The following is a 112,760-nucleotide window of genomic DNA, read 5'->3' as shown; positions in this document are numbered from 1 at the left end:
TAGTTTGGGGCATGCAGTTGGTTTCTTGGGTTGGGGCCAGTTTCAGCCCGGGGTGGGGCCACATGATTTGGCTAACGGTCCACTTTGGGCTAGGCTTGAAATATTTCTGGGCCAGGCTAGCCTAGTGCTGGCCAATCCGAAATTTTGTTATCATATTACATATAATAAATTATAAAGGGACCACTCTGGGCACGCTCTAGATTGGGCTCTAGCATAGTTATCATGACTTTGAGCAGGGCCTAGGCTTAGCCTGAACCCAGCCGTTAACGGCCCTAGATTAAAGATTAAAAGTAATGTCACACCACAAATCTCACACAAATTTCCAGTCCAATTTTGAAAAATCCTCAAGTTAATCATTTCAATATTGACAATTAATTTGAAAAAAAAATAGATTTCAAGCCTTAAAAATAATGTACTATAAGCATAATACTTAGACTAACTATTTTTAAGAGTTCATAGATCCACCAAATATGAACCTTCATCAGAGCTTCAAATTTCATAATCGAAGGCGACAATAGATTCAAGCCATTGTAAGGATTTCCAGTACCAGAATTACATTTCTAGTGAGTCTTTAAGGTGAGGTGTCGCTTTACTTTTTATTAGGACTAGCAATGGGACTCAGCTTGACCCTAAAAAACTAGGCATGAGTCACAAAATGTGGCCTGATTCCAGGGCATGGCCAAGCCACTATGGCTGAGGGCAGGCCGCACCGTGCTACAATAGTTAGGCCTTGTCCGGCTCGATTTTTTCTCTTATTTTTTGCTTATGATTTATTTGATTATATTAGGCTATGCTTGGCCTAGCTCGAACAAGACTAAGCACAAGCCTGGGCCTTGAAATCTTGGGGTTGGATAGGCCCAACCCTCTAGGACTAGGGTTGAGCTAGGGCCAAGGCTAGCTCGGCTTATGCCCGACTCATTGCGAGCCCAACTTTTTGTCATAAACCTAGGCCTCAAGCTAACAACTTTTTTTTTTCAGTAAGTCATTGGGGGAGAAAGTTTCCCTACCCATTTTTCATTAACTAAAAATGGTGAAAATGCATATCACATTTTAACAACTCTATTGTAGAGCAATTGTACCGAATCATGAAATAAAGATAGAGAAATAAAATTTGACGGTCTAGAATGCCAAATTATAGCATCATAAACAGATATTCCCTTCTTAGCAAGTGTATCTGCTACCATTTTGACTTCACGATAGATGTGATAAATAGTCCACCTATGATCAGAAAGCCTACGTCGACAATTGGCCTATATAGTGTGGAGTGTCTATGGAGCTCTGCAATGCCCTTGAATAATATTTACTAGCAATAATGAATCGCTTTAAGTTTGAAGAGGAAAACAATCATGGCCAGATCAAGACCCACCTTCAAAGCAAAACGCTCAACATAATTATTAGATGCAATGCCAAAAGTAAGTTGTGTCATTGCATATAATCTTTTAAAGAAGGGGCACGCTTTCTATGCTTCGCAACATAAAGCTTATATACTTCACCTAATCCAACCGTCCATTTTGAATGGAGGGCTAAGATTGTCCCAATCACAATGTCACGTCTCTACATTGTTTTATTTTTAATATTTTTATATAAATTATTTTCACACAAAATTTTGGGCGTCCAATCCTCTATTAAACACGCACTTGTAAAAAAAAAATTTTCAATAAAATAAAATGATCAAAATACCCCTAAAACTTTCAAAGGGTATTTTGGTCATTATATTTTGTTAAAAATTATTTTTAATATTTTTTGTATGTGTGCCCCAATGAGAAGATAACACGTACCAAATTTTATATTCATAAATTTGTATAAAAAATTAAAAATAAAATAATCTGAAACGTCAAATCTAAGATCAAACTAAGAGTGGCTCACTTAATCAAAATTGGACGGCTGGATAGTAGGGGAAGCGTAGATCTTCTATGTTGTAGGAGAAGTATAAAAACCTTTCCCTTGAAAAAACCTACTGCTTTCCTTTTTTAAATGGAATGAAAAGTGAGGTGCCAAATGGATTAATAAGGGCAAGATGATTCATTTAGAGTAGTTAAGTTGAGTTTTCCCATCATTGTATTCAATTAGTATCCTAGGTACAGGAGGATAAACTAAATTTTTATGTTTAATGGTTGCCTACCAACAAGATACTTCGGTCAATTCACAAACAAAATAAGTATTTTGAAGCCTAATTTGTCACTGCAATAAAAAGAATTTATTATGTGTCTAATTGGAGTCATGCTAATGTTGGAGCAATGTAATTAGGGTTTCCATTTATCATGCGTTGAATTGGACTAATGCTAATGTCAACCGCTAACCATTCAAGTTTGAGCCTAATTCCTAATGTGAACTACATTTTTTCTTTAATTATGGCTTCCATTTGTAAGGTTTTTTCAATTTTTTCTTTTCGGTAGTTCAAAATAAGAATTAAACATGAGATAAAATGTTGCTAATGTAAACTGCTAACTACTCACGCTCTCCTAACTAGTAGCTACATTTCGCTGGTAGGATTTGAAAAAGCCACGTATAAGCAAAAATAAAAACCAAAAAAAAAAAAAAAAAAAAAAAGAGAAAAATATCCATCCAGATAATCATGAGCATTTAGGGAGAAAGTCATTCTTTTCTCTTTTCTTTTTTTTGCTTTATTTTTTATTATTTGAAAGAGTGGAAAATGTCAAATCTTTTTACTAGCATGTGAAAGCAATGAAAAAGAAATTTGCCAGAAATACAATGACAATGCTTAAAATAAAGGAATACCAGTCGAATAAACACAATTACATTGCTCAAAAACATAAAAATTCCAATCTAGGGAAGTGGGCGCACAATATACAAATGAACAAAACATTTTCAAGATGGGGGATGACACCACAAATCATATTGCATTAATGTAGAAAAAGGTGTAATATCATTAAAGTGATTGACAAATACTTTATTGCATTACTGTCGAAAAAGCTGTAATATCGTTAACATGATTCATAAATCGACAGTAAATTCCGAGTAAATCTCCATTCGAGGAGGAATGTAAGAAGACCTCTTTAAAATTAAAAAAATTCTCAAAATATTTGTTATTAAAATACAAAATCAACCATATTCTTGTTCTAGGTGAATTTGTTCCAACATTTTTGGGGGGGAAACTTGCTATTGACCAATTTTTACTCCATCCAATTTTCAAAGAATCAAGTATGTAAATTCAATAAACTTCAAAATACTTCAGGTTCTTAGAAAATTTAATGACATAACGTCTTAATTGCAATTGAAAGTAAAAATTGAAAATTGTGATGAGGGAAAGTTATCAAAATACATAGGATGTAGCTCCTATAAGGCATAGGTTTTATGAATAGAAAGGTAAAGCCTCATCTTGAAACCTCGTCCAGAAAGCACTTTTGGCATCGAAAACCTCTATGATGGCCCTAAAATCAATTTTTACCGCCGATCATGAAATTTGTAGCTCAAAAAATGGTAAAGATCTTGCGGATCTATGTCCACGTAAAAATGGACGGTCTAGATGATGTATCATAATATACACTATTTTTAATGCTTGAAATCATAATTTTTTTCACAACTATTTTAATCAGGATCTGATAATTGATTTGAAGTATTTTCGATGCCAAAACTACAATTTTCCGTGAGTTTTGAGTAAGACATATTTCTAGAGGGCTAAATAGTTTCCAAATGCATATGAGAGACGCACTATTTAACCCATTTGGAAATGTATATATCAAAACCATTTACTTTTGATATAAGAAGGTCACAATCATCATTGATTGTTAATATGGGTGATTAAAGATATATCATTGTTAGGAACAAAGTCAAAAAAAAATTCTCAAATGTTTTGGCACACTTTCATCTATTGGATTTCACATCCAAAGACTAAAAGTCATTGTCTCCTCCTTGTACAAAATATAAATGGTCTAATATATAATCCCTTAACATTTTATACATTTTGGCACTCCTCCAACTTATGATCATATCTCTTTTCATGAGTATTTTGATATTAAATCAAATTATATGGGTAAATATTTAATAGTTAACCCCTCCTTGGTATTTTGATAAATTTTGATGTGATAAAGCCAATTAAAAACCTAGCTATAAAATGACTAAGGGAAATATCCAATGCTCCTGATTTTCTGGGCTGAAGAAAGGCAAGAGAAGACGTAAAGTCCCAATCAAAATCCTAATTAGCGATAATTGACATTTTTATTAAAAAGAAAAATCAATTTCCTATATTTTTAAATTTTATTAGTGTCACTCATCCCTAGATTCTAATACCCCTGCAGGGGAAGGAAATAACTTTTTTTTTTTTTTTTGAAAGGAAAGGAAATAACACTTTTTCATGTTAGCAATAGCTTATGGCTCGGCAAAGGTGATGAGAGACCTAGTTAAGAGTAAGTTTTCATTAACCTCCAAATTATGATTATAAAAGTGAAAAAAAACCGACAACACCCCTAAAACACAACCAAACTCTAAACCTCAAAGACCCTGCACTACCAACAAACTTAGAATCCCCACTAACCACATAAAGCCAACTCAGTCCGAGCTATAACCACTCTTAAGCATCATCCCTCCCATAATAAGCGCAAAAGCTAGGGTTGGGGTAACACTCAAACACCGACTTTGCCTAGACCAAAAACATCAATGCGGAACATGACATCGTCTAAAGCGTGTCGGCGCAACCAATGACGGAGACATGGAGAAAAAGAAACAGACACAGACACCTCCTCTAAGACATTGTATAAGGCCAGAAATAAAGAGATTGTACTCTCATACGGAGCCACAACAGGGCTCAATGGGGCCCCCCTCAAGTAGACCTACCCCGTCTTGGCATTAACCTCAGATGGCCAGGAGAATTTCAGGACTATAACAAAAGCCTAGAGGCCTTAAAAAACCACAATAAGGTATCCACACCCCAATAGAAAAGAAAACTCCATTTTAAGCATTAACCTTCCTAAAGGAGATGAGAGTCCAGGGAAAGAGAAAGTAGTCAAACTTAAAGACGGATCTCTAATAAAAGGTGAAAGATAGAGAGATATAGAAAGAATAGACCAAAGGAAAGAAACGGTAGGGGGGGGAGGGGAAGAGATGGTGGTCTCTGCTTACTCGATGGGTGCTTCTTCCGTGATTGCCCCATTGTGCCTTTCAAAGTCATGCACGGGTTCCATCACATGACAAGTGAGTGCAAAGGGCTCAAAGACTTAAGGGCAACATGCCAGGCTTGGGCTCAGTCAGTCCTGGCCGTAGCACGGCAATGCAGCTCCATCTGAGTTGGGAGTCGGGACTAATAGCACCAATAGAAAAGGAAAGAGCATAGAACAAAATGGTCAAGCCGGACAAACCCTATCATGGCCAAACCCTCAGGCCATGCAGTGGTAGCCCACCCTCCTACCACATTTTTGTGAGCCAAGACTGATTTGGGCATGTGGGTCCAAATGACTTGGGGCCAACCCATTTCAGATCCAGATCGAACCGCTATCTGGTGGGGTCGAACCGGATCCAGCATAAAATATATATACTATATAATAAATGAAATAATTTTTTTTAAATTTTTAGACCCAAGTATAGGACAGGTCTAGATCCAAATGATGCAGACCTGATCGGGTCCCGGGGGTCTAGATCGAGGGCATCTAAGAAGTACTAATACAGTATATATATATATATATATATACTACTATGGCTACATATATATAAATATGAAGATTATTTCGAATCAAAATACCTATTTATATTTTATTGTATACATTTTTAGTTATGAAATTCAAATTAAATAATCAAATAAATCATTTATTTGAACAAATTGCACCATTTCTTATAAGATAATCATGATACTTCCCAAAGATCAAAATTCTTCATCAATGAAGGAACAATAGAACCATTTTGGTTCAGTAAGATACCAACATGGATGATGGATTCATTCCATATTACGAATAATTGCAGAAATTCCTTCTAGAACATGGATTTTGTGGGATGAATCTTGAATGAGTCACGACTCACTTCAACAAAACAATCTATCTGGCCTGATCGCAATCGATTATATATATATATAGTTTCTATTTATTCTCTCTTTTTTCTAGGTTTGATGGGCTAGTTGAGGGGGTTGCATCGGAAAATTCTGAGTCCTTGAGATACTCTTGTATCGAAATGATAGCTAAGGGAGTTTGTCCCAACTGGAGCATGTTATCTTTTCATTTTACTTATTACAAACTAATATTATGTTATATCAAAGGGAGCATGGTCATTGGGCATGATTTTTTTTGTTTTTTGGGTAATTCAGTGGAGATGACGAGCCACTACCCATTTTTTAAATTGTTAGTGGTTTTTAAAGGCATTAGGTGAGAATGGAAACCTAGACCATAGCTGGGGTACAAGTAGTGCTACCACTACGACCCCAACGCCATTCTCATTGAACATGATTTATGATATCGTAAAATGGAATGGTACAATATTAATAAATATAACATATTATTATTTTTCTTGCAATTGATTCTAACTATTTGTTCATTTTAGAATTGATTGTATATGGTGGTTAAAGTACCTCTTATGATTTAATGCTCTTTCTCATAAGGAAAGAGCTAGCAATTCAATAAATTTTTTTTTTTAAAAAAAGAAAGTTTTGTAGCTTTAACAATACCTAGCAATTTCTTGATAATTCTTTTTATGGTAATAATTTTGTGTAGAGAGAGAGAGATCACCTTGATAGACTCACAAGCTACAACTTGTATTATTTTACACGGATACAAAAAAGATTAAGAAACAAATCAAAGTATGTTGAACACCATGGCACCATGGAAGGGAGAGAGACACCTTGCTTAGCCATAGACTATGGCCTACACTGTGGTTAGCCCATATTAGAATGGTACAACGATACAAACTGGATTACCATGTCTACCAGCAGAAGGATCTTCACTTATAGTGAGGGTGCCATTGTATGTATTTCAAGAAGAGAATGTTCGTATGTGGGATGCTTATCAATAATTAATGTAGTTCAAGATTCGTACACTCATTAGCCTGGTAAGGTTCTGCATATCACTATATAGAGGTTTAAGTCTGCATGACGCCTTCATGTATGCATTGTCTTTCTTAATATGTTCATAGAAAGTCTAGTTGTTAGATTTTTCTATTAATACTTCAAAATATCCTTAATTTTGAAAATTGTTGATTGTCCATTTACATAGTGTAGACCCCTTGGTTCACGTACTTGTGCTGCCCCTGAATGATTTTCTCCCCCACTTATCTCTACGTGTTTCCTTAGCCTGTAAGAAGATGACATGAGTCTCATTAATACACTTTCTACTTTAACTTGACACATTCATATTGACGTGTCCTCATCACAACACACTGATTTATTTTGCAGTAGAAGGTGGTCACAATTACTTACAACCATCCGATGTGAAGTTTGATAGCTTCGATGTGTCATAAAGTTAAAAAAAAATTCTTTTGAAGTTTGAGTTTGATCAATAAAATAATAACATCCACCTAACTTCATATCCAATGGTCAAGACTAATGTCTCACTTTGTACCAAAAGTAAATAGTCTCATTCTATACGTGCTCTTTTTTTAATCTTACAAATATGTTGTCTCTAAGGTTACGCTCTCTGATGAATTTTAGAGATGTTGTGGTTCTCCATTGCATATGTGCATGTATACAAATTATTTCTTGCATCTCATACCTAAGCAAAAGTTTTCAGATGTTATTATTGATTGGAAGTCATTTATAGTAAAAAAGATATTTGTTATTATTTTAAAATTTTATTCCGATCAATGTTTATTAGTATTATTATCGGTTGGAAGATATGTCAGTTTTTTTAGTCATAGTTTTGCATGAATCATTTGAGTGTCTAACTCATAGACTCAAAAATAATTTTTTGATCTGGCTATATCCTAGGGGTGTGCTCGCCGCGACGAATTGCATCTCGAATTTCTGTTGAGTCGAAAACATTCAACATTTCAAAGAAAGCTAGTTCTCTTGTGCTTCTAGATCTTGAATTTTTCATCTCTATGCACTTTAGTACTAAAATTCAATTGAAGTCCATCGATCTCTTCGCCTAATTCAAGAGTGTTATTTAAGTGTACTTGGGATTGCAACCAAGTTTTTTCACGACAAAAACATTTGGAACACATTGGACTAGTTTTGACTACGATTGCAATATCATATTTGGTGAGGCCAGAGCATTTCTTTGTAACAGTGGGCTACTCTACCACAGTATTGAGAATTTGGTCTTTAAAAGGGTATCCCTAAGCTAAAAAAAAGTAAGAAAGGGACTTTGGTTTCTTGTAATTTTGCTAATCAAATGCACTTTCCAAGAACAAAGGTCACCCTTTATAAAATGTTTGCCAAAAGGATTTATAGTCCCAAGGGAGTAGAATGTACATATACTTCATTGGGTAAAACCCCATCTAGAATAGATTTTAGGACCAAAAATTTTGGAGATGTAACCTTTAAACCCATAGATTAATATCAAGTTATAAGGAAAAGATTGCATAAACAAAACTTCAGAGCCATGAGACTTAAAGAAAAATTGGTCTTACCAACACTATAGACGGAAATCAAAAAACCATTGACAATAGACACAAGGTTCATACTACCATTGTTTTTTAAAGTTAGAAAGGCACTTTAAGTTACCAGTCATATGATATGTGGCCCTGAATCTATTATCCAAGGAAAAGTGCCGCATGAAGACATGAAAGCACAAAGATTATATGTATCCTAAAACCCAGAGAAAACTAAGGAAATTCTTCTCCAATCCTTAGAAAATCCTAGGTAGATCCTATCTAAAATTCACATCTTTTCTCCATGCCTTAAGAGCCCTAGATTTAGGGCAAAGAACTTTAGATCTACCATTCCAACAAGCAAAAGGGCATCCAAAAAACTGATATGGTGGTGAAAATCGGAAGAGCAACCTGATCTAAGCTCGAAACTTCGGGTTTCAAGTCCCTAAAAGTAAGTATATCTTTTTTAACTTAATTTAGTTTGTTTTTCTTTATTTTATTTTTATTTTTCTAAATATTAATTTATTATTTGACTTAATTAAATTTAGAAATATTTTTTAAGTCAAATTACAGATTTGGAGCTGGCGCTACCAGTGGACTCAGAAAAAGACCAGATCTGTATAGATGTAGGATTTTTCTAAGCTCATAATTCAAGCCACCCCACTTTCTCTATTTTTTAAAAAAATAAGTTAGTTTTTGCTAAGATTTGAGCAGATCTTAATCCAAAGGTTGACTCAGATTGGAGTGTAAACAGTTTGGCGTCCATCGTGGGGGCACCTTGAGCTGCAAATCTGTATTTTAGACTTAAAGAATTTCTTTTTCTTTCTATTTCTTTTTCCAACAAAAATATATGTAAAAAAAAAGAATAAAAACAAAAGAAGAAAAAAAGATAGATTTGAAAAGATTTCCTTTTTAGATTCTATATTTTCTTTCTAGATTTTATTTTATTTTATTTTTCTTTCTCTATTAAAATTTTTTGGATATCTCGCAATCTTGATTATCTTTTAGATCAATTTTATCATCTTTTTTAGATCTTCTTTTAGATTCATCTTTTAGATCAATCTGTACCATCTTGTTTAGATCATCTTTCTTGCAGATCCATTAAGATCATATTTATTTTTAGATCTTTTTTTATATTCATCTTTTAGGTCATCTTTTATTTCCATCTTTTATATCATCTTTATCATCTTTGTTTTTTTAACATCTTTAGATTCTTCTTGATATCATCTATATTATCTTTATCATCTTTTTTATATCTTCTTTCATTCATGCTTATCATCTTTAGATCATTTTTTATCTTCTTTAGATCATAATTATCTTCGTTAAGTGCTTCTTTATCTTTTTAGAATATATCTTTTAGAAAGAATCATTATCTCTTTTCCAAAAAAAATATATATAAATAAATAATTTTAATATCTTTTGATAAAAAAGACTTTTTTGTGTAAAAAAAAAAAACAAAAAGAAAAAAAAAAAAGAGAGAGAAAGAAAAAAGAAGAAGAAGAAGAAGAAGATAGATCTATACCTTCTCTGCTTTATTTGTTTAGATTAGAAATAGATCTCATTTTTTTTAATCTTGTCTTTTATTGTTAAGCCTTTTCTGCACAACTTAGAATTTTCTTGACATTATCTTCTTTTTTAGAATTTTTTTTTTTCTTTTAGATGCATCTTTTATCTTGTTTGTTTAGATAGGTAAAAAATAAGATAAAATAATAAAAAAAATAAAAAGAGAAGATTTTTTATTGCATAATTTTCTACTAATGTCTGTAGTTCGTGGTAACTCAGATACTGAGTCCATTGCATCATCTAGGCCCCCTAGGATGACTAGACCCATAGGAGTTTATGGATCGGTTACTTGGGCCTACCCTGTCTCAGGTCAGTCGAGATCGGGCTACAGTGCGTCTATTGTCCCACACCCAAGGTTTAAGCATAGCTAACGCATCTGTAAGTCAATCGAGTCGTGCAGTCCAGCAGGTCTACATGGCCCAAGGCACTTTCAATAGTCAAGGTATTCGACCCAGGTCTAAAGAGCCAGAGTTGAACCCACATTCATCTTAGGTCTATGTCTTAGGGAGATGCTGCCCAATCAGGGGCACACTTCCCACAAAACTCTGGTTTTAGGGGACATGCTGCCCAATTGGTAGCTCAAACCCCTTTCTCTTCCAAATCTAGGGGAGATGCCACCCAACTATGGTCGCATCACCCACAAATGCCTGAGTCTAAAGGAAGTGCCACTAAACTGGTAGCTCACCCCACATCATCATCAAAGTCTAAGAGTGATGTTGTTCAACTAGGGGCACATTACCCACATCGGTCTAGCTTTAGATTTGATGCTGCCTAACTACAGGCGCGCCATCCACCTCTACAAAAGTTCAAGTCTGAGGGAGATGCTACTGAAGTTTACACTATTAGTAACACCCAGCTCCCCCTAACTCTTCTAACCCACAGGGTCAAGTAGACCCGAGTCTACTTCCTCAAGGTGAGATTGGTCAAATCAAGTAGGGATCCTCAAAAGACTCATTATAAGGGCTCTAATAGTCAGAATATAAGCCATCATAATTCACCCAATAAGAGCATGCACCCTGAATTCCATCAGTTTGATCAATAACTCGAGCACTTTTTCATATGAGAGGCTCAAGAACTTACCCCAGGTCAAGTCTTTCTTGAACCATGCTGCCCTTGTTGAGCCACATGCACTACTTGAGGTCAAGGCTTTATTGAACCGTACTGGCCTTGTTGAACCACATGCCCCACCTAGGGCATCGAGTTATCAGTCAGGTCAGAATCAGATGACCTCTTTAGCCCCTGAACAACAAAGTCATGTGAGTTCCATCCCGTTAGGGAGCCAACACCACCAATCTTCTCGTCCTCCACCTTTCATAGAACTGGCTCGACCACAGGATCGTCCATCCCATAGTCAGTCTAGACCTAACCCTTCACAAGTTATGTATAGTCGTCCACCAATGCAGCCTCTTTAGACTGCCCCAGTTTTATATCATCAATCGCAGGTGCCCTATTCAGCCCATGTTCTAACTCAGTATCGTCCGAGTTAGCGATACCTGTCGGCTCCATACCCTCCATCCGCACCTCCGACCTCCAATCATCCTTAACTGGGATATCCTGTCAACCAGACCCCTATGTTTGCACCAGCTCATTATCTGGATCCAACTATCTCATAGGTTCAACATACCCTTAGTCTGATGCAGGCCGTATCAGCTGCATCTCTTGTACCACAAATTGTGCCATCAATTTTGGGGCAGCCAACAAACTTCTGAGGTCAAAACCCCTGAGTCAGTTGAGCTCGCCCACCTGAAAGGTGAACTAACAATATTTAAAGAGACTCTGGCTAAGATCGAAGTTCCAAATATACTTCCTCCAAGATCTTACATCAAGGATGTTCTTGGGGATGTCGAACATCTTCCTCCGGGTTTCGAATTCCCTCAGTTTGAAATCAAGTTCAAAGGGTAAAAATATCTTGAAAATCATATCATCGCTTACCTATTGATTGTTCCTGCACTTGAAGAAAAATCTCGTCGTCTCAAAGCCATGTTTCAGTACACTCTATCCGGGCAACCTTTAATGTGGTTCCGTGAGGTAGTTACCAAATACCCAAATCAAACTCCCGATGAGTTGTTTCAACGTTTTGTTGAGAAATATCGAGTGACTAGAGAGAGATCAATGACCCTTGGCAAATTAGTCTCCACTAGATACAATTCGGACCAATTGTTTATATATTTTGTCCAATGATTTAGAGAGGCTATGTCAAAAGTCAACGATTGCACACTTTCTGAAACCTTTAAGATCAACATAGCCATAGAGAATGTGTCCCTTAAGTATAAACTCTACTTCAGTAAAAGCATTCGGCCCTCTCTCTTTTGACTTAGTGGTCGAAATGGTTTTACGTTATGAGAAAACAAAGGAAAGGGCTCGAGATCGGTCACCATTCATATTAGGCCAAGAGCCCAATGAAACCATATTGGGGCAAGAGCGAGATGAAGTCATTATGGAACAAAAGCCCGACTACATTCAATATTCATTTAAATGCAACTCTGACGATATGACAATTGAAGAATTTGAAGCCGATCCCAAGTCGGGACCATCCTTAGAACCGCTTAAGGATATAGGTGGGGCTAACTTATGGCAAGACTAGGAGATGTCAAATGATACAAGTAAAGATGGAGAAGTCTTAGCAGTTATTAATTTGATAAGGATCGGCGAATCGAAGTCCTTGCTCAAGCCTGATTATCATCCAATATGGCCTTGGGGCACATGAAGAAACCACTCTGAAAATGAAGACCGAAATGGTAGAGTGACGTATTTTACTAAGGAAACACAAAAACAAATTGTCAAAAATTACATTGGACCAAGGTTCATGAACCAAGCGACAATGGAAGAGAAAACTACCCCACAAGAAGTTCTAATTGAGGTGGAAGAAACAAACTTGCAGAATATTCAAGACATCCATATACTAAATAGCAAAGTAGAGGCAGATGATCCAAATATTAAGGCTATAGATACTCAAATTCAAATTAAGGAGAGTAATTGTAGCCAGAATTTTGAACTCAATAAAATGAGGAAAATACTAGAAAAATTTAGATTTCAATTGAAGAAATGAACCCACAAAAAATTCAGGACATCCCTGTGATACATGTCACCACAAAAGAAATGACCTACTCAATCTCATCTTTCAAATCAGTGCAATGGATGACCCACGGGAGGCTCAAGTCATCAATGAGCTCAACCGAGATCCTGAAGCTAGGGACTCTCAAGACTACGTTTGTGAGGAATGTCTTAATTTCGACAATACAATGTACGAAGAAACAAAAGAGTCAAGCCTAGAGGATTCTACTGACCTATCCCCTAATGTGAACCTAAAAGAATATCCATCCCCTCAAGAATGGATGAAAGAACTTGAACATCTAAAGAACCTAAGAGGCCCGCCTGGGCCACCTTCACTTAAATTCTTGACGGACCCACGTATTTGGAATGAAAAGCTAAGCCTAGAGCATTCAATTGCACCAATATCTAAAATTGATCTAGCAATCAACACCAAAGAAGCGAGGAATTCAAATTTGATCATTCTTGAATATTCAACATCTATACAAGAGTTAAAAGAAATCAAACCCCTGGAAGTTTTGAGGGGACCACCTGGGCCACTTGTACAGGATTTTCTTAATAACCCGCTTATATGTGATGAAGAACCAGTCATTGAATATCAAATGATGTTATTCCTTCAAGGGAAAGGATCTCAAGAAGAATACTCTACAGGGGCGGCCCCATCAAACCACTTGATAAGGGTACCATCACTTGATGATTAAAATAAAGTAGGGCAACTGCTGAAGCCCACACCTTATCCCACAACTCTCAACATGCATGGAGGCGATATACTCCTCAAGAGCAACATGAAGTTGCAAATAAAAAAGATTACCGAAAAGGCGTGGAGTGATCACTTACTCCTTTTCAAATAAGCCAAGTGGGGCATCCATGCTCTACTTAGGCATTCTACTCCATATCATTGACAACCTAAGGAGTTGAAAAGAAAAAGGACAAAAGAAAAAGAGAGAGCTCTATGGTAGCATGAGCCTAAACTGTTTATCAAAACTTGTTTTTCAAATTTTCTCATCCATTTTCAAATTTCCCCTATGTATTTTATGAGTTCTCAAAAACCTTAATTTCTGTAATTAAAACATAACCCGAAACTCTATTTCTATTTCAAAATTTCAATCTATCTTCAAAACCTTTTAAAATATTTTAAAAAAATGAAGGAGTTTCATGGAAGCTTGGATATGATACGTCCGTCGCCACCAAATCCTGGATTACCATATTTGCAAACCCTTAAGAAAACAAAGACCAACCAATAGGTTCCCATACCAAAAAGCAAAACCTGTGGACCTCAAGAATCAGAATCGAAGGCGAACAAGAAGCTTAATTAGCCAGAAATTTATTATCCTATCATTTTTTCTAAATCAAAATCCCATTCGATTGGAGAATCAGACCCCAAGAAAAAGGTCTAAAGTCAAATATGACTACACTGGCAGCTTCCCAGATAGATTCGAGTGACTACAACAAGGAGTGTCACTATCTCAAAGATAGTACAGTTCCTGTTGACTATCACTTCGGATCCCGATTGTCGGAGACCTCTCAACCGCACTGATTTAAAGATAGTAGTGTCAGTTAGATGTCTTACGGATCAAAAGAATCCATCGCATACTGCTCACCTGAAGGGTACTAGTCATTCAAAAGAATGATCCCTCGAAAAGGGTTTTCCTTCCCACCGTGTCTCAAGTGTCTACTTCTTTGTTATTCACCTGATGCCCCCAGTGAATGCCAAAGAGGGGCAACTATAAACACCCTCTTGATTTTCTAGCTAAAGAACCTCCTAAAAACCTCGATTTTGAGCCTAAATGACCACACAAACCCTAGTAGACCATAGGCACTCCAAACTGACAAAAACCTATCTCAAAGTAGAGCACGGGAGCTTTCCAACAGTTCAAGAATCTCTTGAATTGGACCTACAAATAAATTAATCTAACAAATGACAATTTAGTTCTTATGTGACCCAAGTATCGGGCCGTGGGCCAGGCCGTGATGCAGCCCAATAGGCTCAAAAGAGGCCTGATGATGCAGTAAAGGCATTTGATGATGCAGTAAAGGCATTTTAAAATTTTCAAAAAAAAAAAAATTACCAATTGAATCTTATAAATACCCCCTCACCATAACACAAAAAATGAGATCAAGAAAAGAGATCAAGAAATCCCTTGGAAGTTCCTGAAATTAGAAAAATAGCCTAAAAATATCCAAAAATAGGAAAAACCCTTAGAAAATTCCTAAAAAATTTAGAAAAAATCCCAAAAAATCAAATAAAATCCTAAAATTCATATTCAACTTTTGGAGATCCCAAAACCCTGAAAAAACTAAAGAAATTCCTCTCAAATCCTTTGTCTTTGCTTTGGAGATCCCAAAACCCTAAGAAATTCTTCTTCAATCCTAGAAAGTCTAAGTAGACCCTACCTAAAATTCACTGCTTTTCTCCCTGACTAAGGAACCCTAGATCTAATGCACAGAACCTTATATTTACCAATTTTAGTAAGCAAAAGACATCTGAAAAAAAAGAGATGGTGCGCAAATTAAAAGAGCGGCTTGATTTAAGCCCGAAATTTCGGGTTTTCGGTCCCTAGAGGTAAGTATATATTTTTTTGCTTAATTTAGTGTTTTTTATATTTAATTATTTGTTTTATTTTTATTTTTTGAAAAATAATTTATTATTTGATTTAATTAAATTTAAAAGTGTTTTTTAAGTCAAATTACGGATTTGGAGCTGGTGTTGCCGGTAGACTAAAAAAAAGACCAGATCTGTATAGATATGGGATTTTTCTGAGCCCATAATTCAAGCGACCACACTTTCTTTACCTTTTTAAAAAATAACTCATTTTTTACTAAGATTTGAGCAGATCTCTACCTAGAGGTCGGCATAGATTGGAGCATAAACAACTTGGATCCATTTATTAGTTATAATAGGATATTGCACTGGAGGAAAATCCAGTGTCACTAGAGGGCAAACCCAGTGATGTGTTTGGAATTGGATTCTTTGTAGGAATTATTTTTATATTATAGATATACAAAGTTTATTTAATTTCTAAATATCTTTTATTAAATTGTGGAATGCTTGGATGACATTCTATTATGAGAGTCATTACTGGACTAATGGCATGTTTAGCTCATTACATAAGATTAATAATTTGGTAACAACTTGTTAATCCTAATTAGCTACACTTAAGGGAATTAAGACAAGAGTTACACTTGGATGTCAACTTCTATAGACCATAAATGTGAGAGTTACAAAATAAACGTGTTTTCTATAAAAGGAGGTTAAACCCTCCAGAAAAGATAGAGAAAAGGATAGAAAAAGAGATATGGAAGATGAATGAGATTCACCAAAGATGACTCTCAAGGTAGCCTGTCACCAGATGATTTGGTTTATAGGTTTTGGTATGGAACCTTAAGTCCATCGTATAATTTAAGGATAGATCCGAGTAAGTTGTTTGTTTATTTTATCTATTAATTTTCTTTATTGGGACTAACAATGGTATCAGATCATGAGCTATGAGATGCAAGGGCTTGGCAAAACCCAGTGAAGTTGGACGAGGGTATTTCCTGTCGGGTATATGCGATGCTATCCTTTGTATGGAAGGAATGTACGATAGTATCATGTGCCTAGAAAGAATGGCCTGAGACTTGATTGAAGGTCGAAAGCACACACCAAAGGGTTGTTGGGGCCATCAGCATGTCCCTTAAGCCACTTGACATGGCTCTCCACTGTGGAGAAGGAGGTAAGGAAGAAGTTTTAACGCTTCATTACACAACGCATCTTGGCCAAATGTGGTTATGCTACAGTTGTTTTTATGAAATATTTGGGATAAAACTTGTCTCATTCAAGTGTATGTTATGGCAAAATATTGCATTATACGATTATCTTAGGGCACAATCCTCTATAAACGGGATTGTTCTTCAGTCCGAAACTTTAAAGAGAGAAAATATAGAACCATTGATATTACTTTTTTTTCTAGAGTTTTCATGGGAGTTATCCGTGGCTACAACATCTAAAATAAAAAGAACTTCTAACTGGACCAAAGTCTTCATTTGTAAAATGTTTGTCCTCTAAGGACCATGGCCAATATTAGGAAATGTTTCAAAATAATTGGTAAGCTCCAATTACAAAAAAAAAATTTTTTGCAAGTGTGAATATGAAAAGTATTTGGTAGGTTTCAATTACAAAGCTTTTGCGGTAAATTCTTATTGCCTTAAATTAGAAATTTGGTAGGTTTCAATTACAAAGCTTTTGTGGTAATTATTTATTTCCTTAAATTAGAAATTTGTTGACATTCTATTTTATCTTAATAGCATGAAAAGAATGCAAATCAATATGTAGTCCTATTTTGAAATTTAAGTTACTCTCTCTCTCTTTCTCTCTCTACCCACAGATACACAAGTCTCTATCGCTCACTTTTCATCACTTAAAATAAATAAATTATAGAAAAATGTTGGAAGCTATTCCTATTTATTTCCAATATGAGACGAATATTGCTTATCAATATTATTTAAAGAGATACTTTATTTGAAAATTTTCATGGTGATCAATGATTAGGAATATTTTAAGTTCAACAATATATGTATATTTGTGTTGAGATTTTTTTTTTTTTTGCCCTTTTTTTCTATAAGCATTACAACATCCTTGGAAAGTACATAAGCTTATTTGTTATGTTGTATAAGAATATTTTGTTTAGATTGATAATACTGTTTGCTATTTTTAACCAAGTTGTGACTTACTTTTTGGTATTTTTTTTCTTAGTATTCTTTCGTTTATTTAAAAAACTAAATTTGTACCCATAAGGATGTGCTGCTAAGCTATTATTTTTCATTCAGATGTAGTAGTCATTGGCACCTTGTAACGCTATGTGTATATCCATATAACATTAAAATATTTAATGATGTTTCATGTTAGATTGAATTATCATATTGTTGATAGCTATTCCTTGGATAGTGGGAGTAAATCATCATTTACCAAATTAAAATTAAATTTGTCATCTTGATGGTGACCAATGCACATTAAGAAAATTATTGAATTGCTCATTCAATGAGCATTCTCAATGTCTTGATGAGGACTTGAACCTCCACCACCTAAAGCTTTGTCAAATTATTATTATTCTTATTATTTTGACCTATGATCAGAATATGAGCTTTGGACTTAAAGACCAGTGGTGGATGACATGTTTAAGAAATAAGCGGAAGCAATGTGCCTTTTTTTTTTCTTCTCATGGCAAAAAGATAGATGTAAATAAAATCCAACGTGTTGGTGAATAATTGGTAAGGTATATAAGAAATCCCATGCAAGTAGGATGAGGCAATGCCATAAACATGGTTGTTATGGCCAGGAAATCTAAGTGTGGTGTTTGACCACATTGGCAGGGTATATGTGAAATCTCATGCAATTAGCATGAGGCAATACCATATACAAGGTTATTAAGGCCAAAAAATCTAAGTGTGGTGTATGACCACATTGGCAGGGTATATGTGAAATCTCATGCAAGTAGTACGAGGCAATGTCATATACAATGTTGTTGAGGTCGAGAAATCCAAGTGTGGTGTATAACCACATTGGTTGGGTATATGTGAAATCTCATAAAACAAGTAGTATGAGGCAATGCCATATACAAAGTTGTTGAGTTCAGGAAATCTAAGTGTGATGTATGACCACATTGACAATGTATATGTGAAATCTCATGCAAGTAGCATGAGGCAATGCTATATAAAAAGTTGTTGAAGCAGGAAAATCTAAGTGTAGTCATATTGGCAGGGTATATGTGAAATCTCATACAAGTAGCACGAGGCAATGACATATATATGGTTGTTGAGGCCAAAAAATCTAAATGTGATGTACAACTATATTGGCTAGGTATATGAAAATCTTATGTGGAAAGCATGAGGCAACGTCATGTGCAAGATATCAAAGGGCCTTCAGGCCAAGTGGGAGTTGTTGAAAATGTGGCCTATCAGGCCCTTTTCTCTCAAAATTTTTTTTTTTTCAACAATGGTATAAAAGTTATATTGAAATGTATGTGAAATCCCATGTAGTTAACATAAGGCAATGCCATATACTTGGATCCATTTTTGAACTATAATAGCATATTGCATTGGAGGGAAAGCTCAGTGTTACTAGAGGGAAAACCAGTGGTGTGATTGAAATTAGATTCGTTGTAAGAATTTGTTTTTATATTATAGAACTCTAAAGTTTATTTAATTTCTAAATATCTTTTATCAAATTGTGAGAATGCTTGGATGACATCCTATTATGTGAGTCATTAGTGGACTAATTATATGTTTAGCTCATTACATAAGATTAACAGTTTAGTGACAACTTGATAATCCTAATTTTCCATACCTAAAAGAATTAATGCAGGAGTTACACTTGGATCTCAACTCCTATAGACCATAAATGTGAGAGTTACAAAATAAATGTGTTATCTATAAAAGGAGGTTAACCCCCAAGAAAAGAGAGAAAAAAGGATAGAAAAAGAGAGATGGAAGGTGAATGAGCTTCACCAAAGAGGACTCTCAAGGTAGCCTGTCACCGGATAGCTTAGTCTATAGGTTTTGGTATGGAACATTAAGTCTCTCATGTGATTTAAAGACGGATCCGAGTAAATTGTTTGTTTATTTTGGCTATTTATTTATTTATCAATTTTTTTTATTGGGACTAGCACAGGGACCATCGAATTTTTAGATGGTGAGATTAAGTGTTGGAAAACTCAAATTTCAATTTTTTTTTTATTTTTTTTAGGGTAATCATGTAGTGATTCTAAGTGTTTTCTAAAATTTCAAATTTAAAAAATAGTCCCAAGTAGGTCTTAGGCAAGAGGGAGTAAAAATAAAATATGCTCCCAAGAAATGATAGCATATGCGCCCAAAATGTACCGAGGGTCAAATACGCATGAATTGTTCCTCTCTTGACCTTGACTCTCAATGCTGGCAACACGCTCAAATTGGTAATCATTCATCTAATCGTCTCCACACATGACGTGTGTTGCTTATACATTGTAAAATGGAAGTCCAAGTTATGGATTGGTTCATACTTTCATCAAGGAACATATAAACCTTTTCACATTTTTTTCGCAATCCACTCAATGTAGTGGAAAGAAAAACTATGGCCCAACTAGCATTCACACCCACATAAAAAAAAAATTGTGGGGATTAATATAATATTAAAATTCAGATTTTTTTTAATGAATATGGTACAGGTTATATTAAAAAAAGAATATGGTAAAGGTGGATTCAATGAGAATAATACATTAAGATTAAATATGGTTTAGAATGGGAGTTATTTATATATGGACACAGTTTCTATGAGTCCATGTAAAAATGAGTCGACTATTAAAAATTTATTTTTCAAATGGATTTTCGGACCCTATTTTTAAGGATATTTAGTCACTAATATGGAGATCATGGAGTTTTTAAGGACATGTAGTCTCTAATATGGAGACCATGAATATATATATATATATATATTAAAAGATACAAATAATGATTTTATGAATAAAACATTTAGACCATTAGGTTCAATTGTTGCATCCACTACATTAAATAAATAAAGAAAAAGATAAAAAGATTATCAAGCAACCTGAAATACTAATTATTTCACAGTTCACCTCTTTATCAAAACTACACCTAAAATATCAAGTTCGGACTATGATTATGTTTCCTTTGACGTGCTCGTTGAAAATCAAGAAAAATGTATGAGATGTTGAATGGTTAACCTCTGTGATGCTTCTTGAGAAATTTACCTTAAAAAAAGTAAGATTTACTTGAAGATATGTAATATTTCTAACAAACTGGACTAAATCTCTTTTTGCTTTTTTGTTTGGAAGTCAACATATTAGACCTATTATCCTCTCTCTCTCTAGAAAAACACCAATGGAGCTAGGGGTGGCATCCGGTCGGGTCCAGGTTGACCCCATCCGGGACTGAACCCGACTAGATTTCACTTGGACCTGTACCAGGTTCAAATGATTTGGACCCAGACCCGAGTCTAGAAATTTTAAAACAATATATGAATTTTATTTTACACATTATGTAATATATATATTGGGATAATCTACAATTCACAATCCTTCAAATTACAAAGGTTAATGTTTGTGATTGATGGATTTATTAACTATGAAGTATTTTTTTAAAAAAAAAAAAGTTTTTTTTTTATGATATCTTGCTCATTAAGTAAAGGTGTTTGTGTAAATATCACTAAAAAATAAATAATATTGTTGTCATTTTATAAGGGGTAAATTTGAAATTTTTACCAAAAGACAATGGTATTTTATAAAGAGTACGATTTGTATAGAGCCGAAGCTCTAAACAATCAAAGTAAAATGCACATTCGAAAAGTGTCGAGAAATGTAGTTTCCATTCTAGAAATCTTTGTGACAGCCTTAAAAAATATTTTCATTTTTAATTATAAAATTTAGAGCTTCAAAAATAGTGTAGATTGAGTAAATCTATGAAAATTGATGGTCCAAAAATATGTTGCACTATTTCGAAAACTTGGAATCCATTTTTTTCTCATGTCCATGCATCTTGATGTCGAGATGCTCAATTTCAGGATATTTGGGCATCAAAACAACCTCCTCTAGTGAAATTTTTGAGGTCTGAAGTTGGCTCTAATTTGATTATTTAGAGCCTCGGCTCTAGATAAATTTTTCTCTTTAATAAATAAAGTTTTAAAACACTAACTTCTAAAATATGGTTGTATTTTTGTAAAATTTCTAATTTGTACATACTTAATGATTAAGTTATCTATTAAAATAATTTATTAAAAATAATAATAATAATTTTTTTAATAAATATACCCATCACAACTCATTCTAATATTAAATTTTGTATTTTGAATGGTTGTCGACTCTAGAAAAACCCATATATATATATCATCTATTTAATGTAGGATAGAGTTGGGTCAGGTCAACCAAAACCCAGACCAGACCGGTAGGGTCCATGCCAGACCCTGCCCACACCCAAGTCTAGCTGTCGATCCAATCCGATTGCCACCCCTACGGTGAACGCACGTCTTGCGTTCACATTTCGCTACAACAAACAAGGAAAAAATTAAGTTAAAATTTGAATTCCTAACATAAAACACCTTGAACTACCCTTAAAAGGAAATATTTATAAATTTGGGCTCATGCACAAAGAATCCCGAGTTTTATTCAACATGCACTCATATCCGTATATGAGTACCCCATAAACAAACCATAACCTTATATTTTTGAATCATTTTTGTTATTGGTTATTCTTAGAACCGTCATCATAGTCTTTTCACAATGAATTGGAATTGGCTATTCTTACCATAGGAGATGCTTTTGAGAAATCTCAAGTCAATTTTGAAAGTTTGGTGCTCCTTTTAGGTACTTTCTTGAGAGGTAAATTTGTTCTAAAAAGTTTTTTATTCGTTTAAAAATTACATCTATTGCATAATTTCTCTTGTTATACATCAGAACAAAAAAAGCTCCTAATCGAAATCGCAAATGTATTCCGCGAAAAATGCAAATACCAGATTGACGTGTTGACTCAACAGGGCCCGATCCGATTTTCCCAATCAAACTTGGGTGATTCTCGAGTCGGATCAACTTTAGAAAAGCTAAAGAACTGGAATGGAATCAGGCAATTATGATTTCCATTGGTGATTTTCCAAACCTAGGTAAAAAGTGAAGATATCAATCATACCAAGCAGTTAAGATATCAATCATACCGAGCAACAAATCACTTTTTTTTATTTTGCTTTAATGAGCTTTTTAAAAAGAGATAGATGTTGTTGTAGGTTCCAGATCATAAATCACAATCAGAAATGAAAAGCATGTGAGGTTGGGTGGTTTGAAGATTTTCCTAAAAAGGAGTATTTCTCTCTACTAAGTCACAAACCCCATCCATGAAAACTACCTTGACCATGCCAAATTTAATCCGTACCCGGTTTACCCGGGTCTAAATTTGGGCCCCATAAATGGGTAAAGAGAGGCTGGCAACCTATTAAACTAAAGACACCCCCCTTTCTTCTCTCTCTTCACAATCTTCAATTCAAATTTCCCACCACCCTGTTACAGTCTTCCCCCATAAACGCGTTTGCAGAAGAAGCAAGGAAGATGAAGAAACCCTTTGTGTCTCTCTATTCCCAACCCTAATCTTAACCCATATAAAAGCCCCCATGAAATCTCTACTCCATGTGAAATCTCTTCTCCATTAGTTCTAGTTCAGAGTTGTCTGGTTCACAAATGGGAAACTCTGTGATCAAACCCAATTCATCAGGATCCAAGAAGAAAGCCCAATTCAGCTCGACAGTCGGAATACTCTCCTTTGAGTCAGCCAAGATCATGTCGAGGGGTCTCTCTCTATACAAATTCTTATCAGATGGGGAGTTCTCGAGGCTTCGAACAGAGGTGCTTCGGTCGGAAGCCTTGGCCTATTTTGTCTCTCCGGACGAAGGTTTCCTCCTCTCTCTTGCCTGCGCTGAACTCCTCGAGGACCTCGCGAGCGTGGTTCGCTCTATTTCGAACCTTGGTCGAAAGTGCAAAGACGCGGCCTTACAGAGCTTCGAGCACATCTTTAATGATCTTTTGCGATATGGGTTCATTCCATCGGCAGGCAAATTAGGCCCCAAATTTCTCTCTCTAAAAGATTGGGATAGAAAGGTTGAGAAGATAGAGAAATACATTTCTTTGACTTTGGAGCTTCGAACTGAATCCGAGGTATTGAAAGAGATGGAGGATTCAGAGAAGAAGTTGCAGAGAAGGAGAGATACCTATGGTGCCCTGTACCAAATGATGAGCCCCGAGCTCTTTGAGCAAAAGCTCGAGTGGCAAAGGCAACGCGTTAAGCAACTCCGGAAACTTTCTTTATGGAATTGTAGCCATGACAAAGTTGCAGGTTTAATGGCTGCCTGTGTCATCGCTGTTTATGGCCGGATTTGCTCAGTTTTCAGCCCTTATGTGTCGGGATTGCCCCTGTTTCCAACTGAATTTGCAAGCAAAAATGGTCAGATTTCAGGCCAATTGGTCATTTTCCGGAGCCCAGCGCAACTTCCAGAAATTGGCATTTTGAAGGATCATCGTGCTTCAGGCCCCTTTGAGAAAATTCCGACTGGGCATGGAATTCTTCATAGCAAATCTCTAAGGATTTTTGGTCCTGATACCCCTTTCGAGCTTGATTTTTCAATGGATGAGAGCATTGGCCATGGCCATCCATTGAGGAAGCTCTATGAGCCATTCCCCAAATTCAGGGCTAAATACGGAGGAGAATTTCGTGAAACCAAATTCAGTACCAGAGGAGAATTTGGAGAAACCAAAACTTTCACTAAAAATGATGGAGAATTCAACGACGTAGACTCAAACATGATCGGAAAGGGGGCCGGTGTTCATAGCTACCAGGCTAACAGAAAACAAGAAGCTCCTCTTGCTTATTGCAAAATTCTATGGAATGGGGCATCAAGATATGGTCGAACAAACAAGCTCTTCCATGCTTCGCCATCAACTGTCGGAGGTTCCGCCCTAGCTTTTCGCTATGCTAATGTGATAATTTTCGTTGAAAGGCTCCTTCTTTGCCCTAGTATGGTTAGAGAAGATGCCAGGACCGATCTATACAATATGCTTCCTACTAGTTTAAAAAGCTCAGTAAGAACTAAGCTCATGTCTTATGGGAAGAGGAAGTTGATCAATGGCGAGGATCTGATGATTGATGAGTGGAAAGAGGCCGTTCAGAGGATCATGGAATGGCTCAGCCCTCTAGCGCATGATATGATAAGATGGCAAACAGAGCATAACCATGAGCAACAGAGGTTGGTTCAAAAGTCGAGTGTTCTTCTTTTGCAGACGCTATATTTCTCAGACATGGAGAAGACCGAGCTAGCCATTACGGAGCTTTTGATTGGGCTCAATTTCATTTGCAGGTTCGAGAGGGAGCAGGCGAGAAAGGGGGACAGTGTGGAGATTGAGGAGGGCTGAAGGACTTTGTGTTTGCTAATAGAACTATGAGAAACTTTTTGTATATATATAATCCTTAGAGATTTCAGGAATTGTGGCGGGATTCATTCTTTTGGGAGTTTCAGATATTGTGCTCTTTTGGGAATTCAAATTGCATTTCTTCTTCTTCTTCTTCTTTTTCTTCTTTATGTTGGATTATAGGACCATCTTTTAGGGGCAACATGTGCAAGGAAGAAACCATTTCCAAGCTTATTTACACTGTTCATAATCCATTTAAGGGTTGATGGATGATCAGCATGTGCAATTGATCTCTTTCTGCACAAGCTGCACATCAAATTTGGTCACTTGAATTGTTAAGTGTCGCAAAAGAGGGAAATAGATATGTCAATGGTCAAAGAAGATCCAATTTTTGCATGAGAATAACTTGAAAGATGCACAGAGTTGGTTTTTCCACTTCTTTCGATAATGCGATCTTATCACTATTGGATTGGTCATTGAACTCATGAGGGCACTGGTCTGGTTCAATAGGGTTCAAACCAGCCCATTCATCCGTCAAGAATGAAAACTAAATAAAAATTATAAGAAAGGCGGCCGACCCTCTAGTTGTTAACAAGTCCGACCAATCAGTTCAACCAATCTACCCAAATTGTTCGACCAGTATTGACTAGTTTGTCAATTCTATAGTCACACCAAAACGGTTCTAGGTGTGGTTCATAGCCGAATCTGGTTAGACAGGCAAGCTCTATTAGTTTATATAACGTTACTAGAGTAAACGATATTTAAAGCCATTAAACTCCTGAGAGGCAAATTTAACATTCCTTATAATGAGTTTGTACTATAATCTATAGTTTTTTTTTTCTTACCCTACCGATGAGGTTCCAATTCCTAGATGCCCCCTTCATCTATAAAGTTTTGTTTTCTCTTTTTCTTAGACTTCTTACCCAGCATTATCTACTATCAGCATTATCTACAAAATAGGGTTTCTTTTTCTCCCACTCCTGAATATAGCTAAATCAAGTCAGGCGGAAATTCGCTCTAGATGACTTAAAGTATGAGGGGTCATGTCGAACCAACCTTAAGGTGATCAAATCTCACTTAAGAGATCGAACCCTCTTTGGATTGTTGGCAATGCCAACTATAATCACATCAATGTTGAAAATATAAAATAAATAAACGCATGAAGTAGAATAAAATACTGAAAATTACAAGAAAAACCAATGGTTTAAAAACCGGATCGGTGACCCGGATCGGGCTTTTCAAAAACCGATCCGGATCGGCGAATCGGCGATCCGGATAGGAATCGGGTGAATCGGTCAGAATAAAGCTTCAAAAAAATCCGAAAAAATTATTAAAATTCATTATAAATATTGGTTTTTAGGAATTCAATAAAAAATGAGGGTACTCCATTAAGAATTTTCATGTTTTTGAATGAATATGCGAATATTGATATGTTCTTTCCCTGCATGAACCGCCATTCAGCATTTAATTTACAGTATTTCGTGCTCATCCCTACACTGTTGTTGTTGGGACTCGATATGTGAATAATATGGCTGGGATAGGGTGGCCTCAGAATCATCATCTCTCTCGTTTTCTCTTTGAATAATATGGATTAAAAAAAAAAAAAAAAAAAAATTTTCAAAAAAATCTATCATGGATTAAAAAAAAAATCACAAATTTTCAAAAAATTCTATCATGGATTACAAAAAAAATTCGATCATGGATTAAACAAAAAAAATCACAAATTTTCAAAAAATTCAATCATGGATTACATAAAATTCGATCATGGATTACATAAAATTCGATCATGGATTACATAAAATTCGATCATGGATTACAAAAAAAAACAAACAAAAAAAACAAAAAATTCAATCGTGGATTACAAAAAAAGAAAAAAATAGTTCGATCATGGATTACAAAAAATTCAATCATGGATTACAAAAAACTCTATCATGGGTTACAAAAAAAGCAAAAAACAAAAAATTCAATCATGGATTAAAAAAAAACAAACAAACATTTCAATCATGGATTACAAAAAAAAAAACAAACATTTCGATCATATATTACAAAACATTCGATCATGGATTACAAAAAATTCTATCATGGGTTACAAAAAAAAAAAAAAAAAACAAAAAAATCGATCATGGATTACAAGAAAAGAAAACAAACATTTCGATCATGGATTACAAAAAATTCTATTATGGGTTACAAAAAACCAAAAAATTCGATCATGGATTACAAAAAAAATCTATCATGGATTACCAAAAAAAAAAAAAAAAAAAAAAAACCGTACGGAATCGCCGATTCACTGTTCGGACTCGCCGATTCCGTACAGTGAATCGGCGATTCACTGTACAGAATCGTCCGGTTCTCTCTAGAACCGGACGATTTCCGATTTTTGGGCGATCCGGTTCCTTTTTCACTATTTCCGAGTCGAACCGGGCGAGTCCGGTTCGACTCGGCGTTTTTTAAACGCTGAGAAAAACTATAAAACTGAAAATAAATCAAAATAAACAAACTTATAAACTAATTGGGGCCTTCCCGTCCAACGCCGGAAATGGAGCCTTGATCAGAGCTTGATTTGAATGATTGAATCCCTCTTCTTTTGAAATGAATGACTTTTCTTGATCTTGAATGAGTTAAGGCTTAAAAGCTTCTAAAAATGTAGGGTTCAGGCATTATAAATTTGATAAATGAATGGTTTTTCTTTAGAAATGGATGATCATGGTTGCTCGAGAACTGGCTTCTGGCTCTTAAAAAGGAACTAAGGCTTAAGTTTTCTAAAACTAAGTGTTGAGAGAAAGTGTATGTCTCAATTGGCGAAGAACCAAATGTATTGCACCCTTTCTCCTCACCAGTCACTTCTGATTCCAAGATTTCTCTCTATGATGGTGATCCTCTCAATGATGTCTCAACTTATCACACATTGTCGGGGCATTGCAATACTTCACAATGACTCGACTTGATATCACTTATGCAGTAAATCCGGTTTGCCAATTCATGCACCAACCTCGTACCAAACACCTCGTTGTGGTTAAACGCATTCTTCGCTATATCAAAAGGACTTCTCATTTTAGCATCGCTATAAAACGTTCTTCTGATAAGACACTTCGGGCATATTCTGATGCAGATTGGGCTGGCTGTCCGGATAGTCGTTGGTCTACTTCTGGCATGTGTGTGCTCTTTGGACCGAATCTATTAACTTGGCACACCAAGAAGCAACCTACTGTATCTCAATCTAGTACTGAAGCAGAGTATCGCGCCCTTGATACTACAACTGCTGATATTCAACGGATCATCTTTCTTCTTCGTGACTTACATATCGTTTTATCTTCTCCCCCTGTGATTCATTGTGACAGCGTCAGTGCCACATATTTAGCATCTAATCCATTACTGCATGCCCGTACTAAGCATATTGATATTGATTATCACTTCATTCGAGAACGTGTTGCCCGGGGATCATTATGTATTCTATTTGTTCCTAGCTTTGCACAAATCGCTAATATCTTTACCAAAGGCTTATCTCCTACTCGCTTTCATCTTCTAAGAGACAAGCTGACCGATCACCCAGTCGCACACTCATCTTGCGGAAGGGTGTTGATAGAAAGTGTATTTGAATTTGAAAGAGATTCTTGAGTGGTTAACATATCATTGTAAAAATTGGTTGTTACAATGATCCTTGATTTACTCAGTCAAAGATCCTTATCAAGTTGTTGTATCATGTTATATATAACATTGATGTACCACTCAATTAATTAAGGGATAATTACAATTCTCTTCACTAAGGTTCGGGTTTTGGTTAGCCTAGGATTAGGGTTTCATTTGATTGCTGACCCTTTTGAGGTGAAAACTGTGAGTTTATATAGGCAATTGAGCATGGGAAATTAGAAGGTGGTGATCTACAACCAATCAAGAGTTGAAAGGTGGCCGCGCCGCACCATGTGGCATACAGTTCATGAATTTTGCAAAGTTGTGGCGCAGTCTGCGAACCGACTCTAACTGATATAAACTTTCTCGGGGATTTGATTTTTGAGGGTACTTACTTGCCAATCTTGGTCAAATTAGCTGGCTAATTGATTTTTTGAATTTATCCTTGCTTCTTTATTAAAAACCTACCTATTTTGAGGGTTTAGGTTTCCTAAGGCTAAATTTTATAGGATTTGGGATAATTTTGGATTATTTTGGGTTGGATTATGGATTAGGATGATTATGGTTTACTATGGACCATGGTGTATTAGACTAGTTTGACCCCTAAGTGTTGAATGGCTATTCTAAGGCTTTTCTTATTATTTTTAGGGATCATTTCTATACCTTGAGATTTAGAAATTCAAAGAAAATGTCAATTCTAAATTGGGTATCTATAGTTGTCTCTCTTTGATGCACGAAAGATAGGCGGGCGACAAAGACATAGACACCTATAGATAGATAAATGACTTTAAAGACTTAGAACTAATGCTCAAAGGATGATCGTCCCATCAGGTTCATCAGCACGTTGACTATTGCTTATCGTAGTTGTCACCGGTTCTGAGTTTTTGAAGTTCGAATCGAATGAAATGAAATGAATGATGTAAATGAAATTGACTTTTCTTTCTAAGTTCCCTTTTCTCTTAGGCCTTTCCTATGAATGGGTAGGATATCCTAATAAATGCTCATCCCAAGACTTATTTCCTACTCTTTTATTTTTTAAAATAGTTTAGAAAATTCTGAAAATACGGAGAGATTTTTTAAACAGATGTTGGTGTCGAGTTTACAATTTCAACCAAAACAACTAAGGTTTTGAAAATATAAATATAGAATTTTGAAATTCTCCAAATCAGAATGACTTCAACATTTGGAGCTTTAAGAATAAATACAAATTAAGAAATATGAATTAAGAAATTTTGAAATTAGCAAATGAAAACTAAGAAATGAAAATTAACAAATGTCAAAATTAAGGAATGGGCCAGCTAAAAATTTTAAATTAAGAACAGAGAATTAAGAAATGATGAAATTTAAAAATGAATAAATTAAGAAGCATTAAATTAAGGAATCCTAACATTAAGAAATTAAAATTAATAATTTAAAGAAAATTAAGAAGTATTAAATTAAGAAATCCTAAAATTAAGAAATTAAAACTAAGAATTTAAAGTTAAGAAATAAAAATTAAAAAATTCAAACAAAAAATTTTGAAAAGAAAGGGAGAAATTTTGAAAAAGAAATAGGCAGCAGTTTTAGCCCATGCAGTTATGGAGCCAACTAAGCATTTTAGTGTCATGTTTTCTAATGAATTTGAAAGATACAACTAACATTTTACATCATACGGTGCTAGACATTTTTGAGCTCGAGAAATAGCAGTTTAGGCTCATGCGTGGAGCTGACGTAAAATGATTTTGAATTGATGTGGTAGTTTGAGTTCATGCCAGAACTGACTGAAAATGATTTTGAAAGGGTGGTCGTTTGGATTCATGCCAAGAACTAGCTGATTTTGATTTGAAAGGTGGTTGGCAGTTTACGCTCGTGCCACCAAGGAGCACTTGAAAATGAGTTTTTGGAATAAAGTGATAGGGCAAATTTTTTTTTTTTTTTCAAATAATGGTCTAAGAAATGATGCCGGTTAGTAGTTTAGGTCCTTGCAACCATGGGGCACTAAAATTTATTTTTAAAAATAAAAAGGAATGAAAAAAATATGGGATAATGAGGATTTAATTTGAAATTTTTGAAGAAAGAAAATTTATTTTGGTGACCACAGACCTCTGAAGATGATTCAAAGGAAAATAGAGATTTTTTTCTCTTTCTTTTTTTGAAAACAATAAATGAGGTGGTCACGAAGTTTAGGCTCATGTCACCAGGGAGCCTAAGTGTGATTTTGGAAGAATCTTTTATTTTTTAATTGAAGAATTTAGAAGTCATTTGAAGAGAAATTTTTTTTTATATTTTGAAACTTTGAAGAGCCTTTTTCATCTTCTAACTCTGTTTTGCAGGTTCATCAACATGTCTTCTAAAGACAAACTTATCATGACAAGTGATGATGAGTCAGTTAGGTTTGGAGGCCTCTTACTTTTTCTCATGTGGAGGTGTTCGGCTTGCAAGTCCTCTTCTTCAGACGTTTCCCTTACACCCTCTGAGATCCTTCTCATTTTGATGGATGGGTCCATCAATTATGAGCATGAGGAATTCTTAAGCCACCTTCTCAACTTCACAAATCAGCTGAACATCGGTCTCAACACTCTCCGCGACCGCTTTCTTCTTCATAAGAGGTCCATTGAAGATCTAGACGGCCAAGCCTTGAAGAGAAGATCCTTATCTTCTCTCTCTGTCTGATCAATTTGTTTTTTTTTTTTTTCTTTCTCATCACCGGAAGACGTGAAAAACTCCCTATATTCACCCCGTCTACACTTCCTGGCAGAAACTGGTTAACAACATCATCGCAGCTACTATTGCGCATATGTACCGCGGCCTACACGACCTGGTTGTGAAGGATTATTCTACAAGTAAAATTCTTGAAACCGTGTTCTACTTTCACTGCTTTCTATATCTCTGAATCTCTCAGATGAGATTCTGCAGTTACAAAGGGTGTTGCTCTTCCTTATCGTGCTTCGCGGTGTGAATCAGTGCCTTAATGCACCGAAAATTGTGGTGTTGCGACCTTTCGGCCTCTGCATTTTCATTTTCAGCTTCTTGATCTTTTAACCTTGTCTGTTCTGTAGGTCAGGGACTACGAGTGTACCCCAGATGCTCGTGGCTTGGCATATGTAGGTGATGCATCCCATCATGAAGATCTTGTTACCCGAAGACGCTGGATAACTTGAAACAATTTACTTGGATCATGCCCAGTCATGAAGATTCTTCTTATAACTTGCCTGGACTTGAGCAATCCTGCCTATTTTAGCTGCCCATTGTTTAGTTTAAGGGTATTTTTCACACCGGGTTGTTCATCAATTTGGGTTGTGCCAGACTTCTGTCTCTTTTTCTAAATCAATCGATCATCGCTTGATTTATCCATGGAGGCCTAACTCTGAAAAATTACTCACTTCAATACTTTTTCTTGGAACAGTACATTCCAAGAAGGATGAGAAACCTCCTCTTCCGCAGCTAACTATGGAGCTTGGTGGATTCCATCACTTCCTTTAAGAGGCTCAAAGTATCAAAGATTCCACTAGGGAATGCCATGGAAAAGGCAGAGGCCCAGATGGCTCTCCTTATGGAATGGATCAATGCTCGTGAAGAAAAGAAAGCTCACCCAAAGACCAAGAAGGAAAAGACTTAGGATTTTGCTTTTTTCTTTTGAATAATCTATGGCGTTTAAGGCGTGTTTTGGCTTGCCTCTTTTCACTATAATAATTCCCACCTTTGAGGTGGATCTCAAAATAAACAGATTTTTTTTTCCAAATTAAATAGTGCGATCGTTTTTTTCTTCTAAATCTTATGGCTCTGAATGTAGCCAAAGAAGTTTGAGAGACTTGCGATGGAAGCACAATAAACTTTTAAAAATGATTACGAATATCATTATTATCAAAGCTTTTTTTCAACTAATTGGAGTCCTTTTCTCAACTAACTGGGGTCAACTGAACGAATCTTTATCTGACATTCTGTTTTATTAAGGGTTCAGAGAGGCCTTAAGTTTCTATATCTTTTCTCACTACCGCCAACCATGTCCTTTTGGGCCTACTCCGTGTCCTTCTTGAGCTTTCCACTTGAACTAACTTGCACCTCCTAATAGGTACTATACTAGGTCTCCACTACATATGGTCATCCTGCTTAAGTCTACTTTTTTTGTTTTTTTATTGCCTATTGGTGCCACACTTAAATTCTTCCGAATGTATTCATTTTGAATTCTATCTTTTTTTGTCTTGCTATTCATCCATCTCAACATCCTCATCTCAGCTCCACTTTTTCTATGGGCATGTTATTCTTTTACTGCCCAACATTTTGCCTAATAAAGTAAAGTTGGTCTCACAGTTATTCGATAAAACTTGCCCTTCAGCTTCATTGGTATGTAGAGATTGCATAACACTCTGATTGCACATCTCCACTTCGTTTATCCAGCTCTAATTCTATGTGCGATATCTTCCTCAATCTCTCCATTTTCCTATATTATCGACCTAAGATATTGAAAGTGTGTTCTTTTTTGTATTTCTTGGTCATCAATATTAAATATTTCCTCGTCTTTACTCCTATTATTACTAAACATGCAATTCCCTAATTTTAAAATTTTTATAATCTAGAGAATCCCTCTAAAGTTCTAACTTTGTGTTAATGGCGTTTCGGGTATCATCTATCAAAACTATGTCATACGCGAACAACAAGCATCATGATACTTCATCTTGTTAGTGCCTAGTTAACTCATACATATCTAAGATAAAGAGGTATGGGCTCAATGTTGACCCTTAATATAGACATGTTGTCACTGGAAACTCACACGTTTTTTCACTAGTTATTCGTACACTAGTTCACGTCCCTCGTACATATCTCTCACCAAGTCGATATAGTGTCATACTCTATCATAAGTTTTCTCTATACCAATAAAGATCGTGTGGAGGTCATTTTTCTTCGCCCTAAACTTGTCAATCAGTTGCTAGAGTAGGAAAATACCTTCGAGTGTTGACTTCTTTGACATAAAATTGAATTGGTTTTTGATATACTCGTTTCATACCTTAATCGTTGCTCAATCACTCTCTCCCACAGCTTCATAGTATAGCTCATAAACTTGATTTCTGAATAGGTCGCACAATTCTATATGTCTCATTTATTCTTGTAAATAGGTATTACAATACTTTTCCTCTATTCGTCTGGTATTTTTTTTAATTCTCAACACCTTGTTGAACATATTAGATAGCTAGTCAATACCAATCTTCCCCATGCACATTCAAACATCTATCGGAATATCATTAAGTCCTAAAGTCCTATCTTTGTCCTTTTCAGAACTTCTTTTACTTCCGATATCTCAATCATACGAATATATCTATGACCTCTACCCTTATTTATGCTAACGGTTCCCTCTATTGCTATGTTCCCATTCTGTTCATCATTTCATAAGTGAAAATGGACTCTTCACATTTTGTTGAATTCTTCATCATTCATCAAGACCGTTTGATCTTCACTCTTAATGCATTTAATATGATCTAAATTCCTACACTTTTTCTATCTTGTTTTTACTAATTTGATGACATCTTTTTCATATTTTTTGGTTCCCCATTTACTATATAAATCATTATATGTTTTAAGTTTAGCCTTTACTTACTATTTGTTTAGCCTTTTTATTAGCCTTTTTATATTATTTTAAGTTTTGTTTATTTTTATTACCTTACCAAGTTTTATAACATATTTGTTTTTTTACCAATGTCCTTCTGATCCTCATCACTCCACCACCAAGTTTCCTGATCGGATTTTTCTTTTTCTTCTAGATTCTTTTAAAAAAAATTTTGCCACTTTTTTAATACAGTCAGTCATCTTATTCTGCATAACATTGACATCATGTTCTGAGTTATGTTTCCCTTATCATTCATTAACTAATTTATCCTTAAATAAATATATTTTCTCATTTTTTAAACTCCACCATTTGGCCTTGGACATCTATTAATTTCACTCCTCTTCTATATCTTTATGCAGACATCTGTAACCATAAGCGTATATTGGGTAGTCAAATTCTCTCCTGGAATAACCTTATAGTCTTTTTACATGATGGTTGATCTATCGTCTTAACTAGAAAAAGTCTCATCCATCTCATTTTTTTCACTAAACACAAATTATTTCAAAATAATTACCAAATAGAGAACATATCACATATGATCTTACTGCATACGATGCAAGTTACACACAAACCAACCATCCACTGTATGTCTTCATGAATTAACGGTGATTAGCAACGCATGATACTCTCGTCGAATCGCAACATAAGAGTACATGGAGCACCGTCACCGAACGGCAGATCTTACCATCGGTTGGGTAGCCCAAAGACACGTCTTCCCATGTATCGCGCACAATTCACTGTACACATATCGTGTAATGTTTAGCTTCGGATAAATCACGATTCGAGGCCGCTCTAAAAACCGTACGGCGTCTCATCCCCAGAAACGATAGCGACACCTGCGGGCAGATTTGGACATGTGAGACCTTCTCTCTCTCTAAACGGATGCAAACCTATTTATATTCCAACCTATTCCCTCTCTCTCTCTTATTATAATCCACTCTTTCTCTCTCTTCTTTCTCTCTCTTTCTCTTTCTCTCTCATTCCCTGTCCCTCTCCTCTTCTCTTCTCTTCTCTTCTCTCTGTACTCGCAGGGAGTCCAACCCTGAGGCACCCTTTCTCCTCTTTGAAACCCTAAAGTCCTATCTAGAATTAGAAGTCCTGGACTCGACATGCAGTTTCTCTTTCTCCATTTGATCGAAGAACTCATTGAATCTATCTATTCATTTCAGAAACTGAAAGCCCTACTTCTCGGAAGCCATTGATCGGGAAGTTATGGCAAATGGAGGGGTCTCTGGTGTGTATATTCATGTTATTGAAGATGTGGTGAATAAGGTGCGAGAGGAGTTTGTGAATGTTGGTGCTGATGAAAATGTTCTTAATGAGCTCCAATCTGTAAGTTTCTGGTCTTGATTTTCCTTTTGATTGGTTATTCCGTGTTATGGATATGTGAGGGGTCTGGGATTTGGTTTTTTATTTTTGAATTTCCTTCAATTTTTATGCCTTGATGGAGTTAGGGTTTTCGTTTATTGTGCTAGATTGTTTATGTTCTCTACTGCAAGTTTTTTCCTTTATTGTTTTGTCTTCTTCTTTTCCCTCATTTGGGTCTTATTCCATCAGAGATTTATATCTCTTAATTTTATTTGATTTTTACACTTTCTTGCGTTTTTTCTTTATGATATATTTGGTTTTTTGTCTCTTGATTTTGGAGATCTGGGTCCCTGGGCATTTTATCCCTCTTATTTTTTCTCAACTTTTTCATTCACTCTTAGAGTTACTGAATGTTTAGCCTAACAAGTGTGTTGTTACAGTCAATTTCCATGGATAATCGAAGTGGACATGGGTTGTATCCATGTTTCTCTTGATCGCCATGGTTTAAGAGATTCAACGTGATATGATTGAGTGTTTTTTATTGATTTTCTTTTTTGGGTCCTGAAGATTGTACTTCTTCTCTGATAGAATCAGGCTGATGCATTGAAATTTGCTAGTTATTCACCGAATCCTAATTTTACATGCCAACTAAGTGAAACTTATGCATGTGTGGTAAATTGGTAAGCATGTCAGACTTAAGCTATGGGTTCGGTTAATTATTATTATTATTTAAAGGTAGGTGGTTACACTGCAGTCACACTGATTTTCATGTTTGAATATCTAGCAAATTGATTTACCTGTAGTTGGCCATATACAATATCATGTCTATATTAATTATTTCTTTTTATCTTGTGATGTATATCGCCTCATTATTTTCGGAATTTACTAGCTTTGGGAATTGAAGATGATGCAATGCGGGGCAATTCAAGGCCCTTTGGATAGGAACTGTGCTCCTAGAATGCCTGGCCCTATAACCCCTGTCCATGATCTGAATGTGCCCTATGAAGGATCGGAAGAGTATCAAACTCCAACAGCTGAGATGCTCTTTCCCCCGGTAAGCCCAATTTCCTTGTATTTTGACTTTGTGAAATTCTATGCTGGTATGTGTTGGTTTTTTAATCTACATCTGTTGATTAGTTGGTCATTTTACACTACAGCATTTTTTCTATCTTTTGGTTGGATTCTTTTTTTTGTTTCTCTCTTTCTTTGATGGAAAAAATAATTCTTTTGGGAAGTTAAAAGTTGTAAAAGTATATAGATGTAACAGCCCAGTGTGCTTTTTGCTTTGTTTTGTTTTCAAGCATACATTGGCTAATAGATATAAGGTCTGCCATGCATATATGAACTATATAATAAAGCAGACTGTTTTTTTTCTCATGGAACTTTCCAGCATTGCCGAAGCAAAATTTCCATTATTGTTTTTTGAGAATTAAAAAATTCCATTATAAATTTCCGTTATAAATTTGAAGTATTCCTACAGATAAATTAACGGTTACAAGTAAAGGCGGTGCCAAATCTGCTCATCTGTTGTTAGCATTTTGGCTAGCACATGTGAGCATTCATGAAGTTAGTTAGGGCTTCTTAGCTCAATGTCATGGTCTTTAGGGACTTTTTTTTTTTTTTTTTTGGATTTTTTGGGGCCCTGGGGCCCCCGGGTGGGGAGTGTGTGTGCTTAATTAGTTATAGCTTTAGTAAAACTCTTAAGACCTTTACAGGGCCTGCTGCCATTTGCGATTAGATTAAGCATAATTAAGACTGTTTTCAACAAGGTAAAATACGAGACCATTTGTCTTTCATATGGACGAGACACAACAACCTCAAGCTGTTAGATATGGGACACCAGGTGGCTGGGGGTGTACCATTGATCACGCAATGTCCTAGAGATTTCTACTCAGACCTTGTTCACATGTGCACAGAAATGCCGCACTGCAACATCCAATTTTGTGGTTAGATTAAGCATAATTAAGACTGTTTGCCTTTCGCATGGACACGTCACAACAATCTCAAGCTGTTAGACGTTTAGGCGTGGGACACCAGGTGGCGGGGGGTGTACCATTGACCATGCAATGTCCTAGAGATTTCTACTCGAACTTTGTTCACATGTGCACAGAAATGACTCACTGCAACATCAGATTTTACATTTGACAGATTGGGGTGTTGGTGACCTTAGTGTACAAATCATAACGGTCTCATTGTTACAATCCTTTTGAACAATACAATACTTGGGGTTTGCATCTTATTTTGTTTTCCTTGTGCCTCTTCATTGTGGAAGGAGCCTAGAAATGGATTATACCCGAGCGTAGTTAATATCATGGATGAAATTTTCTGCAAAGGTGAATTGAGAAGCTATTTCCCATCCTTTCTGCTCAAGGAATCTAATTCAGTTACTCCCTTTCTTGAGAGGAAGCAATGGGGGACTTTCTCTTGATAGAGGAACCTTATTCTCTTTCCCTGCAACAATGTTCAATCTATTTATTGTTGTTTGTTTTATCTTTTATGGGTTATGTCTACTCCGTGCGATTTATCGAAAAGATAGAGTACATCACAAGCTGAATAAAGGGAAACAAAAAAGAGTAGAGGAGTGATGGGGGGTCACAGAGTCAGATTTTTTATAAAGAAGAAAAAGATAAGAGGACAAATGGTTCCCAAATCAATTAGTATGCAAATTTATTAAGCCGGTACACTGAATTGTACCTTGAAAACAAGAAATGATGTCCAGCTGCTCCATAAGTCTAGGTATAAATCCTTGGGTCCTGTAGGATCACATGCCTTGTTCGAAAGAATGCTTAGTTCTTTAGAATGCGTTGGTTTAAATATCATTAGTTTGAATATAAAAAAACATCATGGAGAAGTGGTAGAATTGTGCTTTATTGGTTATATGTGATAATACTTATATTAAATAATAACAAATAAACTTGACAATAACTTCAAAGATTAACATAACAAATAACATAAGACCTATGAGACAATCATGATGTGGATCGCAGGGGCTGGATGACTCTGGTGATGAAACGTTGTGTTTCTCTTCTTGCTCATGGTTTTACTTTTAACTGTCTAGCTGAAGTAGGACATGTTTTGGCTTTATGCTCCATCTCAATAATTCAGTCCTTGTAATGTTGAAATATTGAGTTTCTTTTTGGGCATGAACTTACTTCAATTATTTACATCTCAGGTTCAGCTTGTTGATTTGTGTTTGCTGTTTTTTTCACAGACGCCTTTACAGACTCCTATTCAGACTCCCTTGCCTGGGAATCTGGAGCCTGCAGTGTATCAATACCTTCCTGCAGGTTCTGGTGATTATGGTCCAATGCATGATACTGGGAGTGGTGGGGATGTAAAGGGTGCACGCCCCAGTCCTTACATGGTATAAAGTGTAACTTCCACTCGTCTTCTGTAGTATTGGTTGGTTTCTCCTTTTCTTCTTGATAACTTATAATAATATTTCAGCACTATGAGTTGCAATTCCTTAGACTGCCCTTACTGTCTCTGATATTATCATATTAATGTGGTTTTTAATGTGTGGCCCTCCTCTCTCTTGTATCCTCTTTTTTATAAAAGAAGAAGCAAAAACGAATTTATCTGAGACAAATATCTGTGTTTTCGGGTAGTCATAGTGTTTTCTTTGTTTGCAGCAAGCCCCCTCTCCTTGGGCTAATCAACGACCTCTTGGTGTTGATGTCAATGTGGGTAAGTAATATGAGAAAATCTCATTCCACTTGCTAATTACCGAAGATAGTATTGAATTGTTATTTCTAATTGCATATTAGATATAAAACTGATTTATATTTGTGTCAATAGCTTATGTGGAAGGGCAGGAGGAAGAAGAAGGTGGAATCTCCCAGCAATCCATGCCCAAGGTAATTCTAATTAGTTCGTGTCAACATTTTATTGGTTTCAATTTTTCGTATGGTTTTTCCTGCATGTGTCTATCCATCTGGGGCTATCTTTTTATGCATTGTGATTTCTTTTTATCAATCTGAATTTCTTTTGACAGTTTGGTGTGTCTACTAGTTTGGTGTGTCTACTAGTTTGGTGTGTCTTACTGGTTTATGAGATTTTATTGGGTCTATATGGGATCTTTTCAACTTGGGCGTTACTTTTTCCCCTTTTCTCTCTTTCGATGGAGACTTGACCTGAAACTGTTATCCATGGGACTTTTGATCCCAGTGATCTCCTTCATAATCTCTTTAGCATTTGAGGCTGAAATCATAACTCGGAATTCATTGTGGAGGAGACAAAAGTGTGGTGATGAAGCATAGTATGTTTGATTCTTCTTTTGTACTTGAATGATGTTTCATTGAAGTTTATCCATTGTCAGATTTTAATCCTGTTACTACTCTTCATCTGTTTTGGAAAGTCAATTGTGGTGGTGAATAGTGTGATTAGGCCAGGCCATATGTTGCTACTGAATATGCAATTTAACACTATGGTAAAAGATATAATTTGTAGCTTTACTTAATTGATATGATACTTAGTAGAGGTTTGAAAATGCTATGTATGTTGCAGCAACAAAAAGATAGTTCTCTAGTAATCAGAATTGAATAAATTGTTGTGAAAATGATTATTAACTATGAAAATAGTATGTACAAGTTGGGTATGACGTTTTTCCTATCATGATATTCAGAAATCCTGAGTTGAACTTGTTACAATTACTTCCTGAATAACTATTCATGGATGGGGAGCCAGTGGCAATGCCATTTCTTTATGGTGGAGTCACCTAGGAGCATCATGACTCACTTCTCTGCGGGCCAAGGATCAGTTCGTTAGTGCGGTAGGTTCCAGCTTTCGTAAATTGATATTTCTCCAACTAATCGACTGTGACGTTGGTCAACGGTATGCCATTGGAAGCCGGCACCCTTAGCTTGTGGAGAATGGGCTTGGGGATTGATTAGTGATAAATGATAAACCCTCTCTTTAATGTGAAATCTGTTAGACATTGTTTGTATTTGAATACCTGTCAAAAATGGGTATTTAATTATTCTTGAGTATTTAGTCAAATCCTGTAATATTTGCATGACAAGGAAAGATAATGAAACTAGCACAAGTATGTGCGGTCCACATAAGAAATACATGTGCATGCGTAGTAAAAATAGATACGGTCCTTAAGGCTTACAAAGGAAATTTCCTTGTTTTGGATGTCCAGCTTAGCTGGTTTTCAGCTGATCTGACCTTGATATCATTGTCCAAGTAATATGTTAATATTAATCATAGTGAGCTTCTTTTTATTTGATTGTTACTCTGTCAATGACTGATAAGGTAGACGTCCTGCTCTTTATTGACGCTCAGTTTACAATGTTTGATGGTTGTTGCAACTACATAGTGCTTTAAACTCATAGTTTCAAGGCTTGTGGACAAAGCCAAATCCTGAATGCTAAGCCAAATCCTGAATGCTATGCTGTTTCCAGTTTGTGTGAGCTGATTGGGCAATTTGTAATTAAGATTAAAAAAAATTAAAATTTTTAACGTAGTTGTGTGGTAGGTGTTTCTCTTTTAGAAACTATTGTAGGAGGTATTTCTCTTTTAGAAAGTAGACCATGTAAACTTTAAGATAGTGATTTGTATCTCTAGTTCCATGGGCCATGACAAAAAAAAGAGGACTCTGATGCAAAATCTGTGTTTGCATCTATTTACATGGATTCTTCTAAAGGGGTCCCATACATGTAACACGTACATATTCTTTTGGATTCACTTGGATTCTTTGAGTTCAAAAATCCTGGAAACTGGATTCTTTGTTAATTTAGAAACACCAACAGATTCTTTTGGATTCGCTTGGATTCTTTGAGTTAAAAATTCTGGATATTGGATTCTTTGTTAATGTAGAAACACCAAATCTGACATGCGTGGATTCTCTCAATTTTCTTTTTTGGGTAATTCAGTCCCCTACCCGGGTTTTCAAATAGTTTAGGAGTTAGTTTTTTGAAGGTGTTAGTGGGGTGGTGTTAGACGGAATGGAAACCACAATGTGGTGACTAAAGTGTGACCCCAGCCCATTTCCCGATTCTCTCTATTTATGTTTTTTTATCTATCTCTTTCAATTCTCTCGCTACATTTTTGGAAAGTATCCATGCATTCATTAACAAGCAGCTTACTCTTTCTTTTTTATATGCTAGCCATGCATTCATTAACTAGCTGCAGACTCTCTTTTTTTTCTATGCATTGTAAAAGGAGAATTCGCTATTTTGGCTGACCAATGAGCAGTCAATAAAGCAGTAACGAAAATAGTATTAACAAGCACTAGATTGTTCCTTTTTTGCTGTAAATTTAAAAATCAAAACTTGATGTATTTGCTATCAATCATAATCAGAACTAGCTGTATTTGCTATCAATCATATCAAATGGAAATAGAATTTATTAAAGGAAAAAGTTTATATAGAGCCGAGGCTCTAAACAATTACATTAGAGCCCACCTCAAAATTTTCAATAGAAGACGTCGTTTTGATGCCCAAATATCCTCAAATTGATCATCTCGACATCAAGATGCATGGACACTAGAAAAATATGGATTTCAAGTTTTGGAAATAGTGCATTTTGTAATGCATTTTTGGACTGTCAATTTTCAAGATTTTCAAGTTTTTATAGATCTGCTCGATCTACATTATTTTTTAAGCTTTAAAGTTTATAATTAGATAGAAAAATATATTTTAAGGCTATCACAAAGATTTTCATTATTGAAACCACATTTCTCGACACTATTTGAAGGTGTGCTCTAGCTGTTTCTTTTTTCTATGATTTGAGAAAAGAACTTACCATTTTGGGTGAGCGATAAGCATTCACTATTAAAGAAAGTAATATTTCTTTCCCATACTCTGTATTCAATAACAAATTATGCGAAAAAATAGTTTGCATCCCTTGTTTCCCTCTTTGTTTTTTATAGGCTGCCCCTTATTATGATAGAATATGAAAAGCAGTAATGATTCCCATACTAACCATTGGGAGTATCTATCATGATAGTGTGTGTGTGTGTGTGTATATATATATATATATATATATATATATATATATATATATATATATATATATATATATATATATATATATATATATATACATATGCATGCATATACATACATACATGCATCTAAAAATTCACTAGAAGAGCTTGTTTCAATGCCAATGCTGAAAAATCCTCAAATCGATCATCTCGAACTCATGATGTATGAACATGAGAAAAAATGGATTTCAAGTCTTGGAAATAGTGCATCTTGTAATGCATTTTCTGGACTGTCAATTTCAAGATTTTCAAGTGTTCATAGATCTACTCGATCTACACTAATTTTGATGTTTTGAATTTTATAATTAGAAATAAAAATGAATTTTGAGGGCATCACCAAGATTTTCAGTATGGAAACATCTTTCGATGCTATTTGAAGGTGCACCTTACTTTGATTGTTTAGGGTCTTAGCCTTATACAAACCATGCCCTATATATATATATGTATATATATAAGGGCCGTAACCCGGTGCTGGTCCTACTTACGCATGGTCCTAGGAGGGGTGAGATGGAAACGGTACTAACCTTTGGTGTTTTATGCACAAAGTGGCCGCTCTTAGAACTCGAACCTGCGCTCTTGCTCTAGCTACCCAAGCCTTTTACTGTCACACCAAGTGACGGCTCCTTATATATATATATATATATATATATATATATATATATATATATATATATATATATATATATATATATATATATATATATATATATATATAGAGTCCTACTTTTTGGGGCTGGAAGAATCCGAGACCCTGTACCTGTGTCATACACTGACATGCGTACCCATATCCAGTGTTGAAAAGGTGCCTGCCCAGGGCTACTTGGGGGGGGGGAGGGTCATGCCACAAGGAGCCCTCCTAGGTGGCCTGCGACAAATGACAGTGGGGTGAAAATGCCCCTCGAGTAAGGGTATTTGCGGACTTTTTTCCCTTCTTTTCTTTGTTTAAATACTATGGGGGGGTCATTTTAACCCCTCAAATATTATATAGTACTTCTACCTGATTTTTTTTTTGGGTAGTTATTTTATAATATAATATATTATCATAGTACCATAGTACGAATAAATTAATATACTATTGATACATGGACCACTGTCAACATGTGTCAAAGATGTTTCTTAAAAAAAATATATACTATTGATACTATAGTAGTATTAAATGTTAGGTTAACTTTCTCAAAAAAAAAAAAAGTAATAAATGTTGTCAATGTCATATATCAATAATAAATGGTCAATCTCGTCTTTTTAAAAATAATATAATATTACTACTGTAGTACAAATTTGTTGAATATTGTTGACTATCAATACCAAAGAACAAAAGTTATTAAGATAATACAATATAGTACAAGCACCTACAAGACAAATATATTAAAGTATTAATATATTGATAATACAAGTTGCAATTTAAAACTATAGAACAAATAAGGAAAATGCTCTCTCTCTCTCTCTCTTCCCATTTCTACATGGCTCCTCTCTCTTTTCTCTTTCTCTCTCATCCCGTCACCCCCACACTCTAGGGCTGCCCTGCCCCCATTGAAACATGGGTTTGCATGTAATTGATGGATTACGGATGCCTGCATAAGAACAAAGAGGTACTGCTTAATTAAAAGTCATATTAATAAACCTGCAAAAAGAATTTGAAGCCATTTTAGTAAGCCACAATTATGGAATCCATGCTATTCAGATACATATGGAGATAAAAAATGAGCCATACATGTATCAAGCTGAAGAATGCCATATGGGGAGATGTGGCTGGGATTCTCCTTCAGCTGTTGGCTGAAGGTATTATCATCAATAGGAATGACAGAATTATGATGACGGAAGGAGGAGCTATGATTAACGATTTCTCGATCTCATTGATGGTCACGAGTGTCGATAGCAGTTTCTGACTTGAGAAGGATGGTTTTTTGGTTGAGTTAGATGCAACATTGGGTGCATGGACCTTGGAAGACTTGGTGTATTGATGTCATGAAGTCGAGTTCTCTCTTCAGAGAGAAAAAAAAGTGCCTCGCTTTCTCTCTCTGTTTTTTTTTTTGGTTTGGAAGAGGGGGGTATGAGTTGTCAACAAAGCATGGTTTCTCGTTTGGAGATTGTTGCCAGCATACGGCTTTGACTTGCCAATGAAGTGGAAAGTTTTCTAAACTAATAATCAGTCTCTTCCAGTTATATCAGAACTTATTAAGCTCTTCATTTATGTGGGCAGGAAAAGTAAATTTCGATGACTTAACCAATGGGGTTCTTTTTTTTTTAACATGATTAACCAATGGGTTCTTAAACCTGTTTCAGACCATTTGGTCTATCATTATCAATACCTTGGTGGTTGGTAGTGGTCCAACCCCCTTTTGCTTGAAAATATGTGGTTGGAACTTGTAACATCCTGCCTCCTTGAACTTGGTGGCATGAGGTAATATGGAAGACAAATGGATCTCTGAGCTGAAACCTATGTTCTTGCTAACAAGGAGATTTAGTTAAGCTTTCCCTAAGTGGATTTGGATTGACTGCTCTTTCTTCTTTTGTTCTTTTTTAAAAAATTTGTTTGTGATTGCTTTATATGGTCTGTCTTAGTCTTTCTGTATCTTTCAACGGAACTTGATGTGCCTTCCATTATTGAATATGTTTCTCATGAAAAATGGGAGGAGTCGTCTAACTTGTGATCGGTTGTGGAACGAGTCCATGTTTGGTCACATAAGTGTAGAGAAAGCAAAAGGTCCTTCAAGATATCGGTGACCTTGATAAGGAGGAAGAATATTCCAGCCCAACAGAGATGAGCAGAACTAGAATTAAATTGTGAAGTGTGATGCAGCACAAAAATAAATTTGCTGGCGGTAGAAATCTTAGGTTGCATGACATAATAAGGGGATGAGAATGCATACTTATTTCCATAAGGTTGCATGTGTGACAAGAAGGGGTTCTCTGGTGTGGATTTTTACTTAATATTCAAGGAGGTAGAATTAAAAGATATACAAAAGTGTGCGAACTATCAAGGGATCAAACTTATGGGCCACATTATGAAGCTGTGGGAGAGAGTGATTAAGCAACGACTACAACATGAAATGAGTTTATCAGAAAATCAATTCGGTTTTATGCTAGGGAAGTTAATAATTGAGGCTATTATCCTACTTTGGCAAAGGATTGAAAAGTTTAGGGCGAAGGGAAAAGACCTCCACATGGTCTTTTATTGATCGAGAGAGAGCTTATATACCTCGAGATTTAATATGTTGGGTGTTGAAAAAAGAAAGGAGTCTCTAAATTCTACATTGACTTGTGAGAGATATGTACGAGGGAACGCTAACTAGTGTGTGAATAAGTAGTGGAGAAACGAGTGATTTTCAGTGATAATAGGTCTACATCCAGGGTCAGCATTGAGCTCATATCTCTTTGTCTTAGTTATGGACACTATTTAACTATGCACATACAAGATGAGGTACCATGGTGTATGTTGTTCATGGACGACATAGTTTTGATTGATGAGACTCGAAACGACATCAATACAAAGTTAAAATTTTGGAGGGATGTTTTGGAATCTAAAGGTTTTAAAACTAACCAGACTAATAGTATATGGAATGCAAGTTTAGTAACAATAAAAGTAGAGAAGAGGAAGTAGTTAAGAATGACGGCCAAGACATACCCAAAAGAGCGTGCTTTTGATATCTTGGATCGATAATCCAGGAAAATGGAGAGATTGAGGAATGTCGCACATAGAATTAGAGTTGGGTGGGCGAAGTGGAGATTGGAACTAGTGTTTTATGTGATCACCACATACCAACGAAGCTAAAGGGCAAGTTCTATAGGAAAACTACGAGACCGGCTTTACTTTATGGGGCGGAATGTTGGACAATCAAGAAGCAACATACCCATAGGATGAGTGTAGTTGAGATGAGGATGTTAAGATGGATGAATTGGATGACAAGAAGGGATAGAATTTGAAATGACTACATTCAAAAGAATTTAGGTGTGGCACCAATAGGCAATAAGATGAGAGAAAGTAGACTTGGGTGGGTTGCTCGTGTGCAGCGAAGACCCAGTACGTCACCTGTTAGGAGGTATGAGTTAGTTCAAGTGAAAGACTAAAAAAGGGCAAGGGGTAGGCCCAAAAGGACATGATTGGAAGTAATGAGAAAAGTATGGGGACTTATGGCTTCATTGAAGGTATGGCCCCATTGAAGGTATGGCCCTTGATAGAGCTGAATGGCAGATCAAGAATCATGTAGATGACCCCAAATAGTTTGGGAAAAGGCTACGATGATGATGATTAAGGAGGTAGAATTTGTATTGTTGCTACGTGAATTGTTGTCTAGGCTGTATAAAGTGGAAAATAAAAGGAAATGATTACTAGCCTAAACTGATCAAAGTATACTTGATAAACATGTTCGATGAATTTTGTGTTTGGGAAGGCTGGACCTTCAGATTAACTCAACTTTAATTACACTTACCCCTCCCCTCGGTGGAAGGGGTCTAATTGGTTGATAGTATGTGCAAGATTTTGGCAAGTATTCTTGTAAGTTCTAGATTGAGAGGCTAATTGGATTGCATCCTTCCATCACCCTTAGACACATTTACCAACAGTAGAGAATTCTTGGGTTGCTGGTCGGATATCAATGTTTTCAGTCTGGGCCAAGAAAAGGCTCATGACTATTCGAGTTTCTTGACTGTTATATTCTTTATTCGGATTTTGGAGCCAATTGGCAAGGATGGATAGGGAGTGTATATATGCCATATTTTTCTCAATCTTGATTACTAGATTGTAGCATTATAGCTTATTTAAAAGCTCAAGAAGATAATAGGTGGACCATTCCTTATTCCTTTTCCTTTTCAATCTTGTGGGGGATGGCTGTAGTAGATGTATCAATAATGCAAGCAGGAGTTGATCAAAGGAAAGCCTTTAGAATGAAGCATGGACTTTCCCTCCATTTTATAAGTTGTACTTCAATGTTCTGTCGAACCTCTTCAGCTTAGGCCGGGATCCTAATAGCCCCTCTTGGGAGTGGCCACTATTTTGCTCTTGAAAAAAATTTAGAGCTATGATCGAGGGAAATATTTATGTTATGAAAGATACCATGGTGTTAGAGGGAAATAATTTTTTATTATTGTTGAGGAAATAAATTTTAACACAATTTGATAGACTGATATCACAAATAGAATCTGGAATATGAAATCAGATTGAAGAACTAGGGGGGGGAATTAATGATGGTATAGATACCTTGAAATGCCAAATACTGGTAAATCAAGCGTCAATAGTTGTAAGACTTGTGAAACATATGGCCAGTTCCTCGTTGCACATGATGCTTAGAAGTTTTGCATACTGAGATGAATAAAATCTATCTTCAAATTATGAAACCTTGTTCCATGAGTTCAGCTGCTATTTTAAACAGTCCATGCATTATTTTACCAAAAAATTGGAATGTCTGCAAAAATAGAGTGTCTTCATATCTTACAGTAAAATAGTAATCATGGAACTTGTGTTCATAAAAGAATGAATATATCCTCTATCAGTGTGTCATACCCAAGCTTTAGAAATGGGTATTGTGCCCTCCTTGCAACTTAGGACGTGACCTACAAAATTATGCATATACAAATATCTTCGCCAGAAGTTACAAATTATTGAATGGTTCTTTTTGTTGGTGATCTTCTCAACCTATAAACTTTTGGTGGTTATTTTCATTTGTAACCAAACACCCAATTACTTCTTTTTTTTACATAATTAATATTGTATCTTTTGGAGATCTTTAACTTATGTAATGTTGTCCAGGATTTCCTCATGATGCCTCCTGGTAAGAGAAAGAGAGAAGATTATGGTTCACATTATCTTTCAAATGGATATAATATACCTCAACAAGATGGAAGTGGAGATATTACACTAGGTTTTGAGGCAGCTGAGGTTTGTGCATGCTCATTGTTTATTTGTTTATAAAATTGTGTGTTTGTTATTGTATTGCTGAGTTTGTTAGTTCTGCTAGATATTACTCTAGGTTTTGAGGAAGCTGAGGTTTGTGCATACTCATTTGTTTATTTATTTATAAAATTGTGCGTGTTTGTTATTGTATTGCTGAGTTTGTTTCCTTTGCTAGATATTCATTTATTGCCTAGCATCTTTATTACTCCTCCGTCTCTGGAATGCTCATTGCATTTTTTCCTTACTCATCTTTGCTTCTGTAAACATCTATGCATCTTTGCAAGATGTGCAACTTGAGGTAGTCTTTTCGATAAAATAAATGATAGTTATAAAAAATGAAGAGAAATGTTTACATTCAGTGATTTCCATGAACTTCTGGAAGCTAGTTATTGTGATTCAATATAGTAATGATTTTAGTTGATGTGCAAGTTGATGTTGTCTTGTCGATGATAAAAAATTTTACTTGTAATAAACTGAAGAGAAAAGTTCACAGTCAATGTTCTACAATACAAATACATGAATTCTAGTGCACTTGTTGGGGTTGGTTATTGTTTTTATAATAGTTGTAATGATTTAAGTTGATGTTGGTAGCTGAAAATTGTGTTCTATTTATTTCTATCTGAGAGGATTCCATTTTCCATTTGTATATCCTTTTGTTGTGTAATGTAGGACAATCAATGCTAGGACATGTTTCTGTGTGATTAAAGAGCTAAAGGCCTTTAACAGTTGCCTCTTTGTGCTTCTTTGCATGAAATACATGCAGCCTCGTTCATTTTCTTATTAAAATAAGATGAACAATGTGTTTTTATTTGTTGGGCTAACTTTCTTCCTCAAGATCTTGGTCTTTGAGAAGCACCTACTGTCCTCTGATGATTGAGACAAGAGGATCTCTGCTTTAGGAGGTTTGAGAACTGGTTTGATGAGATTTGACTACTGAGAACTGGTTTGATGAGATTTGATTGTCTTAAGTTTATCCTATAGGTTGTGTTCCCAGTGCACATGGCCTTGTTAACTTGGTGGGTTAGGGCATTTTGGATGTTATACAGCAAACAGAGGTTTCTTTTTTTATTTGGATGGGGATGACACAATCATCCCTTTTCATTTAAAATGGGGCAGAGAAACAGGACTTACTCGAAGTAGGTGGAGCAGGTAGACATCCTGTTTCAGTTGAGCGGGGGCAGATACATGGAAATACTTCAAATGGTTTAATCCAAACTGGCCCTTGGTGTTGGATCCTTTTGGGGTGGGGTTACTGAAATTCTTGTTCTAAACAGCAATCAGGAGAGAACCATTCATTAGAATGATTTATGTTGACCTAGTGATATTCATGCATTTTAAACGACCTCATATTGCTTTATAACACATGTTCCCAGTAGTAATCATTTGCACTTGTATGTCTAGCAACCATTTCAATATGTTCCTGGTAATCATTGGAATGGCACCCGGCACTTTGTCTTAATAGGATGCATTTCTATATGTTGCCACTTTTACCCTTTTTTCACGTCATGTCTTCTCATGTGTGCATTTGTATGTCAAATTTCATTCTGAATATTTTAGTAGTAAGCCTCTCAATAACTAAGGGGAAATGGGAAATGCTTTTAAGTACATGAGCTTTTTTTTTTTTTATCGCAAATGTGTTTTTCTTTTTCCATCAATTTGATTGCAAATTTTTTTCAAATAGTGCTTCTCAAATTTGCAATTGACCGAATTGCAATTTGGTCAATCGGCATTTGCTCCCTATGGGTGTTTGATTGTTGCAATTGATTATGAATTGTAATTATGTGGTTTGATGGTATGGTGGCAGTGATAGTGTGATGTTAGTGGTATAGCAGGACAGTGGTGGTGTGGCAATGCAATGGTGGTGTTGGTTGTTGGAGCAAGTAGATTATGGTGCTGGTTGTAGTGGAGGTGGTGGTAGCAGTTAGGCGGTGGCGGGTAGCTAGTGTCATGGTGGTGGCATAGTGGTGGCGCGATGGTAGTCCTGTAGTGCCTAGGCAGTGGCTGCAGTGGTGGTGGTGGTGGAATGGTGGTGGCTAGGCAGTGATGGTGGTGTGGTCGTGGGAATGTGATGATGGTGGTGGATAGAGTATATATATATATATATATATATAGAGAGAGAGAGAGAGAGAGAGAGAGAGAGACTGGATTTTTGCAAAACAACTTGGAGTAGTTCTGCAAAAATTCAATTTGGAGCCCAGTTGCATTTGGGAATTAATTCAAATTTGCGAATCAAACATTGCTTAGGTTAAAAGTGCTGGTGAGAAAATTTTCCACTAGGCCCAAATTTGGCTAGGAAATCAAAGAATGCCTTAGTTTTCTAGAAACTAACCCTGTGAGTTGCTTTTGAGAAACAACCTTATGCTTTTGTTTGGGGGGAAAGGTAAGAGCAACCTTATGATTTAGATTTTAGATTAAGATCGACTTCTATGTGCATAAATTGAAAATGTCTCTCAACATTCATTCATCAAATATGCCCTGATGATATAGCCCCTAACCTTGAGGTTACCAGTTGCTTGTATACTGTAAATATGTCACAGGGCATAATATGCATTGTGCTAATTTAGGACATCAGAACTGAAGTGGAGCTCCCCTGCGAGCGAGCAGCGAGGCCCCAGCTTTGCTTGCGAGGGACAAATCTGGTCGCCTCATTGGAGGCCCAAAAAACGGATCTTATTCATTTCCTCTTCCATATGGCTGCAATCTGTCAGCATTAGTCAGTCCAGCACATGATCGGCGACCCTGGTGCCCGACCTGGGAAATGCTATTTCGAGCCATATTACTTATTTGTTGCCGTAATTATTTATTATATGCTAGGAAGTTTCTTTGTAGTAGTTTACTGTTGAAAAACTTCAAAAATCAATTTTTGAACAAGAGCTAGGTTTCAGTTTGATATTATATATCAACATTATTCCATCTTCAGGTGAGGTTACCAGATTATATGTGCAAAACTTATTCTGTCACCCCCCACTACCCGATTCTCTTTCGACAATGCTGTATTTTAGTATTTTTGTGAAAGGTACTGTTAGACATGTATAAGACTTGCCATTTCTTGACCATTTTTTAAGGGAGTCAAAGTAATGGCAATTCCATATTGGTATCAGGTTTACAAAAAGGAATGAAAAATAGAAAATATACTATAATATACTCTACACATGGACACATACTGTGTGGCCCTCATACTGGCTATCCACCATTCCATGGATCGTCTGGATGAGCCACTTCTCTGCTTTAAAGTCGGACATTGATCATAATAAGCAGAACGGTGGCTATCTCCATTTTCATTGGTAAGGGTGGACAGTGGATCTGCGGTCTTTATACCAAGTTATATACACATGACCTATATACTGTATAGACCTTGAGAAAAGAAACAACCTGGTTCTTTGTCGGCTTCATTACAAACTTACACTTTGGGACTTTGCATATTTCAGGGGAGCCAAAGCAGAAGTGCATGCACAATGAATGATGGAACTATAAACAAAGAGATATCAGTGATACCAGAGAGGAGAGCTGCTCCAAGAATTCCACAAAAAGATGGCATTGACGACAATTACTTGGATGTACAGCACTTCTTATGGATCCTTTAAAGTGATGCTTTCTTTTCTATGTTCTCTCTTAGTCTTGGTTAACATTACCATTCATACTTATAAGCCGCACCTTTTTCCTCCATAACAGGGATTTGTCAATGAAGACTATAATACACCTCTGAACCATGGTAACTTAATTTCATTGCACTGTTTTGAATGGAAGTTAGACTACCATCTATTAGATTGTGGTCCATGAGGTCGTCTCAGTTAATCGGAATGGACTGTGACAGAGAGAGTGAGACCCACCGGAACAGGGCATGTCCTAGTTGGTGTTTGTCACTCTCTTTCCCTCACTGTCCATTTCTCCGGATGATGAATACTCGCATGAAAGCACCTTAGTTAATTGGTGAACATATATTGTAATCAATAGCATTATATTTTACTTTCCCTAGAGGAGTTTGCGTGGCTAACCTCGAAAGCTCTGTGGTGTAGATCCTCTGCAGGGAATCCATAATATTGGCACTCCAAGGCCGACCAAAACTGAAGCAACCGATGATGATGAGCCACCCTTAAATGAAGACGACGATGATGATATAGATGATTTCGAGCAAGGAGATGATGAGCCTAGCACACACCATTTGGTTTTGGCTCAGTTTGAGAAAGTATGAGTCCCCTCCCTCCCACCCCCCCACCCTTCCTCTCTCTCTCTCTCTCTCTCTCTCTCTCTCTCTCACACACACACACACACACACACACCACATGCACACACACGAGTCGACTGAAGGTTGGGAGTCTCATGAGCAGGTAACAAGGACCAAAAGCAGATGGAAGTGCACTCTCAAGGATGGCATAATGCATCTGAACAGTAAGGACATACTCTTCACGAAGGTGAGTTTTAGACCAATCAGCTGTTTCTATTCACTAGCTAATGGCATGCATTGTGGGGAAAACACATGGTTTTATAACTCATTGGCACAAACTTCTAAATTGAGTTGAATGATCATACTTAATATTTAAAAACTAATGTTAATTTGCAGAATTTTCATCAATACTTCAAGGACCTGTGCTGAACTTGTTCAGAACAGCGCCACCCATTATTTCAAGCCTCCTTATTCTGAGTGGGTTTTCCTTTTGAATTTCTCTGATTGATAACTGTGCAGGCAAATGGTGAGTTTGATTTCTGAGTTTTTAGAGCTTGGCTGATTGCTCCATTACATTGAATCTTCCAATTCGGACACTTTCTCAACATTGAACTCCTGGAAGATTTCCAAAATCTGGGTCTTATTCTTTTTAAGCAGCTGTTGTGCACTGTGTTGATGAGATGGAAGTTGGAGGTTAGATTTTATTAAAGATCTTAGCCAAGACGGGGTTTTCTTTGTTTCTAGGGAGACCTATATATAAAAGACAAAGGTTTAGACGAAGAAAGGTTAAGAGGAACATTTGATGTATTGGAATAGTGTGGAATGTTTTTTCTTGGGACCCTTCTGTCCAACATCTCCTCTGTACACAGTTCCTGGGTTCCAAAGCCCTTCCTTTTTTTGGTGTGCAGAACTGTCAGTAGTGAGTTACTGTGAGAGAGAGAGATAAGACAGGTAGTATTTTGTTCCATTTCCCTTTTACTTTTTCATGTATCTGTAATCCCGCTGCACCCTATTTACTTGTGTAAAGCTGATAATGTTAGAAATAAGCTTCTCTCTCTCTTTCTCTCTCTCTTCGGTGGTTTTTCATGTGACCTATTTTGCTTCACAAACTCTAGCTGCTTGTTCCTCATGCATTTTTGCGACTTTCATTCTTCTTATCTTATTTAGATTTAGATTACTCCGTATCTGTCTTTTTGACTTTTTGCTTTCTCTGTTTTGCCTTTCGTCCCTTCAGCTCCTTCACATTTTTCAGTAAGACAATTGTTTCGGTGAAAGTTCATCATGCATTCTTTATTAGCAAACAGTACATTATACTTCATCCCGGCCGTTGTTGACACGGATTGTGCATGTGGGCCATCACTCTTTCATTGTTCATTTTGGTGGAGGAATTATTTCTTTACAGTTCACTTTTGGGGATAGATGGTGAGTTCTGGGACTTTTGAATTTCAAACTGCACCTTCCTCGCCCATCCATTGCTGTAAATTTTTTTTTGGTAAGGTTAAGAACTTTTATTCAAGAATCAAAACAAGAAGTTATACATCACAAAGTAAGCCATCAGCAGAAATTAGCGTAGGGAGCTCTGCGCCTTTTGGCAAAGAGCCAGCTGCCATATTTGCTTCTCTGAAACATGTTGAAAATATACGTGTTGAAAATATACGTTTGAGGGACGCATACCGATCCATATCTGAATCCACAAGGACTGCATACAAATGAATCTTTTGCTCTTGCCTACATTTAATGACAAGGACTTCAGAGACGATTGAATTTTTTGCTCTTGCCTACACCATTTAATTACCAGGACTTTTAGAGACAAATGAATATTTGCCCTTGCCTACACCATTTAATGACATATAGATGGTGTTTGATAAACTTTCACTGTAGTGTCTATGGGAATCGCCCTTGCTATTGATTTCTTGAATTTTAGAATGCAAGTGAAAATTGGTAGACTTCTTGGATTCTAGAGGGCAAGTGAAAATTGTTACGGTGAAAGAATGCAAGTGAAAATTGGTATAATGATGCAAGAAAAAATTGGTAGAATGCACGTGAAAATTGATAGGGTAAAAGCTGGAGACCTGTTTGACAAGTTGTTGTGCTCGTAATTTCACCCATTATGTATTTAATTGATATGATGTGCGTAATGCAGTTTTTTAAAATATATTTTGTAATTGCTTACCCAAAAATAAGGTTCATGCCATTTCCATTCATCCAACCTATTACAAAAAATATAAATAAATTCAAAAAATACCAATATTTTCATAAATGTTGAAGAATATTGTCAACAAGTCCATCCCCTTCTAATGCTCGCTCACTCTACACTCACATGTCGTCCGAAAACTCAAAACATTAGTGATACTTGGGCATGAGATTTGGAAATATGTATTTAAATGTTTGAAAGCTAACTATTCCATATTGCCACTACATTTTACACTACATACTTAAAAGGTTTAGAGGCTACAAAATATTTTTACTCTTCTTTAAACATCCACTACAGCTTTGCCATTTTCCGTAAGTGTTAAAAAAGTATCATGAGCAACAAATACATTAACTCAGAGAACAAGTGGAATGTCAGCATCAGCAGGAAAGTTACTTGTTTAAATACACCTTGCTCCTCAGAGCCATATCGTCCTTCATAATAGAACTTTTTATAACGTGGAGTGAACTTTATGGTCTCATTTTTTTTATCGAGGAACATCACAAGATTTTTCCAAGAACTTTTTATAACTTGGAGTGAACTTTATGGTCTCATTTTCTTTAAAGAAACATCACAAGATTTTCCCAATTCCACTGTGATGTAGGTTTCATATCCTATTCCTTGCCAGATTTGTGCAGTCCATGAGAATGAAAGATCATACCAATTTATACCATGGGTCACAAATTATGATAACATCTACCCATGTATCTTTTCACATTAATAGCCTCCTTTATTAGAAGTAAAATTTACACCACCATCCATTGAAACCAATCTTACGTGGACCCATAGTTCAAACCCTATGAAAGGAAACACACTCAATTAGCAGATGAAATAGGCAAATAAATTTGCTGAAATAGAGACTCAAATTTTTCACTCACTTATGAACTCACGAGAATGGCAAGAATGAAGCATGACCACAACAACAGTTAACAAATGTCTCAAAAAAAAAAAAAAACAAAGGAAGTCAGGTTTCTGTAGTAGCGTTTTTGTTTTTTTGACTAAAAAAGCGACAGATAAAGAGAGAAAAGAAAAAGCAAAGGTGGAGAAAAACAAGAACGAACGCAAAAGAAAATGGTAAAAACCAAAGACCTGACTATTTTCAAACATCAAATAGAAAAAAAAAAAAAAGCAATAAAATTCACCGTTCCAAATGATACAAAATACGAGGGAAACTAGGAACAAACAAGGAACAAGATGCAACTTTAGCAGTTGTAATTATCAACATGGAGTTCAAAAACCAGAAAAATAAATCCCCAAAGAAGAGACGTAACCCTAAATTGGTACCAAGAAGGAAGTGAACACAGGTTCTTCCTTCTCCCATTGCCAATTGAGACAAGCAAGCCATGGGATCATCAAAATACCTTACCAGAATAAAGCGTCAATAAACAGTACAAAAATTCTAAAGTACTCACTGGTTTTCCATTGATTGTAGGTGCAGAGGGTATAGGGCAAGATACAAGGCCGTTGATCGAGGGGCAAGAAGCTCAGTGGCTTGAGGTACACAGCTCCCCAAATGTCAAGGTCGGCAAGGGAGAGCGGAGAATCTCACTGGGTGGGTGTTCCGACTTGTGTCCGTTGTCAAATGGGTGAAACTTGGGGTGAAAGTGGCCCTCTCCAATATTATCAAACAAACGCTGCAACTTCAAAGCTTTCAATTGAATGAAAGCACCTTTTAGAAGGTGCCAAGCATATATATCTACTAGCTGAGAGACTTATCAAATTGCTGGTTAATGACGTTTGAGAAGCTTACATGAAAGCCTGCCAAATAAGCCTTTTTTACTGATATAAAACCAACTTCAAAGACAGTATAATTTTTCCTTTTAATTTTTTTACATCCATTATCACCCCTTCAAAATTTTGTCTACTTCTTTCCTTCCATACCTCCCACATAATTGCTGCTACGAAAATTTGCCAGACCACCACATCCACGGTAACTGAAAATAATACATAATATCCTCATAGCTTCTAGGCAACACCATCGTATAACCAATTTTTTGAGAAGGCCACACCAGAACATTCATCATTATTCAGCCCCTTTTCTTTAAATTATCAATAATAAGTACCTTACCTTGCATGGCAACATGTAGAAAAGCTTGAATTTTGTGTGGTACCGGCTATTTCCATACTTCTTCGAGCCCCGTCTGATGCCATCTCATAGATCATAAAAGAGCAATGCGTATGTTGACTTGACTGTAAGCATTCCATCGTTCTTTGATTCCCAGACAATCTCATCATCCACATTGGTAGAAAGATGAACAATCTCTGGACCCTTCAGAAGACAGGCCAGTTGTGGAAAAACCAACATTATGTCTAAGGTTAGCATGCACAATAAGACCATTGAAGCTTGTTACAGAAAAGTCGCAATTGTGCTTAGCTCTTATAGGTGCATCGTATGTGAAATCTTCTTGTTGGCGGTGAATAATTGGACTGCATTTAAGTTTCGAAAAATTTCTTTCGGATTTTGGAGAAATGACACACCATGGTTATCTGATTTTCCATCGGATGACAAGCTCAATGCGACCCCTATGTGTAAAAATTGACCAATTCATTGCACATAATTCCTCTTTATTTATAGGAAAAAAAAGATGTACAGTCCCCCTTTATAGTCATAATCCAAAATAACCCCTTGGGTGGGTTTATAGAAAGCCCAATGACCCCCTCTAGGTTGAGCAAAAGAAAAAAAAAAAATCTTTTAATCCCCTTCTTATCTTTTTCATTATTGATAAAATATTTACTCCTTTTTTTTTTCTTCTAATAACCCCGTTATATAAGTGGTATTGCGGTGCCTCTTTAATATACTGCGAGGTTCAAGATGAGAGAGATAGGGCTTCAAAGGAGGTTGCCAAGGAGAGAGGGGAAGAGGTTGAAGAAGAGAGAGAGGAAGAGCTCTGTTAGATTTGGATGATAAGGTCATTAGTATAAAGAAAACTGATAAATATTATAATTTGAATAATGAAAAAGTTAAGTGAGGGTTAAACATCATTTTATTTTGGTTTGGACGGGTCCATGTGATATCTATAGATCCAAGGCGTTACTTGATTTTATGATTATAGATGGGGGCATTATCTTTTTCCTTTTTTTTATATACACTTTGATCAATTCTACTGAAAACGCCGAAGGTAATGTTGCATTAGTATCTGCGTAGATGACAATTAATTTTATTTGGAATAGACCCTTATTAGAAAATATTCTTTATAATAGACTATTTTATCTAAAATTTATTATGAATAATATATTTTTGTTAGTTGTTTGATATGTATCTTGTTATTATGAATAATATTATTAAATTATTTAACTTTGTCAGTGCTTTTTCAGCTATTTTAGTTATTTATTTTCCAAAACATGCAATTTTTGCAAATTATTTCTAATAAATTTAAAAATTCTTTTCAAATAAATAAACAAATGCAAAACTCCATGTAAGTTTTTCTGACATCTTTATGATGGATGTTGTCAAACAATCAATAATTCATTATCAAGATTAATCTCATTGAAACAATGAATTATTAGTGTCTATTAGTAGTTACGGACATAACCTTAGAATATTGAAGTCGAGGTTTTGCCTCTTGCTTTAAGCCCATGTTTCTATGGACCCCTATTTATGCTTTATGTTCATTTTCTTAGGTGGAAAACGATTGCTTGGGTGCTAGGTTGGTTCACTCTTGGGACCCATTTGATGACCCTAAGGGTGAAACAACAAAAAAAAAAAAAAAGTGATAGGCCCAACTAAAGGAAAACATACTTTTCGTTCTTTATTAACATTAAGAGTGGATGCTACTTAATAATAAATAATTAGCCTCCGAAAAGAAATGGTAAATCACTAGTATGTCTAAACTAGGATGGCCCTAATCCACATGATCATCATAATCTATTCATGAGTAGGAGATTTACATTGTTCCATCTAAGCTAGAGGGCCATGGAGAGGAGTAGGACACATGGTACAGTTTTTTGATGCATCATCTGCTCTGCTCTTTCTCCATCGCCATCCAACTCGATTGAATAGGGGTGAAGTTACTGGTCCTTATCAGTATTATGTTGTAGGGACCATCATATTTTTTGGGGGGATATGGGTTGTGCCAAATGGTGGAAACATAAGCTTTCAGATACCCAAAAAAAAAACATAAGCTTCCAGATACTTACCCAAAAAAAAAAAACATTAGCTTCCCGATGCTTGACATACTTATCTCATGGGGGTCCATAAGAAAATAATTTGTCACTGCCGACCTGCATTGAGAACGGATCCGCTCCTCATTCCTTTTCCTATTTAACATACACAAAATGAATTTGTCTCCCCTGTAAGCATCATATGAATTTCACCCAAGATGGGCCTCATATTCCATGGTGCTCTTGTATTATAGGATATCCATGTTACAACATTTGCGGAATCCCCCGTAAAAAATGATGCAATTATGGTGGGGTTGGAGGATAGAAGCCCTCTGTTTTTAAAGGCCATAACTTTGCCTCATTGACTGGACATCCTAACAAGGCCCCTGAAAAGGTGAGGACAACAATACCTTTATGGCCTCTAGCAAGCAAGTGCACCAGGATTTCTAGTTACACTCGCAATCATAATTTAACTTCAGCCAGTCGACAGGTGGAGGGACTCACACACTTAACTTATGAACTCTCCTTACAGTCACTCTGGCCACATCTTTGATTTTAAAGAGAACAACAACTTTAGAAATGCCTTTGAACTCATTCTTAGCCAAGGCCCAAATGGCGATTGCTTCCTATATGCCGCATTTGAAGTCCGTCAAATCTCTACCCTTGCCTTCGAAAGTTCTTGAATTTATCTCTCTCCAAATGATCGATTGGACAATAATGAAGGCTATTCTCCATAGAGTTACTCTATTTTTTAGGAGGGGGAGTTAGCCACGGTGTAATTAGGTCTTTAATAGAACCAGGCGTAACCACAACAAAATCAAAAGAATCAAAGAGCCATGACCATAACTGATGAGAAACATAGTATAGAAATATGCACATTGGATTATGATGCATTCCTAAACAACATATAAATAAATAAGAATCATATCTCTACTACATAATTGATACACGGTGGGGAGTCATTCTCTAATGGCTATCCAAGTAAAAGCTTGGGTTCTAGAAGGCATTGGGAATCTCCAAGCTTTGTTTGTTGTCGATAATAAAGGAAGGGACCGATATTCTACAAGTAAATTGTACATTGGCCCTTTCTGGATAGTAAAAGAAAGAGTTCAAGATTGTCATTAAAGCCTAGAATTGATCTGCAATATGATTGTCAACTCCTCGACCTTAATGTTCTAGACTATCTCTCTGCCTCTTCCCAAAACCACCTCCTGTATTGTTAAACTTGGTCTACAGATGAACACTTTCACACCATTTATCACTCCGAAACCAAGTAGATGCTCCATCTTCATCTTGTTTTTGCTATATCGTAAGAAAAGAGGTTTCATGAAATCTGTACGTCTCCAAATAGGGGAAGCATCGTTTCGTATTGGAAGCTTTTCTACAAGAGTCCATATCTTTCTTTTCCATATTTGCTAAAAGGCACCTTCGAGTAGAAGGAGTGCTGGTCCATTGCGATTCGAGCTTCATTCATTCATGTGCTTTAGCCTTCTTATTGTCGGACCCCAACTCTCTTTGGAGATGTAACTGTGGCCCAATTACTAGATGAGTTTTAGTTCGTTCTCTCATCCCTTCCACTCCATAAAAAATTTTACATCATTCTTTCTAGCGGCTTAATGACCATATTTGGAGCCTTAGTGATAAATTGGTAGACTAGAGTGATCCACCCACCAAAAGAGGGATCCTTGATTTTCGATGCATCCAGCTTTGTTTGAAGCCGGGTCCCAAATTGACCTTGTAGGTCTGTCTTATACCAGTGGAGGCATTCCCAGGTATTTAATGGGTCGAGCACTGGGTTTGCATCCAAACCAAGTTGATACTTTTTTTTGGGTGAGTGAGTGGGGAGAGGATAGGAATTGAGCCTAGGATGTAGTCTTGCAATTTGGCAAGCTCTAACCAATTAAGCCCGGGCTTTTATCCTAAACCAAGTTGACACTTCCTCCACAAACACCCATGAACCTAGTCCTTTCCATGTTGAAGTTCTATCCTGAAATCAACTTATAACATTTCAAGTTTAGTTTTTTTAACTCGAGGGAGGGATGCTTTACAAAAAACCAAAGTATCACCTGCACATTGTAGATGTGAAATCAAATGACCATCACTAGTTATCTAGAAGCCTGATAAAAGTCCCGTCCCGACCCCTACGTAATCGACTGCATCATCAGGCTAAAAGGTTCAGTGACCAAAGTGAAGAGGAATGAAGAGGGGATCACCTTGTTGAATGTCTCTGGTACTTCAAAAGTACCCCACAGCTCTGCCTTCAGCCAACATCGAATCATGAGCATTTGACCGGCAACCTCTAATCCACTACACCCATCCTCCCCCAATAAAGTTTTACTCTTGAATAATCCCAATATACTCGATTATAAGCTTTTCAAAGTCGAATTTACATACAGAATTAACACAGTTCTTAGCATTTTCTAGAGCGAATGGACTCTAATGCTACGAGGATTTTAACTATGATTTGTTGATTCTTCACGAAAGCAGACTGTGGCCCCAAAATGATCGAATCCAATGTTAAGAAGCTAATGCCATTAGGGAAAGGACGGAATTCATTTTTGAAATCAATGCAATGAAAGTAGAATTGAGCCCCCCTCTTAATTTTGTCGTTCAGATAAAACTCATTAAAGACGCTTGAGTAAATATTCTTTAACAATACCTCAATGGGAGTGATAAAAACTGATAGGGAAACCGCCCTGTCTTGGGGGAGTGCAAAACCTGCTTCCTTAATCTCATCCCCTAAAAATGGGGCTTTAAATTGAAGTATTTATCTATCGCTTAGGGTTCTAAAATGAAGCCCATCCAATTCAAAATTCGGTCTTGCCTATGCAGGAAATGCATCTTTAACCAATCATTCACATAGAAAAGAAAATAAAACTCCTTTAATCGATTGAAAAAACCCCCATTTTCATCTTGAATATACAGCACATACAATAATTATATATTAACTATTAGAGAAATTAGAGCGACTCTTACCCAATATTTGAAAATTCAAGTTGATTGAGAGCTTTGATCAAACTCAAAATGAGAGCTTCACATCTAGGTTAAGGCTTCAAAGAGAAGAGAAGAGAGAGAGAGAGAGAGAAGCAAAGTCAAGGAGTTGCTTCTCTTGAGGCAATGTAACGACACAAATCTTAATTCTTTGAGGTTCCCTGAACTTCTTACAACCCCGTTTCTTGTACCGCCCCTTATTATCAAACAATAGATGCTACATTAAACTTGAAATTTCAGCTCTTAGTGTAAATAATTCAAGGGGTTCTTTGGAAATTAGAAATTTCAGAGCGATTCGAGAGCCCAAAATTAAATGGGTCATTTGGCAATTAGAAATTTCAGGGTGATTTTAGAGCTGAGAATTCAAGGGGTCGTTTGGCAATTAGAAATTCCAAAGCAAGATGCTAAAATTTTCTGGATTCCCTAGGTTAGCAACTATGAATTGCAACCGTGAAAATGGGTAATTGGACGTCCGCATTTATCAGAAAAAGAAATGCTCATCTCCTTATGTAGAGGCCAATTTCTCAAAAAATGAGAATCATTTTTTTGAATCACATATTGACAAATTTTGGGGGTGTGTGCGGGGGCACATTGTTATAAAAACATAATTAGTTCATAAAAAAATAAAAGGGTGTGGTTTATGTAAGGCCAATCAAATTAAGGTGCACTTGAAGGTCCAAATATGTTGTTTTAGTATCAAAAATATTTGTGATGGCCTACAAATTTATTTTTATCTTTACTTATAAAATTTAAAGGTTAAAAAATAGTGTAGATCGAGAAGATCTATGAACACTTGATAATTTTAAAAATTGTCAGCCTAGATAATACATTACAATATACACTATTTTCAAGACTTGATATCTATTTTTTCTCATATTTATATATCTTGAGGTCGAGATGATCGAATTGAAGGTTTTTCAACATCAAAACAACCTCTCTTAGGGCGTATTTGCTTTTCTGAAATATTTCTTTCAGTAAGAAATCTTTCTAATTTTCCAAAAGTTATGCGCTTATCACACGATTTCATCTAACAGTTCAGAAAGTAATCTTCCAATAAAAGTTCTCATTTTTTTATTAAAACATGAAAGATTAACTTTTTAGGGAGGAGGTAGGAACTTAATCTTTCATAACGTTTTTCTTGATCACTATTCACTATGCATAATATAAATACATATTATAAGTATTATTAATGTGACCCCAAATTTTGCATGCACATTCTCTTCATCTCAGTAATCAATCCCCCCTTAAAAAAAATTTCAATTTGAACCCTAGAGATGGTCAAAATGAGTCTGCTCCAAAAACGAATCTAGACCATTCATTTTGTGAATTTCAAGATCTTAGCCTTTATGAAGTCAATATCATTATTTTCTTTTTTAACATTGTTCATCTAATGATAATAAAGCTATCCAAAAAAATTGGAAATGAAAAAATCCTTCTAAGGCCTAGATCTAAGCATCTCACAAAAGTAAACGGCCTATGTTAATGGGACTAAAAAAATACTTTCTAGGTTGTGTTTTCAAATTTTTCTTTTTTTGTGATTATTCATTAGAATGAAAATAGTGTATATTTCAAAATTAGATCAAACAAATGGCTATAAGATGGTTTTTTAAGGTTATTGCATCATATTATTATACAACGGTTGCATGAAATCATTGCTATATATATATATATATATATATATATATATATAAAATCATATTATCTAAAACCCTTTTAACATTTCGGCAGGTTATCAAAACGCAATATTCAGAACTTATTTAGACATTCTAGGACAAAACATTCAACTCTCTGAAAAATTTAAAAACATTCAACTTTCTAGGATATATCTTTTAAAAAAACAAAGGTGTTAACAAATTTGTGTGTTGCACCTTAATTTGATTGTTTGGCCCTTACCCTTATATAAACTTCTTACAAAATGAAATAACCAAATACTCTAAGCATTTCAGGATTAATTTTGTTAATTTATTGTTTTAATTATTTCTTGTATTATTTTTAAGGTGCATGAAAATAAGGACACATGCTCTACGACGAATACTCTGATGTGCTCTCGACCACATCACTTTACTGGTGAAGTATATCATTTTTTATGTGATCAAGACCATGTATTTTGTTTAAGCCATCATGAATAACTTAAATTTTTGATATATCATTTATTTAATAAATAATCTTTAAAAAACACAACTATTTAGCAAAGGGTACGGTTTGTATAGAGCCTAGGCTTTATACAATCAAATTAGTGCCTACCTTGAAATAGTGTTGAAAAATGTAGTTTCAATACTGGAATCCTTTGTGATAGTCTTAAAATATATTTCCATATGTATTTATAAATTTTAAAGCTTCAAAAATAGTGTAGATCGAGCTAATATATGAAAACTTGAAAATCTTTAAAATTGACAGTCAAAATATGCATTACAAAATATATTATTTCCAAAACTTGAAATCCATTTTTTTCTCATGTCCATGCATCTTGATGTCAAGATGGTCAATTTGAGAATATTTTGAGCATCAAAACAACATTCTCTAGTGAAATTTTTGAAGTAGGCTCTAATTTGAGCCTTGGCTCTAAATAAACTTTTCCCTTTAGGAAATATCATTATTTCATCCATGATGGCTCGTATGAACAGCTAAAACTGACTACTTATAGATATCAAAGTTTACAAAATTCGTGTTTAAACTAGACACGGTTCTCCATAATCCCCATAGCCCCAATACTTTTGATGGCCAAATATTTAAAATTGCAAATGATAAAAAAGAAAAGAAAAATAGTTTGGTAGGGATGCAACTCAAAAGCCTCACCTCATAACTCATAACAAATTGCAATTCAAGCATTGGAAAGCTTTACCTTGATTATCTCGGCTTGAACATTATGATTGTAAAAAAACATTAGCATTAAAATAATGTATAGACATTTCACTTTAAAATAAGTGTTCATAGATCCGCAAGATTTATACATCTTTTGAGTTTCAAATTTATTATTAGTGTTGGAAATTGATTTTAGAGCCGTCGTGAAGATTTATGTTACCAAAATTGCTTTCCATAAGAAGATTTGAGGTGAGGCTTTATTTTGTTTTCATAAAGCCTAAGCCCAATAGAAATTTCATTTTTTTTAAAAAAAACTAAAAATTATGAAGTCCAAAGTCTGAGTGAAAATTCCCCATTTTGATTTGGCCACGGATAGCATGTAGCCAAGCACACGCATGTATAAATGCGGGCTTGGCAATAAATATATTTTTTAAATATAATTCGATTATGATTTTGTAGGGAATATATGGAGATTATGGATATGAAAATATAAATAAATTTCGAAAACTAGAAATAATAATTATATTAAAAAATATTTGGACCGTTAGTTACAATTGTTTAGATGGACCATCAATTTGCATCTATCTTTAAGATGGATGCTTTATACTTTTGGACCACATATTGTACCAATGTAGCTCGCATGAAACATGATGGGAAAAATTTATAAAGCCGAGGTCCTAAACGATCAAATTTGAGCCTACCTCAAAAATTTCAATAAAAGAGGTTTTGATGCCCAAATATCTTCAAATTGATCATGTTGACATCAAGATGTATGGACATGAGAAAAAAATGGATTTCAAGTTTTGAAAATAGTACATTTTATAACACATTTTTGGATTGTCAATTTTCAAGTTTTCATAGATATGTCAATCTACAATATTTTTTAAGCTTTAAACTTTATAAATAAATATTTTAAGTTTGTTCTAAACTTTATAAATAAATATTTTAAGTTTGCTTTAAATTTTATAAATAAATATTTTAAGTTTTCATAGATCTGTCAATTTACATTATTTTTTAAACTTTAAACTTTATAAATAAATATAAAAATATATTTTAAAACTATCACAAAGATTTTATGCATTAAAACCACATTTCTCATACACTATTTGAAGGTAGGCGCTAATTAGGCGCTAATTTGATTGTTTAGAGCCAGGCTCCATACAAACCGCACCCTTTAGCGATAGGGCTATTTCCGTCGTGCCCTTATATCCCGACCTTTTTCTCTTATTAATCGAAGGGTTCGTGCTTTTATTCACCACTTTTAAAACCTTTGATCGTGTTCAGGGGAACCCTTCGCTTCACTAGTCGATAATGGTGTAAAGAGTCTCTCTCTTTCCGCGGAGGCTTTGGAGATTTTTCTTCTCTTTCCACTACTCTCTCAATCTGGGAATTTGCAGATTTTTTACATGCTAGCATTCTCTTTCTAGAGTTCAAGATGTCGGGCGGTTTTTTTCGAGTAAGGATTCATGGCCGTTTCGCCCCATTTTCTATGCACTGATTATTTGCAAATGAATGTTCCTTAGAATGTTGCTTAGCCTTTGATTCGTGTACACTATCTCTGCTATTCTTAATTTTATGCTCTGGATCTTCGATTTTCTGGATTTTAGGGCACATCTGCTGATCAAGATACTCGGTTCTCTAACAAAGCCGCCAAGCTTTTGAAGTCTCAAAAGTTTGCATCAGAGTTGGATCACCTGGTATTTTATTATATTCTTTTATGTTTTCTGATCAGTTTGTAGTTTTTCCAATTTTCATTTATGTAGTTTGAATCTGATGAATATAAACCCTAGATTATACTTCTTCGTTTGTAGTTTGTAGTTTGAACTATGAATTTTTGTGCTTGTCCTATATACATATATATATTTGATTGGTAGCTTTGAATCCTAGTAACTTTATTTTGCATTTTTGTGAAAGGAATTTGATGGATGTAAAACCCTCGATGTTTGCTTCATTTTTGGGTGATTTATGGAGTTTATTCTTTTTATGCTTTATGGTGTGTTTTAGGTTGACATAAGTAAGGTGAAAATGGATGTCATAAGACCCTGGATTGCAAACAGGGTGACTGAGCTTCTCGGTTTTGAAGATGAAGTTCTCATCAATTTCATATATGGGCTACTTGATGGAAAGGTTTACCCTCTTTACCTGATTTTTATACCAAGAGATGGCCTTGTGTTCGTTTGTCTGACTGCCTTACGTACTTATGTTTATTGGCATTCTGTAATTTATCTCATTATCCTCCTATTGTTTTCTATTATGCTTTTGGTTTTACTATTGTTATTATTTATCTTATTTCTGTTGGGTTCATCCTAGGATGTAGATGGGAAACAAATACAAATCCAGCTTACTGGGTTTATGGAGAAGAATACAGGGAAATTCATGAAGGAGCTGTGGAATCTGCTTCTCAGCGCACAGAAAAATATTAGTGGGGTGCCTCAACAGTTTCTGGATGCCAAGGAAGAGGAAACAAAGCAAAAGAAGGTCATTTTTTTTATGATTAAATGAAATTGTCATTTTTGATCTAGTATCTCCTTGTCATACATCACATTTTGTAGGTTTTCTTAATATCATGTTAATGTTTAACTTGTTCGTCTTCAAGAGTTAATTTTACTTTGACGATTTATTTAAGCCTTTTCTTTGAATGCGGGTTGGCTTTGAGGTATATTTCTTTTGTTTATGTTGGTTTCCTTATCCAGTTAATTTTGAACAGATATGTTTATCGCTGAAATTCGGAACAAAGGAGAAGAATCTAAACCCCTTCAAAGTTTCTAGCAAAATTTATAAAACAAAGTATCTTGGAATGATTTTGCATCATTGATACCCTGTTTTTCTATTCTTCTCAATATCATACTGACATTTTTGAGCTTTGATTTTCTCTAAACTTGTTGTTTTTTATTTAATAAAAGCATTCTTGTTATTCTAAATCAATAACATTTGGTGTTTGTTTTGTGATTGGAACAGGCAGAAGCAGATCGCATCAGTCATGAAATTAAGAAGAAGAAGGATAGAGAGGAAGCAGAATCTGAGAAAGAACGGTGGAAGAAGCTGGTGAATAATCTGTTTGTTTGAGATGTTACTGTTTATTTCACGCCTTCTGGTCGATAATGTCTGCAATTTATTTGAAATTCTTGTATGATAAAAAAATGAGAATAAAGTAGTCTTCTAGACCAATTTTCTTTGCATGTTGTGTATTTGATTTTGACTTACTTTATTTGTTATGACATTCAGCCTTCTGCCATTATTTGGGTTCATGTCCTTGTTTACCTCAACTACTGTAGGATGCTGACAATGGGATTCTGGAAACTGTGGGTGCCACTGCTAATGACATTTCAAAGAAATCTTCCCCAAAGGCTTTAGAAAGGGATTTGGTTGGAAGACAGAGAGAAAAGAACAGGTTAGATATTTCATCTCGTCCACATTTTGTTTTAGTCACAATTAATCGTGTATCTAAAATAATTCTTGGAAGCTAGCTTGTTTGATGGTATCATCCGTTTGTCTTCTATTTCTACTGATTTTGGTTTATTATCAACCTATATAGCGTTGACACCAGTTCTCATATAAAATGCAGTGTATAATGCCTGAGTTACACCATTGATCATGGCTATCCTTAGCACCAGAATGTTGGGTTATAAAAAGAACTGTACAAAATTGTGGAATATGAAACAAATTTAATTGAAAAAATTCCTCGTGTAGGCGAATTATACAAAAAGGTTTTTACTTGCATCAAGGGTGGTTGATGACAAGGGAGAGAATAAGGGCCCTGTGTTTGGCCATGCTGTCCGCGGGGTTGTTGGGAAGTGAGGAAGAAATTAAGAAAAATAGGGAAAGTGCGAAAGAAGTTTGGGAAAACACTCAAAACAGGGAGAGTGAACATTTAATGAAAGAAAGAAAGGGAGAAAGGGGTTGAGTGAGATAGAAAGCAAATACAGAATAGAGAGTTTTATGGGGAAAGGAAGGAAAATAAAAACAAGTAAGGGAGAATAAAAAGAGTTAAAGTAAGAAACCATCAGAACTATTTTGGGCACGGAAGCACTGGGACGCTGCCTTCAAGTAGTGCTTGTGGCACCACTTTCAGCAGCCCCTTCTGCAGCCAAGGCATCTGCCGCGGCATTTTCTTCCAGCTGGGAATGACGGAAGGTGACTCAAAATATATTGGAGACTCCACGGGTGGTGATTTCTCCTAATGGTTCAGCCTGTGACATTCCTAGAGCCCCCCCCCTCCACTAAAAGATTTTCACCCAATCTTGATTGAATCTTTCAAGCCTTCTAGAAGAGCATTTTCCTTGGCCAAGTGATTCCACCATTCCAAAGGTGTCCCTGGAAGGAGGATAGAACATTTCCTTGTGAGTCACGGAAAATGCCCCCAAGCCACAAGGGCCAAGGTTATTAAGAGAGCACCCATCTATGTTTAGTTCGATTGTTCATTGACTTGGAGGGATCCAACTAGTAGATCAGTGAGGTTTGCGTACTCCCATAGAATCTTTTAATTATTTTTTAGGGCTTGATTTCTATTATTTAACAGTGCCTATGAAATTCCTTCCAATATGGACACACATTCTAAATTGAACTCGATGGTCATCCTCTCTTAATAAAAAAAAATAACGGGGTTCTCCTTCGCCATAAAATTAAAAAAAATTACAAATTTTCTTGAAAAGAGAATGCTATTATTGCTGAATTTGAAGTGTATTTTTTTCTTGAGGCGTTTATTAAATCCAGGGGATAAACATTAAATGCAAAACAAAATTAATTACAAATCTCATTTAAATATAATTTACATTTTGGTAGTGATAAGGGCATTTTTGACCAAGAAGAAGATAATAAAGGAGGAGAAGATAATCTTCTTTCCCCCTACTAACTAACTCGTAATTTTAAATGTAAATTAAAATTACATTTAAGTTATCTTCTTCTTGGTTTAGAGAGAAGATAATCTTCTTTCACCTTACTAACTAACTTGTAATTTTATTACATTTAAATTATCTTCTTCTTGGTTTGGAGATTATTATCTTCTTCTTGGTCAATAACACTCTTATCACTACCAAAATGTAAATTATATTTTAAATAGGATTTGTAATTAATTTTGTTTTGCATTTAATGTTTATCCCTTGGATTTCAAAAAATGTTCCAAAAACAAATACGCTTCAAATTCAGCAATAATAGCTGAATTTAGAAAGTGTTTCCAAGAAGAATTTTCTCTTTACAAGAAATATTTTAATTTTTTTTAGTTTTATGGCAAAGGAGAATTCTATTATTTTTTTCATTGGGAGCGGATGACCATTAAGTTCTATTTAGAAAGTGTTTTCATGTTGGAAGGAATTTCATACGCACCGTTAAATAATAGGAATCAAGCCTCAAATAATAGTTGAAAGATTTTATGGGAGTACACTAGCCATCTACTTCCTCATGCTTAACTTATTTTATGGATATTATTCAAGACACATGAATAACCATGCTGAGTTACTTAGAGTATTTGAATCGGTTGGTCATGGTCATGTACCAGAATTTTATCTTTTGAAATTATTTGGAAACTTTTAATTTGTCTGGTTTATTTGTTTTAATCTACTAACTCTCAAAGCTAGAAATTTTCTCGAGTAATTGATATTCTCTTGCTGGTACAGCACATTTTTGCGGATTTAGGGGTCATAAGCAATTTAAATTTCTGTTGAAAATTGATTTATTACCTCCAACTCCAATTCATGTGACTTGGATTATTATGTATAAGTTAACATTTGAGAGATGAAAATTATTTTTTCATTAGGTTTATTAGTATTTCAAATATGGATGTCAGAATTGATTTAGTTTGGAGACTCTTCATAGTTCTTTCTGTGGAAGAATTGCTTATCTTTTTCCTTCTGATGCGTAAAAATCTTTGTGCAAAAGAAAAATGTGCTTAAATTATGTATTTTATGACACTTTTTTACTTTCATCATTTGTCATATGCTTATTTAATTTTGATTTATCTGATGTCATCATACATTTGCATATGAACTGACTTGATTCTCTACATATACATTTTGGTACTAGAAAGCAAATTCTAATAAATTTTCTTTCAGCATGTAGGGCTTTTTCATCATTGATATTTTAAGCATTTGCTTTTTGCCACTGGTGTTTGAGGTAAAAGTTGGATTAGTACTGATCAGTTCCTTGTTGATGAGCCTGTTTGTATGGGTATATCAATAAATAAAATTTCCTTGCAGAAGCAAAATATTGGATGGCTAACCTATTAAAATAATGCTGGTGAATGTTTCTTTGCTGCTTTGCAGGGCATCTGAATCTCCACCTGATGGTCATTCCCCTTCTTCGCATCGGTACGTGTAATATGCAGCTTGATATAATCTTTACTGTACATAATTTTTGAGGACAACTTTGCAAAATTTGCATCTGACATCTTGTTGTTGTATTAAAATTTTCAGAAGCACTCCAGTGCGTCGATCAAGGAGTAAGTCATTACGTGATTCCAGGAGTCGTTCAAGGTATTTACCATTTTCAGGGTAACTAATTTTGCAATTTGCTCTGGCACCTTGCTTTGTTTTTTGTATTCCAATATCTTGCATCAGGTTGTAGGGCAATTTTCTTCTGTCTTTTTACCGTGATACTAACATACATATAAATTATTGAGTTATGGAGTAACTTTCTTCATCAAAATGGGTTATTTGTTACATGGAGCAAGTTAGAGAGGCATAAAATCTCTGAACCATATCTTTTTTTTGCCTGATATTATTTTCTTGCATTAAACTGAACTAAAAATTTGGACCTAGCATTTTTTTTCTAGTGACACCATGATTAAATACTAAGTGGTTATTGTACATTTTGGTTTTCATTGTATTGGTTGAGTAGTTTAGGCTTTATAATTTTATTTTGTCACTCGGCATGTTCCTGTAAAATGATTGATATGCTGATGGTGGGATTGTCTTAATACTGCTTTTTGTAAAAGTCACGCCAAACTTAAATTTATTCTAGCTTGTATGGCTTTCTTAACCTCCATTGCATTGCACTTTACTAGTTAGTAGCTCTCTGATTGATCTAGCATCTACTAGCATTGGTAAAAAGTTTGTTTCTTTTTTTTTTTTTTTTTTACTTTTATCATTGCAAAATATTTTTCATAAATATGTCATTTTCCTTTACAAGCTTTCACAATTGTGTGCTATTTGATTTCCTCAAGATCTCGCAGTTCCGGTGAAAGGCCTCAATCAAGGAGCATGTCAAGATCACCTCCACCTCGTAGGCGCTCCATCTCTATAGGAAGGCGCTCTCGTTCTCCATTATATCCCCCTCGTCGCAGGCGTTCGCCTCGCTACCTTAGATCTCCACCTAGGCGGAGATCACCTCGTCCTAGAAGGAGGTCACTATCTCCCCCAAGGCGAAGGTCCCCATCTCCAAGGCGCTATAGGTCCCCTTCCCCTATGAGGAGGAGGTCTCCTTCTCCTATTAGAAGGAGGTCTCCTTCTCCTCCTTTCCGTCGAAGATCACCTTCTCCTCCTTTGCGACGAAGGTCCCCAACTCCTATTAGACGGAGGTCCCCATTCCGTAGGTCTCCATCTCCCATAAGGAGGAGGTCACCCCCATCACAATCACCAAGGCACCGTAGACGATCACCTGTGCGGTCCCCTAGAAGGCGGCCTATGGATTCTCGTCTTACCCCTCGTTCAAGAAATAGGTATGGCTACATTTACTCTTAAAGCTTAAAAGGAAAATTGACTAGGGTTATATATGTATGTATGTGTATAGATATGTATGTTGCAAATTACCTGCTAGGTCATGCAGTTCCTCCATAAACTTGAAATATCAGAACAGTTTTCTAACCTGTTCTGCTGTTCATGGTATGAAGTGACTTACTTCCAATATTGGGCTTAAAAATTTTCATCGAGTTGTAAAATGGGTGTTAAGATAATGATTTAGGAAAACTAATGGGTTCAAGTATTCTCCTGGTACTGAAAGTTTTTGAACCACCTGCATCATCTAAGCTGCTATCTGTAACTTCCCAAAAATGATATGGGTATATAATGTACAGGACAGTCAAGTTCTTCTTGTTATATACATGGATATGCTACTTATCCTTCCATTTGTCTTGGATGATTTGCCTTCAGGAGTTCCAGTCCATATAGAAATCGTCGAAGCTTGAGTAGGGAACGATTAAACCGTATGAATGGTGGGGAATCCAGAAGATACCGAGATGAATATGCCGCTCGAAGGTTGTTATTTTATCTATTATTATTATTTTTTGTATGTTATGTTTTGTCCTTATAATAAGCTCTCTGCCTTCTTTATTGTTATTTCTTTCTTTGTTTTCCTTTCTCTTAGTTTGTTGTGATTTTGTATAGAACACATATGAGAAGGTCCCCTGATCAGTCCTCTCCCAGTACGGAGGAGGTCGATGAACAGACTAGGGGAATGCGCAAGGTTCCTGAGTCTTATTCGCGCCCTCCACAAACTTCTTTAAGGTCTCCACAGCGTGATGATAGGACTCAGAGTGATACTAGTTATAAAATCCCTGCTTTATCATCACCACCAGAACAATCACCCGGCCAATCAGAGTCTCCAGAGCAAAGAACACATCTTGACAAAGGCAGGAGGTGAGAATCATAGTAGTATCTGTTGTAGTTAATTTTTGTTAATTTGTTGGAATGTTGCAGTCCATAATTGGAAATTTGACTCGTAAGTTCATTAATGCATTCTTGGTTTTTTTTTTTTTTTTCTGAAAGGGCATTTAACGCTTATTTGTACTTTTTTTATAGGAAGTCCAGCCCTTATGACAGCCCCAAGAGATCCATTAGAGAAAGAGCAAACAGTCATGTGAGTCCAGATATGAGCAATGAGGAAGATGACATCAACTATTCGAGGTTAGATTTGATAATCAGTTGTTGCTTTTTAACTTGAACCCTTGCCACTGGCCCTATGTGTAATTAATTGATAAGTTAAACATAAGTGGTTATTGATTACTAATTGATACTTAATGACTTGCAGAGAGCTACACAGTCACGGAGCAGATCCTTCTAGAAAGAGAAATATACATTCACTTACAGTGTCAGCGCGAAATGAACACCCTCGAAGAGCCTTAGCAAAGAGTGAGTCTTCTCCTGTGAATGTAGCAGATCAGAGATCCTCTGAACATCAGGGTCAGTCTGACAACTTTGAGCCAAGAAAGAAAGAGCACCGCAGCCTGGGGAGGTAATCTCTTATTTATTTGTGTGTATTTTGCGTTCAGTATTCATTTAGTTTCTTACTTCGACATGCATGGGTTGCAGTGTTAAATCTGATGGGAGGGCTAATTTACCTGAAAGGCACACTCAACCCTCGTTCCATGCATCAGAAGAAATAGAGTATGGACCTGGACGTCTTGATAGCTTGTCTTTGGATAATCTCCGGAATAAGCAATCATCTGCTAAGAGGCATGTTAGGGATACTTCTTCTCCGGATGAAAGAGATAATGCAGAGCGTTTATCCATGAAGAAGTCATATTCTAGAGAAAGTTATGGAGAGGATGAGAACCTAATTCTCCAGGAAACTAATGTGAACAAGATTTCTTCTCCATTCAATGCTGAAACAGCCAAGAGACCCATGAAAAGATTGGATCAAAATGACCAGTGCGAGACATATAATTCCGATGAGGAATATGAGAAAAAAAGATCAGAGAAAAGAAAGCAGAAGAGAGAAGAGAGCAAGGAGGCATCCTTGCAGAATGATACAGGCTCTGCATCTCCAATAGATGAGAGAAAAGAGGCAAAAAGAAGAAAAAAGGAGGAAAGGAAATTGAGAAAGGAAGAAAGGCGACGAAGGCGCGAAGAGAGGCACCGTAGAAAGGAAGAGAGGCACGCGAGCAAGCGGAAAGCCAAATCTGTTGCTACTGTTATGCCGCCTTCAGAATCTGAGCGATATCGGGGACGTGCAGATGAATCTGATGGTGGTGTTGATATAAGGAGGCAAACAAATCCAAGTGACAGTGAAGAAGAATCTGAGCAGAAAAGGCTCGAAATTGAGTTGCGAGAGAAGGCCCTTGAATCACTTCGAGCAAAGAAGGCTATCAGTCACTGAATTTATTAATGCTTGCTAGTTTGGCATCTGTGTCTGTTTTCAGTTTCTTTCTTTCTGTTTTTTGGTAGAACTGTATCACTTGCTTTAACTTTGCACTTTCTATATAAGAATTTTCTGTTCCGAGAATTGTGGTAAACAACATGTTTAATCACTTAATGAGGTCCTCTGCCTCAGCATTATCCATTTGATACAACTTTGTTCTTTACTTCTGGCAGTTGAAATGGATAAATGAGGGCTTCCTCAGTCAATGCCATGGTGTGAACAATGTGCAGGTGTTGCTTCTAGTGCTCGCTATGAAATGGTTCTGGTAATCTCTGCTTTCTCTATCAGGAAATTGATTTTGTGGTCCTGGAAGAATGTCGTGGTCCTCTTGGAAGTTGTTTTCTTGCTGTCTTAGTATTAAAATTTGAGCATCCTGCTGCCCTGGTTTCTGACTTATGGAAGGGCAGGGATGCTTGTATTGTGAATTGGATATAATCATGCTTAGCATTGTGATACATGCACAATGTGCAAGGTGTAGGTAGAAAGCATTATGGACTTTATGAGGGCTACAAACTCAAATATGCTTGCTAACATAACAAAAGGTCTAGGTGGTACTGGCTAATTTGAGATAGACACTAAATGAGGCTTGTGGTTGATTGATAGATCAGAAAACTGTCAACTAGGTGACTTGGCTGAGCAGTTCTTGTGAAAGAGCCACTTTTTGAACCTCTAATCAGGTGAAATATTTTACATAGATGCTTTGTAGGTTTTAGTGGAGGGTAGACTTTGTGGACGCGTTTAACCTGTCAATAATGTAATTCTTTGCTAGTTTTCAATTGTATTCTGTTTTGACTTATTACATGGTTTGCAACATTTGACAGCTGTTCCGGCCTCTGGGGGCTTAGTTTTATTATGCATCTGCTATGTTCATATTGATCTCAGATGATAATCATCCCTGCAGAGGTCTCAATCACGTATGTATATGGTACTGAATTATAATGAGTACTGGTTCTTTTTGTTGTTCTTTATATTGTGTTGAAGTATGAATGTGTTTGTTGATGGAATTTTCTTACATGTGTATTTTTTTGGTGTCTCGTTTTATGGTTTCATGATGCATGCCAATATTTGAAACTAATGCTGAATGTTGTTTACATATGCTAGAAGCATTTGATGGATGCATCCTTTTCTTATTGTACATGTAGCTCCTTAGGCTATAGATATGCATCTATATCTATATATATATGTGCATATTTTATTCAAGAAGGGTGAGGACTTTAATCTTTCCCTCAACCCTTCCCAAGCTCGGGTAAAGGAGGTGGGTTGTGCTAGGTAGGTAGCTAATGTAAACTTTTTATGAATCCTAAATCTACATTATCTGCTTATTTTAGAGCGTTCCCCGTAAGTGACGTGCTGTATTGGAACCCGGGTATAGTTAGAAATAAGCAAGGATTAGCTAGGGCCTTCCCCAAAAGCGATGTGCAGTAGCATCACCCGGTTGTGGCAAAAAATAGGCAAGGGTTCCCACGACATTCTGGACAAGCATAGGTAAAGGAGCTAGTCCAAGTAAATAGGATTCTTTTAGCCATATGGAATGTAGGAGCACTTATAGGTAAGTATGGAGTTAGTGGATACAATGAGATGAAAGAGAGTAAACATAGATTGTCTATTACAATTCTACAAAAAAAAATAGCTTGTCTACAGGAAACTAAGTTGAAAGGGGAAAAAAAATTAAGGAAATAGATGTTTATAAACTTTAGTATACAATAATAGAAATGATGTAGGCATATTAGTAGACAAAGATTTAAAATATAAAGTAGTTTATGTCAATAGTGTAGGTGATAAACTACTATTAATTAAACTTGTATTAGGGGAAGAGACAATTAAAGTAATTAGTGCTTATGCACCGCAAGTAGAACGAGAGGATAGAATTAGGAGACAGCTTTGGGAGGACATGGATGGAGTGATGGACTAGTCCAAGATATTCCAAATGGAGAGAGGACCTTTTTAGGAGGGGACTTAAATAGTCATGTAGGAAAGGATATTAGAGGATATAAAGGGGTACATGGGGGATATGGGTTTGGTGAAAGAAATGAGAGGGGTGAGGCTATTCTAGATTTTGCTATGGCCTATGATTTAGCAATAGCAAACACTTATTGTATAAAGTGAGATGGACATTTAATAACCTATAAAAGTGGATCATATAAAAGATAGATAGATGTCTTCCTAGTTAAGACGGTGGATTGACTATCCTGCAAAGACTTTAAGGTTATTCCAGGAGAGCGTTTGACTACACAACATAGACTCGTAGTTATGAACGTTTGCATGAAGAGATGGAAAAGAAGGGATGAAATTAATAGGGGTTCAAGAATTAGGTAGTGGAATTTAAAAAATGATAAAATAGACTTATTTAGGGATAAATTAGTTAAAGACAGAAAATAAAATTCTGAACATGAGGTCAATGCTATATATGGAATGTGATGGCTTACTGTATTAAAAAAGTGTAAAGAAATTTTAGGAGAATTGGAGGGAAAAGAAATTTCGATAAGGAAACTTGGTGGTGGGGTGATGAGGCTTAGAAGGTCATTCGTGAAAAACGATCATATTATAAAACTTGGCAATGGAATATAAATGATCAAAACTTAGAAGAATATAAAAATGCTAAGAAATTGATAAACAAAGAATTCTTTTGATTACCCATCTTTTTTTCCTTTTGAAACCTTTAGAAATAGAAACCTTTTTGTTCTTTCTGATAAAACTCTTACAAATAAATTATAAAAGCCATTTCTTTTTTCCTTTTATAATTTTTTTTTGAGTTCTTTATGAATAGGCTAAAAAAAGGAAAGTTGTTTTCGGGGAGAACGAAAGGGTAGGTCAGTTTCCATTCCCCATATTGTTAAAAAACAAAAATTTGTTTTTTTATTTTTTTCATTAGATGATCTATATGATGGGATCGTAGTTTAGATTTGCGCCAAGGTTTCAGATAGAAAGGAAATAGAATCTTTATTTGAATAGTCTTTTAATCAATTCTTTAGAAATTTTCGTTCTGATAATTGAACACCATTATAGGTGCATTTAATATGGATTTCACTACCCCATTCCTTGAAATCTTCATTCCACTCGAGGAGTTGAAATAATAACATACGCATAAGATTCTCAGTCGTTTCAATGGGATCTTTCGTCCTGGTCAGAGGAGAACTTACCAAACGTCTAACATTCCCTCACGCTTGGAGCCAATGAGTTTTTATTTGTATTATTTATATTTAGTAGAAAAATAAGACTATGGTTTTGCCATATGAAATATGAATCAAATAAAAAAACAACAATAAAAAACCAGTCGTCAAGCTAGGCAAAACGTTAATCGTAGAACAGGGCTATGTGTAGTTAGGCCGTGTCTTAGTTGCTTTATCAAGAAAGTCCACGGACTTGGCATCACTCCTCTATTGTGCTCCTGCTTTCCTAGCCTTATGGACATGAGGCAGCACCTCTCGCCTAGTTCTTCTATTCTTCTACCAATAGTAAGTAAGGCTAAACTTAAGGCATATGATAATCTATACAGTAAACTGGGAAGGTGAAATGATGTCTTCAAATTAGCAAAAATGAGAGAGAAAAAGTGTAGGGATCTAGACCATGTTAAATACATTACGAGTGAGGATCAAAAGGTCTTGGTGAAGGATGAAGAATTTGGTGGGTATTGGAAAATAAAGGAGTTTTCAGATACTATATCGACTTGGTTAAAGATATATACGAATGAGTGATAACTAGTATGTGAACAACTAGTGGAGAGACTAGTGAGTTTTCAGTAAGTATAGGTTTATATCAGGTGTCAGCATTGGCCCATACCTATTGTCTTAGTTATGGACGGCTTAACTAAGTACCCAAAAGATGAGATACTGCGGTGTATGTTGGTCGTGGACAACATAGTTTTGATGGACCCAAAGCAGCACCAACACAAAGTTAGAATTTAGGATGGATGCTCTAGAATCTAAAGGTTTTAAAATTAGCCACTAAGACCAAGTATATGGAATCCAAGTGTAGTAATACTAAGAGTAGAGACGAGCAAGTAGTTAAGATTGATGGTCAAGAAATACCAAAAAGAGCGCATTGTCGATATCTTAGGTCGATAATCTGGGAAAATTGAGAGATTAAGGAAGATGTTGCACATAAAATTAGAGTTGGGTGGATGAAGTGGAGATGTGCAACTGGAGTTTTATGTGATCGCTACATGCCAATGAAGCTGAAGTGGAAGATCTATAGGACAGATGTGAGACCCGGTACATTATGGGGCAGAATGTTGCGCTGTCAAGAAACAACAGACCCATAGGATGAGTGTAGTTGCGATGAGGATGTTGAGATGGATAAGTGGCAAAACAAAAAGGAGACCCATAGGATGAGTGTAGTTGCGATGAGGATGTTGAGATGGATAAGTAGCAAAACAAAAAGGGCTAGAATTCAAAATGAATACATTCGGGAGAACTTAGGTGTGGCATCAATAAGCGAGAAGATGAGAGAACGTAGACTTAGGTGGGCTGGACGTGTGTAGCGCTGACCCATTACAACATCTGTTAGGAGGTCTGAGTTGGTTTAAATAGAAGCTCAAAAAGGGCAAGGTGTAGGCCCAAAAGAACATGGTTGGAAGTAGTGAGAAACGATATGGTGGCTTATGACCATACTGAGGGTATGGACTTTGATAGAGCAACATGAGGGACCAGGATCGTGTAGTTGACCCCAAATAGTTGGAAAAATTATGTGAGTATGTTGATGATGATGATACATATTTTCCTCAAGTTCAATTATCCATAAAAAGAATTACGCTATCATTCCCATGTGGAAACTATGGTATTGGGGTTACAAGATTTTGAAATATTTTGGATGCTAGTAACTGGGAGACTAAGAGCTGCATGAAATAATAAAATGGATAACATGTAGTTGTGGTGCTTTGATGGGTTTGGGAGCAATTTTAGTAGTTATCCTTGCCGAAGAAGTTAATGTTGGTATTGATGATCTGGCTATGCATGCAAATGGAATTAAATAAAATCATGTTCGCTTTTTTATATGATTGGACCTCATCTGAAAGGTCCAATCAAGGTTTCAAAAAACGCTAGGCGGCCTGCCTGGCGCCTAGCACCTAGGCGGGCAGCCAGAACCTAGGCGGGCGCCCAGAACCTCGGGCGCCCCGTAGTTTAAAACAAACGAGAAACACCTAGCCCACCTAGGCGCCCGCCTCGCCTGCCTGGGCGCCCGCCAAGGTACATCTGCTCGTGTAGGGCCGCCTAGGTCAAGGTGGGCGGATTTTTGGTCCAAGTTGCCTAGGTGCCAGGGGACCGTTTTTTTAAAACATTGGGTCCAATGGATTTGTTGCTCGGGCTATTCTTGAAGAGGCTACAACAAAAAGGTGCGTAAAAACAAACTACCAGACAATAGATGTAAGAAACATGACAAGGTTCTTGTATCTCTATATAAAGCAAATGATTTAATATGTATCATAAAATATAGAAAATGATGGGTATATCTCCCCATACTAATTGTTTTGGAACAACTTACCAGGGGTGGTTGATTTTGTCTAGGTGCTAACATTTAATGAGTTTGAGCCGTTTTTGGAGAAATGAGCGCAAATGTTTGAGGAGTTATTAAAAACTTGAAGGTCATTGATAAAAAATTTGTAGATATTGTTAGATAAAATTTTTGTATTGGTGATTTGCCATGAAGATCGAACTTTAATAAATTTTTGATTAGTAATCCCATTGACACTATGGTATCATTAACCTTTGATGTGCTTACCTAGGTAAAACGTGGAATTGAACTTCTTGAATTATTCTATATAATAAGCCTACGACCATGTAGACTAGAAAAACTTACACCAAACTCTTAGAAGGATGGGGTAGAACCACTGATGGAGGTCATGGGTCAGTGGTGCATCCCTAGCCCCGTCTTTTCCATCCTCATTAACGGCTCCCCAAAAGGCTTTTACCCCTCATCTAGAGGTCTAAGACAAGGGAACCGTTTGTCACTTGTGCTCTTTGCTATCATAACTGCAGTCTTCAACAAATCTATATTCGAATGTACACATGTGGCCTTCTACAGGTTTTCAGCATTGGGAATCATGGCCCGACAGTAATGCACCTCCAATATGCTGATGACCTGACAGTAATGCACCTCCAATATGCTGATGACACCCTATTGTTTTGCGATTCCAACCCCTAACAAATCAGCTACCTATGGCTTTTCCTCAAATGCTTCGAAATGGCTACTGGTTTTTTTAAATTAACATGGCTAAAATCAAGATGATGGGGTTGTTTTTAGAAAACCGGGTCTTAGCTGATTTCGTGAATAGTTGGGGGGGCAAAGTGGAAGGGCTGTCATCGACCTACTTGTTATTGCCACTCTGCATTGGAAAGTCTAAGAGTCAATGGCGTCACATTGTAGATAAATTTGATCGTAGACTTGCAGGTTGGAATGGCAAATTTCTCTCATCCGCGTGTTGCCTCACCCTCATCAAGGCCACTCTCTCCAACATTCCCATTTTCCAAAGTCACTCTTCCATATTCCATCATCGGTATTCAATCTCTTGGAGTAGTTAATGAGGAACTTCCTCTTGGCGGGTGAGGGGGGTAGTAAGTTACACTTGATCTCTTGGGCGAAAGTCTACTCTCTCAAAGTTCATGGGGGCTTAGGCATCTCTCGTATTAAAACCGACAGCCTACCCTTCCTTGGCAAATTGTGGTGGCATTTTGCAACTCAAGAGAATCACCTCTAGCAAGAGGTGATTCAATATAAATATCGATGCGTAGGAACAATGTGGCTTCCTAGTGGCCGGGCCATTGGCTATTCATTAGGGGCTTGGAGATCGTTATTTGCAGTCACAATCCCATTGTCAGCAACATCAAGTGTCAACCTCAATTTGGCAATAGAGTTCTATTCTGGTCCGACCTTTGGCTAGGTCCCTCCCCCCTGAGGGAACAATTTCCCCAACTATTTTTTTTTTGAACCTGTTAAGTTTGTATTCAAATGAAAAGGTATACAAAGTTTACAATAGGTGACCACCCACATTCTGGGTGCAGCATACAGAAAACCCTCTTAGGGTATGTTATAGAAAAAGAGGTAAGTGGTCATCAGAGTTAGGATGATGGGAACACTAGATCAATTGTGCCAAAAAAGTTTCATGAGGGTCTTCGGATCATGCTGCTCCTTCTTTAGCTAGTTTGTCTATGATTGTGTTTGATTCCCGCCATATATGCTTCCAAAAGACACACATATCCCAGCAGAAGTGGAAGATTTCAGATGTGGAAGATTTCCTAAAAAATGTGCGTTAACCTCCAAGGGCAATCCGAGAGGCCGGACGCCCATGCGATAACATTTCTTGAATCGCCTTCTACAACCAAGGTTTGGCTCCACTTGGGGTTAAAATTTTTTATGCCTTCTAGGAGGGTGAGGGCCACTGCTGAGGTGGAATTTGCATGTCCGATGAATTTGGAGTATGGCAAAATAGTCCGTCCTTCGTGGTCTAGATAGATGTCCTTGATCCCAACTGGGCCTGGGTTTCCTATGGAACAACTGTGGAAATTGAGTTTAGTTTGCTTGATGTTAGGAGGCCTCCAAAGTGAGGCATGGGGAATGCGGGTGGGGGTGACGTGAAGCAGGGCTTGCCAATTTTGTTGAAAGTTCGAATAAGAGACATGTTTGAAAGAGTTGTTGTTCTTGGCCTAGAAGATCATGAACTCCCTAACCCTCTTTTTGTGGGCCTCGAACATGGCATATTGTCCTGAAAATCCTGCTCTTCCGCTCAATCCAAATGACCCACAACATGGCAGCGATGGAAGCCCCCCAATGCGAGATTCCAGATTTTTCCCAAGGAAAAGGATGAAGGGAGGTGAAAAGATTAAGAAAACCATGGGGGTCACCTGTTCTCGTTTGAATAGCTATAGTAGATCACCCAAAGCTCCCCATGGTCACCAATAGGTGGATGAATAGGATTGGAGAATGGAAGGCATAGCGAGGAAGTCGTCTACCTTATGGTCATAGTAGCTGTAGGTTTCTTGAGAACCCTTTAGCTTGCGGAACCGGGAATCCCAAATACCGAGATCCCACCCAAGATCGTGTACTCAATTGGCCAAATGCAAAGTAGATGAATACAATTATAAATCGAGTGTGAGAAATAAAGCAAACACAAAAAAGCACACCACAACACAAGATTTACGTGGTTCACCCCATAGGGCTACATCCACAGCTTTGGCAGGTAGAAATCCACTATCACAATGAAGATTACAGTTTTGAGTTACAAGAGATAATACTTATCTTTAAACATCGGTAAAAAACCATCACCGATCTTCCCTTCAAAACCCGCTCTCCCGACCGAGCAACATCGGCCTCTTTCCCACCTCGAGAGCAATATAGAGATTTCTCTCTCTAGAAGTCGAAGTTAACCAACTCAAAACTCATGGGAATACCGCCTCTCTCTCGGAGGCCATGTCTCTCTCTCTTGGAGACCCATCTCCATATTGAAGATCCATTCCCACAAACCCCAAAGGATGGGTATTATGTCCTCCTTCACTCTCTTATAAAGATATCACTTTTTTGCTTTCTAAGAAAGTCAATTTTCTATTTCTCATAAGATCTTAATCTTTAGAAAAAAATATGGGTATGGTGATTTAGCTATCACCAAACCCAACTATCTCCACCTTGATAGCAAAATCACCATAATTGCCTTGAATAGATTTATTGATATCTTCATACTTGTCTCCATTGTGGAATTTTCACAAACACTTTGCCTTCATATTTCTCTACCTCAAACCATAGATATTCCTTGATTTCTTCTCACTTGCTTCCATTGTGGAATTTTCACAAACACTTTGCCTTCATATCTCTCCACCTCAAACCATGTATCCATCAAACTCCACCATTCATCATTTTCTTAATGCAAGCCTTAGCCCCTGTACACACCTTATACTCTGATACTAATTGTAGGGTTCTCGGGACCCCTTTGCTTGTGGAACCGGGAATCCACAATACCGGGATGCCACCTAAGATCATGTACTCAATTGACCAAATGCAAAGTAGATGCATACAACTATAAATCGAGTGTGAGAAATAAAGCAAACACAAAAAAATACACCACAACAACACAAGATTTATGTGGTTCACCCCATAGGGCTACAAGTAGAAATCCACTATCACAATGAAGATTATAGTTTTGCGTTACAAGAGATTATACCTATCTTTAAACATCGGTAAAAAACCATCACCGATCTTCCTTTCTAAACTCGCTCTCCCGATCGAGCAACATCGCCGAACAACCTCTTTCCCACCGCAATGCCGCTACCGGAAAGATAACCTCGAGAGCAATATAGAGAATTCCTCTTTCTAGAAGTGGAAGTTAACCAACTCAAAACTCATAGGAATACTGCCTCTCTCTCAGAGGCAATGTCTTTCTTTCTTGGAGACCCATCTCCATATTGGAGATTCATTCCCATAACCCCCAAAGGGGTGACCCTCAAAGGATGACTATTATGTCCTCCTTCACTCTCTTATAAAGATCACGTTCTTGCTTCCCGAGAAAGTCAATTTCTATTTCTCATAATACCCTAATCTTTAGAAAAAAATATGGGTATGGTGATTTAGCTATCACCAAACCCAACAGCTTTGAATCCTTGGGTCCCAATAGGGTGTGGAACCCCGCTTTAGAAGGCCATTGTTTGACCAAGAGTTACTACAATTCCTAGCCCTATCATCCTTATTACAAACAACCTTTCGTTTTCCCCTTGAGACATATGAGATTGTCTGGACCCCTGCCCCTTAAGGCGTACTCTCAGTTTCATCCTTCTACTGCATTCTTCAATCACCCTCTACTTTGCCTACCTCACCTCCCTCCATTGTGGCTAAAACTTGGTTCCCTCACCCCACCCCCACAAACCTCCCCTCCATTGTGGCTAAACTTGGTTCCCTCACGCCACCCCCACAAACCCCCCCTCCTTCTCCCCAATTGGATAGCTATCTCTGAAAGAGCCCTAACTGTCGACCGACCAACTCCAAAGAAGGGGACTGCGATTACCTACCATATGCATGATGTGCTCCATGGAGGAAGAGACCAATGCTCATCTTTTCACTTCATGCATTGTGAGACAACTAGTATCCTTTGGGGGCACCTCGTCCAGCTATTTGGCTGGTCGTGGGTGACCCTGCACTCAATCCCACAACTTTTCCGGTGCTTCCTCTCGCCACCGTGGTCGATATCTGGCATCTTACTTTGGCGGGCCGCTGTAGCTGCCATTCTATGGGTGATTTGGTTGGAGAGAAACAACACTATCGTGGAGAGAAGGCTGCCATTGATTCCCTTAAACATAGGGTCAAATCCAAAACAACAAAATTTTCCAGCACTGCTCCCTCTCTGATTTTCACCACAATTGGAATGACTTGCTGAACCTTAGATCTACCCAGATCACTCTGGAGGCCACCTGAAATGGGCCAATCTAAGCTAAACTTTGATGGTTGCTCCTATTCATGTTGTCTGGTGGCACATCTGGAGGAAAGCCAACATTGCAGCCGATGCCCTTGCCAAGGAGTGTGCCACACAGCAGAACTCTCAGGGAACTTTTGGGCACCTTTTTGACCACTAGAGCCCCACCTTTTGTTTGCCTTTTTTGGCTATCTATATAGTGAATGTATAGAATTTTTTGGGCCCCGTAAGGGGTTTTTTTCACAGAGCACCCGGTCTGTGGATTGCTCAATCTCTTTACTCAATTCAACAGTTAACACTTAAAAAATAAAACATGCCACTTAATATGGCCGCATTGGAACTGCCACACAAGAATGTGGCCTCATATACATTGACTCTGAGAGAATCGGTTGATGGCACATGATCACATAGTTTAGGTTTTCCTTTTCTTCATTGTGTCTTTGTTTTTGTGTGTATCTTGATGATTTTAATGCTCTTTTTCTCATTGAAGGTTTTTGTTGAAGGAAGCTATTGTTGCTTTTCCTCTTGGTGATTTGGCCAGACCTAGCCCCCAAAGGCCAAAATGCAGTCTTGTTTGTAGCTTGGTTGAACTAGGCGATGCTATTAAAAGATTCTTTGACTTTATTAGTTATGTATTGATTCCATTATCTCGTGGTCAAAACATGTTTTGGAATAAACATAAGCATAAACTGCAGAATAATAAATGGAAAAGGAACCAAGCCATATCATACCAGTTGAATAGCTTAGTTAGCAAAAAAGTGTTGAACATCTCTACGAGGGGGAGTGGGAATATGAGAATAAATAGTTTCCAGGAGGGATAGCTGAAGAAATGAAAGCTGTGGAACCTTCATTCCGAGATCCTGCAAGAACATGGGGTCATGGTAATTGTGAAGAGTAAATTTATGCTATTTGACATTCAATAATAGAAACAATGTGTTGACTGAGCAGAGTCTTGGGAAAAAGGACCTGATCACCTGAATGTAATTGGTGGACAAGGATATATACAATAAAAATTGAAGAGAAATAATTCAACCTCAACTAAGAAGGAAATTCACTTATGTGACGAGGGAACAAAGCAATGAAGTTGAGGAAGGGAATAGGGAATTTGCCTTGGAAAGGATGTGTTTCTCAATGACCCTGTGAAGAGAAGCGTATCATTTTTAACTGTAGTGAGTCCAGGCCTATAAATTGAGCTCCATAGCATGAAACCCTCAAACAGGCTTCTGCTCTAGGTCTTTATCTCTTGCTAAAATAGTAGGTTCCACAAAACAACAGGTCCCACATAACAAAACAAAAAAATTCTCTAGATCTCTCCGCTTGCAACTTCTTAACTTGGACCGACCTTTTCTCTACTCTTGACCTGGAAAAATTAGACCTAGAATGTCTTGCTGCTATACAGTTCTCTCGCTACTTCAAATCCATCCTCCTCCATACCTCATCTCTTCTTTTAAGAACTCTAATTTTCATCACTCATCTGTTAGCATTCTTAGAAAAGTAGCCCGAAGACTCTCCTTTTTTTATCTAACTTAATATCATTTGGTTGTTTGATAATCTCTTCACAATATTTGGACTTGCCACTACATTACTTTGAAACCCTACCTTGATTAAAAGAAAACGTTATATCTTACTAATTAGGTGTGGGGATGAGTGGAAAACCGCTTTTAAAAGGATGGGTTATTTGAGTGGTTGGTTATTCTGCATTTGGATTGTCGAATACTCTTAATTCCTTTATGAGAATGATGAATCATATGTTTAGATCCTTTATTGGTAAATGTGTTGTCGCATACTTTGATGACATTAATTCATGGCCCCTCATTGAGGCACATAGGAAGCACCTCAGCGATGTTCACAAAACTCAGGCAGGACAAAATATATGCCAATCATAAGAGGTGTATGGCAGAAGGTATGTTATTTATGGTGGTAGATAGATTCTCCAAGATGGCCCATTTTATTGCCCACAGGAAATCTTTGGATGCTTCTAACATTGCAAAAATCAATTTTATGGGGGTTGTCTAATTACATGTCATTCCAAAGTCAATCACTTCAGATATATATGCAAAATTTATCAGTCATTTCTAGAGATCTCTATGGAAATTGATGAGAATTTAGTAGCAGTTATCATCTGATCAAATAGAAGTAATAAACTAGAGCTTGGGAAATTTATTGCATAGGTTGCCAGGAAACAAGCTAGAGTTGTGGGGTTTGGCTTTATCTCAAGCTGAATTTGTATTTAATCGGCCCAGAATCAAACTACTTAGAAAAGCCCATTTGAAGTTGTCTGAACATAACCCAAATAGTGTGTTAGATTTGACTCCCATACGTCGTGCATAGAAATTTAGTGGCAGGGCAGAAAATTTGGCTTGACTAAATCAAAGGCATTCATGAGCAGGTTAAGAAGCATGTTGAAGCTAGTAATGCTAAATACAAGGCTGCCACAGATGAGCATCGTTGCAGGCTAGTGTTTGATGCCAGAGATTGTGTTTGGGTTGTGTCGACCAAAGATAGGTATCCTGCTGGGAAATATAACAAGCCCAGAATCGAAAGATTGGGCCATGCAAAATTTTGAAGATCAATAACAATACCCATCTACCAAGCCATATGAAGACTTTTGATGTTTTCAATGTCGAGCACCTGATTTATTATGCAGGAGAGATTCCTCGAGTAACAAAGAGCTTAACTCGAGAGCGGGTTCTCTCCAACAAGGGGATGATGATGTAGTCGAGATGATCATATTAGATTATTTGAAGCTACCAGATCGGGACCAGCAGAAAAGCGGTAGCAAAAATTATCGTATTCTTTTTTATTCTTTCTTTCTAACAAATCTTTATTTTTGTAATTTATTTTTAAAGATATTAAGTTTAAATCTTTAAATGAGTCCATTTAGGATGAGTCTGTTTGTACGAGTTATTTTAGGAAATTTTCTGAAGGTGATGGATAGATAAGAGGCTTAGGTGGCAGTTACGTTTTTTTAATATAAATTAGCGTGGATACCAGAGTTACTTTTCATAGGTGGGATTTTAAGAGGAAGAATCTTGTAGAAAGAGGAAGGGTAATAAAAAGGGAGGAAGAATCTTGTCGAAAAAGGCATGGTAATAAAAGGGAATGGAAGCAAGGGTTAGGCTCAAACATGTAGCCGATCCTAATTAGATGGAAAAGGCTTTGATGATGATGGATGTTTTTTGTAAAAAGGATGGCTGTGGTTTTTTGGCGAATGAAAATTAACTAACAGAAAGAGAGAGATTGATTGGTTCTTTGGTTGCCTTATCTCTTGGTGGTGATACGTGTGGAGTTTTTTTTTTGTGCCTATATCAAATGAGTAGTCCAATCATCCTCTTTAATCTCTATCTAATCTATAATTACTACTCAAGTACAGAAGTCTTAGCAGCACAACTCTCTTCATTCGAAAATTCTTGTTCGTCTACGTTACCCCCAAAAGCCTAAGTTACATAGCTCAGCCTCTTCCAAATATCTCATTTAATTGTCATAGCAAAGTTTTATCTTCTTCTCTCTGGCTTTTAGTGTTGCCCATGCATAATATGGGCCGTTAAGTAGTTAATTCTGGCCACTCTTCCACTTGACTGGTGTCATAGTTCAAAGATTGGGATATGACTTATTCTTTGGAAAGATAAGTACTTATGAAATTATTTTCAGGAAGAATGGAAAATAATGGACTTTCTTATAATCCAATTTTTATTGAAGTGCCATTATTTTTATATGGGAAACTTTCGTAAATATCCTATGTATTTTGTGGTATTAAAAAGATCCCTCATTTCTCACGATTATACTTGTCTTTCGTGCCTCTTTTCAATTAATTGGGGTTGACAATTATGCCCGTGTTTTTTTTTTTTTTGGCTCTTAGAATACGTGCAGTTTGGACTTTCCAAGTTCCGAACAGGCGTCTATATTTTTTTTAATGCCAAGAAAAATATCGGTTCAAAACTTGAAGCTCGAACTGAAGCTATTCGGAACTTGAAGTTCCAAATCGAGGACATATATTTTAATTGAGTGGCCAGGGACTTCAAGTTCTGAATTATTCTCTTATAAAATAGAAGATTGTCCTCGTTTCAAAACTTCAAGTTTCAGACCGAGGACAGTGAATAAGTGATTTGGAGTTTCAAGTTCTGAGTAACTTAATTCTAAATAAGGTCGATTCAATTCTTGTTCTGAATTGATATATCACTGAGGGAAAAAAAGAGGAAAAAAGACATTGGGTTGAACTTGAAGTTCTAAATCAAGAGTAGATGAAAAAAATAAAATTATCATATAAAAAGGGTACATGGGCATAAAATATGAAATTGAGGGATATTTTTAAGGGGATTGTATACCAATTTTTACAAGGAGGTCGCAATCAATTCTAGCTTGGGGTGCATTAGGAAGTTTAAGAAACTGTTTTTTAATTTCAAGACTAGTAAATGGCATACTTGCAACCACTAAATTTAAAATATGAGGGATGAGAATAAATGTGACATTGTATGAAAAATAAATTGCCTTTTTAAATTTTTTTCTTTTTTAAAATCTTAAAAAAAATATATGGGATGGTATACTATGAGACTGATTTTGTTATAAGTAGGTTATAGTTATTTTTAGCAATTAGATATCAAATTGGATGGTTTAGGATGTGTTACGAAATTGAAATAAAAAAATATATATTCTAAACAACCTCTCCACTAGAAGAGGTTGTTTAAGTTTACCGTTAGAATATATATTTTTTTAATGGATGCAAGTAGGTGTTCCATCTAGAAACAATGAAAACTAACGGTCCAAATGTTTTATTACTAGAATTATTATTTCTAGTTTTTAAAAGTTACTTATTTTTTCATATTCATGATCTCTGTTTTTGAGATTACATGTCCTTAAAAATTAAGTTAAAAAATCCATCTAAAAAATAGATTTATTAATAGGCTTGCATTTCTATATGTGCAGGCTTGGCCGCATAGAAACTGGGTTGTTCTATCAATGAAACTCTTACAATTGCGTAATTCGAAACCTAATGGAGGAGTGATTGTGATTTTTTTGTACTAATCTATTTGTATATGTTTTCAAAATATTAGGTTATTTTTTTAAAATTTTCCTTTTGAAATTAGGAGCCCCTTATGGTGATAATCATTTTTTGTCTTAGTGAATGGCTTGCTTTCTTTCTTTGTTTTTCCCCTTGAAATGAGCATTTCTTTTCCGTAGTTAATTATCATCCAACCAAGTAATAGATGAGGACGTTACTGTGACAACAATTATTTACATGTTATTACCATGACTTTACGTTTACCATTTCCTTTTTGGAATGGATATGGTCCATGAATCTCATCTGAGCGCCTCCCATTTCGTTTTGTTGGTGTCGTTTTAATAGTGGGTGTGGTTTTGTATAGAGCCGAGGCTCTAAACAATCAAAGTAAAGCACACCTTCAAATAATATTAAGAAATGTTGTTTCAATATTAGAACTCTTTGGGATAGCCTTAAAATATATTTTCATTTTTAATTATAAAATTTAAAGCTTCAAAAATAGTGTATATGAAGCAAATCTATGAAAACTTGAAAATCCTGAAAATTGTTTGTCCAAAAATGTGTTACAAGATGTACTATTTTTAAAACTTAAAATCTATTTTTTTTCTCATGTCCATGCGTCTTGATGTCGAGATGATCAATTTGAGGATACTTGAGCATCAAAACAACCTCTTCTAGTGAAATTTTTGCGGTGGGTTCTAATTTGATTGTTTAGAGCCGCGACTCCAAATAAACTTTTTCCTTTAATAATTGGGATTGTGTACAAATAGACCATTTATCTTTGGAAAAAGCTTATATAAGGTGTCCACCTTATGCTGTAGAAGTTAGGTGCTCCTCAAAAACCCCCATTGAAAAAGGTTGTTTTGTCACTAGAAAATTGTTCATTTTGACCGTGATATATATATGGATATGAAAGAAAAAATGAATTATAAGTCCTAAAATTAGTCCATTTTATGATACATTATCTAGACCGTTTATTTTCAAGATTTTGAAGCGGTCATGGATTTGCTAGATTTGCACTGTTTTCAGAGCTTTCAATTTCATTATATGGGTGAAAAATATAATTTTAGGCCATGATAAGAGTTTTGGCATAAAAAATATGTCTTTTTAATGAGGTTTTAAGATGCACTTTATCGTGATTGTTTAAGGTTGATATTTTGTACAAACTTCAACCGTTATGTTTTGTAAATGGAGGTTACAATCATTATTCTCCTTGGGTGGTTGTAAGAGTGGTATTGAATAGATACAAAGTTAAAAAAAAAAAATTTCTCGGACTTCGTGACTCACTTCAAACCATCTAATGAGTGGGAATAGTTGTTACGTCCATGGATAAACGATAAATAGTATTTTTTGTAGACAATCCCTTAATAATTAATTATTTCTTTTGGATACTACAATAAAAAAGGTCAGATAAACCTAAAAAAATAAGGTAGTTAAATGAACTATTCTACTTATAATGTATTTGTTATTTAAACATCTTCAAATATTCAAATTACATTTGTTTTGGGTTTGTCACCACGAATAAGGTATTTTGGTAAGTGATCCACTTAAATCACTTGTTTCTAATTGGAGTGGGAGGGGGTAATTTAGGCCCACTTAAGTCACCAGGCCTAATTATGGAAATGCATTTGCTTGTAAGTAAAAATTATATTTCCCATTTGTAGCTCAAAATAAGTAGCGTTATTCCAGTAATTTGGAACGATTAACTTACGCTGCCAAATTATATTAACTTATTTAGGCTTACAAGTTAATGGGGCCAGCTCAGATAATTTAACCTAGGTGTCCAAGTAAAATAGCATTTTAAACAATAATTTTTTATTTGTAAACTAGTTGATTTCACCAAGTCATTGATTTTTTTTTAGGTTCTTAGACCTTTATTCGCATAAATTTAAGCATCTCGTTCATTTCGTGAGGTAGTTAGACCATTTACTGTACGTCTTTGAGGCAAACTTAGGCGTTATGTCGACCTTTACGAAATACAAAAACAAGAGCTTTGTTTGGTCGACATTCAAAGGTAAAAAAATATGAAAATAAGCGTTATTGTGTCGAGGGCTGGCGATGGGCCCCCCAACCAGGCCAGCTGAGGTCCGATCCAGCTCGGACCTGTCCTGAGAGGCCCTGGCCCAAGCCCGGCACTAGCTCTATCAAGGCCAGTCTGGGGTAGGTCAGGTTGGGCCAAATAAAAAAAATATATAAAAGAAATAAAAAAAATAAAGAGCATTGGGCCTGGCCGAACTGGGCCAGCGCTAGTCTAAGTCTGGCCCAGGCTGCCCTACCATCGGGCAAAATTGCGCAGCCTTGACCTGGCTGTCAGGCCACATTTTGTAGCCCAGGCTCTAATTTTTCAGGGCCGGGCTGAAGGGGCTATCAGGCCGATTGGCACGCCTAGTTTGTGCCATTTCACGAAAATAAGAGCTTATTAGAAAGTGGGGAGAAAAGTTCAAGGAAAACTTAGTGGTTATTTGGATGACGTGATATCTAGCTCTCTCCAAATGTTTGGTCCTAGAGCTTTCTCCAATGGATAAACGAAACGATGATGTGTGACAATGCTATTGGTTGATTTCCCTCTCTTACTAGATAAGCAAAATAAAAATTCGAAAGATCCCAAAATAAAAGGAAACTCGAAAAATTCCCAACATTATCTATCTGCGACAAATCCACATCGATCTCTAAACAAGATAAGAAAAATAGGAAATAAAAATAACCCATAAAACTAAGGTCAAAAAAAAAAAAAAAAAAAAAAAAAATGGAAAGGAAAAATCAATACCTGTGTACTCATGCCATTCTCAAGACATCACACCAAACACAAGCTCACCTCTAATGGCTCCAACTCTCACTTCCCACTCCATCATCAACAACTCCACTGTCTCAAGGCTTCCCCTAAAAAGCACAAGACAATGTTCTTACCCATTCATATCTTCTTCCTCAACTAAAAAACCCAACAATCTCTTTAGAATTGGAAAGCAAGAAGTATCAGCCGAACCCAACAATGAAGCAAAGAAGACTAGCAAATTCACCTTGGATTTTCCTAATATCCCCAATTTACAGTCATTCATAACGCCTCCGAACAAGTCCACAGCTCTCACTTTTGGTGGCCAGAGGCGTAAGGACCCGAACACAGTGTTTGTTGCAGGGGCGACGGGGCAGGTAGGCGTGCGCCTTTCGCAAGCTCTCCTTCGTCGGGGCTTTGCTGTTCGGGCTGGCGTGCCTGATCTTTCCTCTGCCCAAGAGCTTGCGCGCCTTGCTGCTAGTTACAAGGTCAGCATCTGGGTTGTGTGTATTTAAGTTGGGATGCAAGAATCAGACATAAATTCGAAGGTCCTAAAGATAATAATATTTCGTCAATTTCCCTTAAAAAAATTATAGGGTTTTTTAATTTGTTTATGGTGATTTTGGCAATATTCATATGGCTTTAGAGGTCATTATTTTGAATATTGGTGCATATTACGGCCGAATTCAGTAATGGAAATGTTGTTGTTATTAAGGAGTAACGAAGTTGACCTGTTTCAAATTTACCCTATATTTGGTTTTAAAAAAGGATGTTTCCCAAATTTGATGCGCAAACCTGCAAAATTCGAAGGTTTGGGAAGAAGTTCAAGAAGAATACATGGCTTGGGTTGGGAAGATAAAAAGAGTGAGATGTCCGCGTAATGTGCTCTTTATTTATTAATTTTTCCCTTTTTCAAATTATGAATTAGCCACGAAGGTTGTACTTTTCTATATGGACATTTATGATTTTTTTTTTTTTGGACAAATGTAACAGAGTTTTATGAAAGTTTCTTAGCCAACTAATTTTAGAAACCGCCTCTCCGACAAATGTAGGTGCCACATATACTTGGATTGTAAAATTGTATTGGCAGAATGGTCATTTCATCACATGCCCCTTAATAAATTACTTTGTAATGAAAAATGGAAAAAAAAATCCCAACTCATATATTTGTTGAAAGAACTATTAATAACATGCCATTTACACATCTTTGAAATTTGTTTTTTAGGATTTGTTTTTTTTTGTTTTTTGAGAAAGTAAGAAAGAAGAAATTCCTACTGGGACCATCAAAATCTTGCAGCCCTAACATCCTAGCTACTGAGCCAAGAGTGAAACCCTGTCACTCATTATCTAGGTGGAAGATTTTCTACAACTAGAAGACAAAGAAAAAAAAGAACAGGAAAAGAAATGAGTTGCACGTTAGGATCTAACTCACATGCCTCAAAATGTAGATAATCTCACCTGAAGAATCTCGTCGCTTAAATGCTCTGGAGTCCTCATTCCGTGATGCAGAGGCCATTGCAAAGGCTATCGGGAATGCCAGCAAGGCCGTTGTGACCATCGGCCCCTCAGAGAATGGCCCATCTTCTGCAGTTGATTACTCAGATGCTCTACAAATCATGAATGCTGCCCAACTTGCTGGTGTGAAACATGTCGTGGTAATTTGTGACTCGAATCCATTCGTGGCCTCGACCTACAATGTCTTGGATGGGATCTCCACCTTCTTCTCCAACTTCTTTGGAGGAAACCAGTGTCTAACTCTACAAGATTTCTTGTCCAAGGTGAGTTTTTTTTACAAAGATTATATATTAAGGCTATTTTGTTTTGGGTGCAGTTTGTATAGAGTCGAGGCGCTAGACAAAGTAAAGCCCACCTTCAAGTATTATGGAGAAATGTGGTTTCATTACTAGAAATCTTTATGATAGCCTTTAAATATATTTTCATCTTTAATAATAAAATGTAACGCTTCAAAAATAGTATAAGATCGAGCAGATCTGTGAAAACTTGAAAATCTTGACAATTGATGTTCCAAAAATGCGTTACAAGATGCACTATTTCCAAAACTTGAATTTTTTTTTTTTTTTTCTCATGTCCATGCATCTTGATGTCGAGATGATCAATTTGAGGGTACTTAGGCATCAAAACAACCTCTTCTAGTGAAATTTTTGAGGTGGGCTCTGATTTGATTGTTTAGAGTCTCAGCTCTATGTAAACTTTTCCTTCTTTTTTTTTTATATATGTAAGGAGGTCGCAATCACCGTCAACCACTGTATGTGAAATTGGGTGACTAAAGTATGCCATCAACTAGGCTCAAAGTCCCTTTTTCTTTTCCACAATTTGTGACACATCCCAAACTGTCAAGTTTCACATCTAACAATTAGGTAATGATTGTGATCTTCTCATGCAAAAAATGGTCGTATAGTATATTATCCCTATCCCCTTCAATTTTAAAGTAAGATGAGCCATATTTATATATCAACATTGCCCTCTACAAAATAAAAAAACAATGTAAATGGTTTTATGTTTTTCCATTTTTTTCCATTTTATTAATGAATTTTAGCATTATTATGTGCAAGGTGGTGGAGACTGATGTTAGTTACACAGTGGTAAAAGCTGGGCTGACGGAGGACTTTTTGCCGGAAAGTTCATACAATGTGGTGGTGTCCTGTGAAGGAAGCTCGGATGGGAACCCCTACAAAGTAAATGATGCAATTTCAGCATTGCATTGCGTTGTTTAAGGTCATTTTGTTTGCCAAAATATTTCAGTTTCGGGTACATGGTGCCTGAGATGCTTTTTACTAATAATTTTAGGCAGTAAATTTGTTTGATATTCATTTCTACTTTTTTGTGGCGTTTATATTAGGTTTCTAAATACCAAGTTGCCTCCCTCGTGGCCGATGTCTTTGGTAATACGTCCATTGCAGAAAATAAGGTAATCAAGAAATAGTAAATGTGTGTGAAAATTAGACTCTTATACTTTATATTACGGATGGATATGATTTTTACTGATTTGTAGGTGTCTTGAATTAATAGAATCTCTTTGACAATAAATTCTCCATTTGAGTTCTTTTAAAACATTAAAATATTCGAATTCTGTGGCACATAAACCACATTTTCTATACAAGTTTATGGTAAATTAAATTTCTTTTGGATAGGTTTTTCTTATTCATACTTAAGTTTCTTAGATGTCTTAGATATGTGATCCTTGTAAGCTTCTTAGGTTATTAACTTTCTTGAAATTTTTAAGATATTGGAATTCATTTCAGAACGATGAACTGTTAATGCATTTGTGAAGCTGACTATTAGTTTCCTTGGTGAGCAAGTTTTTTCGTTTATTCCTTTATTTCTCTTACATGAGTATTGCTACTATACAGGTTAAGAAAAGTGCAGGAAAGAAAATTTACAGAAAATATTCTTTTAATTTATATCTCAATTACTATTCTACAAATTTGTATAAATTATCAAAGGAAGAGTTTATGGTTTATGGCAATGGAATTGACATTAGTTACACCATTTCCTCTATTTTACTACTTTAATGGTGCAATAATAACTTCTTTTCTATTCACTTCTGATTCACAGGTCATTGAAGTCTCCACTAGTCCCTCAGCACCTTTGCAGCCTATAGACCAACTTCTAAGGTAAGCCAAATTGACAATTACATAAATCAATGGATCATCATCATAAAAGCATTTTTCCAACTATTTGGGGTAGGCTACATGAATCTTGGTCCGTCATTCTGCTCCATTAAGGGCCATACCTTCGGTGAGGCCATAAGTCTCCATATCTTTCTCATTACTACCAACCACATAAATCGATGGATATAATTTCTAAAAAGGTGAGGTTTGCATGAGGTTGCAACCTTATACAAACAAAGTAAGGCGCACCTCTAAATTTTGTCATAAGGTGCAGCTTTGGTGTCGACCCGAGAATTGGTTTTAGTATATAATAATTATATTTTAAACTAAAAAAGGGATTCAAATCAAGTAGATCTATAAACGCATGAAAATCTTGACAATGGACGATGTAGATGATGTGTTGCAAGATGTACTATTTTTGGGATAAGATGGTAACCTAGTCCCGTACAAACAATATAAAACAACATGCTTTTGTCCAGAATCATTGAGTTCTCAAATATGAATTTCTACAAACACACACTTACAGATGGTGAACTTATGGCAGATTCAAAAGTTTCAAGGAAAAAGAGATCCAAAGTATGCTGTGAGCAAATGATCATGGTAACAATGCGGTCATAAGGGTCATAATTGTCCCATCAATAGGTTTTAACATCGATAGGAGTGTGACATGTTATCAATTCAACTGTATGTCCCTCCCTCCATCACCATACAACCAATTGATTGGACAGTCATGATCATTATGACATTACTATTACCATGATCATAGGGATCATGGAATACATTTCCCTGTGCACTGCAAAAAATGTTCCTCTAACAATCACAAACTGCTTCTTAGGCTCCCCTGGCCTAAAAGAGAAATTAAAATAGTGCACTTCAAACACTACTTTTTTCCCTTACAAAAACCATAGAAAGAAAACTATTCAAACACTGATCTTCTCCCCTAAAAAAATCATACAAGTTTTTTCTGTTGTCCTTGTTACACTTCGCAGTGTGATCCCTGTGGATGGAAGAAGGCGAGCTTATGCCGAAGCACAAGAAAAAACAAAATTCGAAGAAGAAGCCATGAAAGCAACCTTGAAAGCGCAAGAAGCAGCTGAATCTGCAAAAAGGTTGGAGCAAGAAATACAGAAGCTTGAAGTAGAGGAAGCAAAAGCAGCCAGGCTTGTGGAAGAGGCCAATGAGAAAGCCCAAGCTGCCGGATCTTCTGTGGAAGGCCTCTTGAATAGGGCAAAGACATTAGGAGGTGACTTCTCATGGGCCAAATTGAGCTCACAGATATCGACCACCATCTCTAAAAACAAGCCTGAACAAGAAGAGCCTAAGGTTCAAATTGCTACACTGAGAGGCCAGGCCAAGGCTCGAGCTCTAACACCTCGGAAGGCCGTTATCAACCAAACAAGGTCCAAAGCAAAGAAAACAGAGCCCAAACCAGAGGTGAGGAAGGTATTTGGGGGATTGTTTAAGCAAGAAACCATTTATGTAGATGATGATTGAGTCTGTCTTTCATTGGCGCCCATTGGATTTTTGGGGCGGTCCTTTTTGTCCCAACTTGACGAGTAAATATGGATGGAGCTTCTCTCTTATATATGGACCAATTTGGACTTTTCATTGCTTGGAAATTTGATACTACAAATATGTAGTCGTTTTTTTTTTTTTTTTGTATAAATAAATTTAATGGGGCCAAGATGTGGGGCAAAAATTATAGGGAGATGCATCTCTGGGATTTGGGGAGACCCCATGAGTGCCAAACAGGTTCCAAGGCTTATATTTCAGAAATCTTGATATTTCCAAGAATCCAAACAGGATGTTGTTCTGATGAATAGTTTGCTTTTGTATCCCTCTTTGGTCGTTGTAGCTTCTTTGGAGTTTATGATAGTATCCCGGGAACTCAAATTATCCTATAACAAATCCCAAAATTTCAGAAAAGTCCTAACAAAAATATTAACTTTCAATATACTCCCAATGAAAGAAATGCTAAAAAAAGAAAGAAAGTAAACAACATATATACAAAGTCATCTCTAACCTAGGCTCTCAACTCTTTATGATGGAGGTCAATTTTTACAAATTATCACTAACCAAAGCTTTAAACCCTACTTCCAATATGGTGGAGGTCTATTATGTCCATGGGAATTGAAACTATAGCTCCACTCTCCATATTTTCTACAAAAAAGGGTACGAGATACTATAGCTCCACTCTCCATATTTTCTATCAATTAGTATCCAAGATATTATTATTAATAGAATAAATGAGATAATTATCGTGAAAAGTCAACTTTAAAAGTCTTTAAAATAACAAATTTAACTAAAATACGTGCCTTTATTTTCAGATTTTCCACATAAGTACTTTTGTACCATCTTTTCAAATTTTTGTGTGGTTTATATTTAGTTCTAATTAAAAGGAAATACTTGTATAGTTGTTTTTGGTTATTCTATATTTTCAACACAAAGTACTAGATGCTTGAGACTGTTTGAGTGGGTTTTTGACACCGTTAATCTTATTCAATATGCTTTTCAAGATATACCCCTATAGAGTGTTGAGAGCATATCATCCTTGGTCCGCCAGTCATATACTTGATAAGGGGACTCACACATAAAACTTACGCCTAAATATGGTTCCGAGTCCCCCTGGCCGAATCAGCTTGATTGGGGGGGTGCAGGCGAATAGGAATGGAAAAGGGCGCGCTGGAATCCGGTAGAATTTCGGCAGCACCTCCCCTATGGGGGCCATGGACAACACGAGAAAAGTAGCTCGGCGACAAGTAGAGGCAGGGTCCAACGGCGGAGCTAAGCCTACTCAAGTGCCGCCTTGGAAGAGCCTCCTTAAGGGCTATCCTAAGCTAAGTGGGTTAGGTTGATGTAGGGAATATGATAGGGTATAGGATATGGAATATGATAGGGTATAGGATATGGAGTATGATAGTGTATGGAATGTGGAGTATGATGGAGTTTGGGATGTGGAGTATAGATGTGGAGAATGGTAGAGTATAGAGGTATGGTGTGTGGTAGGATAGGAGGTATGGTAGTACATGGGGTATGGTTAGGTTAGTATTAGGGTTTGGGTAACCTTGGTCAAGTTAGAGACTTAACCAAGATAGATTAGGAATGGGTTGAGCTAACTAGGGGATGGTTAACCAAGTGTTTGGTTTTGATTTAGGGCAAGGGCAATAACTCTTTGGACTTTTGCACAAAATCTCTTTCTCTCTCTCAAGATAATAGAATTCATTAACCACAAATAAAAAAGAGTTCTCCTTAGTTACATGAATGATATGGTTTATATAGAACTCCTTTTTAAACAAGCGAGAATGCTCAAACTCTTAAAAAATTAAGTCAAAAGAAGAAAAAATAGAAAATACAATAAAGTTCAAATAAATTGACTAGAAAAAGACATGAATAATGTCTAAAACTAACTATTAGATATCTCAAAGAGGGCCTCTTCCCATCACAGGGTATGGAGCATTGTTTTCGGCTTCTCCGGTGCCGGAATGGTCGAATTATCACTGAAAAAATGTAGATCATCCCGACATGATCATTTTGATACATGTTTTGCAAGGAACCATAGAGATTGGGTGAAGTTTTTGGCAGTTTTGGATTTTATGGTTTTCTTGCAAATCTTCCTTGATACTATTTGATTATTGCTTTGGAAATACCAAGTTTATTGTGAAACTTTCGATGGAAAATTGAAGGGGATCTCTTTACAAATATTTTGCATAAGAGAATACGTGAAAAGACCTTCAATCGACCAAGTTGTAGTTCTGGTAAGTCGTCGGAAAATAAAAATCCTTCTACACATAAAGTTGTGCCCAACTTCAAGCCTCGGATGGCCATCGATTTGGAACCCGATCATGATTTCTCTTATGTCATTTCGAAGAAAATTGAGTCATGATTGAAATACACTAAATTTAAGCTCAAGTTGACGGTTGGATGTCAAGTTATGATAAAAAAAACGCGAAGAGGTCACGTAAACTGGTTTTTTAATGAACTTCAAAACTTGCGGATTTCTCTCTAGGCTTTCTTTCGATTTTACTAACAATCATGTGTGAAGCCTATACCAAAAGAACATGCTCATTTGGGGAATACGCCATTTCTAAATTTCAACTTTATCAGACTTGTGTATTGTGGTTTCCACTGGCACAAAATTTGCTCAAATTTATTGGAGTGTTGGAGGATTTTACCATATTTGATAACTAACCTATGTCAAATCATCAATAGCATGGAAACAACCTTTTTTTAAAAAAGCAGGACCTAGAAAGGTCTGTTTTGTATGGTTTGTGGGTTTGGGGTTTTTTGGCTATCTGAATTCATACGTGATGGTTTCGAGGACATCTGAAGACAAATTCTAGGATTTTTACTGTGTTCTTTGCCTTGTCCACTCGTACACCATGGTGTATGGTACTCATTTATTCCTCATTTCTCCTTGTTGCGATGTCCGATTGGGTTAAAATTTAGAAGTATCTTTGGAGTAATGGGCCCGCTTTTGTGCTATTTTTGGGCCCTGATGAGGTCATATAGGGGTTTTTCATGGGCTTTATTACACATGCTTCTGTGGCGCTTTGGGCATATTTAATACCCGAAAGCAATGGTTGCAAGCGTCTCCTCTATTATTCGCATGAGGGGTGGATGCATAAAAAATACAAACAAAATGTATCATAACTCGTACACATAAACACCTCTATCTGCAGTTCCTCTCTTTCCCTCGGTACAATTCACGCAAATGCCATACACCACTCACCATATTCTGATTTAGTGTAGGAAAATCGGGCAAATTCAAATTCGTACCGCTCGGTTAAATCGGAACATGCCACTAGGCCTATTTTGATGAACCGGATGGATATTTTAATTTTTTTTAAATAATATAAAATCTCCAAAATTAAGTGATTTTGTTTGTAATGTATTTTTAAATTTTTTCATCATTTTGGCAAAGATTGGAAATTGTTTTGGCCATTAATATTTTTTTTTACATTTTTTGAAAAATTTAAAAAATACCCATGGGTAAAAATCGATTATTTAAAATCTATTTTTTATTTATTAATTTTCAATTTTATTTGGATGTGTTTGTGTTTAATCATATTTTAAATAATTTTTTTATATTTTATTAGATATTTTTTTAACACTTTTTTGACAGAAAGAGAACTAATCCGATTAGACCAGTTGATCCCATCGGCTTACCGATTACAACGATTGAACTTGAACTGCTTTCAGCTCCGGTTCAATTTTTCTTTGACTGTTCACGCATACTTGGACACACACAAGACCACACTTTCACAACTTGCACACATATGAAAGCACCACACAACATCTCTCTCTCTCTATCGGCTTTTTTTCTCTCACAAGCCTAATGGCCTCATTTTCTCTCTAGAGGTACCTCCCGGTACCTCGCGCCAAGGCTTTATGCTAAGGTGTAGCGAGATGCCACTACATCTCGCCACACTTCGAGCCGCACCTTGGCTGACTCCCGGCCACGGCCCAACAGGAGGTCTCGCGCTCCTCCCTCAATGGGACGTCTCACATGGCTCCACACCAAGACCTACACACACAATTAGCACCCTCCTCTTTCTGTCTCTCATTATTCTCACTTTTACTTTACACCCATTTCTCTCTCTCTCTTTCTATTATCTCCTTTCCCATCTCAAATTTTCACCCTCTTTCTTTCTCCCACTATTCTCTATCTCACTTCACAACCCCTCTTTCTCTCTCTTTCTACTCCTCACTCCCGCACCTCTTTCTCACTCTCGTCTACATCTTTTTTTCCACACACATTCAACCACTCACTCTCACACCTTTTTATAGCTAGGTGCACTGGCCTCATTTTCAACCCTCTCGCACATTCTCAATATTGTGGGCATGGCAAGTGCCCATACCGAATGTTGACGTTACACAATCTACATTATCTGGTTATGCTAGGGCATTCTCTGTAAGCCTCATTAAATGTATAGCTCTTAATAGAGCAGAAGAATAACAGATCAGGATTTGTATAGCCGACTTTAAATAGTTGAAAAGAAGCTTTAATGATAATGATGTTATTATTAATCCTTATTGTCTTTATTCTTTGTGGTTTGGTCTTTGATTTTGGGTTTATCTTTCATCAAAACCAACACATGTGCGCACACACCATGAAAGGGCGCGAATATTTGGTTCTCTGATTTTCTAAGCGTTCTTTAGCATTTTTAATCTTCTGTGGTAAGGTTTGGTGTTGAAGTTCTTTCTATAAAAAGGTGATTCGCCTTTGGTTGGTGCATGATTCTTCTGCTCTGCGACACTGCACAAGAAGAGAAGTGCTATTATCAACACAAGGTAAATAATTAATGCACAAAAGGACTTTTGACCTTTTGTTTCAAGGCCCATCTTAATGGTGCTTTTTCAAAATAACATTTGTAGGAAAAGTATGTAATGAGACTATTTATGTTTGGTACAAAGTGGTCATAATTAATTTTGATCATTGGATGTAAAATTGGGTGACTGTATTTATTTCATGGGAAAATTACGTAAATATCCGTTACAGTTTCTGATATTACCAAAATACCAAATAGTTTATATTATTATTCGCATATCCGTTTTTTCACCTCATAACAAATTTTTTTAAAAAAGATGTTTTTACCATTTTTAAATTTTTGAACAACCGAAATTATTGGAATTTCGGTATTTAAAAAACCGAAAAGTGTTTATTTTTTCTTGAGCAAAAAACTGAAAACTCCGAATATTTGGTTCTTCAAAAACCAAAATGCACAACTGAAAATTAAAACTTTTCGGTTTTTGAATAACCAAAAAGTCTGAATTCTTGGTTGTTGAACAATCGAAAGCACATATGCAAAATCATAAACCTTCTGGAGTTTGTTGTTGTGTTTTCGGTTGTTCAACAACCGAAAACTCAGAATGTTTCTGTTGTTGAAGAACCACCCATACTGTGTGGGAGTGCCTAGCTCGGCTCCCCGTAGCCCCTTGTGGCATCGTGTGCCTAGGTACACACCTCGGTGCCCACCACCCATACTACGTGGGTGTACGTAGCTCGGCTGCTTGTAGGCTCTCACGGCACCGTGTGCGTAGGCGCACACACCTCGGTGCCCACCACCCATACTGCGTGGATGTGCCTAGCTCGGGCTACTCGTTCACCCTCATAGCACCGTGTGCCTAGGTGCACACCTCGGTGCCCACCACCCATACTACGTGGGTGTACGTAGCTCGGCTGCTTGTAGGCTCTCACGGCACCGTGTGCCTAGGCGCACACACCTCGGTGCCCACCACCCATACTGCGTGGATGTGCCTAGCTCGGGCTACTCGTTCACCCTCATAGCACCGTGTGCCTAGGTGCACACCTCGGTGCCCACCACCCATACTGCATGGGTGTGCTTAGCTTGGGTTTCCAGGTGGCTCTCGTGGTGCCATGCCAAGATGCACACCTTGTTGCTTATCACCCATGTTGTGTGTGGGTGTGCTTAGCTTGGGCTTCCCGGTACCCCTCGCGGCGCCATGCCTAGACGTATATCTCGGTGCCCACCACCCAACACTGTGTGGGTGTGCCTAGCTTGAGTATCCCACCGGCCCTCGTGGTGCCATGCTTTCAACAGTACGTGTGGAGATGCACCTAAGCCTGCAACATCGGACATTGAGGTGGTATGGGTCGTGCATAAGGCTAAGTTGTGCCAGTTTCACCGTAAGTAGGTGTCACTCAGGAATTTCAAGTGTTTTAAGATTGCACACATACTTGGGGAGGGTGGGCACCGCCTGACCTATCGCCCCGCCTTGGTGCACGGGCGTCTCCCTGAGTGGGATGAGGCAACCGAAAATTTTGAGTTTTCGATTGTTGAACAACCAAGACCACAACTGCAAACTCCAAAAGGTTTATGATTTTGTAGATTTGTTTTTGGTTGTTCAATAATCGAAAATTCATAGTTTTTAGTAAAAAACCGAAAACTCTGAGTTTTTGGTTGTTGAACAACTGAAAACCAATGTTCAAAATAATCAAATTTTCTGGAGTTTGCAGTTTTCTTTCCGATTGTTAACAACCAGAAACAGATGTTCAATACCATAAACCTTATGTAATTTGCAGTTGTGTTTTCGGTTCCACAACCAAAAATTCAGACTTTGCGGTTCTTTAACAACCAAAATTCTGAGCTTTTAGTTGTTGAACAACCAAAAATTAAAACTAATCTGTTTTTTAACTCACCATTTGAAAAGCACTTTTTTTATTGATTTTTCAATTGTTTGAGGATTTTTGAAGTGTTTGAGGTCACTGCTTTTCCATTTATTAAAGAATGACACAATTCCATTTTTTAAAGATATGTTGTGGTTTTTTTTAAAAAAAAATTACTTTGAGGTCATTACTTTTGAAGAGCAGTTTGGTCATTGCTTTACAATAAGGCTCGTGCCTATGATTGCTTAAAATTACCACATCAGTTCTATAATATGTTTCATTGTTTAAAAAATATGTGGTCCTAAGGTATACATACACATCATTTCTTCAATAAGATATGTGCCTACGATTGTTTAAACCATACGTTTGATTGTTTAAAGATGGATGCAAACCGGTCGTCCATCCAAAAATAGAGCACCTAAGGTATAAAACAATCCATCTTAGAAAATTAATGCATGTACTCAAAATCAAAACATTCAAATATTGTCAAAAGACCATTACATTAACTGCTTGGGCCAATATGATAACATTACAAATGCTCGAAAGTACAAAAACTATACAAAATACTAAATACACTCAAAATTACTAATCATCTCATTCTCTTGGGCTGATACTGCTTCTTTCGGCTATTATGCTTTTTGGGTTCCTCAACTGCAGGTTGTGTGGACATGTCCATGTCTTCTGTAGCACAACTACTTTCACCCCACTATACCATTTCTGGGCTCGTCATATGCGACTTCTTCATTAACTTGACGTTGTAAATGTTCCATCATGGCTTCTATTTCATTTACGTCAACAAGCATAAACTTAGACAGTATTTCAAACACGTTGTTAACATGATTATAAACTTCAGGATACCACTTCTATATAAGTGCAAGTGCATCTGCTAACATTACAGTATTAGCCTGAACTACACTAACATGCAAAAACAAGATAGGTATATATAATATTAATAAAATATCATTGAACTAATAGGAAAATATAAAATTAAAATAATTTCTAAGACAATATAAACATAGCAACTGATCCTCATGACCTTGAGGTCTCATTATATAATATGATTCATGTGCAGGAACCACCTGTTCTTCTTGGTTACCAAGTTATATTATGTCTTTTGATGAGTTAACGATATTATGGATGATAGGATGGGTCACCCAACTGTACTTGTACTCCTCTGAGGGCAATCAATTGATAATATCCATTTCAATGTCTAGCATCATGCGCTCATGTCAAGTCAACCAATGATGGATTTTGTTAGAATTAGCATTTCTTCAATCTTGCTGCCTATTTTGTCTGCTAGACCTCCTACAAACATAGATGAGATTCTTGGAATGCCCTGTTTAGCTCCAAACTACCGGCACACACAATCCGATATATATAACTCGGTAATATCGTTAAATTTTAGGGTCATTGTGTACATTGAGGTTTCAAATGCCTGTTGCATATCATCTGAAATGACATCATTAGGCATGAAATAGGGATTTCATATTTCCTGTCATATGATATGAAATTAGTCAACAAACAACTACAAATACTTAAAAACAATAAAAATCATTCCATAATAAATCTTGTAAAATTAAAGTTAACAGTAACCTCATTAGGTTGGAGGTTATCAAATTATTGTTTAATGGGAGGCATCAGATTATGTGGATTGCCATAATAATTCTTTAGTGGCTCCCATCTTTTTGCCCTAGGCATATTTGGAGAGATACTATGTGGTATGGGCATCATATGCATAATATGTTTATAAGACCAGCATTGCATTATATCAAAATATGATAAGCAATAATTTTTTTTAAAAAGTAGTCTAAACTGTTATGCTGATGTAAGATACGAAAATATAATTTACCTGCATAGAGTGGCTGAACCACTAAAATGTCTTCGCTTGAAAGTACAAGCCTTTCCAAGGGAACAATATAGATATGCAAGGGTTGCAACACCCCAAGCATACTTGTCGACATCCTCAATATTCTCAAAAAATTGTAAATACCTGTTTACGATGAAAATTTAACAGATCTTTCGATGAAGATCTCTCGAATTTTAACATCTTAAATTAATTAAGAATATGTAAATAAAGTGGTAGAGAAAGTGGGACAGATCGAATTAAGATTTGGGACCAGATTTACCTGAAACGAGCAGATCTACTCTCAGATATGTGGCAGAGCCAGCATGATCCAGAGTATTAAAATACGATCTTTAAGACAAGTTTACAAATCAAAAATAAATAAAAAAAGTAAAATAGTAAAAAGAAGAAGAAAGAGAGAGGAAGAAATAATACGAAACCGGGCCGGATGACCCAGGATTCCCTAGCCTTTGAGGGCTCGCCCGTGTCAGAACCGGTCATCTTTGCTTATCTGATTCATATGTTGAACAGCAGATCTCTGGTGTAAAGGGTTAGATTTAGAGTTGTTATGCCCTGATTCTAGTTTTGATCTAGGGTTTTTGTGCCCTAGGTCTAGGTTTTCTTAATCTTGGGGGTTAAGACTTCAGAAGGCTAGGGTTTCTATCTTCTCTAGGGTTTTCCATCTAGAGATTTTTCTAAAGCTGTAAGTATTTTTCGGGGTATGGAGGAGAATTTCTTTAGTTTTCCAAGGGTTTTGTGATCTCAAGAGGTTGAATATGAATTCTGAGAATTTCTCTAATTTTTTGGGATTTTTGGGGATTTTTTCTAAATTTTTAGGATTTTTCTAAAGGTTTTTCCTATTTTTGATATTTTTTGGTAATTTTCCTAATTTCAAAAATTTTTAAGGTTTTTTTTGGTCACTTTTTCTCTCTCCTTTTGGGTTAGAGAGAGGGGGTATTTATAAGATTCAATTGGTGATTTTTCCTAAATACTTCAGATGCGTTGATTGTGTTATCATCCCGCGTCTGGGCCTGTCGGGCCGGACAATTGGGTCTCATAGGGACTAAATTATTATTTGTTATATCGTTTTATCTGTAGGTCCGATTCAGGCGATTCTTGGACCGTTGGAAAGCTCTTGGGCTCTAGTTCAAGTTGGAATAGGATTTGGGTAGTTTTGAGGTAATTAAATTGGGTCTACTAGGACAATGTGGTCCTCAGGGTTTAGAAAACCATAGAATTTGATAGATTTAAAATGGGGTTTCTATAGTTGCCCCTCTTTAGCACTCCCTGTCCTTTGAGGGACAGGTGAGTGGCGAAGAAGTAGACACTTTGGAGTTCCTTATCCTTCGAGGGGCAGGTGAACGTCAAAGATAAAACATCCATTTTAAATTTCTTCCTGAGGTTACATGGTTAGGGGACACACCAACTATCTTTCCAAGTCATTGCGCTCACTGAGCTCACCCACCTAGAGCATTTTTCCTCTTAGGATTTTTGGCTTGAGATGTTGGTGAGTTACACAAGCTTGAAACTCGAGTTTTTTTGCCACTTAACTTCAGGACTTTTTGTAGTTTGAATTTTTAACCCTGGCATTTTCTTTGATCTCGTTAGGGTTTCCTAAGGCTATCTATAGGAAAAGGCTTTCTATAGGAAGAGACTTGTTTGGCCGAATTTGGAGTAAGAGACGAGGCAGGAACACGACAATCGCGGCAACACAATAATCATCATATACATGTGTCCAAGCTCCTTCATTTTTTTAAGACTTTTTCATAATGTTTGAAAGTAGGGGAAGATTCGAAATAGAACCCGGAGCAAGGACAGGTTACGATTTTAGCAAAGAAATTAAAGTTTTTGGAAAACACAAGACATATAGTGAAAATTTAAAAAAGAGAAAGATATTTCGAAAAATAAAGTTGGTTCGCAGTTTTAACTCCTGCAACCATAGAGCCCTCTAAGTAGTTAAGCGTCATGCAGTGATGGACCATATACCCGACCCTTTTACGTTAATACGGGTATAGACGAAATCTATCGAACATGATGGTTGTGCCCTGGATACACCCGACCTTTTTGCGTCATACGGGACTAGACGGTACCTGCCTCAGCTCTTTTACGTCGCATGAGTTTGACATTTTTATATCGAACAAGGTGGTTGTACTCTGGATGCACCTGACCTTTCACGTCATACAGGGATAGACGGTACCTACCTCGGCTCTTTTACGTCGCACGAGTTTGACGTTTTTCTATTAAAATAGGGTGCCCTAGATACACCCGACCTTTCACGTCATACGGGGCTAGACGGTCCCTGTCTCGGCTCTTTTACGTCGCACGAGTATGACGTTTTTTATGTCTCGACTCTTTAACATCGCACAAGTTTGATGTTTTTCCTGTCTCGACTTTTTAACATTGCACGAGTTTGATGTTATTTTTTTTTCCCTGTCTCGGCTCTTTTATGTCGCACGAATTTGACGTTTATCCTGTCTCGGCTCTTTAACGTCGCACGAGTTTGATGCTTATTCTATTTTGGCTCTTTTACATCGCACGAGTTTGATGTTTATCCTATTTTGGCTCTTTTACATCGCACGAGTTTGATGCTTATCCTATTTTGGCTCTTTTACATCGCACGAGTTTGATGCTTATCCTATTTTGGCTCTTTTACATCGCACGAGTTTGACGTTTATCCTGTCTTGATTCTTTAACGTCGCACAAGTTTGATGCTTATCCTGTCTCGACTCTCAACGTCGCATGAGTTGGACGCTTATCCTATCTCTGCTCTTTTACGTCGCACGAGTTTGATGTTTTTCGAATTAGACTTTGGGACATCGTACACACACACAGGGATGAGTTTGCCTCATTTCGCCTCAAGGGATCCAGTCGAGAGAAAAATGCTCCCAGACTAGTCAATATTGTCATTGACGAGGTTCACCTATCTCTGATATGTGGTAGTTGGTAGTTATACTTATACAACCATAGAGTGCCTGGCTAGTTTCAAACCTTCATAACAAGCGTATGAAGTTGGCTTCGAGAATGATGTCAGATCGACTAACAATTTAACCTCTTGTAGTGATGGAGGAAGTCCTTTCTAAAAAGGTTTTGAAAATGGAGGGTTTTAACAATCAGATTGAAAAAATACTTTTAAAAAGGACGGGCCTTACAGTTTTGCCACATGTGGCCCCTTTAGTGGTCATTTTCTTTATTATATTTTACCCAAAGATGATGAAAGGATTTCCTCGTGGGATCGTGAGAACTCAAAAGTCTCGAAGTTGTCTTTTTACCTTTTGAGCTTTCATCCTGTGCTTCGCGGGTCCATGAAGAGTTCTCTAGATTCTTACTGAGCTTCCATCGAGGTCCCAATATTCTTTCAGGATTCGTCGTAGTCACTTTAGTTTTCCATTCATATCATGCTCCCGTATCTTTCTGAGTTGATTCTATTGAGAACCTGCAGGTTTTAGGAGGAGTCCTCGTCCTCAGGGTCTGCTTATGTCGTATTGTTGGAACTTGCAAGTACTTGAGTGTTTTTGAATCAGAAGCTCATTCTTGGATTTTTTTTTTTCTTACCTATAATGCCTTTTCGGGTTTTCACCACTTTTTTTTTTTTATGCCTTTTTCGGTTTTTACCACTCTTTTGAGCCCGTTACGGGCAGTATTTTCTGAGATATATCGCATCGATGGAGTCGTTGACCTCGCACCACTCCTGATTCTTGATCTTGTAAGAATTGCCTGCGTGCACTCGGGTGACCACGAATAGCCCCTCCCAAATAGGTTTGAACTTACCTAAAAGGTGTGGGTTTGCAGGAGTGTGAAAGATTTTCTTGAGTACCATGTCCCCTTCCTTGAACTATCGAGGAACAACTTTACTTTGGTATGCGCTCTTGATTCTATGCTGGTAAGTAACAATATTTTGTGTTGCTCGTAGTCATCTTTCATTTAAATTAACGAGGGTAGCGATTCGTGCTTTGATCTTTTGCTTCTCATCTGAATCTTTATGAATAGGCACTCAAAGAGACGGTGTTTGAACTTCAATGGGTAACACTGCTTCCATACCATACATCAATGAGTACGGGGTCATGTCAGTAGGAGTCTTCTCAGTTGTCCGGTAGGCCCATAACGCGTTATTTAGCCTTTCATGTCAATCTTTGCCACCATCTATTATTCTGTCTATAACTTTGAGAAGTCCTTTGTTTGTAGCCTCTGCTTATCCATTTCCTTGAGGGTAGTAAGGTGTGGAGAATTTTTGTGTTATCCGAACTTTTTGCACATCTTAGAGACCTTTTCATTTTTTAGATTGGATCCATTGTCAATAATGATTCACTCAAGAACACCAAACCTGAATACAATATTGTTCTTTATGAAACGGGCAACATATTGTCCCTCAATTTTGACAAATGATGCGACCTCTACCCATTTGGTGAAGTCCGTTAATATAAAACGGTGGTTGTTTAAGGCTTTCGGTAAGATCATTCCAATGATATCATGGCCCCACATGGCAAAGGGCCATACAGGCGGTGTTGAGTTGAGTGGTACGGACGGTGCATGGATGATGTCTCCATAAAGCTGACATTTGGGACACCTCTTTACGATCTTCCAACAATCTTCAGCCATGGTGGTCCAGTAATAGGCTTGGCGCCTGATTTTCTGAGCTAAGGCGGCTACGCCAGAATGACCTCCTTCATTGTGTAACTCTGTCAGTACTTGGTCGATTTCTAACTGATCAAGACACCGTAGAATGATGTCATCGAATGACTTTATGCACAGGAGATCACCTCTTACTAAGAATCCCATAGAAAACCTTTGCAGGGTTTATTTATTCCTTTTGGTGGCTCCTTCATATTTCAGCAAGGACAGAACATCGTGGAGCCATGGTTAGGCCTTAACTAGCACATCTGAAGTCACGAGAGATACTTCCCCATCATTCTCATTTTCTTGCTCTATTCCTTCTTCGATCCTTGGTGGGGAAGGATCATGTTTGTTCCTAATATAGAATGGCAGCGTGGTCATTTCTGGAGGAATATCAACCATTGAAGAAAGGGTCACAAGGGCGTCGACGAACTAATTTTTTTCTCTAGTTACATGCTGAAAGGTGATTTTTTTGAAATATGGGATCATCTTTTCCACCTTTTCTTGATAGGGCTTGAGCTTTTCTTCTTTTACCTTCAAAATCCCTTGAACTTGGTTTATGACGAGTAAAGAGTCACCAATCACTCGTATTTATTGGATTTTCATTGCCATGGTGTTCTCGGGCCTGACTATCAAGGCTTCCTATTCAACAACGTTATTAGTACATGAGAAATTCAATCTGATGGCTGTTGGTATTAAAATATTCTCGGGTGAACATAGTATGACTCCTATACCTGATCCGTATTCATTCTTCGCAACATCGAAGTATAGCTACCAAATTGATTCCTCGATTGTGAAGAGGTTCTCATCAAGGAGATCCGTGTTGACGGGAGTGTTATCTGGCAGTGTGTGTTTAGCTAAGTCGTCAGCAATGACTTATCCTTTGATCGATTTTTTAGTAACATATTCGATCTCGAACTCGTCCAATAGCATTATCCACTTCGCCAAATGTCCGTTCAAGACTGGTCTCTCCAATAGGTACTTGAGTGGGTCTATTTTTTTATATGAGCTTGACTGAATGAGATAAGACATAGTATCTTAACTTTTGCATAGCCCACACAAGTATCAAGGAATGATTCTCCACATCCATGTATCTTGTCTCATAGTCGACTATAGTCTTGTTGATGTAGTATATTGTTTGTTCTTTTCTATGGTCATCATATTGTCCTAACATTGCCCCCATGGTCTTGTCTCTCACTGGCATGCATAAGAACAAGGGTTTGTCTGGACTAAGAGGACTATGGATGGGAGGTTTGGTGAGGTACTCTTTGATTTGATCAAACGCTTCTTGCACTCATTATCTCATATGAATGGGGTATCTTTCTTGAGTAGTCTATTAAACGACGTACACTTATTTGCTAGTTGTGAGATGAATCGCTTTATGGCTTGCATGCGACCTTGCAGCCCATGAATTTCTCTGATGTTCCGGGGAGAGGGCATTTCAGTAATAGCTCGTATTTTTGACAGATCCACCTTAGTGCCTCTTTGGCTTACTATAAATCCTAGTAATTTGTTGGATTCAACCCCAAAGGCACATTTTTGTGGATTGAGTTTGAGTTGATGTTTCTAGAGCCTTTCGAAAAATGGTTCTTAGGTTGGTGAGATGATCAGGCCTGGTCTTCGACTTGACCAGAATGTTGTCGACATAGTCTTCCATGATGGTGTGCATTAAGTCATGGA

General features: G+C 36.6%; 4 protein-coding genes and 1 long non-coding RNA gene across 8 annotated transcripts; all 5 read left to right on the top strand.

Annotated features, from left to right (window-relative positions):
- Positions 1 to 22,208: 22,208 nt before the first annotated feature.
- On the top strand, positions 22,209 to 25,139 carry LOC18436248 (uncharacterized). Its single transcript, XM_020668324.2, has 2 exons — positions 22,209 to 24,829; positions 24,941 to 25,139. The coding sequence occupies exons 1-2, from the start codon at positions 23,271 to 23,273 to the stop codon at positions 24,993 to 24,995; spliced, it is 1,614 nt and encodes a 537-aa protein (XP_020523983.1). The 5' UTR covers positions 22,209 to 23,270; the 3' UTR covers positions 24,996 to 25,139.
- A 9,987-nt stretch (positions 25,140 to 35,126) lies between these two features.
- Positions 35,127 to 53,597, top strand: LOC18436250 (transcription initiation factor IIA large subunit). Its single transcript, XM_011625835.3, has 11 exons — positions 35,127 to 35,532; positions 36,398 to 36,562; positions 38,720 to 38,872; positions 39,141 to 39,195; positions 39,307 to 39,365; positions 48,246 to 48,374; positions 51,818 to 51,946; positions 52,062 to 52,101; positions 52,406 to 52,575; positions 52,718 to 52,801; positions 53,074 to 53,597. Exons 1-11 carry the CDS (start codon positions 35,413 to 35,415, stop codon positions 53,095 to 53,097), a joined length of 1,128 nt encoding a protein of 375 aa, XP_011624137.1. The 5' UTR covers positions 35,127 to 35,412; the 3' UTR covers positions 53,098 to 53,597.
- A 2,312-nt stretch (positions 53,598 to 55,909) lies between these two features.
- LOC148780736 (uncharacterized) lies at positions 55,910 to 56,535 on the top strand. Its single transcript, XR_016039738.1, has 2 exons — positions 55,910 to 56,049; positions 56,178 to 56,535. It is a non-coding gene; the product is annotated as an uncharacterized LOC148780736 (long non-coding RNA).
- Positions 56,536 to 65,870: 9,335 nt separating this feature from the next.
- LOC18436252 (splicing factor PWI domain-containing protein) lies at positions 65,871 to 74,913 on the top strand. Of its 3 annotated transcripts, none has more exons than XM_011625836.3 (14): positions 65,871 to 66,095; positions 66,247 to 66,336; positions 66,644 to 66,766; positions 66,950 to 67,117; positions 67,598 to 67,684; positions 67,915 to 68,030; positions 70,897 to 70,941; positions 71,047 to 71,106; positions 71,805 to 72,290; positions 72,721 to 72,825; positions 72,955 to 73,206; positions 73,369 to 73,473; positions 73,598 to 73,801; positions 73,879 to 74,913. In XM_011625836.3, the coding sequence occupies exons 1-14, from the start codon at positions 66,075 to 66,077 to the stop codon at positions 74,663 to 74,665; spliced, it is 2,649 nt and encodes an 882-aa protein (XP_011624138.1). In that variant the 5' UTR covers positions 65,871 to 66,074; the 3' UTR covers positions 74,666 to 74,913. The 3 variants fall into 3 exon arrangements, with proteins under 3 accessions (XP_011624138.1, XP_006846337.1, XP_020523995.1); XM_006846274.4 differs by having other exon boundaries at positions 71,796 to 72,290; XM_020668336.2 differs by having other exon boundaries at positions 71,047 to 71,124.
- On the top strand, positions 74,063 to 98,117 carry PTAC16 (plastid transcriptionally active 16). Of its 2 annotated transcripts, XM_088845646.1 has the most exons (8): positions 74,063 to 74,972; positions 75,311 to 75,384; positions 75,529 to 75,621; positions 94,315 to 94,644; positions 95,440 to 95,562; positions 95,727 to 95,795; positions 96,443 to 96,501; positions 97,488 to 98,117. In XM_088845646.1, the coding sequence occupies exons 3-8, from the start codon at positions 75,571 to 75,573 to the stop codon at positions 97,990 to 97,992; spliced, it is 1,137 nt and encodes a 378-aa protein (XP_088701772.1). In that variant the 5' UTR covers positions 74,063 to 74,972; positions 75,311 to 75,384; positions 75,529 to 75,570; the 3' UTR covers positions 97,993 to 98,117. The 2 variants fall into 2 exon arrangements, with proteins under 2 accessions (XP_088701772.1, XP_006846338.1); XM_006846275.4 differs by lacking the exons at positions 74,063 to 74,972; positions 75,311 to 75,384; positions 75,529 to 75,621 and adding an exon at positions 92,885 to 93,354.
- Positions 98,118 to 112,760: the final 14,643 nt, after the last annotated feature.

The sequence above is a fragment of the Amborella trichopoda genome, chromosome 8, assembly GCF_054954075.1.
Source record: "Amborella trichopoda isolate Santa Cruz 75 chromosome 8, AtrichopodaSantaCruz75HAP2 v2.0, whole genome shotgun sequence".
Taxonomy (NCBI): domain Eukaryota; kingdom Viridiplantae; phylum Streptophyta; class Magnoliopsida; order Amborellales; family Amborellaceae; genus Amborella; species Amborella trichopoda.
This window is presented reverse-complemented; position numbering and strand designations above follow the sequence as displayed.

Coding starts and splice junctions, on each gene's coding strand:
- PTAC16 (XM_006846275.4), top strand. CDS start 92,917: ATGGCTCCAACTCTCACTTCCCACTCCATCATCAACAACTCCACTGTC. Junction 94,645..95,439: donor TACAAGATTTCTTGTCCAAG/GTGAGTTTTTTT, acceptor ATTATGTGCAAG/GTGGTGGAGACTGATGTTAG. Junction 95,563..95,726: donor CGGATGGGAACCCCTACAAA/GTAAATGATGCA, acceptor CGTTTATATTAG/GTTTCTAAATACCAAGTTGC.
- LOC18436252 (XM_020668336.2), top strand. CDS start 66,075: ATGTCGGGCGGTTTTTTTCGA. Junction 68,031..70,896: donor AGACAGAGAGAAAAGAACAG/GTTAGATATTTC, acceptor GCTGCTTTGCAG/GGCATCTGAATCTCCACCTG. Junction 73,802..73,878: donor GAGCACCGCAGCCTGGGGAG/GTAATCTCTTAT, acceptor CATGGGTTGCAG/TGTTAAATCTGATGGGAGGG.
- LOC18436248 (XM_020668324.2), top strand. CDS start 23,271: ATGGGAAACTCTGTGATCAAACCCAATTCATCAGGATCCAAGAAGAAA. Junction 24,830..24,940: donor CATAACCATGAGCAACAGAG/GTTGGTTCAAAA, acceptor TTTCATTTGCAG/GTTCGAGAGGGAGCAGGCGA.
- LOC18436250 (XM_011625835.3), top strand. CDS start 35,413: ATGGCAAATGGAGGGGTCTCTGGTGTGTATATTCATGTTATTGAAGAT. Junction 39,366..48,245: donor CCCAGCAATCCATGCCCAAG/GTAATTCTAATT, acceptor AATGTTGTCCAG/GATTTCCTCATGATGCCTCC. Junction 52,802..53,073: donor AGGACATACTCTTCACGAAG/GTGAGTTTTAGA, acceptor ATAACTGTGCAG/GCAAATGGTGAGTTTGATTT.